Source organism: Pristiophorus japonicus, chromosome 6 (genome assembly GCF_044704955.1).
Source record: "Pristiophorus japonicus isolate sPriJap1 chromosome 6, sPriJap1.hap1, whole genome shotgun sequence".
NCBI classification, from domain to species: Eukaryota; Metazoa; Chordata; class Chondrichthyes; family Pristiophoridae; genus Pristiophorus; species Pristiophorus japonicus.
The window spans coordinates 81,758,636-81,902,814 of NC_091982.1; the positions used below are offsets into that span (position 1 = coordinate 81,758,636).

The window sequence follows — 144,179 nt, forward strand, 5'->3', positions numbered from 1 at the left end:
AAGTGAACGTGGAACCCAAACTGCTTGCAAGGTAGTTGTAACCTTGCATTAGATATGTAAACATAATAAATTCAGAAAACGTTTCCTTTAAGATACATCTTTCTCTCCATTTTCATTTCCAGCAGTATGCTCATCAGCATTCACTCTGCGCTGCTCACCAATGCCCATTCTTCTTGCTGTCACCACTCATGTCACAGCTAGTGAGAATATTAACGTTCAAATGCTTGGGCTACTAAGCCAACACAAGCTAGTTATAATAAAAACAGAAAATGCTGAATATACTCAGCAGGTCAGGCAGCATCTATGGAGAGAGAAAAACAGAGTTAACATTACAAGTTGTTGACTTTTCGTCAGGTCAACGACCTGAAACATTAACTCTGTTTCTCTCTCCACAGATGCTGCCTGACCTGCTGAGTATTTCCAGCATTTTCTGTTTTTATTTCAGATTTTCAGCATCCGCAGTAACAAAGTACTGATGTTGTCATCAGCCTGGTAACCCAGTTCTACTTGTATGATGTTCAGACCCAGTCAATCTTGATTTAAATCCCCATTAAAAGTAAATGAATTCAATATATTTGCAATTTCTACAATTCTTTTCTGTGAGTACCACAGCCCAGCATAATTTCCAATTGGTTTTGTGAGTGTCACTCAATAATCTGCCACTAGGTGGTGCATGAGCATGGCCCATTAACTCAGCTTTTGATTTTTCTTCTCTCATGGTTTGACATGGGGCAGGGTTGGGAGAAATAAAAGAGAACTTTACCAGCTTTGCTGGGCTTCACTCCAAAAGAGATGATGGAATTCAGTGTATGAGCATGAGCCTATAACCTGCAACACCATAATAGTGCACTGGGGCTTAAAACACACCATGTCAGATAACTTGCAATAATTCACATTTTAAATTATGTAAACAGTTGACAGGAAGAACATTTGTGTGAAAATCTTCAAAATAACAGAATCTGTTAAAAAAATTATATCATTCTGAATATTATACAATACTATATAATTAAAAGTTTTCCTGAGGAAACAGGAAATTTTCAGATCCATAGGGAAGGGATGGTTCTAGTTTAAAACATTTGTTTTTCTCAATCTTCACATCAGAGGTCGATTTTTTCCTCATATGCACACTTGCACGAGGCCCGCTGACTGTCCAGGTAGGGTTTGCATCCCAAATGCATAACTGCATTGAAAAGCAATTCTACAGCATTCTCACAAGCTACATAAAAAGAGAAAAATAAAGTTAGGTTTGTTCCTTAGAAGAAGCAACCAATTATTAAAAACACTTGCTTTTAAATGAAAAAACTACAGTGGATTTTGAATTTCTACTGTCGTTATATGATTGGGATTTTAAATAATAGATCCAGTTACACCTCAAAGTTATCATGTGGACAATATGAGGATCAACTTGAATACAATTAGATTTTATTTTAAAAACGGCAACTGCCACACTGGAAGGTTGTTGGCACAACTCTCCAACTTATCAGTACAGTAATATAACTTAGTCAGAATACATTGTGCTGCATTATGTAATGTAGCAATGAAACAATGCTCTGCTTTTTACTTTCAAATGATTACAATGCTCCCTTTGCTACCGTGAAACACTTGGGCCAAAAATCATGATGCTCTTGACCCATGCACCCCACTTTTGAAAATAACTTTTCAAACTCCCCACAAAACTGAATTAATTCAGATACATAAGTCAACAACTCTTTAAACATGTCCTCTCCCTGGAGCAGCCTGGTCTCTATCTGAAACCTGAATCCGGCCCCAGAAATTTAAATTCTGCGACCACTGCTATAGTAGCCCGATAGAATTGTAAAAAGCAGCATAAATAGGCTTTGGCAAACTCTACTCAGACTTGTAAGGGCTCTTTCAAACTTCTTCAACCTCACCACTGGTGTAAAAAGTTCAACGATTACTCCTTAAGACCCACTTTAAATTAGTTTCTCTCTTTATGAATTCCATTCTCAGAAGGACGCACAGGGCACCCTCCTGAGAATGGAATTCAAAAAACTGTTGTCAATGTCACCCTGTAACCAATCAACAGAACGAGAGCGACATAGGACAGAGTCGACCTACCCTTCAATGTTCCTCCCTCCTATCTACTGGAGCCCAAACACTCCCATCTCAAACCCAGAGATCAGACTGAGATCAGGAACACACTATCTGGAATTGCAGGAGCAAACCACTGAACCCAGGGGAATGTTTTTAAGTTATTGAACTGTATTTTAATGTTTATAAACAGAGTGAACACACCCCAAAAATATATCACTCTCCCTCCACACCAAAGCTGGGGGACTTAAAAAGGGAACAAGTTAAGTCCAGCCAAGGAGAAACTTGTCTTGGAAATCTTCAGGTGATTCAGTTTCTTTTTCTTTTTCCCTGATCCACAGCAACACCATTCTCACCTGCTGTATACACATTAACTCAATTGTTGTCACAGCATTACATCAACAAGTGCTGCAACTTTAGGACTATTTTAGTTGAGTTACATTATTTTAAAACTGTTATAGACACATGTACATTAATTTTATTTTGCAGTATCTAAACTGCTCAAGTCAATGCTTTACTTCATATGCAAACAAATAATTATAGATATATATGCAAGTGTACAGGACAAAAGTTCAGGAGCAGGTCAGGAATAGTATTTCCTTGGGTCGGTGGCAGCACTCTTGTCTCTGTGTCAGACGGTTGTGGGTTCAAGTCCCACTCGAGAGATTTAACACATAACCTAGGCTAACACTTCAGTACAATACAGAGTGCAGCATTATTACAGAGGTACTGAGTTTAAAATGAGATGTTAAAACCGAGACCCTGTCTATCCTTGCAGATGGACGTAGAAGATCGCTATTTGAAGAAGAGCAATGGAGGTCTCCTGGTATCCCAGCCAACATTTATCGCTCAAATAACATCACTAAAACAGATTATCTGGTCATTTGTCTCATTGCTGTTTGTGGGACCATGCTGTGTGCAGATTTGGCAGCCGTGTTTGGCTGCATTAAAACAATAACTATGCTTTAAAAAGTACATAATTGTCTGTAAAGTGCTTTGAAAAGTCCTGAGGATGTGAAAAGCACTATATAAACGTAAGTTAATTCTTTATAACTTACTGACTTATTTCACTAACAAAGAGGCCCAATAAATTAAGCTACGTTCATTAAATTACAAATCTTAGAGGGTTTCAACTTTGTGATATTAAAGCACAATAGCCTGAGGAGTGGGATTTCAATCTAGGGAACTCTCCCCAGATACACTGTAAAGAATTGGCAGAAGGTTCTTCTACCCAATAATACATTTCTATTTTGTGTTGCAACATCCAACCGCACAAAGTTGTCATGTCGGGTGTCTTGGCTGGAAAAGACCCACTGTGATCATAGTGCTTTGGCCAGACCACACCTTGAACACTGCATTCAGTTCTGTTTGCAAGAAGCAAGAGAGAGATTCAAGCTCTGGCATCAATTCAGAGAAATGCCACAAGGCTGATCAAGGGGGGCGTCACATGTTCAAATTAGTAAAAAGGTAATTTTGAGATTGGCATCAGGAAACTTTTCTTCACATAAACAGTGATCAATGTATGTAATAAGACTTTCAGATAAAGTAGCAGAGCCAAAACCTTGGAATCAGTTAAGAAACAATTGGATGGTACAATGGGGTGGGGGGGTGGGGATGTTGGGATTTCATAGGATCGATGAATTAAGAAAGGTCGAAAGGCCCTCCTATAATTATTACTATCCTGTGATACACTGAGCAGGTCAAACTCCAGCAACCTGCTTTTGAGCTGAATTGGGAATACAATTGTTCTGGGTTTTGGCTGTCAATCCTTATGCTGATATGTAAATATAAAATTAAGTATGAGCAGGGAATGAATCCCAGCTCAAGTCAGCAAGTTAACAGTATTGGATGGAGGGGGACATCAGACACAAACCACTGTTTGATGCTCCAAAAACTGCAGTTGATACTCCATAACAGCACCAAAGCATTTGCTGTCCCTTGTGGCTATAATTCCTTATGGACGATGTCAACACTTCACAAGAAGTAACGTTCCAGCTGAAAGCAGTGGACAGCAAATGATTTACCTGCACTTACCTTGTACTGTTGCATCCATTCCTAATGTTTTCTGTACATTTCTGCAAATTACAGACAGGCAGTACTGGAACATTTCATCACAGTCCTGTTTAGCATTAGCACAAGTATCATAACACCGATCATGCTGATTGCAACACTTCGTCATGGAAGGGATTCCCACGTCCAACTATTTACAAAAATATACATAAATGGGTATGAGAGATGCAAAATCTTCAAGGACTGGATAGTAATCTCATGATAAAATCTGCAGTCGGCACTTGGGTCAGCACTGAAGTTGGAGAGTATTGGCCCTCATTTATGTTCTGGTACCATGATGCTCCAAAGGCTGAGCATAGGCAGTGCCTAAAGGCTACAAATACCAGACATGCCAGGCAGCTGTAAGAAGAAATAAGAAAATAGCACGGGCAAGTTTATTTATTTAACTAGTGTTGCTTTTAGTCCTTCACACCCAATCAGCTCCTGCTCCAGCCTTGGCCTGGCCCACTCAGTCCCTGCGACTCCTGGGGTGGGTAGTGTGCACACATGGAAGTGGAGCCGGAGTATTTTGTGAGTACAAAGCTGGGTTCAAAGCCAAGCCAAAGCTCTCTGGTTGGGAAGAGAAGGCTGAGGCCAAGAGTCTCTTCTGGGATGGAGGGAAATACCAGTCGAGCTGGAGGCTGGGTGGTGCAAAGCTAGCTGTGCAGCCAGACGCAGGACAGACTTCCCAGCCTTTGTAACTTGTGTTGGATCCCTGGAGATGAGAACTATAAGACAGGGAGGCCAGAGAAAGTGAGAGCAATAGCCCAATGTTAGTATTTGCAGCCCCAGGCTGGTGAAGTGCCATTAGTGGAATAAACGAAGTCCAAAGTCTTCATCCCCCTACATGTTACATGGCTCCCATGGACCAACTGAATTGCTGGAAGAGTAATGGAAGCATGGAAATAATTACCACAGCTCAATCTGACCGATATAAGACAACAAGTGAATAGACAATACAGAGAAGGAGAAGGGGATGGATGTAGATAGACAGATGTGGCAATTTCCTCCCCACCTCTCTTCACTGCAACCTCTTGTTCGGGTCTGGTTCCATGGACACCAACAATCCTCAGCACGTTGCCCAAGCAGCCATTCTTCATGTGTAAGCCTAGTTACCATTATTCAACCATGGAGGGATGACAGCTGAGCCCTATCTCCAATCCAATCCTTCCCATTTTCTGGCAGGAGATACTAAACAGCAATCAGGAACTGGAACCCTGGCTGATTTATTTTCACTTCTTACCCCAGAAGCTCCAAAGTTCAATTGTAGCAAAATCAACAGAGACTTAGAATTAAATCTGGGACCTCCCGATATATATGGCTCAGTGGCTCAGGATAATGCTTTTTACAGGAGGCCATTAAAAGAACCTTCCTTAATATTTTATTTAAGGAAATGCTGGACATGATTTTTGTGTTATCCTTTTCTTAAATGTTCCTTTAATTGATCTTGTTCTTTGCTTACACCTTACCTTTAATACTTTGCTGCTCTTTCTCTTCCCCCTCCATTTCTTCATCCTTGCCCCCTCCACCCAAAATAAGTCATCAAGTAGGCAATCTCTCCCTAGGCTCTACCTGAAACATTCTGTAACCAGCTACGTTGCCTTCTTCCCCAATACTCTGTGAGGAAACAGTTTGTCCAGATAATTTGGCCAAGTCTTTGAAGTTTCCCTTTACAACAACTTGCATTTATATAGCACCTTTAACATAGTAAAATACCAAGGCAATTTACATGGGAGAGAATAGACTGAGCAGGAATAGAAGAATTAGGAGAGTTGCCCAAAAGCATAAAAATATAAATTTGAGGAGGTTTTTAAAGGTCAAGAAAGTAGCAGACGAGGAGATTTAGTGAGGGCATACCAAAGACAACAAAAAAGTGAAGCCACTAAGTGAAGAATGAGGGTTTCAGGGAAGGGTGAACTTGAGGATGCTAAGTACGACTGCAGAGCATGGAATGAGACTTTGACTGGAGGAAGCTGGGCTGAGATCATGGAAGGGTTCATACATGGATATAAGAATTTTAAATTTGATGCACTGGGAAACAAGGAGCCAGTGCAGCTAAGTGGAGACAGAGTGATGGGCAAGTGTGGCAGCACATGAGTGGTAGGGCTGTGGGCTAAGCTGGAGGCCAGGGAAGCAGGTATTCAATAAGACGATCCTTGATGTAACAAAACATGGATAAGGCTTTCAGCAGCAGGCAAAAACAATGACCATAAATCTGGTATTTTCATTTACACAAAGCATGAACAGGAAAAATATATTTAAAGTTCACAGTGATGATGGCAGAACACTGGAGTTTATATTAAACCCACTTGTAAGAAACTGGAAATCTCAAATTCATTTACTTTTACTCCCAGGTACTATCTCACCCTAAAAAGACAAATTTAATTTAATTTCCCTTTTTTTAAATCAAGTACTGCAGACCAAAAACACACTCCACACATTCAGTATGTGTAATAACTGATGACTGTCAGTAATACTGAGGAACGGGGTCTCAGGAGACAAATAAAAATTGCATTCATGACTTTTAGTAAAAAATTAAATACTGTACCAATCTTTAAATTCCCAAACCCCAAAGTCATTAAACTGTATTCAGCATACTGACTTAGCAGTTATGCAACACACCTGCCTGTCATGGGCATAATTAAGGGAATTTTCTGTTCAGCAACTTTATATTGTATATTAATGAAGCTACCGTAGCAATTCTTTCAATATCAATGAACTTGGTAAGATACAAGGTGCAAATCTTTGACAAGACACAGCATTCCTTACATGAACTCCAAACATAGGAGAGCCACATCCATTGGGTGAAGGAGGCTTATAACCGTAACGAGGAACTGGCTTGGATCCTGCAAAGAAAAAGAAAAGGTTAATGTGCTCAAATCCCTTCCAGACAGACAACAGCATCAGTCTCCATTGTAAAATTTCTGAGCCTTTCCTTGTTAATAACTGTAACTCCTTGGATATGGGAGTCGTTCTAGAGGACCAGAAGATTGCAACTGTTACACCCCTGTTCAAAAATGGGGGAGAGAGATAAAACTGGTAATTATAGGCCAATCAGCCTGATGTCAATCGTGGTAAAACTACTGCATCAAGGTCCAGGTCATTGATTGGAGCATGGGCAGACACAGCAGGAGTGGTGAGAGACTGTGGAGGAATGTGATCGGAGCCCAGGAGAGGCGTGAGTTCGGGGCCAGGGGCCCAGGGACAGCACGGGCCAGCCCACACTGCGATATGTGTGCGCACTAGATCTGTGCAGCAGAGCAGGTCTCCAGTCGTCTTGGATAACCCTTGACACTGGACCAAGACCTAGCTCTGTCAAGCCAGTGTGGTGGCTGGTGTGCAACGGCCACCACACGTTAAAAAAATCCACACACAGGCATCTTCCACCCTTCAGGATGTAGTTTAGGACCTGGAATATTAGGTTCTTCATTGAAATACCTGTGAACTCATCCTTTTTTGGCGTGGAAGCAAGTCATCCTCGTTTCGAGGGACTGCCTATAATGATTATGGCTACAGATCATTGTCAAGGTCAAAATTAATTCTTACTTGGAGAAGCAGGGTTAATAAGCTACAGCTGCATAGATTAGTTCAAGGCAAATTGTGTCTGACTAACCCTACTAAGTTCTTTGATGAAGTAATAGAGATAAGCTAATGAAGGTAGTGCAGTAGATATTCTATATATGGATTTTCAAAAGGCATTTGATAAAGTACCATATAACAGATTATTCGGAAAATAGAAACATATGGGATTAAAAGACGGTGGTAACTTGAGTACATAATTGGCTAAGGGATAAGGGCAGAGAGTAGTGGAGAACTGATGTTTTTCTGACTGCAGTGGGGTCCCCCATTGGTATTGGGACCAATGTTTTTCTTGTTATATATAAATGACCTGGACTTGGGTACAGGGAGTGTAATTTCGAAGTTTGTGGATGATACAAAATTTGGTAAGTAGTAAATAGTGAGCAGGATAGTAGCAGACTTCAGGAGGACATGGACAGACTGATGAAATGGGCAGACACATGGCAGATGCAATTTAATGTTGTTAAGTGCAAAGTGTTGCACTTTGGGAGAAACAACATGGAGAGACAGTATAATCTAAATGGTACTATATTGAGGGGGTGCAAGAGGAGAGGGACCAGGGGATGAATATTCACAAATCTTTGAAGGTGTTAAATTGAGAAGGGGGTTAAGAAAGCGTATGGGACAATAGGGGCATTGAATACAGAAACAAGGAAATCATTCTAAACCTTTCCACACCACTGGTTAGGCCTCAGCTGGAGTATTGTGTACAATTTTGGTTACCACACGTTAGGATGTCAAGACCTTGAAGAGGGTACAGAGAGGGTTTACCAGGATGATACCAGGGGTGAGGGACTTCAGTCATGTGGACAGATTAGAGAAGCTGGGATTGCTCTCCTTAGAACAAAGATGGTTAAAGGGAGACCTAATAGAGGTATTAAGAACATAAGAAATAGGAGCAGGAGTAGGCCATTTGGCCCCTCGAGCCTCCTCTGCCATTTAATAAGATCATGGTTGATCTGATCATGGACTCAGCTCCACTTCCTTGCCCGCTCCCCATAAACCTTTATTCCCTTATCGCTCAAAAATCTGTCTATCCCCACCTTAAATATATTCAATGACCCAGCCTCCTCAGCAATCTGGGGTAGAGAATTCCACAGGTTTACAACCCTCAGAGAAGAAATTCCTCCTCATCTCAGTTTTCAATGGGCGACCCCTTGTTCTGAAACTATGCCCCCTAGTTCTAGATTCCCCCACGAGTGGAAACATCCTCTCTGCATCTACCTTGTCGATCCCCCTCATTATCTTATATCTTTCATTCTTCTGAACTCCAATGAGTATAGGCCCAACCTACCCGACCTACCTTCATAAGTCAACCCCCTCATCTCCAGAATCAGCCTCATGAACCTTCTCTGAACAGCCTACAATGCAAGTATATCCTTCCTTAAATACTGAGGCCTAAACAGTACGCAGTACTCCAGGTGTGGCCTCACCAATACCCTGTACAGTTGTAGCAGGACTTCTCTGCTTTTATATTCTATCCCCCTTGCAATAAAGGCCAACATTCCATTTGCCTTCCTGATTACTTGCTGTAGCTGCATATTAACTTTTGTGTTTCATGCACAAGGACCCCAAGGTCCCTCTGTACTGCAGCATTTTGTAATTTTTCTGCATTTAAATAATAATTTGCTTTTCTATTTTTTCTGCCAAAGTGGATTATCTCACACTTTCCCACATTATACTCAATCTGCCAAATTTTTGCCCACTCACTTAGTCTGTCTATATCCCTTTGCAGATTTTTTGTGTCCTCCTCGCAACTTGCTTTCCCACCCATCTTTGTATCATCAACAAACTTGGCTATATTACATTCTGTCCCTTCATCCAAATCATTAATATAGATTGTAAATAATTGAGGCCCCAGCACCGATCCCTGTGGCACCCCACTATTCATTGTTTGCCAACCGGAAAATGACCCATTTATCCCGACTCTCTGTTTTCTGTTAGTTAGCCAATCCTCTATCCATGCTAATATATTACAGATGCAGCGTCAAGAATCCGGAACCCTCGGGACCGAGGCCATTCTGGATTCCGGGCTTTTCTGGACTTTCAATCGTCTTTCTGATGTCATGAATCCGGAAACACCCGAGCCCAGGTTCTGATATTTCGGAATTTCAGAATGTCAGAAAGGGGAAGCGAGAGGGCTGCGGAGCTGTTCGGGCCAGCCGGCCCTGTCGCGGAGGAGGTGTTCGGGAGGGGCCCCGCTGAGGAGCTGTTCGGGCCGGCCGGCCCTGTCGCGGAGGAGGTGTTCGGGAGGGGCCCCGCTGAGGAGCTGTTCGGGCCGGCCCTGTCGCGGAGGTGGTGTTCGGGCGGGGCCCTGCTGAGGAGCTGTTTTGGCCAGCCAGCCTTGTTGAAGAGGAGGTGTTCGGGTGGGCCGGCGAGGAGACCCTGAGATAAGGGCAGCGTGGCGAGCGGGTCGAGGCGATGTCCGAGGTTGGGCAGCGGTGCGGCCCCAAGGTTGGCGAGTCCATATTCTGGAACATTTTACGGATTCCAGACGACCCTGCCACCGATCAGTCCAGAGGCATGATTCCGGAACTCATGATTCTCGACGCTGCACGTGTACCCCAACCCCGTGAACGTTATCTTGTGCAGTAACCTTTTATGTGGCACCTTATCAAATGCCTTCTGGAAATTGTCCACCTTTAGTCCCATTATTTTACCGAGTCCTACTTCTTTAATGATAATGATAGTTTTAAGTTCCTCCTTTCCGATAGCCCCTTGATTATCCATTGTTGGGATGCTTTTAGTGTCTTCTACCGTGAAGACCAATACAAAATATTTGTTCAAAGTCTCTGCCAGTTCCCTGTTCCCCATTATTAATTCCCCAGTCTCATCCTCTAGGGGACCAACATTTACCTTAACCACTCTTTTTCTTTTTATATATCTGCAGAAACTCTTATCAGTTTTTATATTTCTTGCTAGTTTACTTTCATAATCTATCTTCCCTCTCTTTATTATTTTTTTAGTGGTTCTTTGCTGATTTTTAAAAGTTTCCCAATCCTCTGGCCTCCCACTAATCTTGGCCACATTGTATGCCCTTGTTTTCAATTTGATACCATCCTTTATTTCCTTAGTTAGCCACGGATGGTTATCCCTTCTCTTACAGTCTTTCCTTCTCATTGGAATATATTTTTGTTGAGTTATGAAATATCTCCTTAAATGTCCACCACTGCTCATCAACCGTCCCACAATTTAATCTATTTTCCCAGTCCACTTTAGCCAGCTCTGCCTTCATACCTTTGTAGTCTCCTTTATTTAAGGTTAGGACGCTGGTTTGAGATCCAACTTTCTCACCTTCCAACTGAATTTGAAACTCAACCATGCTAGGATCACTCATTCCTAGAGGATCCTTTACTAGGAGATCATTTATTAATCCTGTCGCATTAGACAGTACTAGATCTAAGATAGCCTGCTCCCCGGTTGGATCCGCAACATACTGTTCAAGGAAACTATTCCGGATACACTCGATGAACTCTTCCTCCAGGCTACCTTGGCCAATTTGATTTGTCCAATCAATATGAAGATTAAAATCGTCCATTATTATTGCCGTTCTTTTTTTACAAGTCTCCATTATTTCTTGATTTATACTCCGTCCAGCAGTATAGCTATACTCCGTCCAACAGTGTAGCTATTCAAAATGATGATTGGTTTTGATAGAGCAAGTAGGGAGAAACGGTTTCCTCTGGTAAGTGGGTCAGTAACCAGAGCTCATAGATTTAAAATAATTGGCAAAAGAACTAAAGGGGAATTAAAGAGAAATGTTTTCACAAAGAGGGTTGTTAAGATCTGGAATGCACTACCTGAAAGGGTGGTGGAATCAGATTCCATAGGAACTTTCAAAAGGCAATTGAACATGTATTTGAAGAGAACTAATTTGCAGGGTTATGGGGATAAAGCTGGGATGTGTAGGAATATCGCTATGTTTTTACAAAAGCAAAATACTGTGGATGCTGGAAATCTGAAATAAAAACAGAAAATGCTGGAAATACTCAGAAGGTCAGGCAGCATCTGTGGACAGAGAAACAGAGTTAGCGTTTCAGGTGCGGGCCAAAAAAGAGCTATTCAGCCTAATCCCACTTTCTTGGTCAGTGTCAGCTGTGGCTCAGTGGGCAGCACACTCGTTTTTGAGTCAAAAGGTTGTGGGTTCATGTCCCACTCCAGAGACTGGAGCACTAAAATATAGGCTGACACTCCAGTGCAGTGCTGAGGGAGTGCTGCACTGTCGGAAGTGCCGTCTTTCGGATGAGCCATTAAGCCGAAGCCCTGCCTGCTCTCTCAGGTGGACGTAAAAGATACCATGACACTATTTAGAAGAAAAGCAGGGGAGTTATCCCCTGTATCCTGGCCAATATTTATCCCTCAATCAATATAACAAAAAAACAGATTATCTGGTCATTATCACATTACTGTTGTGGGAGGTTGCTTGTGCGCAAATTGGCTGTCACGTCTCCTACATTACAACAATGACTACACTCCAAAATACTTCATTGCCTGTAAAGCGCTTTGAGACGTCCAGTGGTCGTTGTGGGACTTGATTAACTATTGTGGGACCTGATTCATTTATAATTATAGAGTAGCTGTGTGCTGTGTACATGCTCACTAACAATGGAAAAGGTTGCAGCGTGGTTGGGACCAAAGCACAGTCATCGGGTTAAGTGCTATGCCGACCAGATAACAGGAACATGCTGCGAAACAGTGAACAGCAGGAGGAAGGGACATGATGCGGCAATCACATCATGATTCAGGTGATTGCTATCTGCAATGGACAGCTGGGTCATAACCAGCAGCCAGTCCAGAGTCGACAAACTGACCCCAGTAACAGCAGGGGAGCCAATCAGGGAATGGGAAGACCCCACGTTCACGACTATAACTGAAGCTGTAACATGCGGTAGAGTGCACTTTATTCTTAGTAACTGCAAGATGTAACTGAGCCAATAAAGTTTGCCTGGATACTACCACCGGACTCGAGTCTCGTCAACTGCTAAGAATATAAGAGACCCTACATTCGTGAAAGGCACTATATAAATCCAATTATTTATTTCTTCTTCTGTAGTCTTGTTGGTTACAGCACTTCAAATGCATATACAAGTATATTTTAAATATGATGAGGGTTTCTGCCTTCACCACCCTTTCAGGCAATGAATTTCAGACTCCCTCTGGGTAAAAAAAAGTTCTCCTCAACTCCCCTGTAATCCTTCTACCAATTACTTTAAATCTATGCTCTCTGGTTATTGACCTCTCTGCTAAGGGAAATAGGTCCTTCCTATCCACTCTATGTAGCCCCCTCGTAATTTTATACACCTCAATTAAGTCTCCCCTCAGCCTCCTCTGTTCCAAAGAAAACAACCCCAGCCTATCCAATCTTTCCTTATGTTTGAATTATACTCTCAAAAAGCCTGCCTTTTTCGGTTATGTTCTTCAAAACTCTCCTGATAGGAACAGTTTCTGAGTTTATCACAGCAGGGGGTGCTATGAATGCATACATCTGAAGGGCTGTTTCCACAGGGCCATGCTTTAGAAGAGCAATAAAATAACAGTCTGGTATGAAAAGGCATGGGGCTTTTTAATCTCTGCTTGGCAAACTATCTGAAACAACTGGGTGATTGTACAACATAAGATAGGGTTGCATCTAGCAGGAAGAGAACCATAATCGAGAAAGATGTAAGACAGATGCCATGTTTTACATAAGAACTTAAGAAATAGGAGCAGGAGTACGCCATTCAGCCCCTCGAGCCTGCTCCGCCATTCAACAAGATCATAGCTGATCTTCTATTGCTCTTTGTCTTGAATATTCTGAACGACTGAGCATCCACAGCTCTATGAGATAGAGAATTCCAAAGATTCACAACCCTTTGAGTGAAGAAATTTCTCCTCATCTCAGTCCTAAATGGCCGGCCCTTTATTCTGAGACTGTGTCCCCGAGTTCCAGACACCCCATCCAAGTAAAACATCCTCCCAGCATCTACCCTGCAAAAAGCCCTTGAAGAATTTTCTATGGTTCCCTGAAATCACCTCTAATTCTTCTAAATTCTAGGGAATATAGCCAAGTCTACTCAATCTCTCCTCATAGGACAATCCCCCCATTCCTGGAATCAGTCTAGTGAACCTTTTTTGGACTCCCTCAATGGCAAGTATATCCTTCCTTAGTTAGAAAGAAGGAAAGGAAGCTGCATTCAAAACCATGGTGTGAACAGGCTTGGAGAAGCCAGCTTCACAATTCCTCATTAATTCTGCACACAGTGGCCCTGAAATTCCGATGTGCCGGGCCCGTACGAAGTTTCTACGGACCTGGGAAGGCATCAGAAAAGCCGGTTTTCAGCGCACAATGTGCATGCGCTGAAAACCGGCTTTTCCGACCCATCAAGCTGGAGCTTGACAGGTCTTCCCCCATGCGCTTGAGAACTATGAGTTCTTGCGCAAAATTATGACTTTTAAAGATCTTCTGCCCAGGATTAGGGCACGAAAGTTCTGCGCGAGATAAAGCAGGCGTACAGCCTGCATTCTGTGCGCATCTGCGTCATCTGAAACTTTGCTTCAAACAACTCAATAGCCTTCAGCATAAGCAGCAGTCGATGCCGAGGAGTTCTGTAGAGTAAAAGCTTAACACAAACTAAATAAACAACAGGAAATGGAAACAAGCAGCTTCCTCTCAAAGTAATGAGAGATTCAAATCTTCCAACTTTATAACATTTGAGGTACCGTGTTGTCTATTGCAGCTTGGCTTGTAAAATATGATCGACTTTATGCAAGTGTGCACGGGTGTCAACAGTGAATTAAGTGAAATTGATACTCTATACTAAACTATTTCAACTCTTTTTATTCTGATCAACTAGTTTTTTTAAATATGGGAAAGCTGCACGAATTGTTTAGCTCTTCTACTTTTGCTCTGCCCTGTGTTCAGATCAGACACCTTAGATCAGGGGTGTGGCCTATGTAAATGAGCTCCTTTTGACAGTTCCTGTGGACGGGGACAGACTCCGAAAGAAACCACAGGCTTTGCGCACGCTGTGTTCCCGGGCGGCGTGACGTCATACGTTGCCCGGGAATCTTCATCACAGAATCGGAAGTTCAAGAGGGCGCAGAAGAGAAAGGTAAGTGCGCATTTTTTTTCTTTATTTTACCAGATTGCCCGCGGGAATGGTGTTAGAACATAAGAACATAAGAATTAGGAACAGGAGTAGGCCATCTAGCCCCTCGAGCCTGCCCCGCCATTCAATAAGATCATGGCTGATCTGGTCGTGGACTCAGCTCCACTTACCCGCCCTCTCCCCGTAACCCTTAATTCCCTTATTGGTTAAAAATCTATCTATCTTTGACTTGAAAACATTCAATTAGCTAGCCTCAACTGCTTCCTTGGGCAGAGAATTGCACAGATTCACAACCCTCTGGGAGAAGAAATTCCTTCTCAACTCGGTTTTAAATTGGCTCCCCCATATTTTGAGGCTGTGCCCCCCTAGTTCTAGTCTCCCCCACCAATGGAAACAATCTCTCTGCCTCTATCTTGTCTATCCCTTTCATGATTTTAAATGTTTCTATAAGATCACCCCTCATCCTTCTGAATCCAAGGAGTAAAGACCCAGTCTACTCAATCTATCATCATAAGGTAACCCCCTCATTTCTGGAATCAGCCTAGTGAATCGTCTCTGTACCCCTTCCAAAGCTAGTATATCCTTCCTTAAGTAAGGTGACCAAAACTGCATGCAGTACTCCAGGTGCGGCCTTACCAATACCTTATACAGTTGCAGCAAGACCTCCCTGCTTTTGTACTCCATCCCTTTCGCAATGAAGGCCAATATTCCATTTGCCTTCCTGATTACCTGCTGCACCTGCAAACTAACCTTTTGGGATTCATGCACAAGGAACTCAAAAGAGTTTCATGCATAAGGACCCCCAGATCCCTCTGCACCACAGCATGTTGTAATTTCTCCCCATTCAAATAATATTCCCTTTTACTGTTTTTTTTCCCAAGGTGGATGACCTCACACTTTCCGACATTGTATTCCATCTGCCAAACCTTAGCCCATTCGCTTAACCTATCCAAATCTCCTTGCAGTCTCTCTGAGTCCTCTACACAACCCGCTTTCCCACTAATCGTAGTGTCATCTGCAAATTTTGTTGCACTACACTCTGTCCCCTCTTCTAGGTCATCTATGTATATTGTAAACAGTTGTGGTCCCAGCACTGATCCCTGTGGCACACCACTAACCACTGATTTCCAACCGGAAAAGGACCCATTTATCCCGACTCTCTGCTTTCTGTTCGCCAGCCAATTCCCTATCCATGCTAATACATTTCCTCTGACTCCGCGTACCTTTATCTTCTGTAGTAACCTTTTGTGTGGCACCTTATCGAATGCCTTTTGGAAATCTAAATACACCACATCCATCGGTACACCTCTATCCACCATGCTCGTTATATCCTCAAAGAATTCCAGTAAGTTAGTTAAACATGATTTCCCTTTCATGAATCCATGCTGCGTCTGCTTGATTGCACTATTCCTAGCCAGATGTCCCACTATTTCTTCCTTAATGATACTTTCAAGCATTTTCCCCACTACAGATGTTAAACTAACTGGCCTATAGTTACCTGCCTTTTGCCTGCCCCCTTTTTTAAACAGAGGCGTTACATTAGCTGCTCTCCAATCCGCTGGTACCTCCCCAGAGTCCAGAGAATTTTGGTAGATTATAACGAATGCATCTGCTATAACTTCAGCCATCTCTTTTAATACCCTGGGATGTATTTCATCAGGACCAGGGGACTTGTCTACCTTCAGTCCCATGAGCCTGTCCAGCACTACTCCCCTAGTGATAGTGATTGTCTCAAGGTCCTCCCTTCCCAGATTCCTGTGGCCTGCAAATTTTGGCATGTTTTTGTGTCTTCCACTGTGAAAACGGAAGCAAAATAATTGTTTAAGGTCTCAGCCATTTCCACATTTCCCATTATTAAATCTCCCTTCTCATCTTCTAAGGGACCAACATTTACTTTAGTCACTCTCTTCCGTTTTATATATCGGTAAAAGCTTTTACTATCTGTTTTTATGTTTTGCGCCAGTTTACTTTCGTAATCTATCTTTCCTTTCTTTATTGCTTTCTTAGTCATTCTTTGCTGTCGTTTAAAATTTTCCCAATCTTCTAGTTTCCCACTAACCTTGGCCACCTTATACGCATTGGTTTTTAATTTGATACTCTCCTTTATTTCCTTGGTTATCCACGGCTGGTTATCACTTCTCTTGCCGCCCTTCTTTTTCAATGGAATATATTTTTTTTGCGCACTATGAAAGAGCTCCTTAAAAGTCCTCCACTGTTCCTCAATTGTGCCACCGTTTAGTCCTTGTTTCCAGTCTACTTTAGCCAACTCTGCTCTCATCCCACTGTAGTCCCCCTTGTTGCAGGAATTTCTGGGCCAGTATGTTTTTGGACACAGGGCTGAGGTGCGTTTCTCTGTATGGTTGGTTTGGGTGTTTAAGATTAATATTTTGTCAATGACATGAATTATCAAACATATTACTGTTTCTAGTTGTACAAATCTATTTAAAAAGGATAAAGAAGGAATTATCCAACAGGGTATGGTACTAAATTAGGTAGCTCTTTCAAAGAGCCGGCATAGGAACGATAGACCAAATGGCCCCCTTCTGTGCTAGAAGTTTCTATATTTCTATGATTACAACTCCATAATCCTACACCCGCAATTAGAGATTGGATAATACGATTTATATCTCATGGTTTCTTGTTGCAGATCGTAACATAAGGATTAGATAGAAATAATTAGCTGATACCCAAATATATTGGTGTAAATTTGTGTAGAGTGCTGCATGTGACATCATTGCAACATTTTTTGACCACTCCTATCTGTTCTGAATGATGACAATCTTTATGAAATACAAAACAAAAATCAGACAATGGAACTTTACAGAGTGTAAATCTGGGTTTGGGCAAAGACTGGAAAATTCCATTTGGCAAGCAACTGGGGAAAGTGTTATTTTGCAACTCAAGCAACCATGAATAACGCATATGGATTTATCTTCTATTTATTTTGTTTATCAACAGCTCAAGTGGACATGCACACACACAGGCAGTGAGTAGTGGATAAACCCTGGCTGTTTTTTCCTCTCTCTAGCCCAGGAGTACTGAGGCTAACTCTAGTGCACCAACTGCTTACAGCATACACCGGGGGTCTCTGGTCTGAACGACTTAGTGTAACATTAGATAGTACCTTTAACATTAGGGCAGTGTGGAAGCCCTGCTTTATTTCTCGGCTTTCCTGATGAATCTACACCATTGTGTTGTCTTGAAGCTTTTCTCATTATAACCTCTAACTCTTAGTCCATATCAAAATGTTAACGTTATTCCCTTTATGGTCTAATTATCTGGTTAAAAAAAGTTGTTGTAAGCAGCCTTTTCAGCAGAGATTTAATTCTCTTCTTTTCTCAGAGCTCCACAAACAGCCTTTGATTATCCCTCTACCACTCCTTCAACCCAGTATCTTGTGATAGCATGGCTGAGATTGGAGACTGTGTGTGAAGAATTCTGAGGGGAAACCACTTCATGGTACAGCTCATTGAGGCTTCAACACACTGCACCACCATGTTTTTTTCCCTCTTTATTAGAGGGAAACATGCAGATCAGGATTCACTTTCTGTAAATTAAAAGAATGCAGATAATCTGGGGTAAACCAGATGTGCAGATGATCCAAAACTGGTTTAGACTGGTATGATAGCAAGTTACAGACCATTTGAAGCAGTATTACAGTGCAAGATCTGGATAGTGAGAAAATCTATAGGTTAAAAAGTCTTGTGTTAGTCAAATTTCTTGGATTTTATTGAACTGAGATCTTTCATTGATAGAACAATAAACTAATGAGGTGCAAGCTGTACAGAGATCCTCCACCAGTTAAGATGTGACGAATCCCAACCAACTCGAATAGATGGAAACAAACGGCTGCCAAAAAATATATTTTTCCAGATCAGTGCCACTATATTATGTCAAACCTCTACGCCCTCTACTTGCTTCTCCTCCAGAATCCCTTTATATTCTGTTCCTCAGCCTATACTCTTCCTACACCTCGGATTTGTCTGTGCCTCTACTCCAGTTACTGCTGCACAGCACTGCGGAAATGCATAAAATCGCCAGTTTGTTCAACGTGATTTTATTCCCAAACACAAAGCTGAAATAAAGAAAACAAGCCAGGGTAATTGAACTTCCAATTTTCTTTATTTCACCAGTGCTCCAGCCCACACAGCACAAATCAAGAAGTGGGAATAAGAAAAGAGACAGAGACTGAGATAGATTATAAGAGTCAGACACTTGAGTGGGGATAGAAGGAAAGGGAGATACCCTATTGTAAGCAGAAGCATCTCTCTCTGCTGCAACTGCAAACAGCGGTTGTTGTAGAGGCTTACTCGGGTCACATTGTTATACAGCTTATCTTCTGACCCAACATGATAATCCCACAAGAAAGCCACTGATATTAGAAGTAATCAGCCGAGTGACCCACAAGGGTCAAAAACTAACACAGGACACCCATTACATTTGTGACTTTCCACTGAAGAAAATTCTCTTTCCCACATCAAGCTAAGGTGTTCAGCTGTGGCAAAATGGGAACTAGATGCGGCAAGATAAATCCACCACACAAGGTGGCACAAGAAGTATGAGAAAACACAAGCAAAGATCAATGTTGGTTCTTGAAATCATAAGCTAAACCAGTCCATTCACCTTTTAAGAATGCCTATTTCATACCATTCACACTCATGATCTTTTTTCCTGTTGCCTGAACAGATTCCAGTACAGTAAAACACTGCAGCAAAAGTAACTTGCAGTCGGTTTCACATTACTCACTAAACATTACTATGAATATTAAGTGCACCTGTAATTGTCATTCACAGTTAAAATTCCATATCTTTCATGAAAATCTTGCACACCCATCTTGCAGAGGCAGTGCCTCCCGAATAAAGTACACACCGACCGCCACCTTTCATAAAGAAGACAAACAGAGTGGGCTAGATACTTTCAATCTCTTTGTCTCGGTGACTCGAACTCATGATTTCTGCACAACTAAGCAGGTAGGGAATCCTGACAACCACAGCATTTCTTTATCTGGCAACAGGAACTGTAGAAAGTGCATTAAAAGGACAGTCAGCTTGCAGCTGACCGAGGAGCACGACAATGAGAAGGGAGGGATTTTTTTTTCAAGTTACCAGCCAGAAAGGTTGATTTCCCACAAAATGTGTTTACGCCAGACAAATAAAAAGACTAATACAATAGAAATCAAATCTTGCATATGGACACAGAGCAGAATATATTTTATCCACATGTATTACTAATGTAAAACTTTTCACTATCAGCATTAATGCTTTACAAAATATTGTAAGTCATGTTATGTGCGCTGAGCACCTCGCGTCTCGTCGCCGAGAGCATGCAGAAATCAAGCGCAAGCAGCGGAAAGAGCGTGCGGCAAATAAGTCCCACCCACCCCTTCCCTCAACGACTACCTGCCCCACCTGTGACAGAGACTGTGGTTCTCATATTGGACCGGACAGCCACCTAAGAACTCATGTTAAGAGTGGAAGCAAGTCTTCCTCGATTCCGAGGGACTGCCTATGATGATATGATACATGTCTGAAAATCATACAAAATGAAGCTATAGTTTTATTGCCTCAGTTAATTATTTTTCTCTTGACCAGGTCACATTCTGTGTGATCGTGACCACCTTGGCTGTAGACGGATGATTTCAAAATAACTTATGGAGTAGGAGCAAAGCAAGCTTACAACGCACATTTAATGTAGCAAAACGTCCCAAGGTATTTAGCAAGAACATTAACAATAAAAACATTTTTGACACCGAGCCACAGAAGAAGCAATCAGGACAGATGACCAAAAGCTTGGTCAAAGAGGTAGGTTTTAAGGAGCATCTTAAACTGCAACAGATCATCGCATCATAAAAGGCTGGAATTAGTTCCTTATACTATAGGGCTCAATTTTCCCCAGTATTTGCTCTGTTTCTTTTGGAGCAGGCTGCTTTTCCTGGCCTAACTTAAAAATCCCCAGTTTCCCCAATCAATTTGCACCAGCGTAACTGACTTAGTTATGTTTTTTTAGGTACTTTTTTTTTGCTCAAAAGGGGGCGTTACCAGCCACCTACACCAGTTCTGGCCATTTAGGCAACTTTGGTCAACTAATAGTTACTCCATTTCTACTTAGGCCGGCGTATGTGGCCACTCGAGAAAACCCTTGCGGAGAGTTAAAGAAATCGGCGCAGGTAAGTACATCGGAGGCCATTCGTCCTGGGATAGGGATGGGAAGCGGAGAGGTCCTGGACTGGCACGCACTCGGGACCGGAGAGGCTGGGGAGTGGGGGGGGGGGGGAGCGAGCAAACTGACCGGCATCGGGTGGGGACCACACAGCGAGTGGCGGGAAGGCACCGGAGAGGCTCGGGAGGGGGGAAGGCTACTCACCGCAGCGGGCCAGGAAGGCAATTCACTCAGAGCTTTGGCATTAACTTTGCCTTGTGGCTGCTCCCTGCACTGCCTCGAATGTTTGAATGTCCTTGTTTCTTGGTGACTCTGACCAGAAGACTTCCTCTTCTGACTTGTATTATACGGTTTTGACTTGGCAGTTCGGAGTGCTACTGCGCATGCACGGCCATTTCAGAGACATCAGGAACTTCACATGCGCAGAAATCCCGGCACCTTTTTTCAACGCAGACCACAGGCTCCGCCCCCCCCCCCCCCCCGCCAAGGCGACTGGCCACGCTGCACGACTGCAGAGTAGAGGCCAAACATCAGGGAAACTATGAAAAAAATTTCCTGCCGCATCGACTGATGTAATGAAGCGGCACAACTCGGGCAAGTATGCCAGAAATCGGGCTCGGTGAAAATTGAGCCCATAATGTGTTTGTAGTATGCTGACCAACCAGAATCTTAAAAATTCTATGGGGCCCAAATGAAAGCTATCTAACAGAATGACAGTGAGTCCAAATTGTCTTCATTATATTTTGGGGCAAATTAATAAATATGTAATCCGATGAAAAATGGAATTATAAAAGCTATCATAAAATCAATACCTGCCCACATGGGACTATATATAGTACAGTTTGAGTGTCCAAAATCCGGAGTTCCAGAATCCAGACCGATTGGTGGCAGGGTCGTCCGGAATCCGTAAAATGTTCCAGAATCCGGACCCGCTGACCCTACCGACCTCGGGGCCTCGCCTTCACTCTCCTCGCCCCGCTCGCCGCCGTTGCCCTTACCTTGGGGCCTCCTCATTGGCTTGCCCCAACACCTCCTCTGTGACGGGGCCCGCCGGTCCAAACACCTCCACGGCGGCAGTGCCCCACCCGAACTCCTCAGCCGCTGGTCCCCACCCAATGACCCCCTAGATAGGACCAGCGACCCGAACAGCTCCTCAGAGAGCAACCCCCCCACCCCCTTTCTGACATTCCGAAATCTGGAAATACCCGAACCTGGGCTCGAGTGTTTCCAGATTTTGGATGTCAGAAACACGTTCCGAAGTCCGGAAAAACACGAAAACCGGCTTGGCCTCGGTCCCGTGGTTGCCGCATTCGGGACGCTCAACTGTATAACAAATCTACAAATGGGTGTCACTGAACCCGATTTTCATCAGAGAAAACAATTTAGATCAGCACAATAGATAACAGCCCCCTAAGTGGAGGAGGAGCATCCGGGAGGGTGCTGACGAGTTTCGTCGCCGAAAGCATGCAGAAAACAAGCGCAGGCAGCGAAAGGAGCGTGCGGCAAACCAGACTCCCCACCCACCCTTTCCTCCAACGGTTGTCTGTCCCACCTGTGACAGAGACTGTAATTCCCATATTGGACTGTTCAGTCACCTGAGAACTCACTTTTAGAGTGGAAGCAAGTCTTCCTCGATTTCGAGGGACTGCCTATGATGATGATTACATAACAGCACTTTTATCAGTCCAGAATCCAGAGCTGTACGCAGTCATAACAAATATTCGGGCTGAATCATTTCAAAATTCTCTATTAATAAATAACGCACACACGTTGGCCAACAACTCAGTAAATACACTACATGATGTGGTAATGAGCTGCATTGACAAAGAACGTCACAGGTTCAGTACCTAGTCTGTTTTGAATTAGTTGATCTCAGCCAAGGCACCACAATGTGCCTCAGAGATCCTGGTCTAGGGAGCAGAAAAATCAACCATGGGTTCTCGCTTTTAATCACCTCTCAGAATTCCCTGCTGGAAAATGTGCCAATGTATTCATCGGGTGAAGACAGCATCAAGCTCAGTTTCCGTACGTTGCATGGATAAATAATCTGTTGACATTCACCAACTAAAGTCGTGAAAAATGGCCGCTTAGGTGAGGTACCAAACAGCTATCAGTAAATGAGAAACTGTACCGAGTCATCACCTTCAGGCGAGGAGACAAGAGGATGAAAATATGTTTGGGGAAGTTTGTAGGGAAAAGAAGTATTACAAATGATCAGTCAGTATGACAAATTAGAGAGCACCAAGCCAGCTAGTCACCATCTTAACCTTTAGAAAACTATCCACACACATTTACTGAACAGCAAAACTCATTACTGAGCATGTTACTCACCATCATTACATTTATATTTGCAGAGCCCGTCCGCCCCACCTAGTAAATCCAGTGCTGCATTCAAATATGTGTCGATCTTATGAATTCCATTCCGAATTGTTTTCAGCTGCCCCCGCCAATCTTTGAAATCTGTGTCTTCTGAGTGGCACCCACAACTCCTCAAAATAATTCCCACAAACACACAGATCAGCAAATGCATGCTCATGGAAAACTCTGCACTGAACCACTTTTTTCACTTTAGGTTTTCAGCTGTAATGCACAAAGCTTTCTGCTATGTTTTTTTTTACAATACAATATAAACTACTATTATTGCACTTTGAGAGAAATGCCAAATCAATGACATTCGTTGTCATCGCATATCAAAATTTTTAAATGCTCAGCAAGTGACGTCAGTGTCAGGGTAATCTGGTGCAGTCAGACTTCACCGGTTACTGAACTTTTGACTGTTCTGCAAAGGTTACTCCATTATTGCCTATAGTTATTGCTCTGGCAACTGCTTCAGCACTGTCACGCTGTACAAACATCACTGCTGGTCACAGCAAGCCAAGCTGGATGGAAGTGTCACATCTGTTATATTCTTGTAGAGCTAGAATGGGGGCAAAAAGACAACTCTATAAGTGCATATGAAATTAAAATTTGTGCAAAATATATTCTTTTAAATTCAAAGTGCAAACTTTGCAACCACAAATTCTTACTTGGATCTTAATAGAAGCAACTGATTCAGCTTAAAGCCCTTGAAGCTGAATGGCAAATTATATGACAAAGCAGATATTTTATCCATTCTAGAAGTATAGATAATAATTTTCGAAAAGCGCAATACAGATCACAGCAATTCCCAGGGCAGGTAATAAAAAATAAACAATCTACTCACTGAATATCGAAAACCCAAGTTGAATTCTTCATCACAATAGCCATTATTAAACTTATATAGCATGTCCCAACAGAGCTTAACAGATTATAGACCGGAACACTGCTTCAGGACAAAAACCACACAATCTGTCTGAGGCACCACACTTATTGATCATGTATAGTACATACTGGAACATATGAGCATAGGAACACGAGTAGGACATTCAGCCCCTTGAGCCTGTTCCACCATTCAATGAGATTATGGCTGATCTGTATCCAAACTCCATCCATCCATCTTGGCTCCATATTGCTTAATACCCTATCAATTTATTTCAAAATCCTAAAAACCTAAATCAAATCACCCCTTAACCTTCTATATTCCAGAGAATACAAGCCTAGTTTATGTAATCTCTCCTCATAATCTATCCCTGGTAACATTCTGGTGAATCTGCACTATATCCTTTATAAGGTGTGGTGCCCAGAACTGTATACAGCATTCGAGATGTTGTCTAACCAGGGCTTTATATAGCTGTAGCAAAACACCCTCCCCTTTATATTCTAGCCCTCCAGATATAAAGGCTAACATTCCATTAGCCTTTTTGATTATTTTGTGTGCCTGGCCACTACATTTTAGTGATCTGTATACATGGACCACTACATCTCTTTGGACTTCCACTGTTCCTAGCTTTTCACCAGTTAAAAAATACTCGGATCCAACCTTTTTTGGTCCGGACATAAATTTTACGGTAATCATAGATAATTTCTCAATAAACATACAACAATTATATATCTAGGGTTGCTAACCATCTGGTTTTGGACTAAACAGTACATTTAAATAAAAATGTCAAAATGTCTATAAAGCCAGACACCGGAAGTTTCAAAATAGGAGTCAGTTAATCTCCCCCCCCACCCCCGCCACCCCCAAAAAATTAATTTTACAATGTGGAAGAGTTCATTACTGAAGTTCAGGAATAGCACAACTCAAGTTATTGTTCCACCCCATCCTAGCCTGTCCCATGTTAGAGTTGGTATAAAATGGTTACCCTAATGCCATTACATTATCCCCATGGATCAAGGGCATGAAACACACAAGTGGGCAACACTTTCATTCTGCCAACTCTGGTCTGTTTTGCATTCCTCCTTCCTCCCTCTATTATATTAGTGCCAGGGCCTTAGTCACCTCATCCCACAATCTGGACCTCCCTACCTAAATTTATTTGCCTTGTTGCATCTTGTCCCATCTTCAAATTACTCCTTAAAACCCATCTCTGTCTTTTTGTTGGCTTGCACCTCCTTGTCCTTCTCTGGAGTGACATCCAACTGTGAAACACCTTGGGACATTTCAGTATGTTACAGATACAATGCAAATACTCTGTCTTTCTCGTGCCCTCTCTTTTCTTTCAAAGGTGGCAGTAGCAGTAGGCTTGCCTCTGAGTCAGAGATTGTGGGTTTAAGCCTTGACTACATAATCTAAGCTGACACTTCAGTGTAGTACTGAGGGAGTGCTTTGGATGAGATGTTAAACTGAGATCTGCCATCTCAGGTGGATGTAAAAGATCCCATGACACTAATAAAAAAAAGAGCAGGGATGTTCTCCTGATGTCTTGGCTAACATTTAGCCTCAACCAACATTACTATCTGGTCTCTTACTCATTGATGTTTTTGGGACCGTGCTGTGTTCAAATCGGCAGCTGTATTTCCCACATGACAAACCGTGAATACACTTCAAAAGTACTTCATGACTGTGAAGCTTTTTGGGACGTCTGAGGTCATGAAAGGGGCGATATAAATGCAAGTTTTGTTTTCTAAATATCCACCAAAATTAACATCATTTATGATAAGGCAAGGATTGATTTGATTCGAAGGCTGGGATGTGATTTCAGATATGTGTTGGAATCATTACAAATACCCAAAACTTGAGTTTGCACAGGAGCGCAATAGGACGTTAGCGATCTGATGTCCATCAGATCACTGCAAACGTTGCTCCTCTCCTGGTTGCTGTGGGACGCGGCCTGAGGTGCCGCAAGGCCGAAAATAAAAAGTGTCTGTGTGAGGCCACGAGCAAGTCGGACTGCGCTTCAAAATACTGCGGACACAATAAATCAGATTAAAGTCATTGCGGAGCCTGTCTCCTGCGACTCTGACGAACCCACTCCGACCAGATCTTTACCTGCAGCTGGTGACCATAACACACCTTGTGTTGACGTGGCCGGCACTACCTGTCCCGGCAACACCGCCGCCAAGCACACTGCCCCCTGTTTTGGATGACAGAGACACACCCTCCGCAGTGCATTTAATTCCCTCCCCAAACCTCATGTTTTCTGGGGGAGGGTCATTCATGCCTTCTTCCTCAGGTGGCAGCCAGCTTCCCTACCTCACCCAAATCGCCATGGGATGCTTTTAATCGGGAGTGGCTGAGGCAGACATCAATGCAGCGTATAAGGGAAAATAAGTTAAATATTTTAAAACAATGATGATACAGTGCTGCGAGGAGAGAACAGGACCGTTGGATTACTTCTGGTTGCTCCATCAAAAGCACAATGGCCTGCGTCTGTGCCAGCTCTTTGCTTTAGTTCCACAACAACATTATTTTTGTTTGTTTTATAACACTCGTGAAGTACCTTGGGTCGTTTTACTACGTTAAAGGTGCTATATAACTACAAGTTGTTGTTACTGTATTTATATCATCATAGGCAGTCCCTCAGAATCGAGGAAGATTTGCTTCCACTCTAAAAATGAGTCCTTAGGTGGCTGAACAGTTCAATACGAGAACCACAGTCCCTGTCACAGGTGGGACAGATGGTTGTTGAGGGAAAGGGTGGGAGGGACTGGTTTGCCGCACGCTCTTTCCGCTGCCTGCGCTTGATTTCTGCCAGCATTGAAGCACTGACCACACTTGATCAGCTCTGCTGGGCAGGCCACATCGTTGTATTTATATAGCACCTTTAACATAGTAAAATGTCCCAAGGCACTTCTTTTTAGGCAGTCCCTCCGAGTCACGGATGACTTGCTTCCACACTAATATGAGTTCTAAGGTGACTGCTGAGACCAATGCTGAATCTATAGTCTCTATCACAGGAGAGGCAGATGGTGGCTGAAGGGACGGGTGGGTGGGGTGCTTGGTTTGTCATACGGTCCTTCCGCTGCTGTACTTGGCTTCCACATGCTCCCGATGAAGAGACTCAAAGTGTTCGGCGCCTTATCAGATGATTTCACTCCACTTTGAGCAGTTTTGGGCCAGGTGTTCCCGAGAGTCGGTGGGGATGTTACAATTTTTCAAGGAGGTTTTGAGGGTGTCCTTGAAGCATTTTCTCTGCCTTCCTGGGTCTCACTTGCCGTGACGGAGCTCGGAGTGCAGTCTTTTTCGGGAGTCTGGTATCACGCATGTGGAAAACGTGGCCCGTCCATCGGAGCTGATTGAGTGTGGTCAATGCCGCGATGCTGGCCTGAGAGAGTTGATGGTACTTCTCCAGTGCGTGGTGGTACTTCTCCAGTGCTTTGAGGTGCCTACTGTACATAGTCCATGTCTCTGAAGCATATAGGAGGAAATGTATCACTGCTGGTCTGTAGACCATGAGTTTGGTGTCAGGTTTAAGATGCTGGTCTTAGGAGACCGAAGGCTGCACTGGCACACCGAAGGTGGTGTTGTACTTCGTCATCGAACTCTGTCCTTGCTGACAGTAGGCTTCCGAGGTATGGAAAGTGGTCCACATTGTCCAAGGTCTCGTCATGGATCTTGATAATCGGGGGGCAGTGCTGTGTGGCGGGGGGCAGGTTGGTAGAGAACCTTTATCTTACAGATGTTTAATGTAAGGCCCAGACTCTTGTACGCTTCGATGAAGGTGTCAACGCCGGTTTGGAGTTCGGTCTCCAGAGTGTGCACAAACGCTAGCATTGTCTGCATACTGTAATTCAATGACAGAGGTTGGAACAACCTTGGATCTGGACTGGAGGTGATAGAGGTTGAACAATTTCCCGTTTGTCCTGTAGATTAACTCCACTCCGATGGGGAGCTTGTTGAAGGTGAGATAAAGCATTGTGGCAAGGAAGATTGAGAAGAGCATTGGCGCGATCACATAGGCATGCTTGACCCCGGTCTGCACTTGTATTGGGTCTGTGGTGGATCCATTGGTAAGGATCATGGCTTGCATGTCATCGTGAAGCAGGCGGAGGATGGTGACAAACTTTTGAGAACAGACGAATTTGAGAAGGACACTCCATAATCCCTCATGGTTGACAAAGTCGAAGGCCTTTGTGAGGTCAAAGATGGCCATGTACAGAGGTTGATGCTGCTCCATACATTTTTCTTGGATTGTCACCCGGTGGGACCGAGGGTCTAGTGAGAGGGAGGAAATGAGGGAAATCCTTATTAGTCAGGAAATGGTGTTAGGGAAATTGATGGGATTGAAGGCCAATAAATCCCCAGGGCCTGATAGTCTGCATCCCAGAGTACTTAAGGAAGTGCCCCGAGAAATAGTGGATGCATTGGTGGTCACTTTCCAACATTCCATGCACTCTGGATCAGTTCCTATGGATTGGAGGATAGCTAATGTAACCCCACTTTTTAAAAAAGGAGGGAGAGAGAAAACACGGAATTATAGGCCGGTTAGCCTGACATCGGTAGTGGGGAAAATGCTGGAATCAATTATTAAAGATGTAATATCAGCGCATTTGGAAAGCAGTGACAGGATCGGTCCAAGTCAGCATGGATTCATGAAAGGGAAATCATGCTTGACAAATCTATTAGAATTTTTTGAGGATGTAACTAGTAGAGTGGATAAGGGAGAATCAGTGGATGTGGTGTTTTTGGACTTTTCAAAGGCTTTTGACAAGGTCCCACACAACAGATTAGTGTGCAAAATTAAGGCACATGGTATTGGGGGTAATGTATTGACGTGGATAGAGAACTGGTTGGCAGACTGGAAGCAAAGAGTGGGAATAAATGGGTCCTTTTCAGAATGGCAGGCAGGGACTAGTGGGGTACCGTAAGGTTCAGTGCTGGGACCCCAGCTATTTACAATATACATTAATGATTTGGACGAAGGAATTGAATGTAATATCTCCAAGTTTGCAGATGACACAAAGCTGGGTGGCAGTGTGAGCTGTGAGGAGGATGCTAAGAGGCTGCAGGGTGACTTGGACAGGTTAGGCGAATGGGCAAATGCATGGCAGATGCAGTATAATGTAGATAAATGTGAGGTTATCCACTTTGGCAGCAAAAACAGGAAGGCAGATTACTATCTGAATGGTGACAGATTAGTAAAAAGGGAGGTGCAATGAGACCTGGGTGTCATGGTACATCAGTCATTGAAAGTTGGCATGCAGATACAGCAGGCGGTGGAGAAGACAAATGGCATGTTGGCCTTCATAGCAAGGGGATTTGAGTATAGGAGCAGGGAAGTCTTACTGCAGTTGTACAGGGCCTTGGTGAAGCCACACCTTGAATATTGTGTTCAGTTTTGGTCTCCTAATCTGAGGAAAGACATTCTTGCTATTGAGGGAGTGCAGTGAAGGTTCACCAGACTGATTCCCGGGATGGCAGGACTGACATATGAAAGACTGAATTGACTAGGCTTACATTCACTGGAATTTAGAAGAATGAGAGGGGATCTCATAGAAACATATAAAATTCTGACGGGATTGGACAGGTTAGATGCAGGAAGAATGTTCCTGATGGTGGGGAAGTCCAGAACCAGGGGTCACAGTCTAAGGATAAGGGGTAAGCCATTTAGGACCGAGATGAGGAGAAACTTCTTCACTCAGAGAATTGTTAACCTGTGGAATTCTCTACCACAGAAAATTGTTGAGGCCAGTTCGTTAGATATATTCAAAAGAGAGTTAGATGTGGCCCTTACGGCCAAAGGGATCAAGGGGCATGGAGAGAAAGCAGGAATGGGGTACTGAAGTTGCATGATCAGCCATGATCATATTGAATGGCGGGCGGGACCCCCATGAGCGAGTGTGGTCGGGACCTATAGGCCAGCAGGAGGCGCGATCGGCGGCATTGAAGGGAGGGACCTTGAATCCTGAGCATGCCTTGTTTTATGATTTGGACCGCACGTTCTGCCTGGCCATTGGAGGCCGGCTTGAACGGTGCTGTCCTGACATGGTTGATGCCATTGCCCGACATGAACTCCCGGAATTCGTAGCTAGTGAAACATGGGCCATTATCGCTAACAAGGATGTCCGGCAAACCGTGGGTCGCAAAGACCGCACGTAGACTCTCCACAGTGGTGGATGTCATGCACAAATTCAAAATGATGCACTCGATCCATTTCGAGTACGCATCAACCACGATGAGAAACATTTTCCCCATGAACGGACCTGTATAGTCTACGTGAATGCGTGACCATGGCCTGGTGGGCCAGGGCCACGAGCTGAGCGGGGCCTCCCTGGGGGCATTTCCCAGCTGAGCACACGTCGTGCACCTGCGAACCGTGTTCCAGGTCTGAATCAATTCCCGACCACCAAACGTGTGACCGGGCAATGCCTTCATCAGCATGATGCCTGGGTGCTCATTGTGGAGTTCCCTGATGAAAGCTTCCCTGCCCCTCTGGGGCATGACTACCCGGCTGCCCCATAGTAGGCAGTCGGCTTGGATGGAGAGCTCATCCATCTCCCCCCTGCAGGCGTCTGTGAACGTACAGAGGCTGGCCAAGCGCCGGAGGTCTGCAACGAAGTCCGGTATGCTCTGTCCTTCCTGATGTCGGTGGGTGTAAAATCTGTGTCGGGCCATGTGTATGCTGCTCGCCAGTTTGAGGTGCTCACTGATTAGCTTGCTGAGCTCTTCAAAGGTTTTGTCCGCTGGCTTCTCGGGTGCTAGCAGGTCTTTCATGAGCGCGTCTTAGATCCACAGCTAGTCAGTAGATGAGCCCTTTGCTTGTCGGCCGCTGCATCTCCCAGCCAGTCCTTCATGACAAAGCTCTGCTGAAGCCTTTCAATGAAATCGTCCCAGTCATCACCAACACAGTACCATTCCTCTGTGCTACCGGTGGCCATTCTTGTGGGTTGTTGATTCCCGTTTCTCGTCGCCACTGTAAAGTCCTTACACAATACCACAAATCCACACGAGGCACATTCTATGGACAAGGTCACTCTGTGACCTGCATCTTTATTCACAGCATCAAGAAGTACAGACCCTGCGTGGGGCCTCCCTTTATATACCTGGATGACCAGGTGAGGAGTGTTTCCCACAAGTTCACCCCCTGTGGTCAATGTGTGCATTTCTCAAGTATATACAGTATTGCAGTATTGTTACATGAAGGTTACATACATGACAGCACGGATATGTAGTCGGAAGCTCATTTCAGGGTCATTTATGACACCAAAGTTGTGAACAGTCTGGTTCAGCCTCAGACACTAGAAAAGGATTGAGTCGACGGTTAGGGAACAGAGTTTGTGGCAAGGACCCATTACTGGATGTCTGACAAGTAGTATGACAATTTAGAGACAGTGGTAGTGAGGTAGAGCTGGGTGTCGTCAGTGTGCATGTGGAAACTGACGTCGTGTTTTTGGATGATGTCGCCGAGTGCCAGCATGTAGATGAGTAATAGGAGGGGGCCAAGTGTAGGTAGGTTTTACAGTCATGGAGACCATTATAGAAGCAAAATTATACTCCATTTTTATATTTTTTAAGACCACATCTCCATAGAATTCACTCACATTTTGGCCTTTATAAAAATATAATCTAGATCAATCTAACTCAATCGTTCTAAAAGCTTTTTCTAACTAGTTCCATGAAAAAACTATGCCCTTCTAATTAAGGATACCATACTGCCAAATGTGAAATTGTCTATCCTTCACTTGTTTATAAATCAGTTTTTCCTCTTGATTTTCTCTCAATCACTTCCTTCCTGTCACTTCCCTTGGTTCTGTCTTCCTCATCTCCTTACCTCCTCATTTGCATTGTCTCACCTCTTTTCCCTTCAGTCTATCCCCTGTCAGTTTGGCTCAGTCATGAGAAATTTGTGGTTTAAACCTCATCAGACTTGAGCATATAATCACAGCTGACTCTTCAATGAAGTATCCAGTGTGAGAGGTGCCATCTTTGCGATGAAACCTTAAACTAAGACTTTCTCTGTCTGATCAGGTGGACGCAGCAGAACCTGTGGCACTATATGACAGCAGGGAACAGTACAGGCCAACATTCCTCCCTCAACTACCATCTTACACATTACGTTCCAACACTGATTACACTCCAAAAGTACTTAATTGGCTGTAAAGCGCTTTGAGACATCCGGTGGTCGTGAAAGGTGCTATATAAATCCAAGTTTTTCTTTATCACCAAACACACATTTTTTCATCATTCATTTGCTATTTGTGGGACGTTTCTATGTGCAAATTGTCTGCAGTATTTACCTAAATAGCGACCTTGCTCTCTCCCTCACTCACTGTGTGTGCTTCATGAAGCTATCTTGCTCTAGCGCTATCTCTACCTCTTGCTCTCGCTCTCTCCTGTTATTATGCACTTGTCAAATTGCTTTGGGACGTCTTGATGTTACAAAAGGCACTATATAACTGCAGTTTATTTCTTTCCTCCTTCCCTCTGTGTCTCTTTCCTTCTCTCTTTCTAGTTTGCTGTCTCGTGCTCTTGTTCCTTTCCTGACTTGTTTTTTCTGGTTATTTTTTTCTTTCACTCTGAAACAGTAACAGAAATTGTTGGCGACAAACAGCTAGCCCAGCACACCCCCACAAAGAGAATTCCCACATGGAACATTTCAAGCCGAAACCCTTCATCCGCTGTAACCGACTCGCACTTTTCCTCACTCACTATCAGTGTGCTTCATGAAGTAACCTTACTGTAGCGCTACCTCCTGCTCTCGCCCTCTCCTGGTATTATCCAATGTCTGCCCTCAGTCTCAATGAACCCCAGCAAAGGGTCCGTCATGTGATGGGCGCTGCGTGATGACGACAGGTGCCGCTTTTTTTTCCGGTTGTACAAATGTTTTTAAGAAATCATCCCACTACATAAATCTCACGAGCTGAAAATCTTTCATCCGCAATTTTGTTGGGTATTAATTAAATAACGCGTCTAGTTATTTGGCAGCTCGTTTCCTGCGGGCACTTGGTCAGGCGGCGGGTGAAGGGGTCTTTCCGTGTCTGCACCATGCCTCCGAAAGGGAAATCAAAGGGAGCAAAGGGAGGGAAAGGTCTGTTTGCTTTAAACATCGTCTAATGTTCTAATTGAAGTTTAAACGTCGTCTTTGTGCAAATATATATGAACGGGTATAGACACAAGTGTTATATTATTTGTTGATATACACCCTCACCGAAAACGACTTGAGCATACAATCACAGCTGACACTTCAGTGTAGTATCCAGTGTCAGAGGGGCCATCTCATAGTACTCCTCACATAAAAGATGAAGAGATGGATATTGAGCAGCAAAAGGGAGGAATGTTGGGAGGAGAGATTGTTGAAGAAATGTTTTCTTTTAAATAGGGTTTTATCATCATAGGCAGTCCCATCGAAATCGAGGAAGACTTGCTTCTACTCCTGAAGTGAGTTCTTTGGTGGCTGAACAGTCCAATACGAGAGCCACAGACTCTGTCACAGGTGGGACAGATAGTTGTTGAGGGAAGGGGTGGGATTGGTTTGCCGCACGCTCTTTCCGCTGTCTGCGCTTGATTTCTGCACGCTCTCGGCGTTGAGACTCGAGGTGCTCAGCGCCCTCTCGGATGCACTTCCTCCACTTAGGGCGGTCTTGGGCCAGGGACTCCCAGGTGTCAGTGGGAATGTTGCACTTTATCAGGGAGGCTTTGAGGGTGTCCTTGTAGCATTTCCGCTGCCCACCTTTGTCTTGTTTGCCATGAAGTCTCGTGTCTGGCATGCGGACTATAGGGTACAATTAACGGTGGGCTTACCGTGGGTCCAGGTGAACAGTGCATGGTGACTTTGTTAAGTGACATTTAAATAAGTGATATTTCAGCATCATCATAGTCAGTTTATCAAAATTGAGGAAGACTTGCTTCCACACTAAACATGAGTTCTCAGGTGACTGCACAGTCCAATATGGGAATTACAGTCTCTGTCACAGGTGGGACAGACAGTGGTTGGAGGAAGGGGTGGGTGGGGAGTTTAGTTTGCCACAGGCTCCCTCCGCTGTCTGCGCTTGATTTCTGCATGCTCTTGGTGACGAGACTTGAGGTCCTCAACGCCCTCCCGGATGCTCTTCCTCCACTTAGGGCAGTCTTGGGCCAGGGATTCCCAGGTGCCGGTGGAGATGTTGCATTTTATCAAGGAGGCTTTGAGGGTGTCCTTGAAAAGTTTCCTCTGCCCACCTAGGGCTTGCCTGCTGTGTAGGAGTTCTGAGTAGAGCGCTTGCTTTGGGAGTCTCGTGTCGGGCATGCGGATGATGTGACCCGCCCAACGGAGCTGGTCGAGTGTGGTCAGTGCTTCGATGCTGGGGCTGTTGGCCTGAGTGAGAACACCGATGTTGGTGCACCCATCCTCCCAGTGGATGTGCAGGATCTTGCGGAAGCAGCGCTGGTGGTACTTCTCCAGCGCTTTGAAGTGTCTACTGTAAATGGCCAACAACCATGTAACTGTACCCCAGTATCAAAGATATCTTCTCAGTTCCAGTAGCATCAGTCAGTCCTGTAAATCGATCTTCCATTTACGTAACTTTAGTTGACTGAGCGCAGGGGCTCTTTTTAATATGTTAGTCTAGGTTCCCTATTCATTGGTTGCTAAGGTAGATTTTCAGCAGCATGCCAATCGAGTGGAAATTGTGTGCTGCAGTCTAAACAATTAACATATATCCTTGCACAATGCAAATTGCTGATTATAAAATAGTGGATCTTATTTTAGAGACTGAACAGTGTAACCCTTGATACAATACATAGAACTTTTCAGTAGTGTGCAACATGGTGTGTTACCTAGCTTGATATGTCAGAAAGTTCCCTAGTTTTTTCCTTGGCCTATCCTGATTTTGCAGTGGTGTGGGTGATGTAATTAGCTCAAAATGTCCTTGGGCTTAGGAGAGTGTAAAACTAGGCAAGATACCCACTTCTGATCACTTGTTGCTAGAAAACAGGTGGGACAAATTTGGAGGCCTCTCACATTCAAAATTGCCTGGTCACACTCACCATTTGGGCTCACACATGAAGAATGACCATTTGGAGAATATATCAAAGGTCTGCCAACAACCATGGAACTGTACCCCAATATCAAAGATATCGGAGTAGACATTCCGACATTCCGGGCCCGTACGAAGTTTCTACGGACCCGGGAAGGCATCGGAAAAGCTGGTTTTCAGCGCGCAATACGCATGTGCTGAAAACCGGCTTTTTCGATCTGTCAAGCTGGCAGATCGTAGACATATCTGGAATGAGGATGACACATCGGGAGCGAGGACATTTCTTGGGCAAGATTGTGGGATTTACATTTGCCCAGCAAATGTTCTCAAAAATCTTGCGCCTGAAAAAGCAGGCGCATAGCTACTTTTACAGGCGCAAGTGTTTTAAAACACACAAAAACATTGTAAAATAAAAGTATAAACATATAGTTTGTTAAAAACCCTCCCCACTACGGTAAGTTTATTTTTAACCGTAATTAGAAAAACTTTTTTAAAAATTGGGAAAATATTTTATTTTTTTTGCATAATAACTTTAATTTCAATTAATTTTAAATATGTGTGGTCTGTTTTTTATTTTTTTATTGTTTTGTGTGTTTAGTTTTGTTCCCATTAATAGCACTGAGAACTCGTAGATACGCGCGTCTCAGTGCTATTAATGGGAACCTGTGAAATACTTACCTGATTGGCTGAGCAGTCACACATGACTGCATCTTCTGCGTGGGACAGGAGCGAGCTTTGCAGCGCGGGAAGAGAAGGCCTCCCCATCAGAATTCAAGGCGCCTGCTAGACCACCAGGTTCTCTGGTAAAAAATCTCCAGCGAGGAGGCAATTGCCCGCGGGAAGACCTCCAGAGGAATTTCTGCCCCATCTTCTTGGGTCTAGTGGCGTCAGTCACTCCTGTAAATGAATCTCCCGTCCCTTAAAGAGCTGGAGTAGACTCATACACTCCAATGTCTACTTGTATGATCATGTAACTCAGGTTTGTAACAACGGTACTCTTTTCTGATTTGAACTGGATATTCATGTATTTTGCACATGCTGTCCAATCTTTTTGAAGGCAGACTTGGGAAGCACCTTGCAGAATACCTGTACAAATTATTAAGCTACTTTATTTCACATCAAGGGAACATACAGAGCAACAGGTATGATTGGATTACTGCTTGACGAGTAGTACTAATTAAATTAAGTAAATCCAAGCATAACTGTTGCTCTGTATGTTCTCTTGATGTGAAATAATACAAAAGAAATGAACATGCTATACTTCTTTACATCAGTGTGTCATCTTGCTTGACTTAAACAAAATGCCTCCTAACTACCCTCCTGCATTCTACTTCTAAGCCTTGTGAAGACTTGCGCTTACAGTTTTCTATTTAAAGACCTGACTGCCTGAGTCTGCGTCTCTTAACTTTTTATTTCTGTGCTGGCAATGTAAAAAGAAGCCCTATGCCATGCACCTGGGTCCAGGGACACAATGGCTATGAGGTATTTATTGATTGTTGAGACAGGCTAACCAATTATTACTGTATAGTCTTTGGGGAATCAAAGTTTAGCTCATTAATTGTCAAAAAATCCAAAAATAACATGGCTGTAGTTCTGGATCGTGCCACCGTTGGCTGAATCCCTGTGATTTGTGAGTTACTAATGCATTTGCTTTGAAGACAAAGAAACATATTCCATTTTTGTATATTTAAGGTGGTGCAGCTAGTGGTGATAATGCTGATAAGAAAGATAAAGGACCCAAAGGAGGTAATGCAGTGAAGGTAAGTGATCAAATCCTATAGCATGTCAGGTAGCTTATTTGGTAATATTCTCACCTCCGAGTCATAGGTTATTGGTTCAAGAGCAATATCAGCACTTTAGGATATCATCTAGGCTAATACTCCAGTGCAGTACTGAGGGATTTCTGCATTGCCAGAGGTGACGTCTGTTGAATCAGACATTAAAACCAAACCTGATCTTCAGAATGTTGACGGTCCAATTAAAACCTTTGAAGAGTGGAAAGCTGCTCCTGACATCCTGGCAAGCATTACTTTCTTAACCTATACCAGCTTAAAATAATACAGTACATTAACATGGCTGTTCTGGGACATCACTGCCAGAATGGTTCGTCTGTTTGCCTACAAAACGCTTTTTTAAACAAAAGTGTGATTTTAGGTATTACAGGTTGAGCATCCGAAATCCGGAATTCCAAAATTCGGAATGTTCCGGAAACTGGAAAATGTTCCAAAATCCTGACTCCCCTGGCCCTCGGCGACCCGACTTCGCCCCAGCCCCCGGTGACCTGACCTCGCCCCGGCCCGACTTCGCTCCGGTCCTTGACAGCCTGACCTCGCCTCTTCCCCTTACCATGGCGGACCGACCTCGACCCCTTACCTCGGCTGCCCGACCTCACCTACCTCGGCCTAGGCAAAGATGTTCCAAAATCCGGAAATATCCAGAATGGCCTCGGTCCCGAGGTTGCCGGATTTCGGACGCTCAACCTGTATTATGAAAAATCCTTTGATGTGGAAGTTAGATAAATGCAAGCATTATCTTACATTATTGGTATAATAAAATAGTACAGTCTGCTTTTAATTAGAAATGTCTGATAATTTGAATTTGTGAGCATTAAATTCCCACGTTCCTGTTTTATTTATGTTGCTCAATTCAAATTATTAGATAATTCCATTTTTTTAGTACAAAAACAACTTTGAAGGATCAAGAGTAGATTGTATTAATGTGTATTACAGTACAAATACTCTGCAATGGATTTGTAAATTTGAATTCTTGAATACCATTGAATTAGAATAGCTATGCTGTTCCGAGAAGGTGCTGAATAAAGCCCAGATATTGCCCACAGGATTAAGGAACTGTAACTAGTTGGTCACAAAAGATGCATAGTTTTTTAAAATATTTGTTCCTGGGATGTGGACGACACTGGCAAGGCCAACATTTATTGGCCGTCCCTAATTCCCTTGAGAAGGTGATGGTGAGCAGCCTTCTTGAACCGCTGCAGTCCGTATAGTGAAAGTAACTCCATGGTGCTGTTAGGTAGGGAGTTCCAGGATTTTATCCCAGCGACGATGAAGGAATGGCAATATCTTTCCAAGTCAAGATGGTGTGTGACTTGAAGGGGAATTTGGAGGTGATAGAGGTCGCAGGTTTGAGAAGTGCGTTCATAGGAACATAGAAAATAGGTGCAGGAGTAGGCCATTCGGCCCTTCGAGCCTGCACCACCATTCAATATGATCATGGCTGATCATGCAACTTCAGAACCCCATTCCTGCTTTTTCTCCATACCCCTTGATCCCTTTAGCCGTAAGGGCTATATCTAACTCCCTTTTGACCATATCTAACTCCCTTTTGACCATATCTAACTCCCTTTTGACCATATCTAACACCCTTCAAAGAAGCTTCGGCGAATTGCTGCAGTTCATCTTACAGATAGAAACATAGAAAATAGGTGCAGGAGTAGGCCATTCGGCCCTTCGAGCCTGCACCATCTAACTACATCGAACTCCTTTTTGAATATATCTAACAAACTGGCCTCAACAACTTTCTGTGGTAGAGAATTCTACATGCTTACAACTCTCTGAGTGAAGAAGTTTCTCCTCATCTCGGTCTTAAATGGCTTACCCCTTATCCTTAGACTGTGACCCCTGGTTCTGGACTTCCCCAACATCGGGAACATTCTTCTTGCATCTAACCTGTCCAATCCCATCAAAATTTTATGTGTTTCTATGAGATCCCCTCATTCTTCTAAACTCCAGTGAATATAAGCCTAGTCGATCCAGTCTTCATATGTCAGTCCTGTCATCCCGGGAATCAGTCTGGTGAACCTTCGCTGCACTCCCTCAATAGCAAGAATGTCCTTCCTCAGATTAGGAGACCAAAACTGTACACAATATTTAAGGTGTGGCCTCACCAAGGCCCTGTACAATTGTAGTAAGACCTCCCTGCTCCTATTCTCAAATCCTCTCACTATGAAGGCCAACATGCCATTTGCCTTCTTCACCGCCTACTGTACCTGTATGCCAACTTTCAATGACTGATGTACCATGACACCCAGGTCTCGTTGCACCTCCCCTTTTACTAATCTGTCACCATTCAGATAATAATCTGCCTTCCTGTTTTTACCACCAAAGTGGATAACCTCACATTTATCTACATTATACCATATCTGCCATGTATTTGCCCACTCATCTAACCTGTCCAAGTCACCCTGCAGCCTCTTAGCATCCTCCTCACAGCTCACACTGCCACCCAGCTTAGTGTCATCTGCAAACTTGGAGATATTACATTCAATTCCTTCGTCTAAATCATTAATGCATATTGTAAATAGCTGGGGTCCCAGCACTGAACCTTACGGTACCCCACTAGTCCCTGCCTGCCATTCTGAAAAGGACCTGTTTATTCCTACTCTTTGCTTCCAGTCTGCCAACTAGTTCTCTATCCATGTCAGTACATTACCCCCAATACCATGTGCTTTAATTTTGCACACTAATCTCTTGTGTGGGACCTTGTCAAAAGCCTTTTGAAAGTCTAAATACCCCACATCCACTGCCTCCCCCTTGTCCACTCTATTAGTTACATCCTCAAAAAATTCTAGATTTGTCAAGCATGATTTCCCTTTCATAAATCCATGCTGACTTGGACCGATCCTGTCACTGCTTTCCAAATGCGCTGCTATTACATCTTTAATAATTGATGTGCCGCTGGTGGAGGGAGTGAATGTTTAAGGTGGTGGATGGGGTGCCAATCAAGCGGGCTGCTTTGTCTGGATGGTATGGAGCTTCTTGAGTGTTGTTGGAGCTCCACTCATCCAGGCAAGTGGAGAGTATTCCATCAGACCCCTGACTTGTGCCTTGCAGATGGTGGAAAGGCTTCGGGGAGTCTGGAGATGAGAGACTCGTCGCAGAATACCTGGCCTCTGACCTGCTCTTGTAGCCACAGTATTTATCTGGCTGGTCCAGTTAAGTTTATGGTCAATGCTGACCATGTTGTTGGTGGGGGATTCGGTGATGGTAATGCATTGAATGTCCACGGGGAGGTGGTTAGACTTGTTATAGATAGTCATTGCCTGGCACTTGTGTGGCACGAATATTAGTTGCCACTTATCAGCATAAGCCTGAATGTCATCCAGGTCTTGCTGCATGCAGGTATAGAATCATAGAATCACAGAAGGGGACCATTCAACCCATCGAGCCTGTGCTGGCTCTCTGCAAGAGCTTTTCAGCTAGTCCCACCATTCCCCTGCCCTTTCCCTTGCAAGTTTTATTCCTTCACATACTTATCCAATTCCCTTTTGAAAGCCATGATTGAGTCTGCCTCCACCACACTTTTAGACAGTGCATTCCTGATTCTAACCACTCACTGTGTAAAAAGGTTTTTCCTCATGTTGCCTTTGGTTCTTTTAAAGGATCCTCGAGGAATGAGTGACCATAACATGGTTGAATTTCAAATTCAGTTGGAGGGTGTCAAACCAGTGTCCTAAGCTTAAATAAAGGAGACTACAAAGATATGAGGGCAGAGTTGGCTAAAGTGGACTGGGAAAATAGATTAGAGTGTGGGACGGTTGATGAGCAGTGATGGACATTTAAGGAGATATTTCATAACTCTGAACAGAAATATATCCCAATGATAAGGGATAACCATCTGTGGCTAACTAAGGAAATAAGGGATGGTATCAAATTGAAAATAAGGGCATACAATATAGCCAAGACTAGTGGGAGGCCAAAGGATTGGGAAACATTTAAAAACCAGCAAAGAACGTTTAAAAAAAATAAAGATAGGGAAGATAGATTTTGAAAGTAAACTAGCATGAAATATAAAAACAGATAGTAAGAGTTTCTACAGGTACATAAAAAGAAAAAGAGTGACTAAAGTAAATGTTGGTCCGTTAGAGGATGAGACTGGGAATAATGGGGAGCCAGGAAATGGCAGCGACTTTGAACAAATATTTTGTATCGGTTTTCACGGTAGAAGACACTAAAAACATCCCAATAGTGGATAATCAAGAGGCTATAGAGAGGGAGGAACTTAATACAATCACTATCAATAAAGTAGTAGTACTCGGTAAAATAATAGGACTAAAGGCAGACAAGTCCCCTGAACCTGATGGCTTGCATCATAGGGTCATAAAAGAAGTGGCTGCAGAGATAGTGGATGCATTGGTTGTAATCTACCAAAGTTCCCTGGATTATGGGGAGGTCCCAGCAGATTAGAAAACCACAAATGTAACGCCCCTATTTTTAAAAAAAAAAGGAGGCAGACAGAAAGCAGGAAACTGTAGACCAGTTAGCTTAACATCTGTTGTTGGGAAAATGCTGAAGTCCATTATTAAGAAAGCATTAGCAGGACATTTGGAAAAGCATAATTCAATCAAGCAGAGTCAGCATGGTTTTATGAAAGGGAAATCGTGTTTGACAAATTTGCTGGAGTTCTTGGAGAATGTAACGAGCAGGGTGGATAAGGGGGAATCAGTGGATGTGGTATATTTGGATTTCCAGAAGGCATTTGATAAGGTGCCACATAAAAGGTTACTGCACAAGATAAAAGTTCACAGGGTTGGGAGTAATATATTAGCATAGATAGCGGGTTAGCTAACAGAAAAGAGAGTCAGGGTAAATGAGTCATATTCCGGTTGGCAAACAGTAACCCGTGGGGTGTTGCAGGGATCGGTGCTCGGGTCTCAACTATTTACAATCTAAATGACTTGGATGAAGGGACTGAGTGTAATATAGCCAAGTTTGCTGATAATACAAAAATGGGTGGGAAAGCAAATTGTGAGGAGGACACAAGAAATCTACAAAGGGATATAGACAGGCTAAGTTGTAGATACTGGATTCTTTTCCCTTCAATCTGTTTCAGCGAATTCACTGACACACGAACACTTTTAGTCTTAGCAATATAAGACCTTTATTCGAGATTCTCCGGCCGGGACCTGTTAAGATAAAGGGAACACTCGATTCGAGCCTGTCCACCTTTCTCCTGACAAGTCTCGTAACAGTACAAAAGCTCAACACTTATACATTGTTACAGCAGAACACATTTGAGTGACACTCAATTTATACAATCATTGGTCGATTTCCCCCATAGCATACCCAATTGCAGGCTAACAACTCTCCAAATAGGGCGGGCTCCAGGGATGTGTTTATTGTTTCGATTTTCATAGCATTTCCCTATTTCATGGCTGGATATAGCAGCCCCTCGTCTGACTCATGTCTAACTTTTGCTTTTTCGCGTAACTCGTGTTTGACCACAACTCTGAGTAACCCCTTTTTGTGCTGACATTGTAGTTATCACAGCTTGACATCTTTGGTCAGCCATTTACCCATGATTCCCTATCTCCATCCTTTTGCTACCTTCTCTAGCCATCTACCACTTTCGCAATCCTTTTTCACATTCTCATTCCCCCCTTTTATCATTCCATGATAACCCTGGTGATTATTCCAGGAGTATCGCATTCAGCCGTTCGCATTCTTGTTTCTCATACTCTTCTTGATTCTCGAGTAAATCTTTAGTCTGTTGAACCAGATTTCGGGAGCCCGTGACTGTAAGAGTTTGCTCCAATTTTGCCATCATTACTTTACAACAGACATTAAAGCAACCAATAATCAGACAACAGGTAACTATTATCATAACGAGAATAACTGCTCCATGCATTAAATAAGATCCCCAGGATCCTCCAAATAACCAATCCAACCAACTATTTCCTTTCTCTGGGTATACCCCCTTTTGGGGCATGGGACAGTGAGTGGTCCTATAGTTCCTACTGCAAAAAGGACCGGGAGGGTCGGTGTTGCTGTCTTGAAGGTGCCGTTGAGGAGGAACACAAATCCTTCCTTAGCTCTATAACACTTTACGTCGGTGTTGCGAACACTCGTGAACTGCTTATACCACCAATTGCTAAGTTCCCTTGAATTTGAGCCTGATCCTACCAATTGGTAAGCATCAAACGGGTATGCCCATGTTTCTGAGCTAACATGAGTTCCGTTACACTGACCGCAGATAACTTGCCTTCCTGCGGTCACGTTCAGGCATCTTTGCTCGTTACAGGTACAGGTACAGGTAAACTGGCACTTACGCACTCGACAGTGCTGACGGGCACACTGCGTCTGCACACAGGTGGCGTTCCCGGGGACCAGGGCATATACACAACCCCACCCTTGTCCTGAGAAGCAAAGCGGGTAGCTTGCAATGTCCGAGCATACCGCTCCGTTCTTTCCCTGGGATCCCCTGCACTCAGGATTCATGGAGTCTATTAATTCCACACACCTTCCCGGTATACCCCTTCTATATTCGCCCGTTTGTCCCTCACAGGGTGCGTCCGAGGTATCCGCCGTATATAAGTCGCGGGGAGTCCACCCAGGGGTGGCCACGAACAGGGCCTCTACTGATTGGGCTAGTGGGTAACATACAGTTCGATTACCATGCAATCGGGTATGGGTCTGATAAAATAAGTTATCCTGTAGCCCTTCTAGTTCTGCTAGGATAGCACAATTATACCTGCTAGCTTACACATGTTTAAATAATTTTAGACGATACTATACATTAGTTAACAATAAGATAAGGATAGCTCAGAAAACAGCTAAGTCTGCTTGTTCCTTTCTCCTCCCGTGTTCTTGGCGTTTTTCTTCCTGCCCCAAGGATGTGGTTTATTCAGCTATGGAGGAGAGGAAGTCTGGAACAGAAACAAGGGTTAGGACGACCAGTGAGAGGCTCATTATGAAGTAATAAGTTTAGAGTGGTGCAGGTGAACCCAGGCACTTCTCCCTTCAACCTTAGCTGCGGTGGGGGTAGTGAGTAACACCTGAAAGGGCCCCTCCCATCGTGGCTCTCGTCCCTTTCGAATCCATTTCTTAATCAGGACATAATTCCCTGGTGCCACGAGGGACGATTCGGGTAAAACTGGGAGGTCGAGGTGAGCCTCTCGAACCTGGTTGTGAGCTAGTCGCAGAGCCTGAGTCAGAGAAAGAACACATCTACTATTACTAACACATATTTGTAACACTGAACTTTTTGCAACTCAATGTAGTCCAACTGCAAGGTCTCAAAGGGACCTTCTGGTAGGGGCGTCTTACCCCAATCACAGGGGACTCCCTTCCCTGGATTATGCTGTTGGCAAACAAGGCAGCGACTACTGATGTTCTGGGCTAGCATCTGGAGTCTAGAGTGCCACCAAGTGGCCAAAAGCGTGTCACTTGTTGTCCTCGCTCCACAATGAGTAGCAAAATGCATACATTCAATAACCCATAGAGCCAACTTGTCAGACATGCAAGTCTGTTCCGCGGGAGTGGTCCAGAGTTTAGAAACATTGTCATAAGTACATCCATAATCTTTCCACAACAGTTTATCTTTTTCAGGAGCGTCCTCCTGTGCTTTAATGACATCTTGGATGGTTGGCATTGGTTTTTCCGAGGCTAACTTATCCTTGGCAGGACTTTTAGTTTGACTCATCATTCTAGGCACCACCATTTGTTGTCCGCAAGAGGCCTGTTTCGCCTCTCTGTCAGCACGGTGGTTTCCTATATCGACCGGAGAGTTTCCGGTAGTGTGGGCAGTGCACTTGACAATGGCAATACGTTTAGGGAGCATGGGAGCTTGCAACAAATCAGATACTAGTTGCTTATGGGATATCTCATTCCCCTGTGAGGTTAGGAATCCCCTGTTTTTCCATAATTGTCCGAAATCATGGGCTACCCTAAAAGGCATACCTAGAGTCGGTATAGATATTGACTTTGAGGTCTTTGGCCAAGATACAGGTTCGGGTGAGGGCGAATAGTTCAGCTTGTTGGGCAGAATAGGCAGTTTCAAAGGCGGCAGATAAACAATCATGACTGGGTTCTTCCTCATCTTGGGGTGGCTCAGTAAGAAAACAGGCCGGATTAATGGCAGTACAGTGCCAAAAGGTCAGCTTAGGATTATTCAGTAGGTAGATCTCATATCTGCTTTGCCTGACCATGGTAAGGTGTTGAGTCTGCAGTTGGCCCAGGAGGGCAGCTACGGAGTGAGAGGTGTACACAACAATATCCTGCTGGAGGGTAATGTTGGCAGCGGATTGAAGGCTATTGTAGATGGCGGTTAATATTTGAGTACATACAGGGTGCCCCAAGGCAACGGGGTCTATTTTGGAAGAGTAGTAGGCAACAGGCCTATGCTTATCCCCGTGTTTCTAAGTTAAGACAGCAGTCGCACAGTCTTTCAGGATGGTACAATACAGTTGAAAGGACCGGTCATAGAGGGGCCGGCCCAAAGCCGGAACTTGCAGCAGGGCTGTCTTTAGTTCCTTAAAGGCTTGGACGTCTGCAATTTTTATTTTAAAGCTGCCTTCCTCATTTGTATACGGGGTAAGGTGCTTAGTCATCAGGGCAACGTTAGGGATCCAGGATCTGCAGTAATTGATCATCCCCAACCACTGTCGCATTTGTTTAGCCGTGCTAGGGACTGGAAACCGGCAAATCGGTTCGTCATCCGGGGAGGTTCTTTGTACAATCAAGTTACGTAATCGGGGGACGGTTGGCCAAAGGGGTTGTTCTGGGAGAAGTTAGTGTAAGATCCCCGTCCTCTCCCCCCTTGCCCCCCTCCTCTTCTTCCTCTTCCTCTTTCGTGCCGACGGGAGGGACACTCTCTACTCCAATGTCCTTCTTGCCCACAATTAAAGCATTCATCTCGTCTTTCCCAGCCCCGACCTCTTCCCATACCAGGCCGGGGACAGTAGGGCGGTCTGTAATTAGCGGGGCCCTGGGCCATTTGGGTGTTGGGTATATCCGTATCCTTGGTTATCCACCCATCCCTTTACACAGTACTGTGGTTCCATCTGGTATCCCCTCGGGTCGGACCAGGGTCCTCTCCGTGGGGGTTCTTCCTTTCTAGTCACATATTCGGCTTTGACCAGGGTCAGGGGTGCGCCTCCTCCTTCCCCTCCTTTCTTCTCCTGCCAATAATATTTTACCGCTCTTTCCATTTGGGCTCTACTGTTATCTGCCCAATTCATATTATTTGTCCGGATAGCGTGAGCAATCGAATAGGGCAGGCACTGAAGTAGAATAGCGCAGAATTGAGGTGAATTGTCCCCTGTCCTGAAGGCATTATCTCCTGATTGACCTCCGTATATTTCAATAAATCTTTCCATGAATTCGTCGGCAGTTTCTTCTCGTTTGGGTTTAGTTTCTAATACTGCTGCCATACTGATGGGCTTCTGAAGGTTCTTGCTGAGAGCATTAAAGATAGCGTTTAGGCGATCCTGGGCATTATTAGGGTGAGCAGTCACTAATGCATCATGGGTGGCTCGCCTCAAATTTTCTAAGAACCGGACGTGTTCAGTCGGGTTCAGGGTTGCTGCACTAAGGACCACAAGTCTCTTGATTCTGCATTATAAACTGAAATAGTAGTTCGAAGATGATCTATAAACTGGAGTCCGTTTGGGCTTGTCGCTTCGTTGGTGTAGGGTTACATTTATCTTTAACTCCTCTCGCCGGAGTGTAAGGTGGAGGAGGATGGGAAAGAGGCTGTGACAAAGGGTCAGAGGCTGCAGGAGGCGCCGTTGGGCGTGGCTGTGTCCATTCATCAATTTCATCATCAGCCTCGGTCAACGCAAAGCCAACCATTCGACTACGTAGTCTATCTGTACCCTTCTCAGAGGTCCCAAGGGAACTCTTAGTACGTTTCTCGTGCACGCACTCTTTCTTTAGGACGTCTACAGTTTTAACATGTCCTCCTTCTGTCAAGGACAGCCCTAGTTTAGTGGCGTTCTCCTGCCAGCTTGACAGAAGGGACTCATCTTTCAGCTTTTGACAGTACTGTCTCCATTTGGCTATTAAATCCTTTTTTAACCACCGGGACCATATATATATATTTTTTTACTCAACAAACCTATCCTTTGTGCATTTCCTGGCTCCGTAACTTATCATCCGAATATACGTAATTCAATAAGGTTCACACTCTTAAACTTCCCACATACAGGACAACACTACGAAGGGTTAAAAAAAACTTTCACTGTTTGAAAAAGTGGGTGGAGCTAAAACAAACCACAATTCCCCGGTTTCCCCACACAAGCTTCCTTCTCCACAGTAAAAATCATACAAGCATTTCTCATTTAAAACAGACGTTCACAAGAATCTCTCTTTCCTATTAATTTTTTTGATCCATGACCTTTCAGGGAATTCGTAGTTTTATCTAAATTACCCATCCTTGTGTCGCCGCACGTTGGATCAGGGTCCTAATTAATCCAAATTACCTCCACGTCGTCCCGTGTTAGTTCGAGTTTAGCTTGCCCAGAGCCTAGGTGGACCAAGTGATGTACAAGATCGACACCACTCCTGGCGCAAGTACAATTTAAAATTTACACAATCCCGTGTCACCCCTCGGCTTGCGCGATTTCTCTCTTCGTGTCGCTACACGGTTTCCTACGCGATTTCTCTCTTCGTGTCGCTACACGGTTTCCTACGCGATTTCTCTCTTCGTGTCGCTACATGGCTTATCCCAAATCTCTGCGTTTTTCTATGTGGCCCGCGCTATTTTTCTCTTCGTGTCGCTACACGGCTTCCTAATTAAATCCAATCAGTGCCTAGACGGGCCAAGTGATATACAAGGTCGACGTCACACCTGACTTGGACACTTATTTCCCAAGTTTAGAAAGTGTTCGCCAGATTGACCTGGATCTCGTTCAGACACCACCTGAGAACCAGCGAGTGGCTAAACTTTCCTCAGACTTTTGAAACCGGTGGAAACTGGAGCAGTATTGAAATTATACTTACTCCAGTGGCCATTTTCCTCTCGTTTCGTCCAAGGCTAGTCTAGCTCTTAATTCGCAAGTTTTCGGCAGTCGTCTGTTGAGATCCCACTTCTGACACCAAATGTAGATACTGGATTCTTTTCCCTTCAATCTGTTTCAGCGAATTCACTGACACACGAACACTTTTAGTCTTAGCAACATAAGACCTTTATTCGAGATTCTCCGGCCGGGACCTGTTAAGATAAAGGGAACACTCTCGATTCGAGCCTGTCCACCTTTCTCCTGACAAGTCTCGTAACAGTACAAAAGCTCAACACTTATACATTGTTACAGCAGAACACATTTGAGTGACACTCAATTTATACAATCATTGGTCGATTTCCCCCATAGCATACCCAATTGCAGGCTAACAACTCTCCAAATAGGGCGGGCTCCAGGGATGTGTTTATTGTTTCGATTTTCATAGCATTTCCCTATTTCATGGCTGGATATAGCAGCCCCTCGTCTGACTCATGTCTAACTTTTGCTTTTTTGCGTAACTCGTGTTTGACCACAACTCTGAGTAACCCCTTTTTGTGCTGACATTGTAGTTATCACAGCTTGACATATTTGGTCAGCCATTTACCCATGATTCCCTATCTCCATCCTTTTGCTACCTTCTCTAGCCATCTACCACTTTCGCAATCCTTTTTCACATTCTCAAAGTGAGTGGGCAAAAATTTGGCAGATGGAGTACAATGTGGGAAAATGTGAGGTTATCCACTTTGGCAGAAAAAATAGAAAAGAAAATTATAATTTAAATGGAGAAAAATTGCCAAGTGCTGCAGTACATAGAGACCTGGGAGTCCTTGTGCATGAAACACAAAAAGTTGGTAGGCAGGTACAGCAAGTAATCAGGAAGGCAAATGGAATGTTGGCCTTTATTGCAAGGGGGATGGAGTATAAAAGCAGAGAAGTCCTGCTACAACTGTACAGGGTATTGGTGAGGCCACACCTAGAGTACTGCGTACAGTTTTGGTCTCCGTATTTAAGGAAAGATATACTTGCATTGGAGGCTGTTCAGAGAAGGTTCACTAGGATGATTCCGGAGATGAGGGGGTTGACTTATGAAGATAGGTTGAGTAGGTTGGGCCTATACTCATTGGAGTTCAAAAGAATGAGAGGTGATCTTATCGAAACATATAAGATAATGAGGGGGCTCAACAAGGTGGATGCAGAGAGGATATTTCCACTCATAGAGAAAACTAAAACTAGGGGACATAGTCTCAGAATAAGGGGCCGCCCATTTAAAACTGAGATGAGAAATTTCTTCTCTGAGGGTTGTAAATCTGTGGAATTCTCTGCCCCAGAGAGCAATGGAGGCTGGGTCATTGAATATATTTAAGGCGGAGATAGACAGATTTTTGAACGATAAGGGAATAAAGGGTTATGGGGAGCAGGCAGGGAAGTGGAGCTGAGTCCATGATCAGATCAGCCATGATCTTATTAAATGGCGGAGCAGGTTTGAGAGGTCAAATGGCCTAATCCTGCTCCTATTTCTTATGTTCTTATGTTGCCAATCACCTTGAATCTGTGTCCTCTGGTTTTTGACCCTCTCAAAGGCCTTCACATCCTTCCTAAAGTGTGGTGCCCAGAATTGGACACATACTCAGTTTTGGCCGAACCACTGTTTCATAAATGTTCATCATAACTTTGTTGCTTTTGAAGTCTATGCCTCTATTTATAAAGCCCAGTTTCCTGCATGCTTTTTTAACCACTTTCTCAACCTGCCCTGCCACCTTCAACAATTTGTGCACATATACCCCCAGGTCTATGTTCATGCACCCCCTTTAGGATTGTACCCTTTAGTTTATGTTGCCTCTCCTCATTCTTCCTAGCAAAATGTATTACTTCTCACTTTTCTGCATTCAATTTCATCGCCATGTGTCTGCTCAATTCACCAGTCTATCTATTCTTGAAGTCTATCATTATCCTCCTCACTGTTCACTATACTTCAAGTTTTGTGTCATCTTAAATTTTGAAATTGTGCCCAGTACTCCTAAGTTCAAGTCATTAATATATATCAAGAAAAGCAGTGGTCCTGGTACCGACCTCTGGAGAACACCTTCCTCCTGTCCGAAAAACAACCGTTCCCCACTAATCTCTATTTCCTGCCCATAGCCAATTTTGTATCCATGCTGGCACTGTCCCTTTTATTCCATGGGCATCAATTTGCTGGCAAGCCTATTATGTGGCACTTTATCAAATGCCTTTTGGACATCTGTGTGCACCACATTACCTTCATCAATCCTACTCCGTTATGGACTGCTTTGTTATTTGAGGAGTTGCGAATGGAACTGAACCCTGTGCAATCATCAGCGAACATCCTCATTCTGACCTTATGATGGAGGAAGGCTCATTGATGAAGCAGCTGAAGATGGTTGGGCCGAGGACACTGCCCTGAAGAACTCCTGCAGCGATGTCCTGGGGCTGAGATGATTGGCCTCCAACCACCACAATTATCTTCCTTTGTGCTAGGTATTGTAGATACTGGATTCTTTTCCCTTCAATCTGTTTCAGCGAATTCACTGACACACGAACACTTTTAGTCTTGGCAACATAAGACCTTTATTAGAGAATCTCCGGCCGGGACCTGTTAAGATAAAGGGAACACCCTCGATTTGAGCCTGTCCACCTCTCTCTTGACAAGTCTCGTTACAGCGCGAAACCACAGCAGTTATACATTTTCAAAACAGAACACATTTGATTAGCACTTAGTTCATCCAATCACTTTCTGCTTCCCCCAGAATACATCCAATGGCAGGCCGACAGGTCCCCCAGACAGGGCGGGCACTAGGCCTAGCGTGTTTACAGTTTCGGTGCTTTGTATTTCCCTATTTTATGGCTTGTTATAGCGTCTGACTTATACCTGACTTCGTGTTTGACCACAACTCTGAGTAATCCTTTGTTTGTGTATACAAGGCAAATATCGCAGCTGGACAATTTCTCTTGGCCATTTTCCCATGATCCCTTACTAACACATTCGCAAACCTTCTATCTACATTCTCAGTATGACTCCAGCCAATGGAGAGTTTTCCCCTTGATTCCCATTGGCTTCAATTTTACTAGGGCTCCTTGATGCAGTCAAAGATCAATCACTCTTACCTCACCTCAAATTCTTTTATCCATGTTTATACCAAAGCTGTAATGAAGTCTGGAGCCGAGTGGTCCTGGCGGAACCCAAACTGAGCATCGGTGAGCAGGTTATTGATGAGTAAGTGCTGCCTGATAGCACTGTCGACGATGGGAAGGTAACTGGTCAGATTGGATTTATTCTGCTTTTTGTGGACAGGATGTACCTGGGCAGTTTTCCACTTTGTCGGGTAGATGCCAGTGTTGTAACTAAAATAGTTGTAGCTGTACTGGAACAGCTTGGCTAGAGGCACGGCTAGTTCTGGAGCACAAATCTTCAGTACGACAGCCGGGATGTTGTCCGGGCCCATAGCCTTTGCTTTATCCAGTGTGCCCAGCCGTTTCTTGATACAGGTTGAACCTCTCTTATCCAATACTCCTTTATCCAGCACCATACCTCGCCCGGCACCATTCCTGGCCATCGGGTGGTGCATGTGCAGAACACGGCCAATCAAAATCCTTCCATCCCTGGTCTCAGTACATTTAAAAAAAAATTCATACAGGGTACTCACCAATATAATCTTTCCTCGATGTTGGGGTTATTGGCTGCCTCCGCCTTGTCGCCCTGCTGGAATTCCTGCAGCCACAGTTCTTGGCCGGCCGCTCTTCCGCTCAGTGCTCCCTCTGGGGGGGTCGGGCCGGCGGGCTGCGTCCTCGGGCCGGCCGCTCCTCCGCTCAGTGCTCCCTCTGGTGTTTGGGCTGCGTCCTCGGGCCCGCTCGGGCCGCGCTGACTCTTCAAGGCCCGCCGACACATCATCCCGCTAATTCTTCGGGGTCGCGCTAACTCTTCGCGGCCCACTTGGGCCACAGACCTCCTCCCCCTCCCCCCCAGACCTTGAGCCACCTCTCTTTCCCCACCGGGCTGATCTCCCCTCATCTGGCAAAATCCCTCATCTGGCATAGGTCAGGTCACATGGAGTGAATCGAATGGGCTGAAGACTGGCTTTTGTGATGGTGGAGACCTCAGGAGGAGGCCGAGATGGATCGTCTACTCGGTACTTCTAGCTGAATTTGTTTGCAAACTCTTCAGCCTTGTCTTTTGCACTTACGTGCTGGGCTCCGCCATCATTGAGGATGGGGATATTCATGGAGCCGCCTCTTCCCGTTAGTTGTTTAATTGTCCACCACCGTTCATGACTGGATGTGGCCGGACTGCAGAGCTTTGATTTGATTCGTTGGTTGTGAGATCACTTAGATCTGTCTATAGCATGCTGCTTCCGATGTTTAGCATGCATGTAGTCCTGTGTTGCAGCTTCCCCAGGTTGGCACCTCATTTTTAGGTATGCCTGGTGCTGCTCCTGGCATGCTCTTCTACACTCTTCATTGAACCGGGGTTGGTCCCCTGGCTTGATGGTAATGGTAGAGTGAGGGATACGCTGAGCCATGAGTTTACAGATTGTGGTGGAATACAATTCTCAGTTCTGCTGCTGCTGATGGCCCATAGAGTCTCATGGATGCCCAGTTTTAAGCTGCTAGGTCTGTTCTGAATCTATCCCATTTAGTACGGTGACAGTGCCGCACAACACGATAGAGGGAGGGTGTCCTCTGTGTGAAGTTGGGACTTCATCTCCACAAGGACTATGCGGTGGTTACTGCTACCAATACTGTCATGGGCAGATGGATCTGCGGCAAGTAGATTGGTGAGGAAGAAGTCAAGCAGGTTTTTCCCTCATGTTGGTTCTCTCACCACCTGTTGCAGGCCCAGTCTGGCAGCTATGTCCTTCAGGACTCGGCCAGCTCGTTCAGTAGTGGTGCTACCGAGCTACTCTTGGTAATGGACATTGAAGTCCCCCACCCTGAGTACATTTGTGCCCTTGCTACCCTCAGTGCTTCTTCCAAGTGATGTTTAACATGATTCATCAGCTGAGGGAGGGCATTAATCCAGGTCTCTGGATTACTAGTTCCCTTGCCAATGCTTGACTTGAAGCCATGAGACTTCCATGAGTTGATGTTGAAGACTCCCAGAGCCAATCCCTCCAGACTGTATACCATTGTGCCGCCACGTTTGGTGGGTCTGTCCTGCTGTTGGGATAGGAATGGTGATGGAGGAATCTGGGACATTGGCTGCAAGGTATGATTCTGTGAGTATGACTATAATCAGGCTGCTGTCCCAATTTTGGCACAGGTGTTAGTGAGGAGCAGGGTCGACTCGACTGGGTGTCGTGTTCGAAGCCGGTGACGAGGTCGATGGCGGATAAGAACATAAGAAATAAGAGCAGGAGAAGGCCATACGGCCCCTCGAGCCTGCTCTGCCATTTAATACGATCATGGCTGATCCGATCATGGACTCAGTTCCACTTCCCTGCCTGCTCTCCATAACCCCTTATTTCCTTATTGTTTAAGAAACTATCTATTTCTGTCTTAAATTTATTCAATGTCCCAGCTTCCACAGATCCACAACCCTCTGAGAGAAAAAATGTCTCCTCATCTCAGTTTTAAATGGGCGGCCCCTTATTCTAAGATTATGTCCTCTAGTTCTAGTCTCCCCTATCAGTGGAAACATCCTCTCTGCATCCACCTGGTCAAGCCCCCTCATAATCTTATACGTTTCGATAAGATCACCTCTCATTCTTCTGAATTCCAATGAGTAGAGGCCCAACCTACTCAACCTTTCCTCATAAGTCAACCCCCTCATCTCTGGAATCAACCTTGTGAACCTTCTCTGAACTGCCACCAAAGCAAGTATATCCTTTCGTAAATATGGAAACCAAAACTGCATGCAGTATTCCAGGTGTGGCCTCACCAATACCTTATATAGCTGTAGTAAGACTTCCCTGCTTTTATACTCCATCCCCTTTGCAATAAAGGCCAAGATTTCATTGGCCTTCCTGATCACTTGCTTTACCTGCATACTATCCTTTTGTGTTTCATGCAGGTCCTGCTGTATTGCAACACTTTGCAATCTTTCTCCATTTAAATAATAACTTGCTCTTTGATTTTTTTCTGCCAAAGTGCATGACCTCACACTTTCCAACATTATACTCCATCTGCCAAATCTTTACCCATTCACTTAGCCTGTCTGTCCTTTTGCAGATTTTGTGTGTCCTCCTCACATTGCTTTTCCTCCCATCTTTTTGTATCGTCGGCAAACTTGGCTACGTTACGCTCAGTCCCTTCCTCCAAGTCATTAATATAGATTGTAAATAGTTGGGGTCCCAGCACTGATCCCTGCGGCACCCCACTGCTTACTGATTGCCAACCTGAGAATGAACCATTTATCTCTACTCTCTGTTTTCTGTTTGTTAGCCAATCCTCTATCCATGCCAATATATTACCCACAACCCTGTGAACTTTTATCTTGTGCAGTAACCTCCTATGTGGCACCTTGTCATGTCTTCTGACAGTCCAAATACACCACATCCACTGGTTCCCCTTTATCCACCTTCCGGTTTTATTATTCTTGTTTTTCATAGCAATTTGGTACAACTGAGTGGCTTGCTGGGTTATTTCAGAGGGCAATTCAGAGTCAACCACATCGCCGTGGGTCTGGAGTCACATAATAGGCCAGATTAGGTAAGGATGGCAGATTTCCTTTCCTAAAGGACGTTAGTAAAGCAGATCGGTTTTTACGACAATCCGGTCATTTCATGGTCACTATTACTGACACTAGCTTTTTATTCTAGATTTATTTAATTAACTGAATTTAAATTCCCCAGCTGCCATGGTGGGATTTGATCATTAGTCGAGGCCTCTGGATTACTAGTTCCCATATTCTAAACATTACACCCTTAAATCCAGGGTGGTCATAATGGGAAATGAGGTGCAGAAGATCCCCACATAATTTCCTGCATCTTGCTTATCAAAATTTTGTTCGAACTACTCCAATAGTCTTTAATTTTTTGTGCTATCTGTGTTGCCCTGCCTCATTTTCTAAAAAAAATTACACCTTTAAGACATGGTGTTCAGTTTTTACAATTATATTTCTATTTTCTCCTCTGCTCCCCTGAAGATATTGACGATTACAGAAGTACAGTTGCCAGGAGACCTCGATGGCTCATCCAAGTGGCTATTCTTAATGTGTGCACCTGACACAGAGTATTAACTATTCAATGGCAGAGGCAGAGGGTCCAGCCAATCTTGTTCTCATCCAACATTCCCACACGTGCACTTTCTGCTAAGGGTTATGGGATAGCAATCAGATACGGGAACCCTGGCTGATATTTTTCTCCTACTTAACCTAGGGGCACTGAAGACAATTGGAGCACTCTTACAACTACTCTGGAGGGGATCAGCTAACTCCGTACAAATTGGAGTTCAAACCTCAACCTTTCTTTTCTATGGGGCTCAGTACCACATCGAGTTATGTATTTACCCACGAACCCATCAACGAAGTTCTGGGTTAAATTTTTTTTTGGTTTAAAAAATTAATGTTTCAAAAATCCCAATGAGCTTACATCTATTTGGCAGCATTAATCCTGAATACTTGTGTTGCAGGTGAGGCACATTCTTTGTGAAAAGCACAGTAAAAGTATGGAAGCTATGGAGAAGTTGAAATCTGGCATGAAATTTAATGAAGTGGCTAGCCAATACAGTGAAGACAAAGCCAGGCAAGGAGTAAGTACTAACTGAAATATGTGGAAGTGGTTATCATGATGCATCTGATTCCCAGTGGTAATATTGGGCCCAAGTTTCGGCCTCAGTTGCTCCTGATTTTTTGGAGCAACTGGTGTAGAACGGAGTATCTTAGAAATTCAAATTCTCGGCATTTAGTTTGCTCCAGTTCTAGTCAGTTAGAACAGTTTCACTTTGGAACAGAATTATTTTTTCAAAAGGGGGCGTGTCCAGCCACTTACGCCTGTTTTCAAAGTTTCGGCAGTGAAAACTTACTCCAAACTAACTTAGAATGGAGTAAGTGAAGATTTTTGTACGCTCGAAAAAACCTTGTCTACACTTTAGAAAATCAGGCGTAGGTTACAAATTAGGTGTAGGGAATGGGGGGGGGGGGGGTTTAAAGGGAAGTTTACAAACATTAAACACTTCAGTTTTACAAATAAAGAGCCATCAGCAATAATAAATGATAAAAACATCAATAAATCAACCAATAAATCAATCAAAAAAAATTAATAAGAAATATATTTTTTTTAAATCAATAAATAAAACATTCTCTACTTACCGACTGCAGCACCGGGAGCCCTCCAACAGCATGCTGGGATGCCCCCTCCCGGTGTGTCTCTGTCAGTGTCTCTATCTCTCTGTCTGCCTGTCTGTCTGTGTGTGTCTCTCACTGTCTGTCAGTGTCTGTGTTTCTGACAGCGAGGGGAGGGGGGGGGCAGGGGGAGGGGAGGGAGGGGGGCAGGGGGAGTGGAGTGAGAGAGGGGGAGGGATGGGGGAGAAGGGGGGGAGGAGAAGGGGAAGGGGGGAGAGGAGAAGGGGAATGGGGGGGAGAGGAGAAGGGGAAGGGGGGAGAGGAGAAGGGGAAGGGGGGAGAGGAGGAGGAGGAGAGGAAGGGGGGGAGGAGAGGAGGGGAAGGGGAGTGGAGAGGAGGAGACGGGGAAGGGGGGGGAGAGGAGGGGAAGGGGGGGGAGAGGAGGGGAAGGGGGAGAGGAGGAGAAGGGGAAGGGGGGAGAGGAGGAGAAGGGGAAGGGGGGGAGAGGAGGAGAAGGGGAAGGGGGGGGAGAGGAGGAGAAGGGGAAGGGGGGGAGAGGAGGAGAAGGGGAAGGGGGGAGAGGAGGAGAAGGGGAAGGGGGGGAGAGGAGGAGAAGGGGAAGGGGGGGAGGAGGATAAGAGGAAGGGGGGAGGAGGAGAAGGGGAAGGGGGGAGGAGGAGAAGGGGAAAGAGAAGGGGGGGGAAAGAGAAGGGGGGGCAGAGGAGAAGGGGGAGGGGGAAAGGAGATGGGGAGGGAGGCTGAACGGGCCGGGCCGGACTTCGGGCAGGGCCGGTCCCCAGCACCAGATTTACAGGTCAGTGGCGTTGGGTTGGGGGGAGCGCGGGTCGGGGTCGGGAGCACAGGTCGGATCGGGTCGGGTCCGGTACGGGGGTGGGGGGTGGAGGGGGACAGTCGGGAGCACGGGTCGGGAGGAAGCAGGAGCTGGGCGTGGGAGGCAGCCTTATGCACGCAGCCCCAGTGAGGCCATTCGGCCAGAGCTAGGGGCTGCGTGCTTCGGGCCCCTCCCACACAGTTTTGGGCGCCTGGAGCTACTGCACATGCGCGCCCACTGTAGAGCGCATGTGCAGAGGCCCCGGCACTGTTTTCAGTGCAGCGACCTGGCTCCGCCCCCTACAGCTCGTGCTGCGCCGCGCCAGGCTCAAGAGGACCAGCAGGGAGCCAAAACTTGGGCCCATTTAGTGGAATTGTTAGACTGTAAATATTTTTGCACTCTTGACTTGTTGCTAAATGCCAAATGGCTGTAATCATTATCTGCCGCGGGACCAGGTTGACATTGTTTACTCCGGCATTTCAGTGAACCTATAGGACTTTACTATAAAATTGCTTTGTGGCCACTTCAGCATTGATTTTTTTATTGAAGAATAGTCATCTGGATTCACTGCATAATTACCTTGGACCAGGTTGGCAATGTTCACAGTGCCACTGAAGGACCAGATATGGGTTCACTACAAACTGCTTTAGGGTTAGTTTAGCGGCAGTTATACAGTCACTGTATTCTGTGTTAAAATGCTTTTGGTCAGGTTAGCAAAATTCACATTCTGTCACTGTGAAAAAATTAAGAATGCTTTTACTTGATTGGGTTCGTTTGTTAAAATATTCCCACTTAAGGTCATCCTTAAAATGTATCAGGGCAGACTGTGCTATCACATGTCCCGATGCACTGATGTCATTCTGTTATAATAGCCTTAAACTGGTTGAACAATGGCAGTAGCTCTCTATTGCCATATTCAGAACCTCTTGTGAAAGCTGACATAATCCCAACTAAGAACAGCTCCCAGTTATGGAGCCCCACACAAATCAAATAATTACAGGCCAGTCCATGATTTAATCTGTGCATGATTATGCCGACCAGTACAGTTCAGATAAAGATTGCAACCTGACTTTGTGCAACTTTGCTGCTTGCAAGATATAAAACACAATTTTTAAACTGTATATAAATGTTTTCTTTCTACACTTTTCCAAAAAATTGCAAACGTGAAACTGACTGTTTTCCTTCTTAGGGCGATCTGGGCTGGATGACCAGAGGCTCGATGGTGGGACCCTTTCAGGATGCTGCTTTTGCTCTGTCCATCAGCACAACAGACAAACCCATTTACACAGATCCCCCTGTCAAAACCAAATTTGGCTATCACATCATCATGGTTGAAGGAAAGAAGTAAAATGTATTTATTTTCCGTTCTCAGAAAATCCATATTTTTAGTAAGAAATGGAACCCTTTCCCCTTCTTTTCTCAGCTACACACCAGGTGCAACGAAGAATGGACAGCCTGCTCTCAGGCCTGCTGCAGTATTATTTTCACATGCTGAAAAGAAGTGCACGAATAATTCAGGAAAGACTCCTTTTATATCCTTTCCCTCCTATAAAAATGACTTTTAGTACATCATTATTTTTCATCCAGAGAAAAACCACTGCAAGTTGTACACTTCTTTTTTCAAATTTTGATTTGTTGATGAAATATGTCAAAATAAACAGTATGAAGTTAAGCACTATTCCTGCATTGTAAACTTTATTTAAAGTTTAATCAATAATATTTTACAGCACTTATTGTCAGTCTTGGTTCTATGAGATGAAAAACTACTAACAATATTTGTAATCATTCCCCGGTAGCTGAGTGGGTGACTGCACCATTCTGATACAGAACCACACAGAGAAGGAAGTCAGGAAGTTTGAAATGCAGGTCTGTTCTGAGTTATCTCATCTGAGCTGAGGTAGTTGTACAACCTCCACAACTGTCATTATGGACACCCGAGTATCTCAATTCAATTGAAAATGTGCATGATTACACCAATGGAGTTGTCTTGCATGTCCTGAAATGGGAAGTCTCCCATCTCGGGTCAGTCAGTTGCGTACAGAGACAAGGTACCTCTTCAGATGAAGAGAGAGGAATAGAGCAAGATCTCTCTTGCATATGTCTAAAGAACCAGTTCAAGAGCAGCATGTTGAGGGACTTGGGAAAAGAGTCAGCTCCTCACCATATTAGTCACCAAATGATGACAGGGGAGAAACCAGAAGAGACAAAATATATTTACTTCAGCTTCACTGCCATTTTATTGTCTTCAGGCCAGTACTGTGAGTTGCTGTTGCCTACCTGTGTCATATGGTCTTTGGTTTCAACAGTGTATCATAACTTTTCTTTGAAGGTAAGACTCATCACAGTATTTCCCCTTCCCTATTCTTAGGTCTCCAATGAAAGAGAGCAGGCAAGTGGGTGATCTGCTCCTTCCACCTGCCTTGCTCTGAAACCAGCTGGTAGATGTGCATGGGCAGGCCAGCACGATGATGCTCTCTCTGATTATTCTTTGTGACTTCTGTCTGGACCACCCCAAAATTGCTGTGGCTGAGATTGGTAATTTGCTGTGTGCGTGAACTTGGGCGTGAGCCAGTTATTGAATGATACAGACTTTGTTGTTCTTTGTCATCCTCTGCTAATATTTGAGGGTGCTTCAGAAGTTAGTGTCATGGCTGATTACATTTTAAAACCAGCTTGACTACAGCAATGGTGGGCAAAATACGGCCCGCGGGCCATATCTGCCCGCCAAGTCATTCTGTCCAGTCCAATTCAGAAATTGAATACGAGCTGGAGCTCAAGCTGCACATTCGTCTATCCACTTTCACTTCTCATGGGTCAGAGACAGACCAGAACTGCAGCCAAGGAAAAAACAGTCATACTTCATTCAAATGAATAATTTGCAAAAGCGATTCTCCCTGGCCCGATCTTAAAAGGATCCGTTCTGTAATTCTGGGCCCCAATGGCGGACGTTCCTAGCCAGAATGCACCGCGTACTCAAATATGCCCTATCCAATTTTGAGTGGAGTCATGGCTACTCATCTCCACAAATCTTCTACCGAAGAAAGTGACCTGTGCTGCATCTTTCCTCTCCTGGTATCCAGAGCACGATGGCACGGGAGTCCTCATCTGGCACCAATTGGTATGGCATTAGTAATCTTTGCAGAGGGACATAAGGATGACCGAGGTGGGGAATTGATGCCGACAGAGGTTCTGAAGAGGGCACAGTTCTATTTCACAGCACTGATTTAAAGAGACCAGAAGACACCACTACATTTTCAACTTTCATCTTTGATTCATTTCTAAGCAATGTCGAATACATGTTTTGTATGTAAGATAGCATCTGACTACTATCTGAACTTATGTTTAAGCAAGGTTTATGTTTATGCAATGGTCCTTCTAATTTTTTTCGCACGAGATCCCTTTAAATTTGCTACACGGCCGGCTGCTATGCAGTCGTGCATACGCGGTATCTCTTCCATCGGCAGGAGCGGCCTGCGCAGGACTGCGCGATTGGTGGAACATTGGTAGCTGGTCCTCAACAGCTCACCAAAACTTGTTAAGTGGCCCTCCAGCTTAAATAGTTGCCCACCCCTGATCTACAGCTATGTTGAGAAACTCTGCAATGTCTGTTTCTGGACATTCTGAAGGGGATAGGCTAACAGTTGCACTATTCCCACCTGAGCTGAATTTTTTTTTAAATTGAAAAGTAGAATTATGTACCATTTCTGTCCTTTATGGCACTCCATCTAGGTGTAGTGAGGCAGTAACATTTATTGATACTTTCTGACTACATTTGTCATTTTCTATGGATGATTTTCTTTTTTGTAAAGTGAAACAATAAAAATGAACAAGGTCAAAAAGGCTCAGTTCCTTTGACACTGTGGTAAAGAATAAGCTTAATTTTCCTGCTGTTCTGCAGCAATCTTCGGTAATGGGATACAGCGAGCTTCAGTGGGCTTGAAAACTTCTCTTATTTCACCTTTGCCCTTTTATGCAGTGGACACACAATACCTTGAGCAGACCTTTTGTTTAAATCATAGTATTCAATTTCATTTTATCTTGGACATGACGTGAAATATGATGGTAATTCTCTAGTCACCAAAATCAACCACATCTTTTGTTGGTCAGAGAGGTCCGCTGCTGTAGTCTAAAATGTATTTGATGTAAACAGACTGGTGGAGTGTGTGATGCAAGACTGGAATATTATACACGCATATGCATACACACACACACGGCATGCTAGTTCTTTCCAATCGCTGAAATAAAAACTCACGGTACTGTAGTCTGACATTCACATTCTGCAGTAGCAATAATGTAGTCACCTGGTTCAATCACAGTATCTTCCATCCAAAAACTTACAGCTCAACTCTGCTACAGATTTTAGCAAAGTCATTAGTCATCCTGGTATATAGGAGTATTTGTTGGGGCAGTACCACAGAAGGTTTAGATGACAATGATGAATCTATTACTAGTATTTACAGCACAGAAACAGGCCGTTCGGCCCAAGAGGTCCATGCACCACATGAGCCTCCTCACACCCTTCTTCATCTAACCCCACCAACATAATGTGTTTATCGAGCTTTGCCTTGAATGCACCTATGCTAGGTGCCTCAACTACTACTCGTAGTAGCGAGTTCCACATTCTAACCACTCTGGGCAAATAAGTTTATCCTCAATTCCCTATTAGATTTATTAGTGGCTATGTTATACTTATGGCTCCTAGTTCTGGTCTCCCCTACAAGTGGAAACATTGGCCGGAATCTTCCCAGCCCTGTGGGTTTGGAGGCGGGTCCGTTGTCAAAATGGCTCTGATTTACAGCGGGGCAGAAGCGCACTCTGAACCCGCCTCAGTGTCAGTTTCTCAACTGTTGGGTTTGCCTGTGGCTCACAGATCCAACAGCAAGCGGCGGGCCAGTCATTGAAGGTACTTAAGTAGTTTAAAGATATTTAAGAGGATTATAACCAGCATTTAACCAACTTTTTGACGAGTTTGCCATTCCTCGGGGAACACGCCAGATAAGTGTCGGGTTCTCAATGACTCCATTGCTTTCAATAGGTTGCTACCATTTCACAGCTGTTCAATCTCAGAAGCTGGAGCCTTCAGGATTTGGTAGACACTTTTGAGCAATAAACTAATGTGGGGTTTGAAGCCAGGCTCAGGATCAAGCAGGACGATGAGGCTGGGCACCAAGAGGTTTAGCTCGAGTTGGCCTCCAGAAAGGAGGGACGGAACCAAGGGCTGTGGGACAGAGTTTCTGGCAGCAACCGAACAGGATTTAAAAATAAATTATTATTCAGTCACTGCATGTGGACGTCACTGGCAAGGCAAGCATTTATTGCCCATCTCTAATTGCCCTTGAAAAGGTGAGTCACCTCACACAACTAGGCCATTTCAGAGGGCAGTTAAGAGTTAACCACATTGCTATGGGTCTGGAGTCACATAAAGGCCAGACTGGGTAAGTATGCCAGATTTCCTTCCCTACAGGACATTTGTGATGGGTTTTTATGACAATCCGGTAGTTTCATGGTCATGATTACTGATATTAGCATTTTATTCCAAATTAATTAACCGACGATAAATTCCTCAGCAGTCCAGGCCACTGGATTATATAACCACTATGCTACAGTACCCGATGGCTTTGGTCTTGTCGATATTTAGTTGCAAAATGTTCTGGTCATTCAGGCAGGAAGCCAGACAGCCTTGGGGTCATGGGTGGTAGAGAAGTAAAGCTAAGTATTACCAGCAGCAACAGGTGGGAAGGCCAACAGGACAGCACTTGCTTAGTTTTATCCTTTGGAAAGCTACCCAAACCACCATCTTGTGAGTGCTGAAAGCATTAGCCAGCTTCTGCAGATAGATAGAGAGAGGGATGGGTGGAGGTGCAAGGTAAGTTGGTGTAAGGATATGCAGGAATAGGGTAGGGATGGGGATGTGATGAGTGGTACAGCAGGATTTGAGGTTGAGTGGCTTTGCAGTAACGTTTTGTGAACTACTAAGATCATTGAAAGACCTGGGTGCAGCCGTGCACCTTTGTGCAGTGCTTGTCAGTGTTTACAGCACCTCAATGCTGCAAGTTGGCCATAGTCCCTTTAAAGAAACCGGCTGATGGCATGTCATCAAATGACGTCATCAGACCCGCTTCCTGTTAATTGGCCGGAACCTCGCAGGACGGGCTTAACAAGCTCCATCAATGGAAGATTGTTGTGAGAGGGTGGGCGGGAGCCAGGAGCGCCTTCTCCACACGCCACTGATGCTGGCCACCTGGACTCCACCGTTGGTGAAATCGCAGCCATCTTCTCTACATCTACCCTATCAAACGTCCTCTTTGGATTCAGGCATGTTGCTGGAGGACTGCTAATGTGGTATCCTTGTTTAAGAAGGGAGAAAGGGATAGGCCGAGTAATTACAGGCCTGTCAGCCTAACCTCAGTGGTGGGAAAATGACTGGAAAAAATCCTGAAGGACAGAATTAACTAGGGACAGTCAGCACTGATTTGTTATGGGAAGATTGTGTTTGACTAACATGATTGAATTTTTCGAGGAGGTAACCAATAGAGTCGATGAGGGTACTGCGTACAATGTAGTGTATATGGATTTTAGCAAAGCTTTTGATAAGGTCCCACATGGCAGACTGGTCATGAAGGTAAAAGCCCATGGGATCCAGGACAAAGTGGCAAGTTGGATCCAAAATTGGCTTAGAGGTAGGAAAGTCATGGACTGCAGGAGGATATCAATCTTTGGTCATGTGGGCAGACAGTGGCAAATGGAATTTAATTCGGAGAAGTGTGAGATAATGCACTTGGGGAGGGCTAATAAGTAAAGGGTATACACATTAAATGGTAGGCCACTTAGAAGTGTAGATGAACAAAGGGACCTTGGAGTGCTTGTCCACAGATCCCTGAAAGTAGCAGGCCAGGTGGATAAAGTGTTAAGAAGGCATATGGAATGCTTGCCTTTATTGGCCGAGGCATAGAATACAAGAGCAGGGAGGTTATGCTTAAATTGTATAATACACTGGTTGGCTACAGCTGGAGTACTGTGTGCAGTTCTGGTTGCCGTATTATAGGAAGGACCTGATTGCACTGGAGAGGGTGCACAGGAGATTTATGAGGATGCTGCCTGGAATGGAGAATCTTAGCTATGATGAAAGATTGGATAGCAAAAGCAAAATACTGCAGCTGCTGGAATCTGGAATAAAAACAAAAAATGCTGGAAATCTCAGCAGGTCAGGCAGCATCTGTGGACAGACAGATTGGATAGGCTGGGTTTGTTTTCCTTGGAACAGTGGAGACTGAGGGGAGACCTTATTGAGGTGTATAAAATATTGAGGGGCCTGGATATAGTGAATAGCAAGGGCTTATTTCCCTTGGTGGAGGGGTCAATTACGACGGCATAGGTTTAAAGTGGTTGGTGGAAGGTTTAGAGGGGATTTGAGGAGAAGCTTCTTCACGCAGAGGGTTGTGGGGGTCTGGAACTCACTGCCTGAAAGGGTGGTAGAGTCAGAAACCCTCACCACATTTAAAAGGTGCTTGGATGGGCACTTGAAAGTTGCGGACCTAGAGCTGGTAAGTGGGATTAGACTGGATAGTCTCTTGTTGGCTGGCGCAGGTATGATGGTAAGTACTTCAGAGAATCTAATACGGCCAGTGTAGTCTCCTGGACTAGTTTTGATCGCCTGGATGGGTCGGAAAGGAATTTTCCCAGATTTCCCAGGCTTTTATCTTTTTTTTGCCTCTCCCAGAAAATCGCATGGCTCTGGGTGGGGAGGAGTGTAAAATGTTGCGATACATGGAGTATCGCAGTTGTGTGGGGCAGACTGGTTGGGCCGGATTCTCTTTACCTGTCCGCCATTGTTCATAGGTTTATATGTAACTTCAGGGCTGCTGACCGAGGGCTGTGTGGCTGATTGTCGGCCGGCGCAGACACGATGTGCCGAAATGGCCTCTTTCTGCTCTGTAAATTTCTATGTTTCTAAACCCTTTCAGAATCTTAAAGGCCTCCATCAGATCACACCTCAGTCTTTTTTTCTAGAGAACAGAGCCCCACCCAGCCTTGTCAATCTTTCCTGATAAGTATAACATCTCAGTCCTGGCATAATTTTAGTAAACCTTCTCCAGTGCCTTATATCCTTTTTATTATATTGGATACCAGAACTGTTCACCGTACTCCAAGTCTACAGCATTACCCTTATCTAGGTGGAGATTCATCTGTAGTTTTGTATGTTGTCCATCGCTTTATTGCTACCTTGTCAAGAAGAAAAAGATACCAAAGTGCTTCACAGAGGCATAATCAAAAATGGAGATTAGGAGGGGTGACCAAATACTTGTTAAGAGTTTTTTTTTAAAGGGGTGTTTTAAAAGGAGAGGGAGATAAGGTTTAAGGAGGGTATTCTAGAGTGTAGAACCTGGGCAGTTAAAGGTGAAGGAGCATGGTAAGAATGCACGAGAGGAATGTTGGAGGAGGCTAGAGATAGGGAGGGGTGAGCTCATGGAGGGATTGAAAATGAAAGAACTTTAAATCTGAGGCATTAGAGTTCTGGGTCCCAAATAGGACAGGGATCATAGGCGAGCGGGACTTGGTACAAGCAGCAGAGTTTTGGATGAACTGAAGTTTTATGAAGGATGGGAGCTATATAAATGCAAATTGTGGTGACCATCATGTCAAATAGCCTGTCAACATTGACCTAGGATTACAAAATGCAGCCACATGTAGGGTTTTGGAGAATGATTTGCACCCTTGGAACCATAGCCCCAGTATAAATCGTCACCTCCAGGAGAGGAGGGAAGGGAGAAAGTTGAGGAAATATTTCTAGATTGTATGATGAAACATGAACAACCTGGCTGATAATTAGGAAACACAAAATGGTGATTTAATTTTCACTTTATTCTATTAATATCATAAATTAAGAAACCCCAATTCATTCCTTTGGATTAACATGGGGAAGATGCAAATATCAGTTTTGTAACTAATAAAATATTTTAACTCCTTGTCAAAGGAGTTGTTTTGGAAGTCTATATCAACCAGGAAACAGGAACGAGACACTGATAATGGATCCATATCTTTGAAGATAAAAGGAGCTTCCTAAACCCAGATTCAAGCTGTGAGAAGAAATCATTAACAAAAAGGCAGATACTGTTCTTAAGCATATTTATGTTCAAAGTCTGGATAAAAATCATTATGAGCTATTAGTTCTTGGGCTAAAGAACTTTCGTTCAATCTGGATTTTTTAAATTCCTTAAATTAAAAACAATGCAATTTGTAAGATATTTTACAGATTAACAGATTATTTTCAGCGGAAGTATTTTTTGGGGACAGACATGATTGTTGACATGGATAAATGTTAAATGGTTAAGACCTGTTCAGATAGAACCAAACCAATGTCTGTTTTTTCATCCCAGAACCAGAGGTTTATCAGTGAATTGCTTTAACAGGTGGGGGAATTCAGACCGAGGAAGTGACAGTTGTTCAGACAGTTGTATATGCTGATTTAATCATTCCTCCCCCCACCCCCGGCCCCAAACCTACAAAGATTTTCTGTTTAACCATGGGCAGATTTTACAATTAACCTTTTTGCTGCTTTCAAAATTCACACATTTATCCTAAGAACATCAGTCAAACTGAAAGGTTCAGTCACAGAAATGTTCAGACCATGGGGTTCATCCTGTTCCTGGAACAGTAACATATTCTACAGTACTCAAAATGGTTACAATAAATGGATGTACAGCAGCCTCACGTTATGTTTGTGCTGAATTTGCAGTTGCTGGAGTTTAAAGTGTGCAGAATCGACATGGCCAATGGCTGTCTTAATTCTTACAATGTATTAATAAGCTTACCACACACAAGCCCAATGTGGAATCAGCCTACCATTTATTATGAGAAAGAAATAAGCCAATTGGACAAATATGTAAAAAAGGCTTAAGAAATGTGACAGTAAAAATAAATGATCCCCCCCACCTTCCAGAATAAAATAGTGCATACAATAGCAATAAGCAAGCAGACTGGTACAGTGCTTCAGTGTGATACAATGCACGCATAAGAAAGGCCAATGATTTCTCCTGGAATTAAAGGAACTAAAAAAATTGTGTGTAAAGATTGCACAAGACAGTTATGAGTAATTCCTTGTGACAGGGGCCTTCCATTCTTACTTGGATCTCAAGTCAGTCCAGAAAGCTGTGCTCACCAGAGTTCTCTCAAGGAATGCCTGCTCTTCAGTGTGATCATGTTGAATCATTCTCCCCAAATTCACATTTTCTAACTGTGATTTTTGAGCAGCAAATCTTCACCCCGCCATTACATCTAATAGTTTTCATAGGTCTAATATAGTCTGTCGGTGCAGAAGAAGGAGACTAATAATACTCTTCCTCATAGGTGTCTGTATTCAGGCAGTAGAGTATGGCTGCTCCAAGCATGAAGATGGTGCCACCCCAGGCAATGCCATAGCCCCAGTTGAACTCATGGTACGTCCTCAGTATGTTGGCATCAATGAATTTGATAGGGTACAAAACCAGGGCACAAATCTGTAAAACAACTGAAAGAAACACATTGATCAACACAAGACTGACAGTGCAGGGTAAGGGAACATTATGCAGCAATTTGCCAACCAGTACAGAGCAGGGGAGTGTAGCAGGGGCTATATTTGCATGCCAGTCATTATGGGGCTGTGGGACGATTCAGGTATTGGGAGCTGTGGCATCATCATCGGCAGTCCCTCGCAATCGAGGAAGACTTGCTTCCACTCCTGAAGTGAGTTCTTTGGTGGCTGAACAGTCCAATACTAGAGCCATAGACTCTGTCACAGGTGGGACAGATAGTCATTGAGGGAAGGGGTGGGTGGGACTGGTTTGCCGCATGCTCTTTCTGCTGTCTGCGCTTGATTTCTGCATGCTCTCGGCATTGAGACTCGAGGTGCTCAGCACCCTCTCAGGGGCTGTGGCATAGTGTGACATAGACAGAGGTATGGTCTGCAGCAACCTGTTGATCAGCACAGGTCTGAGTGTGGGATGGAGGTATTCTCTACAGTAACATGTCTGAGTGCAGAGCTGTGGCATTGTTGGGAGGTGGGGGAAAGAATGGGCTATAGTAAAGCAACAGTCATTGTGGGACAGGAGTCATTCTTTACAGTAATCTGCCAATCACTGGCGGGCTGTGCCATAGTGTATGGGGGGTGGGGTGTTATTCCCTACAAGTATAGATATTTCTTGAATGCCAACATCTACCACTCAGGTGTTTGGTTTTAAGACAATGATTCACAATTTTGAAGCATACACAATGCTTAATACTGATCTCATAGCATAATATGGATTCTGGCCAGTATCAGTCAAGTGGGTGATATTGAATGTGGCTGTGTACAGCAGTTTACATGAACATCATTTTCTGCTTTTAAAAAAAGAAAACAATTTTCAAAAGACTCCTATTCCTTTCCAACTAGGGAGATTTTCTACATTATATTATCATTTATGAGCTGATCTCCTCCAGCTTGGCGGGTGTGAACGTCTGATTGGAAATCATCTGCAGCACAGATGTCTCCAGAGCTAGTGCCAGTGTTAATCAGTGGAAAACATCTGCTTGTGAGCCAGTCCCAATGTTACTCAAGGTGCTTCTGTTATGACTGAGTTGTAAAATACACTTCACAAATATGGTACTCAGTCAGATAGAGCAGGGAAATCCCAGCACCCAAGGATTGCGAGGTTCGGGGGCAGGTTTGGGGGAAAGAGATGGGGAGAAGAGAAGGAGATAGAAAAATATCAATCAGCCAGGGTTTCCCTTCTTGATCACTATCCAGTGATTTCTGCTAGAAGGTATGCATGCATGGACAGGATCGGGCATGGCGTGACCACCTTCAAATAATTTAGGTTCACGGTTGAAGAACGACTACTCCAACAAGGCTGCTGATCTCCATGAAACTATGTCTCAGAAATTGGTTACTGCCTTTGGATAGGTGAGAGAAAACTGAGACCATAAATTTCTGATTTTCTAGCATTAATAGAATTCCTATTCCCGCAACATATGAATAGCAACTGAAATACACTGCAATTTCTTATACCCAGTCCCTGCCAAAACTACATAGGGAATTGCACACACCCACTCACCTGAAATGAACAGCATAACAGCAATTGTCCTGTAGCAGCGTTTGTGAGCACCCTTGCACAGTGAGATCACAGCAAAGAGGAATGCAATTAGAGTGATAGATCCTCCGGCAAGAAGCAGTACCAGTGTAGCGACCTGCCAGTCTGTAGGAGATGGAAGAAATGGCAGTTCAAATACGGTACACAGCAACAAACAACAACTTGTGTTTATATAGCACCTTTAACGTAGTGAAACATCCCAAGGCGCTTCACAGGAGTATTACGAGATAAAAAGTTTAACATCGAGCCATATAAGGAGAAATCAGGGCAGGTGACCAAAAGCTTGGTTAAAGAGATAGGTTTTAAGGAGCGTCTTGAAGGAGGAAAGAGAGGGAGAAAGATTTAGGCAGGGAATTCCAGAGCTTGGGGCCTCGGCAATAGAAGGCACGGTCACCAATAATTGACCGATTATAATCAGCAGCTGCAAACAAGTTTCTTTTTTAACATCTGAAGTCCACAATGGGGATCACTTGTCCCAGTAGGGGAGATTTTCTGCTTTAGGACTCCCAGGTCGTGCTTGGGGCACCAAGGTGATGTTACCTTACTCATAGAATGTACGGAGCACTGGAGCCATTTTGCAATTGATCCAGCTCATATGTGGATTACTCAATCATGGTAATTAGCTTGAAGGAGTTACTCAGCTTATTCCCCAGCAAGAAAGTGATGTTATTTTAAACCCCACAGGTATCACACCTGCTCTGGCCTGGATGCAAAAGTCAGTATGACTGGAAAACTAGCAACAATGTCTTTCCAGCCTTTGTGATCCCATTTGTCTGATTGGAGACCACCATGTGGCTGGCCTCAGTTTCCCCAGGTGGGTGGGTGGAACGAAGGAACGAATACCTGCTCTTTACCACTATCCAGTGACACCTGCTGGAAGAGTGAGTGAGCGACCAATAGAAATAGGATCAGTATCTGTTGTGATGTCCCGACACTTGAATAGGCAATCTGACACTTGCTGTCTAGGTTCACACCTAAAGAGCAGATAGATAAGGTTCTATGGGACTGCCAGTAATCATAGGACCATTTCCTAGTATGTATCCCCACAGCTTTCAAGAGAAGAGAAATTAAAGGGATTTTTTTTTTTAAGTACTGAAGGAACTGCATCATCTTTGGAGGGAATACAGAACCTGAACTTAAATGAAGAGGCTGGATTTCAATTCCCTATTGCAAATGCAACCATCCAATCTTTAGCTGGGGGGGGGGGGGGGGGCGGGGGGGCGGCTGGGAGAAGAAAGCAAGAAACAGAAAAGATGGATCATTCCATTCTTCTAAAAAATCTCCCCATTGTGCATCCTTAGATTAATCTCCCTTTAATGAATGCATGTGACAATAAACCTCTTTCCTGGCTGACATCCAGTCCACATGAGTGGCAAATTACATCATCCAGCAATTAACCACTACTAATACATTATAAATCACACAAGCAGGAAAACTATTTCAGGATTCTCAGAACTGGCAGTATTAAGTTGTGCAAATATATGCTGCAATTCATCTAGCCTTGAACTATTCCCCTCCCCACAATGTTCCTCCCCTCCTCTCTGGAGAGTGCTAACTCATACTGAGATACAATTCCAGTACCTCATTCTTGTGGCCATCCTTCATGCAAGTGTAAATGGTGAGTGTCGGCAGGCTATTCCAACATGGGAAGTGGGGGGGAGGGAGTGGGTGTTCACCACAGCTGAGCCATATGCATACTTCCCATCAGGGGTAACTGGATATCAAGCAGGAGTAAGAACCTTGGCTGATTTTTACCTTCCTTAGTGTAAAGCATCGAGGCAAATTTTGGCACTTCAGCTGTTGCCCTCAGCAAAATCAACAGTCTGGGGATCGAAACTGGGATATTTTGGTCTGTACTGTGTAATGCGACATCGTAGAGTTCCTGGTGGAGGCAAGAGGAAGGGAACCTAGCCAGCCTTGGGCTTCCATCTTGTTTTCCCTTATATTCCCCCATCACCCACACCCCACCCCGAGATTCACTAAGTTACAGATCCCCACTTAGGAGCAGTTTATACATTTATCACTTTGAGAGATCTTAGTTGCAGATCTGACTTAAAAGGTTCTTTTCAACAGGGCCAGTGCTGTGACTAGATATATCAATAGTAAATAAAGTTCTGGAAGATCAAGAATCTGTACAACAAATGTACTCTGATACTGGCATATTATGTAATCACACCTACTTATATAAGCAGGCTTTAAAATGTAATTCTATGTGTGATATTCAGCACAGTTCTTGAAGTCAACAATAAAAATATTATTTGTCAGTGGGCAGAGCTTGTTCTTTCCTCAGACTATTGTTATTCATTTTAATTGGTCTTCCATAAATCATTTTGTTTAAAAAAAACTGCAACTTCAGTTCAACCCTGTTCCATTGTTACTGCAAAATGGTGGGACATTGAAGATCCTTGGTACACTATACTCATCATCATCATCATCATCATAGGCAGTCCCTCGGAATCGAGGAAGACTTGCTTCCACTCCTGAAGTGAGTTCTTTGGTGGCTGAACAGTCCAATACGAGAGCCACAGACTCTGTCACAAGTGGGATAGATAGTCGTTGAGGGAAGGGTTGGGTGGGACTGGTTTGCCGCATGCTCTTTCCACTACCTGCGCTTGAATTCTGCACACACTCGGCGTTGAGACTCGAGGTGCTCAGCGTCCTTTCGGATGCACTTCCTACACTTAGGACGGTCTTAGGCCAGGGACTCCCAGGTGTCAGTGGGATGGCGCACTTTATCAGGGAGGCTTTGAGGGTGTCCTTGTAGCGTTTCCGCTGTCTACCTTTGGCTCATTTGCCACGAAGGAGATCCGAGTAGAGCATTTGCTTTGGGAGTCTCGTGTCTAGCATGTGGACTATGTGGCCTGCCCAGCAGAGCTGATCGAGTATGGTCAGTGCTTCAATGCTGGGGATGTTAGCCTGAATGAGGATGCTGATGTTGGTGCGTCTGTCCTCCCAGGGGATTTATAGGATCTTGCGGAGACATCGTTGGTGATATTTCTCCAGCAACTTGAGGTGCCTACTGTACAAGGTCCATGTCTCTAAACCATACAGGAGGCCCTATAGACCATGAGCTTGGTGGCAGTTTTGAGGGCCTGGTCTTCAAACACTCTTTTCCTCAGGCGGCCGAAGGCTGCACTGGCGCACTGCAGGCGGTGTTGGATCTCGTCGTCAATGTCTGCTCTTGTTGATAGGAGGCTTCCGAGATATGGGAAGTGGTCCACGTTGTCAAGGGCCGCGCCATGGATCTTGATGACTTGGGGACAGTGCTGTGCGGTGAGGACAGGCTGGTGGAGGATCTGTGTCTTACGGATGTTTAGCGTAAGGCCCATGCTTTCGGACACCTCAGTAAATACGGTGACTATGTCCTGGAGTACAGCCTCTGTATGTATGCAGACACAGGCGTTGTCCGCGTACTGTAGCTCGACAACACAGGTTGGAGTGGTCTTGGACCTGGCCTGGAGACGGCGAAGGTTGAACAGGTTTCCACTGGTTCTGTAGTTTAGTTCCACTCCAGTGGGGAGCTTGTTGACTGTGAGGTGGAGCATGGCGGCGAGAAAGATTGAGAAGAAAGTTCGGGCGATGGCGCAGCCCTGTTTGTCCCCGGTCCGGACGTGGATTGGGTCTGTGATGGATCCGCTGGTAAGGATTACGGCCTGCATGTCGTTGTGGAGCAGGCGGAGGATGGCAATGAACCTTTGGGGGCATCCGAAATGGAGGAGGACGCTCCATAGACCCTCGCGGTTGAAGTGCCAAAGGCCTTTGTATGGTCAAAGAAGCCCATGTATAAGGGCTGGCGCTGTTCTCTGCATTTTTCCTGTAGCTGTCGCGTTGCAAACATACTACTGACCCAATGGCCAGAGGTGATGGTAGAGGAGACATCAGTGGGAAGAGTTGCCCAGAGGGGTTAAACTAATATACAGGGGGATGGGAACCTATGCAGGGAGACAGAGGAAAGTAGAATGGGGGCAGAAGCAAAAGATAGAAAGAGGAAAAGGAAAAGTGGAGGGCAGAGAAACCCAAGGCAAAAAGCAAAAAGGGCCACATTACAGCAAAATTCTAAAGGGGCAAAGGGTGTTAAAAAGACAAGCCTGAAGGCTCTGTGCCTCAATGCGAGGAATATTCGCAATAAGGTGGACGAATTAACTGCGCAGATAGCAGTTAACGGATATGATTGTAATTGGCATCACAGAGACATCGCTCCAGGGTGACCAAGGCTGGGAACTCAACATCCAGGGGTATTCAACATTTAGGAAGTGTAGACAGAAAGGAAAAGGAGGTGGGATGGCATTGCTGGTTAAAGAAGAAATTAATGCAATAGTAAGGAAGGACATTACCTTGGATGATGTGGAATCAGTATGGATGGAGCTACGGAATACCAAGGGGCAGAAAATGCTAGTGGGAGTTGTGTACTGACAGTAGTAGTGAGGTTGGGGACAGCATCAAACAAGAAATTAGGGATGCCTGCAATAAAGGTACAGCAGTTATCATGGGCGACTTTAATCTACATATTGATTGGGCTAACCAAACTGGTAGCAATGCGGTGGAGGAGGATTTCCTGGAGTGTATTAGGGATGGTTTTCCAGACCAATATGTCGCAGAACCAACCAGAGAGCTAGCCATCCTAGACTGGGTGATGTGTAAGGAGAAAGGACTAATTAGCAATCTTGTTGTGTGAGGCCCCTTGGGGAAGAGTGACCATAATATGGTAGAATTATTTATTAAGATGGAGAGTGACACAGTTAATTCAGAGACTAGGGTCCTAAACTTAAGGAAAGGTAACTTCGATGATATGAGACGTGAATTGGCTAGAATAGACTGGCGAGTGATACTTAAAGGGTTGACGGTGGATAGACAATGGCAAACCTTTAAAGATCACATAGATGAACTTCAGCAATTGAACATCCCTAGCTGGAGTAAATTAAAAAACGGGGAAGGTGGCTCAACCGTAGCTAACAAGGGAAATTAAGGATAGTGTTAAATCCAAGGAAGAGGCATATAAATCTGCCAGAAAAAGCAGCAAACCTGAGGACTGGGAGAAATTTAGAATTCAGCAGAGGAGGACAAAGGGTTTAATTAGGAGGGGGAAAATAGAGTATGAGAGGAAGCTTGTTGGGAACATAAAAACTGACTGCAAAAGCTTTAGATATGTGAAGAGAAAAAGATTAGTGAAGACAAACGTAGGTCCCTTGCAGTCAGATTCAGGTGAATTTATAATGGGGAACAAAGAAATGGTGGACCAGTTAAACAAATACTTTGGTTCTGTCTTCACGAAGGAAGACACAAATAACTTTCCGGAAATACTAAAGGACCAAAGGTCTAGTGAGAAGGATGAACTGAAGGAAATCCTTATTAGGCAGGAAATTGTGTTAGGGAAATTGATGGGATTGAACACAGATAAATCTCCGGGGCCTGATAGTCTGCATCCCAGAGTATTTAAGGAAGTGGCCCTAGAAATAGTGGATGCATTGGTGATAGAGAATTCAAACAGGCTGCATTTAGACAGACTGTGAAAATTCACAGACCCCCAAGTCAAGGCTGCTACGTGCAGTTCAGCATGTTGCATTAAGTCATCAATCAACTTGACATTTTAGGACTTTGGGTAGCGAGCCAATTAAAAGGTTAAAAGACTATTAATTGAGCCAATAAGGTCAAAGAAGGCGAGTTCTTTTCTGTAAATTGATCCAGGTATACGTACAGCCATTTTGACAATGTGGTTTCAGAAGGACAAAGACCTGGCTTAAAGCCAAGAGCTTGTTATTGCTGTCTGCCAAAATAAAGAAATTAAAACTACAACCGGAGTTCGTATTTCATTGGAAATTAAGAGATCTAACAATTTTGGCATTACGAACACGACCGCTGAGGAAAGAAACTAAATTTTGGACATCGGACCTACATACTGAGGTAAGGACTCCTCTTTATAAAAGTCCTCGGTCAAAAGTCTAAATTCACCTCTCCTTCTACGCGATTCCGAAAGCCTCCGGTTTGCGAACCCTACGGTTGGTAGACGGCTCGAGGTCCCACAGACGTCTAACTTCGGCGGTGTGTTAGTTAATTAATCACCGACCTATTGATCGGCTAGAAAGCCTACGACTCGAGACCCCAGTAAAGAAATCAGTATTATGGCAGCAGGAGATAAGAGCAAAGAATTGGCTACAACTGTTAAAGGTGGGCAGGCACCACCTGAAGTTTCGCTAGATTTAATTCTCCAACAGTTGAAAGAATACATAGAGCAACAATTCAACTTATCTAAAACCTGTATTAAGATCGAACAAAAGTACGGAACCTCCAAAGGACAATGGTCCTTGGACGAGATTAAAAGGGTCTGGGGAAAACGACCTGTATGAAAAATAAAGAGCGAACTAGATGGTTCCTAGTGGTTATGGGCCAGATCCGAAAGCGGAATGAAATTATAATGCGTTCCCAACATGATCGAGAACTGACCAGTACAAAGGATCAATTGCAAGCTGTTTGTGCACAGCTGCGACAGAAAAAACTTGAACTTGAAAAGCTGGAAGCAGAAGTTAAAGATCTTAAAGGTGAAATTAAAGAATGGAAAAAATCATTAGGTCAAGAGACAGTAATAGGAAAAGGAAAATGTATCGGTCAATTCCCAGGGTACCCATTTTTGGATAAATTAAAACCGCAAACCCGAAGACACGACCGAGGAATAGATACGGATTCTGAATCCTCCGACGATACAGGGTCGGAGGATGATGAAGAATTAGGGGTGCGGTTTTCCCCGTTTAAAAAAAGACGAGTTGTAGTCAAATCAGAAGAGACTGCAGATGCCCCCGGAACCAAAAAAACGAGGAAAAGGGTGTACAAAAAATACTGATTTCATATCCGGCAGACCCAGAGAAAATTGATAAATGGTCCAAGGAATTGCCCAATCCAAAGAAAGGGGGAGTAAAAACGTGGGACCAATTGGACCGCTTAAGAAATATATATCAACTTCATCCCTGGGACGGAGTGCAAATTTTGACCATAATGGTGCCAAAAACACAGGGAAGAAAATTGCACGACAAGGTAGAAGAAGCTTTGGGGCAGGATGAGCAAGAACTAGACGCAGGATGGGAGGCGATTAAACACTGGCTGCAAGCCTTCAGTCCAGCTAAGACAGACTGGGGAAAAATTGCAGCCTGCCAACAGAAAGGAACAGAGGAGGTCCTGGAGTATGATGAGCGCTTTCGATGCACGTGGCTAGAACATTCGGTTATGAATAATACGGATGAGGAAATGGATGAACAAGTGTTTGGACCCCTGAAAGCAGCTTTCGTGGCAGGTCTAAAGCCAGAACTGTCCAAAATGCTTCAGGTAGTGTTACCGGACTGGGAAGGTAGAGGAACTACCTTTTCAGCATTGGTGGATCGATGTAACCAATTAGATCGGGATATGGGAGCTAAAGTCCGAGCTGTACAGGCTATGGGATGGAAATCCCAGGATTCCGATAAACAGTCATTAGGAAAATTACCCAGAAAATGTCATTATTGTGGGAAAGAAGGTCACTGGGCCAAGACGTGCAGGGAAAAACAGAAAGGTCGTGGCTGGGGAAGAGGACGCAGCCAGGGATACAATTCAGCCAACAAACCAGGCTTGTCACAAGATAACGACTTCATAAAAGCATTAAAGCGACTGACAATACAACAACAGAAGGAGTTACTTGGGATAGCAAAAAACGATTACAGTCCACCCTGGCCCCCCTCCTCACACGAATACAACAGAGGGGAGATGGGCTATATATAACTGTGAGGGTGGGTGATAAGGATGTGGACTGTCTTTTAGACACAGGGGCGGAATTAACATGCTTACCCCTACAATATGGAGACTTTTTGCCGTTGGATGGTAGGGCATGTACAGCCTATGGAGTTGGGGGCCATAAAATGGAAATTAAAAGGACAACAGCGGTACTTATAGGGCTGGGTCCACATGAACTAACCACGCCGGTCTGGATAGGCCCAGTAGATCAACCCCTTTTGGGAATGGACGTTCTAATCCAAATAGATTCATCGTTGCATTTCGAGGATGGTCGGGTGACATGGTCAATTAGAACTTTGAAGAAAGAAGAATTGAAGGAACACCCGATATGGGCTAAAGATAAGAACGATTGTGGCCTACTCCAGATGGAGCCTGCATCATTTACCGGGACCAAGCCTCCATGAACTAAACAGTATCCCATCAGTCCAACTGCCATCGCGGGAATCTTACCGGTTATTCAGCAATTGGAGAAACAAGGGGTGCTTATTAAAACGCATAGCTCCTCCAATAGCCCCGTGTTACCGGTACAGAAATCTAATGAGACTTGGCGTTTGACTGTCGATTATAGGAAAGCTAACCAGTGTATTGATCAAAAAGCTCCTTTGGTCGCAGATCCCTTCACCATTTTTAATGCCCTCAAACCGGAACATAAATATTTCTCGGTTATAGATATGGCCAACGGATTTTGGTCGGTGCCTCTGGCACCGGAGGTTCGACAGTGGTTTGCTTTCACGGTCCAAGGACAACAGTAAACTTGGACCCGGTTACCGCAGGGTTTCCACAACTGCCCTACGGTATTCCACATGGCTTTTCAAAGCCATTTGTGAGAATTACCTCCCCTGTCATCCACAGTCATCCAATATGTCGACGATATCTTGCTAGCTTCAAACACGGAAGAACAGCATGAACAAGATTTACGAGCTTTGCTGGACCACCTTCGGCTGAAAGGACATAAAGCCAGCATCGACAAAGCACAAATATCCCAAGAAGAGGTTGTATACCTGGGACAAAAGATTTCACAAGGAAAGAGAGAACTTACCCAGGATAGAGCTGCAGCCATTTGGGCTGCTAAAAAAACCACCATTATTCAGGAACTAAGGTCTTTTTTGGGATTGTGTAACTTTAACAGAAATTGGATTGACTCCTTCACACAGCTTGCTCAGCCATTGAATGATATTTTAAAGGGGAAACGTGCCTCTAAAGAAGCCATCACCCTCACGAAGGAACAGCAAGAGGCCTTCCTGAGTTTGAAAAAGGCTTTGTATTCGGCACCAGCTCTGGGAATCCACGACAGTGGTAAGCCATTTACCCTGTTTGTCCATGAGAAAGAAGGATATATGACAGCTATACTGACACAAGAACATGGGGATCGGCAAAGACCTATTGGCTATTATTCAGCAAAACTGGATGCGGTAGTCCTCGGATGGGGAAGTTGCCTAAGAGCTATGAAAGCTACATGTCGAGCGGTAATGATCACTGCGGGTCTAGTCCTCGACCAAAAGCTGATTGTCAAGTGTCCCCACACCTTACACGCTTTGCTGTCTATGAATAGAATGTCTCAGGTGACGGCAGCTAGATGGACCCGCTGGACAGCAGTTTTGGAAGCTCCTAATCTCCATATCATCCGGGCCAGCCCGGTTAATCCCGCAACTATGCTCCCGATGTCAGAATCGAGGGAGCAAGACGGGGGAGAATGTGAAGAGCATGACTGCGTGGAGATTTTAAAAGAAACAGAAGAAGCAGCCTTAGCAGCAGAGGAGCCTCTGCACAACCCAGACATCATCTGTTTATAGATGGTTCCTCCTTTGTTGACAATGGTACCAGAAAAGGATGATGGGCAGTTACAACCTTATATGAGGTAGTGGCAAAAGGATGTTTACCCTCAGGAACGTCAGCACAACAGGCCGAGTTACGGGCCCTGTCAGAAGCATGTCGAATAGCAGAAGGACAGACAGCTAATGTCTACACAGATTTGCGTTATGCTTTTGGAGTCGTTCACGACTTTGGTCTGTTATGGCAGAAAAGAGGATTCCTCACTGCTGCTGGTACACCTATTCGAAATGGAAAAGAAGTCCGAGATTTACTGGAGGCCATACAATTACCTCAGGAAGTGTCCATCCTGAAGTGTAAGGCCCATACCAAGGAAAATACCACAGAAGCACAGGGAAATGCCCTAGCTGACCAGGCAACTAAAGATGCCGCCTCACAGGGCGCTCCCCCAGAAGAACCAACACAGATGTGCAGATTGAAAGCACTCAGGACTCTGACACGAGACCTTCAAACAATGCAAGGCGAGTGCTCCTGAGAGGAAAAATGGACATGGATTGAGGCAGGAATTAAGCTATGTGAAGATGGTGTCTGGAGACAAAGAGTTACCGACAAGCCAGTCACGCCACAAGCGCTTATGCCTTTTTTAGCCCAACAGATCCACTCGTGGGGACACTTAGCCTCACAACAGATGACGGCACGGTTCCAGAAAAGCTGGTGGGGTCGGGGATTTAAAAAACATTCCCAGCTGGTAACAGACCGCTGTGTGGTCTGTCAGAAAAATAATTCTGGACCCATCACGGTAATGCCCCAACTGAGGCCCCCTGCCCCTGTCGGACCATTCCAGCATCTGCAGGTTGATTATATATCTCTTCCTTCATGCCAAGGATACATTAACATTCTTGTCATGGTCGACAGATTCTCTAGATGGGTAGAAGCTGTCCCAACTAAAAGAGCCACAGCCAATCATACGGCAAAGGTCTTGTGTAAGGATTACATTCCCCGATGGGGAGTCCCGAGTCGCATTGACTCAGATCAGGGAACACACTTCACAGGTGCTATCTGCCAAGAAGTCTGTAGGTTACTGAACATTACGTGGGATTTACACTGTCCTTATCATCCACAATCATCAGGACAAGTAGAGCGAATGAATCGAACTCTAAAACAACGGCTTGCCAAATATCACCAAGAAGGAACACCATGGCCCCAGGCACTACCAATAGTGCTATGTAGCATTAGGGCAACCCCGAACAGAACTATAGGTTTAAGCCCATTTGAAATTATAACAGGAAGACCCATGTCGCTGCCAGAAACTATCGATTTACGGAAAGCTGATGTTCACTTAATGAGTGACACTTTGTTATCATACTGTCAGAACTTAACCAATGCTATTAGTTCTGTTTCCCGACAGGTATCGGCAGCTTGGGGTAATCCACCCGAAGGAGGACACGACATCATCCCGGGAGTCTGGGTGTATGTGAAAAAGTTGCATAAAGAACCTTTGGGTGCCAAGTGGGAGGGACCTTATCAAGTGTTATTGACCACCCAGGCAGCTGTCCAAGGAAAGAAAGCCTGGATCCACGCCACACACGTTAAACGAGCACCCGTAACTGAAGCTGAAATCTAATAAGGACAATTACTTTTTGCCAAAATGTATAAATTTACTGTATTATTGATTGTAGGTATTCTAGGCAAAGGCCTACTTCTTACTAGCCAAACCTCTGCACCAAAGGGAAATAGTAGGGGAGCAAGGGAATTACATGTAAATACCTTTTTATATATGTCATACATTTATGCCAAACAAGGTAACATTTCTAGTTGTTGGGTGAGTGCGCATATTCCTATTCACTCAAAGGGAGGGATTCCCTTGAGGCCAGTTCACTTGAATATCTCGGAAATGGTTGAGTGGACAATTAATCAAAACAAAACAGGCAATGCGTTTCAGGATACGGAAAACTGGGCACGTAAATGTAAGTCAGCAGGTTACAATCTGACTACCTTTGAAGGGGGATACCAACCGTGCTACAATAATTCCAAACGGCCCCCATTTTTTGTTGTCACTAATACAACGGGAATAGGAAGACCGGGGGAATCGGCTGTCTGATTAGAAACATCAAAGGAGGCCAAAATATGGGGTATAGTAACTGCTCCCGGAATTATAATATAATCAAGCCACGGAACGGTCCAAATTGGGCCGATGTGGGAATTTTTAACGTAACGGGGATTCTGAATAAAACAGATGGAAAAGCCTGGACAGGCCCCGGAGTGTTGCTGACAAAGAAACAGCTAACATTCATTGCCTATAATGGCACCTATTGGGTGTGTGGACACAAGGCCTACCCTTGGCTACCCCAGAATTGGATGGGATCCTGCTATTTAGCCTACATTGTGCCTTATATGTATCATATAAAGTCACTGTCGGAACATTTACACCGTCCTAAGGGAGCTATCACAGGAATAGAGAGGTTCTTTGCCATTCTGATCCCCAGGTATGGGACCGCCAGACTGGCAAGGGAATCCATTAACATGGCATCCGTTGTGAAACGGGTAGCCAATGATACCTCAGAGGCCCTAGTTAAAATCAATGCAGAAATGGTAGCAATCCGCACAGTAGCCCTACAGAATAGACTGGCCCTTGACTACATCCTGGCTGAAAAGGGAGGTATTTGCACCCTACTCGGAACTGAGTGTTGCACATATATCCCAAATAACTCTGAAGAAATTGCCCACTTAGTGGAGCATATCCAAAAGGAGGTAGAAAAACTTAAGCAACCCCCATCATTCACTTTGTGGAGTGGAGCCACTGAATGGCTAGGTTCAATAGGAACTTCATTGGTGGAAGGTTTAATTCTATTTGTTGTAATTGTTTTACTTTTATATTGTTTGTTTATGTTGATTAAATGTTGTTGCGACCAGGCAGTTGCAGCTGCTGTCCCGCAGGTGAGACACCTTGCAGGTCCCAGCAGACCGTCTGTACATGGCACAGGGGTATGTTATGCTTAAAGGAAGGTTGTTTACTGGTTGAACTAAGATATTGGGCCCAAGTTTCCACATGATTCGCGCCTGATTTTTAGGAGCAACTGGTGGAGAACGGACTATTTTAGAAATCGCAATTCTCCACATTTTTTTTTCTGCAGTTCTAGTCAGGTAGAACAGTTCTAGTTTCGAACAGAATTTTTTCTTCAAAAGGGGGCGTGTCCGGCCACTGACGCCTGATTTGAAAGTTTCCACAGTGAAAATGTACTCCAAACTAAAGTAGAATGGAGCCAGTGAAGATTTTTGTAGAACTGAAAAAACCTGTTCTACACATTAAAAAATCAGGCGCAGGTTACAAATTAGGCGTCCAGAACGGGGTGGGTGGAAGGGAACTCATTAAATTCGACAATAAATCCTTATTTATACTTCTACAAATATTATACAAATAAATCCAACCTGAATAAACATTTATAAGCCAAGAAAAGATTAAATAAACCATCTTCCTACCTGTGTGAAAGTGCTTCAGCCAGGGAGAATTCTGCAGCCGTTCGTGCCGCTGAGCGGGAGGGGGAGAGAGAGGCGGGGGAGGGAGGGGGAGAGAGAGAGAGGGGGAGGGAGGGAGGGAGAGAGAGAGAGGGGGAGGGAGGGGGAGAGAGAGAGGGGGAGGGAGGGAGAGAGAGAGAGGGGGAGGGAGGGAGAGAGAGAGAGGGGGAGGAAGGGAGAGAGAGAGAGAGAGAGAGAGAGAGAGAGAGGGGGGGAGGGAGGGAGAGAGAGGGGGAGGGAGGGAGAGAGAGGGGAGGGAGGGAGAGAGAGGGGAGGGAGGGAGAGAGAGAGGGGAGGGAGGGAGAGAGAGAGGGGAGGGAGGGAGAGAGATGGGGGGGGGAAGAGAGGGGGGGAAGAGAGAGGGGGGGGCGGGTGTGGTCGGGGAACAGGAGCGCGGGTCGGGTCGGGTCAGTCGGGGGGGGAGCGGGTGTCGGGTGGGGAGCGGGTGTCGGGTCTCGGGGGAGCGGGTTGTCGGGTCGGGTCGGGGCGGGGGGGGAGCGGGTGTCGGGTCTCGGGTCGGGAGCGGGTGTCGGGTCGGGGCGGGTGGGGGAGCGGGTGTTGGGTCTCGGGTCGGGGCGGAGCGGGTTGTCGGGTCGGGTCGGGGCGGGGGGGGAGCGGGTGTGTGTCGGGTGTCGGGTCGGGGCCGGGGGGGGGAGCGGGTGTTGGGTCTCGGGTCGGGGCGGAGCGGGTTGTCGGGTCGGGTCGGGGCGGGGGGGGGAGCGGGTGTCGGGTCTCGGGTCGGGAGCGGGTGTCGGGTCGGGGCGGGTGGGGGAGCGGGTGTTGGGTCTCGGGTCGGGGCGGAGCGGGTTGTCGGGACGGGTCGGGGCGGGGGGGGAGCGGGTGTGTGTCGGGTGTCGGGTCGGGGCCGGGGGGGGGAGCGGGTGTTGGGTCTCGGGTCGGGGCGGAGCGGGTTGTCGGGTCGGGTCGGGGCCGGGGGGGGAGCGGGTGTCGGGTCTCGGGTCGGGAGCGGGTGTCGGGTCGGGGCGGGTGGGGGGGGTGGTAGCGGGTGTCGGGTCGGGTCTGGTCGGCGGGGGGGTGGGGGGAGCGGGTGTCTGGTCGGCGGGGGGGGTGAGCGGGTGTCGGGTCGGGTCTGGTCGGCGGGGGGGTGGGGGGAGCGAGTGTCGGGTCTGGTCGGGGGCGAGGGGAGCAGGAGCTGGCCGTGGGAGGAGCCTCATTCACGCAGCCCCAGTGAGGCCATTCAGCCAGGGCTAGGGGCTGCGTGCTTCGGGCCCCTCCCACACAGTTCGGCGCCTGGAGCTACTGCACTTGCGTGCCCACTGTAGCGCACATGTGCAGAGGTCCCGGCGGTGCCGGGACCTGGCTCCGCCCCCCCACAGCTCGTGCTGGCTGCGCCGAGGGCCAGAGGACCTGTAAGTAGGTGGAGAATACCGAGGATTTTTTTAGGCGCCGTTTTAGGCGCAAAAAACGGGCGCCCAGCTCGGAGGGGCACCCGTTTTTTTTCTTGTGGAAACTTGGGCCCATTGATTTGGATTAAATTGGAATAAGGTTAATTAACCTACTAAAACCAGACTTCCATTGTGGCCACGATGGAACTCGGGTTGGTGTAAATTTGTGTGGAAGCTACTAGTCCGGACATGTGGCGAAACACATCAACAAATTTTAGAAGGAAACTCTATTAACATGTATGAAATTATTTTGTAGAATGTTTAACCAGTGATACTTGATGTTTTATGATTCAGTTTGTGAAAGAATCAAAGGGGGGATTTATAGAGAATTCAAACAGGCTGCATTTAGACAGACTGTGAAAATTCACATACCCCCAAGTCAAGGCTGCTACGTGCAGTTCAGCATGTTGCATTAAGTCATCAATCAACTTGACATTTTAGGACTTTGGGTAGTGAGCCAATTAAAAGGTTAAAAGACTATTAATTGAGCCAATAAGGTCAAAGAAGGCGAGTTCTTTTCTGTAAATTGATCCAGGTATAAGTACAGCCATTTTGACCATGTAGTCTCAGAAGGACAAAGGCCTGGCTTAAAGCCAAGAGCTTGTTACTGCTGTCTGCCAAAATAAAGAAATTAAAACTACAACCGGAGTTCGTATTTCATTGGAAATTAAGAGATCTAACAATTGGTGATCATTTTTCAACAGTCTATCGATTCCGGATCGGTTCCTATGGACTGGAGGATAGCTAATGTAACACCACTTTTTAAGAAGGGAGGGACCGAGAAGGCGGGTAATTATAGACCGGTTAGCCTGACATCAGTAGTGGGGAAAATGTTGGAATCAATTATTAAAGATGAAATAGCAGCACATTTGGAAAGCAATGACAGGGTCGGTCCAAGTCAGCATGGATTTACGAAAGGGAAATCCTGCTTGACAAATCTTCTAGAATTTTTTGAGGATGTAACTGGTGGAGTGGACAAGGGAGAACCGGTGGATGTGGTGTATTTGGACTTTCAAAAGGCTTTTGACAAGGCCCCACACAAGAGATTGGTGTGCAAAATCAAAGCACATGGTATTGGGGGTAATGTACTGACGTGGATACAGAACTGGTTGGCAGACAGGAAGCAAAGAGTCGGGATGAACGGGTCCTTTTCAGAATGGCAGGCAGTGACTAGTGGGGTGCCGCAGGGCTCAGTGCTGGGACCCCAGCTATTTACAATATACATTAATGATTTGGATGAGGGAATTGAGTGTAATATCTCCAAATTTGCAGATGACACTAAGCTGGGTGGCGGTGTGAGCTGTGAGGAGGGCGCTAAAAGGCTGCAGAGTGACTTGGACAGGTAAGGTGAATGGGCAAACGAGTGGCAGATGCAGTATAATGTGGATAAATGTGAGGTTATCCACTCTGGTAGCAAAAACATGAAGGCAGAATATTATCTGAATGGCGGCAGATTAGGAAAAGGGGAGGTGCAATGAGACCTGGCTGTCGTGGTACATCAGTCATTGAAAGTTGGCATGCAGGTACAGCAGGCAGTGAAGAAGGCAAATAGTATGTTGGCCTTCATAGCTAGGGAATTTGAGTATAGGAGCAGGGAGGTCTTACTGCAGTTGTACAGGGCCTTAGTGAGGCCTCACCTGGAATATTGTGTTCAGTTTTGGTCTCCTAATCTGAGGAAGGACGTTCTTGCTATTAAGGGAGCGAAGGTTCACCAGACTGATTCCCGGGATGGCAGGACTGACATATGAGGAGAGACTGGATCAACTGGGCTGTATTCACTGGAGTTTAGAAGGATGAGAGGGGATCTCATAGAAACATATAAAATTCTGACGGGACTGGGCAGGTTAGATGCAGGAAGAATGTTCCCGATGTTGGGGAAATCCAGAACCAGGGGACATAGTCTAAGGATAAGGGGGAAGCCATTTAGGACTGAGATGAGGAGAAACTTCTTCACTCAGAGAGTTGTTAACCTGTGGAATTCCCTACCGCAGAGAGTTGTTGATGCCAGTTCATTGGATATATTCAAGAGCGAGTTAGATATGGCCCTTAAAGCTAAAGGGATCAAGGGGTATGGAGAGAAAGCAGGAAAGGGGTACTGAGGTGAATGATCAGCCATAATCTTATTGAATGGTGGTGCAGGCTCGAAGGGCCGAATGGCTTACTCCTGCATCTATTTTCTATGTTTCCATTTCTTCATATCTGTGCTCAGAACTAGTTTTTGCCAAGGGTTGCCAAAGGTAGTGCGATGGTGACATGGCACAGAGAGAAAATTCCTTTAGACCAAGGGTGTAACTTGAACCTCAAATCACAGTTAAAGTCACAGTCCAAAGCTGCTATAATTTTGGATGCAGAAAGAAAAGGACATGTTAATTTGCAACACCTAAAGCTCTGATTGGTCCCATTGGATGACATATCCTGATTGCTCATTGGTCCCCTTGGAGGACAAGACACAGCCAGCAGTTTCTCTGGAATGTGTAATTAGATTCTCCCTGCCTATGTTATCAGTTACTTTGCAAAGTGAAATTCAAACCATTCTGACTGCCGACTCCAGACAGAACAAAGCTCATTTGGAACAGACAGGGCTCATCCTCACAGATCAAGACCTTCTCCCACCCCTCCCCCCAAGGAAGCTCCTGCCCCCACCGCCCAAGTTCCTGACCTCCTCCCCCCTCCCCACCCGCCCAAGTTCCATACCTCTTCGCACCCCTCTCCACCTAGCCCAAGTTTCTGACCCCTACCTCCCACCCCAGCTTCCTAACCTTCTTCCCTTCCCAAGTTCATGACCTACTTCCCCTACGGCTACCCACACTGGTTCCGGACCTTCTCCCCCTGCCCAAGTTCCTCCCCCACAGATTCATGACCTTCTCCCCAACAATTTCCTGACCTTCCCCTGCCCCCCCTCTCTGGTGCCTGCCCTACCGCCCCCTCCTCTGGTGCCTGCTCTCCCCGCTCCGATCCCTTGACTTGCTCCAGGCACGCGGATAGAAATCGGGTGGGAACAGGAAGGATGTGTTGTGCAGGCCACAGGCTACACTAGGCACGTGGCCGCAGCATCGGGCGCACATGCAGGGCTCCGGTGAGGGGCGGGACGGTGTTCAGGCTCAGCGGAACCTTTAATCGGTGACTGCCCATCCTCCCCTTAGCACTTCACACATCATCAACTAGAAATCTGGGAATCGAAATACTTATTCCAATAAACACCAACTTTTATTGGCTGCCTTGCTATCCTTAGAGATGCACTAACTTTTAATTAAAATGTGCAATGAATTCAAATTCATGGAAGAAGATGGGTTGACATATTTCAGGAGTGCAACTTTAGAATTGTTTCCAGCACATGTCCCACGCTATCTTTGATCTTTGTGCTCTTCTCAGTGTGACCTAAAAGTGGGGGAGTAGAAGCATCATCAAATGATACCCATAGAAAGTGCCAGCACTCATAGACACAAAGTTGCTGTTGGATTGCAAGAAAATTAACTTACAGAATTGTAAATGTATAAAGTTTCATAATGGTTGCGGAGATGAGTACTTGAACAAAATTAACACATACAGCCCAGAAAGAGATACAGCAGTAGGCCTGGTGGTTTTGCCAGCAGCTGCTGTTTTGGAGTGTGAGGAATTTGCAGCTGTTCGGACTTGAAGGGCAGGGGACCATGGAAACGACTTGGCTATTAGCATACTCTACCGCAACAAAACAAACACTTCGTAATTCAACCAAAGTGGAGGCAAAGCCACTGCTGTTGTGTACACAATCCTACTTTCCTTCTCCCATATTATGGTCTGTGCTGAGTTAACTGCCAGTCGGGGTGCTACAGTTGGCCACAGACCAGAGAAAAATCTGCCAAACTTCCGATGACTATTCAATGACCCCAGCTTGAAAATGCATACACGTGGCTGTCAGATGAAGACAGGATCTGGCTTGGCTGCTGCTGGAATTGCCTGCTGACACTCGCTAGAATCCTCAACCATCTTCTCCCTGTGGCTGAAGAGCTCCTCCCGGAGTCACAGTGCGGATTTCGTCCACTACGAGGTACAACGGACACGATCTTCACGGCGTGACAACTGCAAGAGAAATGCAGGGAACAGCACCAACCCTTCTACATGGCCTTCCAAGACCTCACAAAAGCCTTTGACATGGTCAACCGTGAGGGACTATGGAGTGTCCTGCTCCATTTCAGCTGCCCCCAAAAGTTTGTCGCCATCTTCCGCCTGCTCCATGACGACATGCAAGCCGTGATCCTGACCAACGGATCCATCTCAGACCGCATCCACGTCCGGACCGGGGTCAAACAAGGCTGCGTCATCGCGCCAACCCTCTTCTCGATCTTCCTCGCTGCAATGCTCCATCTCACACTCAACAAGCTCCTCGCTGGAGTGGAACTAAACGACAGAACCAGTGGGAACCTGTTCAACCTCCAGGTTGTCTCCAGGCTAGATCCAAGACCGTCCCATCCTCTGTCGTCAAACTACAGTAAGCGGACGACGTTTGCATCTGCGCACATTCAGAGGCTGAACTCCAAGTTATAGTCAACATCTTCACTGGGGCGTACGAAAGCATGGGCCTTACACTAAACATCCATAAGACAAAGGTCCTCCACCAACCTGACCCCGCCACACAGCACTGCCCCCCCAGTCATCAAGATCCACGGCGTGGCCCTGGACAACGTGGACCACATTCCATATCTTGGGAGCCTATTATCAGCAAGGGCAGACATTGACGATGAGGTTCAACACCGCCTCCAGTGCCACAGCGCAGCCTTTGTGTTCGAAGAGAGTGTTCGAAGATCAGGCCCTCAAATCTGACACCAAGCTCATGGTCTACAGAGCTGTAGTGATACCTGCCCTCCTGTATGGCTCAGAGACGTGGACCATATACAGTAGACACCTCAAATCGCTGGAGAAATACCACCAACGATGTCTCCGCAAGATCCTGCAAATCCCCTGGGAGGATAGATGCACCAGCGTTAATGTCCTCGATCAGGCCAACATCCCCAGCATCTTAGAACTCACTTTTAGAGTGGAAGCAAGTCTTCCTCGATTTCGAGGGACTGCCTATGATGATGATCACACAAAGAATGATGTTAGCACAGATCAGGAATCAAACCTGTAACCTTCTTGATCTGTATAGCTTAGTTCCTCACTGGTCACCAACTAAGTCATCAAAGGAACTTTTTTTGAATGCTTCATCCAAGGCCACCTTCACTGCATTGAGTGATGATCTATTCCACGTTAACAACTCTAATGTCCCTATTCCAACGGAAGCAGTACAGGAGTAGGCCATTCAGCTTCTTCAGCATGTTGTGCCATTCAATTAGATCATGAGTAATCTGTACCTCAACTCCATTTACCCACCTTCTGTTCTATATCCATTGATAGCCTTAGCCAACAAAAAACTCCGCCTTGAAAATTTCAATTTGATCCAGCATTCACTGCCTTTTGAGGAGCGAGTTCTAGATTTCCACTACCCTTTGTGTGAAAAAGTGTTTCATAATTTCACTCCTATATGGCCTAGGTCTAATTTTAAGATTATGCTTTCGTATTGATATTCCTCCACTAAAAGGAAATAGTTTCTATCTACCTTATCGAATCCTTTTACAATTAAGTTCCTCGATTAGATCACCCTTTAACATTCTAAACTCAAGGGAATACAAGCCAGGTTTATGCAACCGTGATGCCAACTTAATCATATTCATATTGAGGGATCATGACTGAGATTTGGTGGGTGATCGTGACGGAGGTTGGGCGAATGTTTTTGCGGCAGAGGAGCGGTGAGGGATCGTGGCGGAGGTGCGGCGAATGTTTGTGGTGGAGAAGCGGTGAGAGATTGTGGCGGAATTGCGGTGAATGAGGGTACAAGGCCCAGAAGAGCCGAGGGCCCAGGGGCAGCACGGACCTGCCCACACTACGATATGTGTGCGCACTAGGTCCGTGCAGCAGAGCAGGTTTCCAGTCATCCTGGTTAACCCTTGTCAATGGATAAAGGCCTAGCTTTGTCAAGGCTGTGTGGTGGCTGGTGTGCAACGGTCACCACACATTAAAAAAATCCACGCACAGGCATCTTCCACCCCATCAATTGGAGTTCTGGACTGGAACATCGGGTCCTTCATTGAAACATCTGTGAACTCATGTGGAAGCAAGTCATCCTTGTTCGAGGGACCGCCTATGATGATGATGATGATTTATATTATGAAGTGGAATACTTCACAAGCGAGCATTTCATTCTGGCCATGTTCCTTCCCCAATATCAGGCACTTCACTTCAGATGCACTCAGCAAAACTACCTCTCCCAATCGGAAGCTGCTGCTTTTGACATCATTAGTGCCATTTACACTGTAGGGTTGCCTCCCAAGCATGCTTGCCATCAGAAGACACTGTAAAGGAGGCACGCATATGAAGGTTACTCCTGGTCACATCTTTGCAAAAACCTGAGGGACATGCACTGCACAAATTGCCTTTGGGACTTTATTTTAAAAATTGGTCCACTTTCACCCCTTAAGTTTTGTTTTATAATGAGAACAGATGGATTACACCCAGCCATTCATTATAATGCGTTAATACACATTCTTGCAAGCCCCCTTCACATTAGAGTTTCATATTAGAAAAGTAACTGGCCCACATTCCTTTGGAGGCAGGTTATTCACTGCCTGTAGAAAAAAGGGCTGGCTGTTCACAAATGTAATTGGTTACCACCAGATGTTCATATTTATGGCTGATGGCCTGTACGGTCTTTCCCTGACAATGGAAAAGATCCACAGCTAGAATGAAAAGGTCACAAACAAAAGTCTACCGCAACTTCTTTAGAGTTACATTGCTGGGAACCCTGGTCGATTCTCCCCTCACTAATCTAGTGGGTGGTGAGTAGTGCCACTACTATCTCCCGAAAGAATACCTGTGGCACAGTTCTCAGGCAGAGGACAATCAGGTCGGTTACAATACTTGACAAGAGCTTTTCTTTAATCATTTGCATCAACTTGTGCGACATATCATCCGACCATAGGGTTTTCCCCTCACCAATCAATTTAAATCCTTTAAATCAATTCAAGATAGTTCCCCCTATTGCTCAGTGAGATAATACAGTGAGCAGCAGAGCCATGTAATGCTCCCAGGGTCCAGCCAATACTTGCTGTCAAAGCACAAATAATGGAATTGGATAAGGTACCAGGCAGTCACTAAACCATATCTCACCAAGGAGAGAACAGCTTAAGGAAAGGAAAGGGTGAAAAGTAGTAAGAAAAAATATTCACGGCAGTTATATATTGGCTGTTAAGTAAATGTTTAACAAAATCACTTGGATTTCAAGAGCTATGGTGGATGATTTTTTTTGTATGCAGTTTACTTGAACTGTGATAAACATCCAACAATAATGAAATTTAAGCTGTTTCAACATCATTTTGATGTAACACCAGCCTGTCACTGCTGGTGGATGTGGAAAAAGCAATTTATTGGTGATAAATTTCCAGAGTTATCACACAAGCATCACGTCCTACAATATTAAAGCTTGAGTGTACTGTGTTGCTACTAACATGCCAAATATGCCTCGTGACAGAACGGAATGAGCACTAAAAAAAAATCACTCCAAGGCAGAGCAGATTTTAGAATCATTACCTCATACCATATTATTTCAGTTCGATGAAAGTTTTTAATTAGTTACCAGCAACTATGAGTTCGCCCTGTCTTAGAGATGCACATTTTGAATAGAACCTCGCATTCTCCTCAAATAGACAATTTTGTTATGGGGTTTCACCCCTTCTCCTTTAAGGGGATTATTGTATCCGGAATGTATACACTTTTTTTTCAAAAGAATGTTTTTAATTCAGCTTCACGGTCAATATAAAGTGCCACCCAGTAAAACACAATCAAGTTAGCCTGTTTTTTACGTTTCCCATTTAACTGTGGAAACTTTCGTTATATAAAAGGACAAATGTTTTTGTTTCTGCTTCCTGGTTTACTCATTCGCATCTTCTGTTCGACATTCTGTCTCTGTTCCCCCTCCCCCTTCTTTTTGTTGCACGAGTTCTACCCAACAAAGAGAAAACTTCATCCTCAGTCAATCAACTACCCCCCGACCTCACCTTCTGTGTACCTCATAAACAAAACCAATTAAAAACATATATATATATATAACACTTCAGCTGCAAACCTTGGCTCGAAGCAGTAACTGTAACAAATGTTGTCCCCGAAATTTTCTTTAACAGAAACAGTGCGGGGGGAGGGGGTGAATAACACAAGCCCATTTCTCCAGAACAAAACTCATAAAGCAAGTACAAGTAAAACTGGATTGGTTTCTAAATCAATGCTGAGCTCAAAAAACTTTGTTTTTAAAGTGTAATATGGAAATATGCAGCAACTGTGGCAAACGTTCGACTTGAGGGGGAAAAAACCTATATGATGATTTTTATGTTTTTATATGCTAACCCTTACCTGTCTTGAGAACGGACTCGCAGTCCCATCCAGTTGTGGTTTGTTTGCAGTAATCCCAGAGAGAGAGCGAGGAGCGCTGGGCAGTGACCCAGGCTTGACTCAGCAAAGATACCACATCCAAACTCAGAGCCACAAATACACAGATCAGAGCGATCAGCTTAAAGGGGCGAACTACCCGCACCTCATCCACAGCCATAGTCTACTCCAAGTATTCCTCCAAGCAGGAACGGATAAACACAGCCCGTACAGCTTCTCCTGCACCAGCCTAGCGATCCGCAGCAAGCTGTCCTTCTGCAACTGATTAGCTGTGCCTTCTGCCCACTGGGTCTTAATGCCTTCAGTGTTTACTGTGTGCTTTGTTGACCAGTCAATAAATTGAAGTGAATCCTCAGGCGGTCCTTTGGACTGCCTAGAATTTATTACCGTCAACAAGCAAGGGTCTTTGGAATGACGATCAACGAGGCATACAGTTTTATCCCCGCTAGTACGCTAGTTGATCTGCCCTGCCAGTGCTCATGGGCAATTTTTTAATGTAACTATCATTGATTTTCTACCATTCTGTGTCTTTCTGTTTGTCGTGCAAACTTTCTGTCTCTGTCTTCTCTTTGTCTGCCTCATACAATTTCTCATTGTCAACTATAAATACACTTACAATATAGTATTTTAACATAAAGAACATCCCAAGACACTTATGCACACTACTGTGAATGCTGGAAATCTGAAATAAAAACAGAAAATGCTGGAAATAGCCAGCAGGTAAGGCAGCATCTGTGGAGAAAGAAACCTTTCAGGTCGATGACCTTTTGTCAACAACTCTTAGACACCAGCGCCCCTCCGGAAACTTTTTCCCCTTCACTTTCCTCTGACCCCCATCTCTTCTTCCAATCTCAACCCTTGCCATGTGTCTTCACTATCCCCTCTGACCCAAAGGATCAGTCCTCAGCAAAGGCCTCATCTTCACCCCACGTCCCCAAGTCAATGAATTTCGAGCTCAGCACAACACTGAGCAATTCTGCAATCGTCTCTGCCTCGCCCACTTCTTTGGCCAGGAGTCTTCCCCCTGCACAGCAGACCCTTTCTCCTGTTTACAGAATTCTCGTTCTACCTGGACCCTTCCCTCTGGCCTCTTACCCTCTCTAGACCTTTTCATAGGGAATTGCTGGTGTGACATCGGCCATCTCAATTTCTCTGCTCTCCTCACTCACTCCAACCTACTTCCCTCTGAACTTGCAACACTCCGCTCTCTCAGATCAAACCCTAACCTTGTCATTAAACCTGCTGACAAGGGAGGCGCTGTTGTGTTTGGCAAACCGACCTCTACCTTGCGGAGGCTGAATGCCAATTCTCTGACATCTCCTCCTACCTCAGCCTGGACCATGACCCCACCACTGAATATCAAGCCATAATTTCCAAGACTCACTTAACTTATCTCCGCTGGAGATCTTCCCTCCAGGGCCTCCAACCTCAGACACCTAATCCCGCACAGCCCGCTTCTACCTCCCTCCCAAGATCCACAAACAGGGCTGCCCTGGTAGACCCATCATTTCAGCCTGTTCTTGCCCCACTGAACTGATTTCTTCCTTATATAGAGAACCATTTGTTAGTTATATTGGTCTACAGTAGTCATAAGAACATAAGAAATAGGAGCAAGAGTAGGCCATTTGGCCCTTTGATCCTGCCCCACAATTTAATAAGATCAAGGCTGATCTGATCTTGGACTTAGCTCCACTTCCCTGCCCACTCCCCATAACCCTTCACTCCCCTTATCATTCAAAAATCTGTCCATCTCCACCTTCAATGACCCAGCCTCCACAGCTCTCTGGGGCAGAAAATTCCACAGATTTACGACCCACTGAGAGAATAAATTCCTCCTCATCTCAGTTCTAAATGGGCAATCTCTTATCCTTAAACTATGCTCCCTAGTTCTAAATCCCCCCACGAGTGGAAACAACCTCTCTGCATCTACCTTGTCGAGCCCCATCAATATCTTATATGTTTCAATAAGATCACCTCTCATTCTTCTAAACTCCAATGAGTATAGGCCCAACCTGCTCAACCTTTCCTCATAAGTCAACCCCTTCATCTCAGGAATCAACCTAGTGAACCTTCTCTGAATTGTCTCCAATGCAAGTATATACCCTCCTTAAATAAGGAGACCAAAACTGTACGCAGTACTCTAGGTGTGGTCTTACCAATACAGTTGTAGCAGGTCTTCTCTGCTTTTATACTCCATCCCCCTTACAATAAAGGCCAACATTCCATTTGCTTTCCTGATTACTATCTGTATCTGTATACTAACTTTTTGTGTTTTATGCACAAGGACCCCAGGTCCCTCTGTACTGCAGCACTTTATAATCTTTCTCCGTTTAAATAATAATTTTCTTTTTTACTTTTCTTGCCAAAGTGGATAATCTCACACTTTCCCACATTATACTCCATCTGCCAAATGTTTGCCCACTCATTTAGCCTGTCTATCTCCCTTTGCAGATTCTTTGTGTTCTTGTCACAACTTACTTTTTCACCCATCTTTGTATCATCAACAAACTTGGCAACATACACTCGGTCCCTTCATCGAAGTCATTAATATAGATTGTTATAAATAGTTGTAAATTTTAAAATATATTTAAAATCTTTTAAAATATGCTTATTAGTGCCCCCCCCCCCGCCAAAAGCTTCATTTTAAGAGATTTCTCAAAGACCTGTAAACGGGCACAATTAATGGAAATCCGCAATGGTGATAATCTGATCTGGGGGTGTGGCCAGTTTTGTGGACAATGTTTCTTAAACTAGCACAAAATTTCATCGAAACTCAATTGCGTTGGATGTAATTTGCGCTTTAAATTTCACGATCTTTTGTGCTGCTTTGGCTGATTTCGAGCAAATTGCGCTGAAAAAAAACAGTGCAACCTAGCAGAAACGTCAGGCCGTATAAGTACACATACATACAGGCACACACACATAGATATCTATATATATGTGTGTGTATATATGAAATATCCTATAGATGATTGACAGCTTTATTTAATAGTGAGAGTCCATTTTGTTTTCTTTGATTCCAGTTTGAACATCAAAGGGAAAGGGAGACATATCTCACTTCATCCAGTACCAGATGCTCAGTTCTTCCTGTTACACTGTAATACAGGCCGTGTAAGCATGTTCATGAGGACTCTGTGAAGTTAGACTCAACTTAATGTTTAAGTTTTGTGTTATTTACTATTTTTTGGGAAAGTTGGTGAAATGTTGCACATTTATAATTTTTGTATCTAAGGAGGTGTAAGTTAAAAGTTGTATAATGAAGTGAAATCCATCATCATCATAGGCAGTCCCTCGGAATCGAGGAAGACTTGCTTCCACTCTTAAAATGGAAGCGATGAAAGCCACTCTTAGGTGGCTGAACAGTCCAATACGAGAACCACAGTACCTGTCACAGGTGGGACAGATAGTCGTTGAGGGAAGGGTGGGCGGGACAGGTTTGCCGCACACTCTTTCCGCTGCCTGCGCTTGATTTCTGCATGCTCTCAGCGATGAGACTCGAGGGGCTCAGCGCCCTCCCGGATGCACTTCCTCCACTTAGGGCCGTCTTGGGCCAGGGACTCCCAGGTGTCAGTGGAGATGTTGCACTTTGTCAGGGAGGTTTTGAGGGTGTCCTTGTAACGTTTCCTCTGCCCATGTTTGGCTCGTTTGCAGTGAAGGAGTTCTTGCTTTGGGAGTCACGTGTCTGGCATGCGAACAATGTGGCCTGCCCAGTGGAGCTGATCAAGTGTGGTCAGTGCTTCAATGCTGGGGATGTTGGCCTGGTCGAGGATGCTAATGTTGGTGCGTCTGCCCTCCCAGGGAATTTGTAGGATCTTGCGGAGACATAATTGGTGGTATTTCTCCAGCGACTTGAGGTGTCTACTGTACATGGTCCATGTCTCTGAGCCATACAGGAGGGCGGGTATTACTGCAGCCCTATAGACCATGAGCTTGGTGGCAGATTTGAGGGCCTGATCTTCAAACAATCTTTTCCTCAGGCAGCCAAAGGCTGCACTGGTGCACTGAAGGCGGTGTTGAATCGGGTCATCAATGTCTGCCCTTGCTGATAAGCGGCTCCTGAGGTATGGGAAATGGTCCACGTTGTCCAGGGCTGCGCCGTGGATCTTGATGACTGGGGGGCAGTGCTATGCGGCGAGGACAGGCTGGTGGAGCACCTTTGTCTTACGGATGTTTAGCATAAGGCCCATGCTTTCGTACACCTCAATAATACGTCGACTATGTCCCGGAGTTCAGCCTCTGTATGTGCGCAGACACAGGCATCATCCGCGTACTGTAGCTCGACAACAGAGTTTGGGGTGGTCTTGGACCTGGCCTGGAGACGATGAAGGTTGAACAGGTTCCCACTGATTCTGTAGTTTAGTTCCACTCCAGCGGGGAGCTTGTTGACTGTGAGGTGAAGCATGGCAGCGAGGAAGATTGAAAAGATGGTTGGGGCGATGACGCAGCCCTGTTTGACCCCGGTCCGAACGTGGATTGGGTCTGTGATGGATCCTTTGGGAAGGATCATGGCCTGCATGTCATCGTGGAGCAGGCGGAGGATGGTGACGAACTTTTGGGGTCATCCGGAATGGGGGAGGACGCTCTATAGACCCTCGCAGTTGACAGTGTCAAAGACCTTTGTAAGGTCCAAGAAGGCCATGTATAAGGACTGGTGCTGTTTCCTGCATTTTTCATGCAGCTGTCGCGCTGCAAAAATCATGTCTGTTGTGCCCCGTAGGGGACGAAATCCGCACTGTGACTCTGGGAGGAGCACCTCAGCCACAGGGAGAAGACGGTTGAGGAGGACTCTAGCGACGACTTTCCCAGTGGCTGATAGCAGGGAGATTCCTCTGCAGTTGCCTCAGTCGGACTTGTCCCCTTTTTTATAGATGGTCATGATCACTGCATCTCTGAGATCTCCCGGCATGCTCTCCTCTCTCCAGATGAGAGAGATGAGGTCATGTATTCGCGACAACAGTGCCTCTCCACCATACTTCAGTGCCTCAGTGGGGATTCCATCCGCTCCCGTAGCCTTGTTGTTCTTAAGCTGTCTTATGGCTTTTTCTTCCTCATGCAGTGTTGGGGTTTTACTGAGGTGGTGGCGGGTCGCATGCTGAGGGATGGAGTCGAGAACACTCGAGTCAAAGGCAGAGTCTCGATTGAGGAGATCTTCAAAGTGCTCCTTTCAGCGAGCCCTGACTATCTTGGTGTCCTTGATGAGTGTTTCCCCGTTCTTGGCCAGCATTGGGGTGGGGCCTTGGGTGTTTGGACCGCAGGTGGCCTTGACTGCGATGAAGAATCCTCGCACATCATGGCTGTCGGCCAGCTGTATCTCCTGTGCTTTCTCCATCCACCACTATTGTATCTGTAGGCACTCTAGTAATGACTCCATGAGGTAAGATATTGTACTTGAACTGTTGTGACCATTTATTGCAGCTCCTGAGTGAGGGTACAGCATGGTGAGTGCCTTTTACACTTGGTTACCTGCAGTGTACTGGTGACCCCTATATCTCCACCAGTTGCACCCTCTGGTGGTACAGGCATAGCATATATAGTGTGAAGATACATCCAGTAGTCTTATGTAACTGTACATTGAGTGTACAGGGTACATACTTATGTTATACATACACAACATCACTCCCCCCTAAGTCTTGTGCCACTGGCCTTTGCATTGTGTGCTCTGGCCCTAGACTTGAGTGTCCAAAGCCCTTGCACCTTGTCTATGCTTTGGCTTAGCTCTCTCCCTGTAGATCCCCAAGTCCTTATTGCCAGAACATTGGGAAATGGTCAGCAGTGGACGGTTGGAGGTTGCAGTGGGGGGGTTGAATGGGTTCTGGGTGTGATACATGTGTGTCCATGGCTACATACATCCATTTCCACCCCACCTCCCCCCCCCCATACATAGACCATGTGTGTGGCTCAACACTTGCATGTACATACATTTACAGAAGGAAAGAACCAAAAAAAACCATAGGATTAATTACATCACTGTTTGGGTTTGCAGTAGTGGAACAAGTACATTTCACAGGTAAGGTACGTACGTGGTGTCACAGTCTTGCCCCTGGGGTCGAGGTGCAGGTGGGTGAGGACCCTAGTTCCAGAGTAACTGGACTGTGTCCAGGTTTTCTGATGGCGGCGCTGCACCCCCTGCCAGCTGGGTGGGCTCGGATCGCTCACCTGGCTGAGTCTCAGGGCCTTTGCCGTTGTCTAGTGGTGGGCAGAGCCACAGGAATGTGTGGCCTCCCTGTCCTCCTTTGAGGGCTGCAGTGTCTCCCTGCTGCCTTTCAGCGGTAATGGAAGCCTGGTCATCCCAGGTCCCGTTGAGAAGGTTGGAGGGTGCTAGCCTTTTGCTCCTGGTACTGGCCCTGGTGGCCAGAGAGGTAGGGCCGATCTGGGGCAGGGTGCCAATAGTGGTTACTTTGCCATCCGCTGATCGCTGGCCCTGCAGTTGGTATGCTCCCTCTGTGTGTGGCCACGCTCCCTGGGGCATCACATTGGTCCCGGAGGCGCAAGCTACATGATCGGGTAGCCTGCTGGACATGCGTGCTTCCGACGGGAGGTTGCCCTTGGTTATGTTGGTGTGCATGTAGAACCCGGCATCGCACATTATTTCTTCATTTACTGTCATAATAAATTGGCTCCGACCGCAATCGCCCAACTCTACACTGTTAGTTGCCTTTACATGCTTGCATTTGTCAATTACATCTTTTCCATGTGCATTACTGGCATTGCTGTACAAAGTTACATTTACATACTTGCATTTGTCAATTACATCTTTTACATGTGTATTACTGGCATCGCTGTACAAAGAGTGGAACTGTCCCTTTAATTGTGATGTGTTGCCGGTCTCCTTTAAGAGGGCCTTGCAATCTTTACCACAATCGTGTTCGCTGCTTGGCATCACGTGTTACTCCCTCATGGTCTGGCCACCGCCATCTTTACTTCAGGCGCTTCACCTCGTGGTGCGAGCGCCATCTTCTTGCTCTCCATGAGGTAGGCTGCGGTGATCCTTTTCTCCCCAGGTTCTGCCACGGAAATAGGGAAGTTACCTTCTGCGCCGATTTTCTTCCTCCGGAGTCTTGCCACTGGAGCCTGGAAGGTGAGGCCGGGTTGTTTGGGCTCGATCATCTCGGCAGTTGGGTTGAGCGGCCTGTGTCGTCTCCACGCAGTCGAGTTGGACGGTTGGATTTTCAGGTATTTTGCTGGATCCAACTTTGGGGCCACATAGGACGTCAATCACCGGGGTCTGGAGGTTTTCCCAGCTCCAACGGATTTGAATTTGTTTCATCCATCTTTTTCCTAGCAGCGTGGACCATCACCAGCAACGATCCACAAAGGTAACTTGTGCATCGCGCCATCATGGGACACCTGGACATCCACGCTGCCAACGACTGGGATGGTGTCATTTGTGTCGATGAGCAGCTTCACTTGGATTGGGATCATTTTAGGTCATTCAATTGGACTGTCCCAGAGTTTCTCAAAGGCCGCCTGATTAATCAGCAATTGGCTCGCCCCTGTGTCCACCTCCATCGTGACTGGAACACCATTGATTTCAACTTCCATTTTCAACGGAGAACTCTCGGTGGAGCAGGTAAACACTCCGTACACCTCTTCGTGAGGCTGAGCTGCCTCATGGACTTTCTCTTCCTTTTCATCAGCATTGGAGTCCGGATGATCTGCCAACTTTTCAGCGACTCGGTGAGTAAAATTTCTCTTGCACATTCGCGGGAGGTGGCCTTTAGTGTTACAGCCTTTGCAAGTATAGTCTTTGTAGCGGCACTGGTGGGCCCTGTGATTCCCTCCACAGCACCAGCATAGGGCTGGCTGGTTGGCCCCATGTGGCGGACTCAGGGTTGCAGGACTCGGGGTTCTGTTCTCTCTACCTGAGAGAGATCACTTGCAGCAGCCTTGCCTCTAAAAGGCGCTAGTCGGTTCACAGTACTTGTCGGGTTAGAGTCCTGGGGGTGAGTCATCATCTGCTTGGAATCGCAGGCCGAGGCATGAACGCCTGGCTGACGTTAATTGCCTTCTGCAGGGTGACCATGGTGTCTGCAGAGAGCAGCCTGTGGAGAAGGCCCTCGTGGCCGATTCCAATAACGAAAATGTCCCGCAGCGCTTTGGTGAGGTGGTCGCCAAAATCACACGGTGCAGCCAATCGTCTGAGGTCTGCAGCATATTTTGCAATTTCTTGGCCTTCGGGCTGCCGGTGGTTGTAGAACCAGTATCTGGCTATGAGGATGCTCTCTTTAAGTTTGAGCTGTTCCTGTATCATCATTACGAGCTCCGCATACGTTTTGGTTGTTGCCTTCTCTGGGGCTAGTCCCTGACAAGGCCATAAACGGTGGGTCCACAACTGCTGAGCAGGATGGCTCTGCGCTTATCAGCCAGCGAGGTCGGTGTGTCGCCTGCCAGGTCGTTCGCAATGAAAAAGTGTTCGAGCCTTTCCACAAAGGCATCCAACCTTCCCCATCAGCGAATTATTGAAAGTTGCCAAGGTTAGCCATTTTTCGCGTGGAAATTCGTAATCTCGTCGCCAGTTATTGTGTCTGTAAGCACTCTAGTAATGACTCCACGAGGTAAGGTATTGTACTTGAACTGTTGTGACCTCAGTCCATTTATTGCAGCTCCTGAGTGAGGGTACAGCAAGGTGAACTCCCTTTTATACTTGGTTACCTGTCTTGTGCAGGTGACCCCTAGGTCTCCACCACTTGCACCCTCTGGTGGTACAGGCATAGTGTATACAGTGTGTATACATCCAGTAGTCTTATGTAAATGTACATTGAGTGTACAGGGTATATACTTATGTTATAAATACACAACAACCACCTGTTCTTTTGGTCCCAGGTTTTTTGTTGGACCTCAGCCTTAAGCCGTCTGTAATGCTGCTTTGCTGCGCCCGAGTTGGATTGTTGTTTGGTGTCTTGGTGTTCTGTTTGGTGTATCACTTCTACCTTCAATAAATCTGATTTGTAAAATTTAGCCTAAGTCTCATGGTCTGAAAGTGCTTACTCTTTTGCTATCTGAAGATTAAAATAACACGAGAGGGCCTATGTCAATTGTCATAAGTGAATTACAGTAACAAAGGAGCTCTCTTGGGCCCCTGAGTAACATTACGTTACTAGATATTGTGCATATAAAGTTACACATAGGTTTTAAGGGCTTACTTACAGGAGTGCCACTTGGTGCAGAGCACAGGAGAAATATTCAGCAAGGCTTGAAAATTGTAACAACAGTTTTACCTTTGCAGAAGAATATACACTGTGCATTCCATGGCATAATGCTCCTGTTCTTATAAAACATTATATATCAACCAACTGACCTTGAGCAATACCACACAAAATCTGTTAGTAATACAGGATCAAATTACACATTGAACTTAGGCATGTATAGACTTCATCAAATTACACATTCCAGGCAAGGTGTTGAATGAGTATTGTCTTTCCATTTCCTGGCAGTACCACTACACGTCTTCTTAATTGTACCGGGACAGTGTCACTAAACACAGCCATATCTTAACATGGTACATTTGTACGTGCAGAGGTCGCACTCAACATTCCCCCAAAGTTGCGCGGGCACATGGGCACGCGGTGGCTCGGCTGTGCAGCAATCGGGAGGTTCCGCACTGGCCGCTTACCAGCTGTTCCGCTGGTAAAGATACAGCACAGCAGTCACGCTGCAAATTTAAAGGGACCGTGTACCTAAAGTAAAAATTAGAGGGAACATTGGTTGCACGCGAGACATCACACTTTGTTTCAAATGCAAAACAATCTTAAAATTCCAGGTGTTTGTTAACTGGAACCTGACCAGCACAATCCAATCTGTAAAAATTCCTGACAAAACAACAGTTTGAGTTGATTTTCCAACAGGAGCAGCAGGAGGCCGTGGTGCTTTTAATCACTAGGTCTCATTTCTTATGTTCTTATAACGGATAAGGGGATAAGGGGTTATGGGGAGCGAGCAGGGAAGGGGACCTGAGTCCATGATCGGATCAGCGATGATCGTATTAAATGGTGGAGCAGGCTCGAGGGGCCGTATGGCCTACTCCTGCTTCTATTTCTTATGTTCTTATGTTCTAAATGCTGCCAGTCCACATCCGAGTGAGAATCAGCATTGAGAAGGCACAGAGCGGTTGCTGGCAGGTGAAGATTGGATGGCCCTAACCGTTGTGGAGTGGGATTCGGGAATGTCCTGTAGAAGGGAGGAGGGGTGCGCAGCACGGAAAGCTGTGGCTTTTATTTTGGGGCCTGGATAGGGTCAACCCCGTCTCCACTTTTACAGCAGAATAATACATTGCATTACATGGTTCTCATGATTACTTCCCAATGTTTTTTTTAATTTATTCGTTCATGGGATGTGGGCGTCACTGGCAAGGCCGGCATTTATTGACCATCCCTAATTGCCCTTGAGAAGGTGGTGATGAACCACTGCAGTCCATGTGGTGAAGGTACTCCCCAAAGCGCTAACTTTGTCGGAGCGGTTTGGTACAACTGAGTGACTTGCTAGGCCATTTCAGAGGGCAGTTAAGAGTCAACCACATTGCTGTGGGTCTGGAGTCACTATATATAGGTTAGACAAGGTAAGGACGACAGATTTCTTTCCCGAAAGGACTTTAGTGAACCAGTGGGTGTTTATGACAATCCGGTAGTGTCATGGTTACCATACTAGCTTTTTAATTCCAAATTTATTTCATTAATTGAATTTAAATTCCCCCACTACCGTGGTGAGATTTGAATTCACATCTCTGGATTATTAGTCCAGGCCTCTGGATTACCAGCCCAGCAACATAACCACTATGCAACCGTACCCATGTGAATAAACTAAGTTTCTTCTGTGCACAAAAAATTAATTTCCTAAGATTTCACACTACTGCAACTAAAAGGAGACAAGTTTACCTGCAGATTATTTATCTTCTGTAAGTCATCTAAAACAAGAGACTCAGCACTGAGGCTTAGAAACCAGGAAGCCTAGTTGTGTGGCTCTGGTGGAATGTGCCAAGTGGAGGAGACACATGTGTTGAACTTTCTGGGAAGGTGAATGTGATATATTCTTACGACATCACTAAAGCACGCACAAAAAAGATGGCTCCAATACATCATGTGACTTGTATTGTATTCCACAGCAGTAGTTGCATTACCACAGTAGTCCACTAGGTGGAGCTTTATATTACACTTCTCCCTCCTTAATTAAAAAATAATCATAACAAAATAATCATCATACATAACTTGCATGGCTATACACAACAAAAGATATAGGGCCCAAGTTTCCACAAGAAAAAAAACGGGCGCCCCTCCGAGCTGGGCGCCCGTTTTTCGCGTCTAAAACGGCGCCTAAAAAAATCCTCGGTATTCTCCACCTACTTACAGGTCCTGTGGCACTCGGCGCAGCCAGCACGAGCTGTGGGGGGGCGGAGCCAGGTCCCGGCGCTGAAAACAGTGCCGGGACCTCTGCACATGCGCGCTACAGTCGGCACGCAAGTGCAGTAGCTCCAGGCGCCGAACTGTGTGGGAGGGGCCCGAAGCACGCAGCCCCTAGCCCTGGCTGAATGGCCTCACTGGGGCTGCGTGAATGAGGCTCCTCCCACGGCCAGCTCCTGCTCCCCGCCCCCGACAAGACCCGACACCTGCTCCTCGCCGACCAGACCCGACCCGACACCCGCTCCCCCCCCCCTCCCCGACCAGACCCGACCCGACACCCGCTCCCACCCCCCGACCCGAGACCCGACACCCGTTCCCCCCCCCGACCCGACACCCGCTCCCCCTCCCCGCCCCGACCCGAGACCCGCTCCCTCCCCCCGACCCGACACCCGACACCCACTCCCCCGCCACGACCCGAGACCCGCTCCCCCCCGAGACCCGCTCCCCCCCCGACCCGACACCCGCTCCCCCCCCGACCAGACACCCGCTCCCCCCCCGACCCGACACCCGCTCCTGTTCCCCTCCCCCTCTCTTCCCTCCCCCTCTCTCTCTCTCTCTCCCCTCCCCCCCTCCTCCTCCCCTTCTCCCCCCTCCTCTCTCTCTCTCTCTCTCTCTCTCTCTCTCCCTCCCTCCCTCTCCCTCCCTCCCTCTCCCTCTCTCTCTCTCTCCCCCTCCCGCTTAGCGGCACGAACGGCTGCAGAATTCTCCCTGGCTGAAGCACTCTCACACAGGTAGGAAGATGGTTTATTTAATCTTTTCTTGGCTTATAAATGTTTATTCAGGTTGGATTTATTTGTATAATATTTGTAGAAGTATAAATAAGGATTTATTGTCGAATTTAATGAGTTCCCTTCCACCCCCCGCCTCCCCCCACCACGTTCTGGGCGCCTAATTTGTAACCTGCGCCTGATTTTTTAATGTGTAGAACAGGTTTTTTCAGTTCTACAAAAATCTTCATTGGCTCCATTCTACTTTAGTTTGGAGTACATTTTCACTGTGGAAACTTTCAAATCAGGCGTCAGTGGCCGGACACGCCCCCTTTTGAAGAAAAAATTCTGTTCTAAACTAGAACTGTTCTACCTGACTAGAACTGCAGAAAAAAAAATGTGGAGAATTGCGATTTCTAAAATAGTCCGTTCTCCACCAGTTGCTCCTAAAAATCAGGCGCGAATCATGTGGAAACTTGGGCCCATAGACTTATTTTACCATATTTACAAATCAAACTTAACCATTGGTTTTCTGTCTCGAAGAGGGTACCTTCGCTCTACAACAGAACTTTTCAAACTTGGTGTTGAACTCAAGACTCATTCTAGGCTGAACCCGAGGAGAATTTTTTTCCAAGGGTAACCCTGGATCTACATTTGAACTCACTAGAACTTCAGATTGTTTGTCTGCCTGACTCGGACTCAGACTTCAATTCTGACTTTATCTTGGACTTGTTTCTAGTACAACTGATGTAGGATTTGCTATTGCTACTCTACTTGTAACAAGGCTATCTGATTCATCAGAAATAATCAAATCATTCCAACTTCCAACTCCTTCCACATTTGTAGGTAAAATATGTGAGGACCATATATCTTCACTACCCATCCTGGTACCCACTTTAACCATTTATGATGATGGTTCTTCACTCACCTTCTGATTCAATTTCACACTTCTCTCTCTTACTCTATCTCTATCATGATTCTCTTTCTGTCTCAATTGTTTCTCTTCTACGGACTGTACCAAGTTTGGTTTTAACAACGAGAACTTGGTTCATGGCTGTCGTTTGAGAAACAACTCGGCTGGTGTTCTGCCAGTAGTTGTATGAGGAGTATTACAATAAGTAATTAGAAAATTTGCCAATTTGTGGTCCACCAACAATTGCCGTTTTTTTGGATTTGGATCCAACATTTGCTTGATGAGAGCATGTTTTACAATTTGTACTGTGCGCTCTGTTGCACCATTTGAAGCAGGGTGATACAATGGAACTTTGGTACGTTTCACACCTTTCTGCTCATGAACTGTGCAAATTCTTCTAAACAAAATTGCGGCCCATTATCAGACACAATTTTTTCTGGGAGGCCATATGAAGAAAACAATCTTCGCAAATTGTCTAATGTTTTACTTGTTATTTTCTGCGTCGGAAACACTTCCACTTTGAATGGTTATCAATCAAAATGAACAAGTGTTGCCTTCTAGCTCAGCAAAATCTACATTTAACTTTTGCCACACCCTGGGAGGCCATTTCCCTGGCTGTAATGGTACAGATGCTGGTTCTTGCTTACCGATTGACATGTTGTACACTGACTAATGATATACTTTATATCTTTATCTAAACCTGGCCACCATAAGTAACTGCTTGCAAAACTCTTGATCAAGCACATTCCCATGTGCTAATCATGAAGATCTCCTAATAATTTGGACCTGAACTTATTTGGAATAACTACTCTTGTACCCCATATGATACAATCTTTATCCACTGATAATTTATTCCTATGAACAAAGTATGGATGAATATATTTCTCTTATACCTGGTTTGACCAGTCATTTGCTATGTAATCATACACCTTTGACATAACTGGGTCACATTTGGTTGCTCTACCAATCTCTTCAGCTGTGACAGGCAGTTTCATCAATGTATGAAGAATAGAACACTTCTTCCCTATTGGGTGTAACTTGTGATGGGGATGGCAAACTAGACATAGCATCAGCATTACTGTGACCAGCTCATCGTTGGTACTCAATGTTATACGTATATGCTGACAAAATCAAAGCTCATCTCTGCATTCGGCCTGCAGCTAAGGTTGGGAACTGGGGACTTTGGATGGAGGATTGCTATCAGGGGCTTATGGTCAGTACAAATGATAAACTTATGACCATACAAGTATTTGTGGAATTTCTTGGCCACAAAAATCCATGCCAAAGCTTCTCTTTCGATCTGCACATAATTACACTCACTGACACTGAGCGTGTGTGAAGTAAAAGCAATTGGTCTCTCCGCCCCACTAACTAGTACATGAGAGATAACTGCTCCAACATTCAGAGAGGCTGCACATGCTAACTTGATCTCCTTACATACGTCATAGTGAACTAACATGGTGCTCTCTATCAACTGCCTTTTACATTCCTTGAATGCTGCATCGTATTCTTCTGACCACTTCCAATGGATCTGTTTTAGCAACAGCTCATTCAGTGGATGTAATACTGTAGCCAAATTTTGTAGCAACTTCCCATAATAGTTCAAAAGACCCAAAAATGATCAAAGTTCGGTGACATTCTTGGGAGTGGGTGCATTTCTAATTGCGGAAAGCTTTCCCTTGGTTGGATGTAAACCATCTTTGTCTACTCTGTGCCCCAAATACTCCACCGAGTTTTAAAATAACTCACACTTGTGAGCAGTCAATTGTACCCTGTGCTTCTCTAGCCGTTTGAGGATTTAATTCAATAAGTTATTATTGGTTTGCCTGTTTGGTGCTGAAATGAGTATGCCATCTAAATAACATACTACCCATTCAAGGGCTTACAAAATCTGGTTCATCACCCCTCAGGGGCAGAAGACATTCCAAATGGCAGCCTATTAAATTGATATAGGCCAAGATGATTATTTAGAGTCAAGCATGACTTGGACTCCTCATCTAGTTCAAGTTGTAAATAGACATTTGTCAGATCTGATTTTGAGAAGATCTGGCCACCTGCTAGCATTGTGAACAAATCTTCTACATTTGGCAATGTATTGGGGAGATTATCCTCTAGAATCTGGTTTACGGTTACTTTAATAATCACCACACAACCTTACCTTACCATCTGACTTAGGTACAACAACAATGGGTGTAGCCCAATTACGTGGATCTACCTTAGAGATAAGGGCCCAAATTTCCCCATGAGTTGCACCATTTTTATTGGTGTAACTTGATTTTTCTGGTGTATCTTTTTAGTTGCAAATATGGCCATTTAATTTGGGCCAGTGTAAGTGAGTTAGTTAGGTTTTTTGTTAGGTCAGTTTTTTTTCCAAAAGGGGGCGTTCCCAGCCACTTACACCATTTATGCCAATTTGGCCAGAAAAAAGTTGTACTAAACTAACTTAGGGCAGCGTATGTGTCCACTTTTGTCCGCACAGAAAGGCCTTAATTACAGTTAAGGAATCGGTGCAACTAACTACATTTCAAGCACCATCAAACATCAAACAAAGCACTAGCAGTAATAACAATTCAATAAAAAATAAAGAAGTGAAGTAAAGAATTAAATGAACAAATAAAAGTACTGAATCAAATCCTACCTTAAACTGAAGACTGGCCATGCGGGGGTCCGTTCGGCCAGGACAAGGTGCGGGACACCGGCAAGTCCTTCGGCCAGGGCAAGAATCAGGAGAAACTGGCATACTGGGGCTGCAGGAGGGAGCCTGCAGGCTGGTGGTGGGGGCGGTGATGGGAGGGAGAAGGCTGAACTCTGCAGGCTTGGGGGGGAGGGGGGTGTTGACGAGGAGGGATAGAGAAGTCACATGACTGAAGGGGGGAGGGGGAGAGAACAAAAGACCTCTGGGTTTCTTACCTTGTTTGGGGAGTGAGAAGAGCTGGGCTGTTCTCTTTAATCTTTGAAAGTTTTAATTTTACTTTAAGGATGGGTGCATCAATCTCAATGCCGTGGATTATTCAATGGTTATGCATCACTGTGCTACGTAGGAGAGAATTGATTAGAGCTCATCGCATCAAGAACATCAGAGCCCGTAGGCTGCTGGGCAGGAGGCGTTACACACCTTGGAGATTTCGAGTCAGGCGTTCCTACCTGGACCTGACTGAGGCAGATTGTGTCAGAAGGCTGCGTTTCTGCAGAGAAGTTGTCCGTGAGATCTGTGAGTTGGTGAGACCACAGTTGCAGCCGAGAAGCAGCAGGTGGACTGCCTTGTCTGTTGAAGTGAAGGTTACAGCTACACTTTCCTTCTATGTCTCGGTATCGTTTCAAGGTACAACTACAGATGTGTGCGCCATCCCTCAAGGTGCAATACAAGTCTCCATTCGCCAGGTCACGGCTGCACTGTATGCGCGGAGGAATGACTTCAGCAAGTTCCCAATGACCACACAAGCAATGCGTGACAGGGCTGTGGGCTTCTGCAGGATTGCCGGCTTCCCAAAGGTACAGGGCTGCATTGATTGTACCCACATAGACTTGCGAGCACCTGTGAAGGATGCCGAGCAGTTCAGGAATAGAAAAGGCTTCCACTCCATTAATGTGCAGCTCGTTTGTGACGACAAGTATCGCATCATGTCAGTCGATGCAAGATACCCTGGCAGCACCGATGATGCGTTCATCCTACGCGACAGCGCTATATCTGACATGTTTGAGCAGCAGCCAGAAGGGCAGAGCTGGCTACTGGGAGACGTGTAACCTGGACGGAAGCTGACCATCAATACAACATGTCGCACATTGCGAAGCGCAGCATCATAGAGAGGACCATTGGCATCTTGAAACAGCGTTTCCGATGCCTGGACCATTCCAGAGGCAACTTGCAATATTTCCCTGAGATTGTCGGTCAGTTCACTGTTGTGTGCTGCGTGCTGCATAACTTAGCCATCATGAGGCAGCAGCAGCTGATAGTGGAAGAAGAAGACCCACCTGCAGTGAGAGTGCCTGATGATAATGATGTGGAAGATGCAGGTAACGAGCTGGAGGAGGATGATGAGGAGGATCAGGAGACCATGCAAGTGCCTGAGGCCGGAGTACGACGTCGGAGGAGGGCGGACCATCGTGCTCCTTTAACAGTTGCTCGAGCCTTGCGCCAGCAGCTCATCCGTGATCGCTTTACTGATGTCTGAGGGATCAGCGACAACTGTTCCGCATGTTTATTTTTTGCTGCTGTTCCTAAATGTTGTGTTGTGTTAATAGAACATGATTCAGTTTCAATGTAAAAAATATTTTATTGAAAATTTTAGAATGAATTTCACTTTAGTGTAATAAAATATTTTTTTAAATCAAACTGTACTTTATTATGACTCTTTAAGATCACTTAAAAACTTTTTAAGGTCACTTAAAAACTTGTAAAGTTACATCACTTACAAAACAATTTACATTTGAAAACAGTTACAAGAGTAAAATCAACAACAACAACAACAACAACAGCAGCGAAGAAAGGCTGCACCCATCTCAGATCCACATCTCAGTGAATGTGCACTGCTTCATGGGGTTGGGGTGGGGGGATGGTTGGGGGGAGGGGTGGGGGTTGTTGGTGGCGGTTATGGCTTGGGTCTTTACAGAGACTAGTGCGGGGATTGCCGTGGGAGTGGCAGTGGATTGGCCTGGCTGTATTCCCTTATTGCAGCAGCTACCTCCCTGATGGCCTGTGCCGTTGTTTTGGCTGCCTTTGTAATTTCCCGTGACAGTATTGTTATTTTTGCCGTCAGTGCCGTTACCTCATCACCCACCCCACTGACGGTGTTCACGAGTGATCGGGTAAGCTCATTGGTCTCCACACCCAATGCCATCACCTGAGCCACATCTGTGGCAACCTCCATCTCAGGACAGCGTGGTACATTTCTCCTTGGCCTCACCCTGGGTCTGTCTCGTGGAATCCCTCCAGTGGGAGGTGCAGGCTGGGATGGTGAGGACGTGGGTGTTACAGGCTACATTCCACCAGCACTGGGAGTCGTAGGCTGGAATACTGTGGCCCTGGGTGTTCCATGTTGCATTCCAGCAGGAGTGGGACCCAGAACCTCGGACGGTGGGGCATTGAGTATTCCATACTGCATTCCAGCAGCACTGGGGATGCAGGCTGGGATACTGGGGCACTGATTGTTCCATACTGCATTCCAGCAGCACTGGAACCCGCAACCTCTGGACTTTCGAAAGCATCCAATGTTAGACCAAAACTTAAATCACTATGCAGGGACTGGGACGAGCTGAAACCATGGAATGTCGAACCAGACCCGAAAACACTATGCAGGGATTGGGACGAGCTGAAACCACGGAATGTCAAAGCAGACCCTAAACCACTATGCAGGGACTGGGCCGTGCTCGAACCACGGAATGATGAACCAGAAATCATGGAAGTGCTTGGCAACGTAAGTTCAAGATTCTCCCCTTCATACCTCTCCATGTCCACCCCCTCCCCTCTACAAAGTTGGTCTGGCTCGCCCGCGTCTGAATCTTCTTCTGTATCTTCAGGATTGGCATCAGGTTCTGCAAAATATAACAGAACAGTCAAATGGTTAGCAGCAGAGGAGGGGGCAGGGTGGATAGCATGAGTAGGCTCACACGTAGCAGGCCAGGCAGCAGGTTGATTTGAAGGGCTACAAGTAATTTTCAGTACTTACCCTCTCCCTCGCGTGTGGGCCCAGCTTGTTCAGTACTGATTGCTTTTCTCCAGCTAGGACCCAGCAAAGCAGCGACCCTCTGTTCCAAGGGTATCAGTGAGTGCAGATTTGGTGGGCCTCCTGTTTGAGTTCTTTCTCTTTTGTGGGCCAATTTCTTCTGCAAAGATGAAAACATAACTTGTTAGAACGGGTGTCTTTCTGCTGGGTGGGACATACACAGATGGTCACATTTACAGATGCAATTCCATTGACAAATGAAAATATTACTTACACTAACTGCTTGACCAAGTTCCTGCCATTTCTTTTTACACTGCCTTCCATTTCTCGTGGTATTCACCACTGCACAGTAATCTTCTGCAACTTTGTTCCAGCGTTTATTCATTTCTTTGGGTAGTGTAGTGTCTGTAAGCACTTTAGTAATGATTCTACGAGACAAGGTATTGCACTTGAACTGTTGTGACCTTAGTCCATTTATTGCAGCTCCTGAATGAGATTACAGTAAGGTGGGCTCCCTTTTATACCTGGTCACCTGCGATGTGCAGGTGACATATAGGTCTCCACCAGTTGCACCCTCTGGTGGTACAGGCATATTGTATACAGTGTAAAGATACATTCATTGATCTTATGTAACTGTACATTGAGTGTACAGGGTATTTACATACACAACATCAATTTTCCCTAAGTCTTGTGCCACTGGCCTTTGCACTGGGTGCTCTGGCCCTCGACTTGAGTGCCCAAAGCCCTTGCACTTCGTCTGAGATTGGGAATGGCTCTCTCCCTGTGGACCCCCAAGTCCTTATTGTCACAACATTGGGAAATGGTCAGCAGTGGATGATTGGAGGTTGAAGTGGGGGTTTGAGTGGGTTCTGGGTGTGATCCATGTGTCCATGGCTACATACCCCCATTTCCCTCCCCCGACCACCCCCCCCCCCCCATACATAGACCATGTGTGTGGCTCAACAGTTGCAGTTACATACATGTACAAAAAATAGGATTGGTTACCTGACTGTTTGGGTTTAGCAGTAGTGGAACAAGTACATTTTACAGGTAAGGTACATACGTAGTATTATAGGGCCCAAGTTTCCACATGGTTCGCACCTGATTTTTTAGGAGCAACTGGTGGAGAACGGACTATTTTAGAAATCGCAATTCTCCACATTTTTTTTTCTGCAGTTCTAGTCAGGTAGAACAGTTCTACTTTGGAACAGAATTTTTTCTTCAAAAGGGGGCGTGTCCGGCCACTGACGCCTGATTTGAAAGTTTCCACAGTGAAAATGTACTCCAAACTAAAGTAGAATGGAGCCAGTTAAGATTTTTGTAGAACTGAAAAAACCTGTTCTACACATTAAAAAATCAGGCGCAGGTTACAAATTAGGCGTCCAGAACGTGGTGGGTGGAAGGGAACTCATTAAATTCGACAATAAATTCTTATTTATACTTCTACAAATATTATACAAATAAATCCAACCTGAATAAACATTTATAAGCCAAGAAAAGATTAAATAAACCATCTTCCTACCTGTGTGAAAGTGCTTCAGCCAGGGAGAATTCTGCAGCCGTTCGTGCCGCTGAGCGGGAGGGGGAGAGAGAGGGAGGGGGAGAGAGAGGGAGGGGGAGAGAGAAGGAGGGGGAGCGAGAGGGAGGGGAGGGAGGGGGGAGAGAGAGGGGGGGAAAGAGAGGGGGGGAGAGAGGGGGGGGGGAGGAGAGAGAGGGGAGGGAGGGGGGGGGGAGGAGAGAGAGGGGAGGGAGGGGGGGTGAGGAGAGAGAGGGGAGGGAGGGGGGGGAGGAGAGAGAGGGCAGGGAGGGGGGGGGGATCCATGACTTAATCCTGACCAGGCAGCCAAACAGAACAGTGCTGATATTGAATTCATGAATAATGATGGAAAGATAGAGCTGGGTGTCCTCAGCATATATATGGAAACTGACCTCACGCCTATGGATAATGTCACCAAGGACCACATATCGATGAGGTAAAACGAAAGGGGCAAGGAACACTCCCAAAGTAACCATATTGGGTTATGGGGTGAAGGCCATATAGGAATATACTGGCTACCTATGGACAGGTAGGACTGGAACCAAATGAAGGCAATGCCAGTGGTGGTCTCCAGAGGAGAGATGGTGAAGGAGACTGGAGTGGTTGATCTTGTTGAACATAGGCAGGTCAGAAACTGGACTGAAGGGATGCAAGCAGGGAATGATAGGGAAAGTGGGGATAGAACATAAGAACATAAGAATTAGGAACAGGAGTAGGCCATCTAGCCCCTCGAGCCTGCTCCGCCATTCAACAAGATCATGTCTGATCTGGCCGTGGACTCAGCTCCACTTACCCGCCCGCTCCCCATAACCCTTAATTCCCTTATTGGTTAAAAATCTATCTATCTGTGATTTGAATACATTCAATGAGCTAGCCTCAACTGCTTCCTTGGGCAGAGAATTCCACAGATTCACAACCCTCTGGGAGAAGAAATTCCTTCTCAACTTGGTTTTAAATTGGCTCCCCCGTATTTTGAGGCTGTGCCCCCTAGTTCTAGTCTCCCCGACCAGTGGAAACAACCTCTCTGCCTCAATCTTGTCTATCCCTTTCATTATTTTAAATGTTTCTATTAGATCACCCCTCATCCTTCTGAACTCCAACGAATAAAGACCCAGCCTACTCAATCTATCATCATAAGATAACCCCCTCATCGCTGGAATCAGCCTAGTGAATCGTCTCTGTACCCCCTCCAAAGCTAGTATATCTTTAAGTAAGGTGACCAAAACTGCATGCAGTACTCCAGGTGCGGCCTCACCAATACCCTGTACAGTTGCAGCAGGACCTCCCTGCTTTTGTACTCCATCCCTCTCGCAATGAAGGCCAACATTCCATTCGCCTTCCTGATTACCTGCTGCACCTGCAAACTAACTTTTTGGGATTCATGCACAAGGACTCCCAGGTCCCTCTGCACCGCAGCATGTTGTAATTTCTCCCCATTCAAATAATATTCCCTTTTACTGTTTTTTTTCCCAAGGTGGATGACCTCACATTTTCCGACATTGTATTCCATCTGCCAAATCTTAGCCCATTCGCTTAACCTATCTAAATCTCTTTGCAGCCTCTCTGTGTCCTCTACACAACCCGCTTTCCCACTAATCTTTGTGTCATCTGCAAATTTTGTTACACTACACTCTGTCCTCTCTTCCAGGCCATCTATGTATAGAAACATAGAAACATAGAAAATAGGTGCAGGAGCAGGCCATTCAGCCCTTCTAGCCTGCACCGCCATTCAACGAGTTCATGGCTGAACATGAAACTTCAGTACCCACTTCCTGCTTTCACGCCATACCCCTTGATCCCCCGAGTAGTAAGGACTTCATCTAACTCCCTTTTGAATATATTTAGTGAATTGGCCTCAACTACTTCCTGTGGTAGAGAATTCCACAGGTTCACCACTCTCTGGGTGAAGAAGTTTCTCCTTATCTCGGTCCTAAATGGCTTACCCCTTATCCTTAGACTGTGACCCCTGGTTCTGGACTTCCCCAACATTGGGAACATTCTTCCTGCATCCAACCTGTCCAAACCCGTCAGAATTTTAAACGTTTCTATGAGGTCCCCTCTCACTCTTCTGAACTCCAGTGAATACAAGCCCAGTTGATTCAGTCTTTCTTGATAGGTCAGTCCCACCATCCCGGGAATCAGTCTGGTGAATCTTCGCTGCACTCCCTCAACAGCAAGTATGTCCTTCCTCAAGTTAGGAGACCAAAACTGTACACAATACTCCAGGTGTGGCCTCACCAAGGCCCTGTACAACTGTAGCAACACCTCCCTGCCCCTGTACTCAAATCCCCTCGCTATGAAGGCCAACATGCCATTTGCTTTCTTAACCGCCTGCTGTACCTGCATGCCAACCTTCAATGACTGATGTACCATGACACCCAGGTCTCGTTGCACCTTCCCTTTTCCTAATCTGTCACCATTCAGATAATAGTCTGTCTCTCTGTTTTTACCACCAAAGTGGATAACCTCACATTTATCCACATTATACTTCATCTGCCACGCATTTGCCCACTCACCTAACCTATCCAAGTCACTCTGTAGCCTCATAGCATCCTCCTCGCAGCTCACACTGCCACCCAACTTAGTGTCATCCGCAAATTTGGAGATACTACATTTAATCCCCTCGTCTAAATCATTAATGTATAATGTAAACAGCTGGGGCCCCAGCACAGAACCCTGCGGTACCTCACTAGTCACTGCCTGCCATTCCGAAAAGTACCCATTTACTCCTACTCTTTGCTTCCTGTCTGACAACCAGTTCTCAATCCACGTCAGCACACTACCCCCAATCCCATGTGCTTTAACTTTGCACATTAATCTCCTGTGTGGGACCTTGTCGAAAGCCTTCTGAAAGTCCAAATATACCACATCAACTGGTACTCCTTTGTCCACTTTATTGGAAACATCCTCAAAAAATTCCAGAAGATTTGTCAAGCATGATCTCCCTTTTACAAATCCATGCTGACTTGGACCTATCATGTCACCATTTTCCAAATGCGCTGCTATGACATCCTTAATAATTGATTCCATCATTTTACCCACTACTGAGGTCAGGGTATATTGTAAACAGTTGTGGTCCCAGCACCGATCCCTGTGGCACACCACTAACCACCGACTTCCAACCCGAAAAGGACCCATTTATCCCGACTCTCTGCTTTCTGTTAGCCAGCCAATTCTCTATCCATGCTAATACATTTCCTCTGACTCCGCGTACCTTTATCTTCTGCAGTAACTTTTTGTGTGGCACCTTATCGAATGCCTTTTGGAAATCTAAATACACCACATCCATCGGTACACCTCTATCCACGATGCTCGTTATATCCTCAAAGAATTCCAGTAAATTAGTTAAACATGATTTCCCCTTCATGAATCCATGTTGCGTCTGCTTGATTGCACTATTCCTATCTAGATGTCCCGCTATTTCTTCCTTAATGATAGCTTCAAGCATTTTCCCCACTACAGGTGTTAAACTAACCGGCCTATAGTTACCTGCCTTTTGTCTGCCCCCTTTTTTAAACAGAGGCGTTATATTAGCTGCTTTCCAATCCTCTGGTACCTCCCCAGAGTCCAGAGAATTTTGGTAGATTATCATGAATGCATCTGCTATAACTTCCGCCATCTCCTTTAATACCCTGGGATGCATTTCATCAGGACCAGGGGACTTGTCTACCTTGAGTCTCATTAGCCTGTCCACCACTACCCCCCTAGTGATAGTGATTGTCTCAAGGTCCTCCCTTCCCACATTCCCGTGACCAGCAATTTTTGATGGTTTTTGTGTCTTCCACTGTGAAGACCGAAGTAAAATAATTGTTTAAGGTCTCAGCCATTTCCACATTTCCCATTATTAAATCCCCCTTCTCATCTTCTAAGGGACCAACATTTACTTTAGTCACTCTCCCGTTTTATATATCGGTAAAAGCTTTTACTATCTGTTTTTATGTTTTGCGCAAGTTTACTTTCGTAATCTATCTTTCCTTTCTTTATTGCTTTCTTAGTCATTCTTTGCTGTCGTTTAAAATTTTCCCAATCTTCTAGTTCCCCACTAACCTTGGCCACCTTATTCGCATTGGTTTTTAATTTGATACTCTCCCTTATTTCCTTGGTTATCCACGGCTGGTTATCTCTTCTCTTACCGCCCTTCTTTTTCACTGGAATATATTTTTGTTGAGCACTATGAAAGAGCTCCTTAAAAGTCCTCCACTGTTCCTCAATTGTGCCACCGTTTAGTCTGTGTTTCCAGTCTACTTTAGCCAACTCTGCCCTCATCCCACTGTAGTCCCCTTTGTTTAAGCATAGTACGCTCGATTGAGACACTAACTTCCTCACCCTCAATCTGTATTACAAATTCAACCATACTGTGATCACTCATTCTGAGAGGATCTTTTACGAGGAGATCGTTTATTATTCCTGTCTCATTACACAGGACCAGATCTAAGATAGCTTGCTCCCTTGTAGGTTCTGTAACATACTGTTCTAAGAAACAATCCCGTATGCATTCTATGAATTCCTCCTCAAGGCTACCCCGTGCGATTTGATTTGACCAATCGATATGTAGGTTAAAATCCTCCATGATTACTGCCGTTCCTTTTTCACATGCCTCCATTATTCCCTTGATTATTGTCCGCCCCACCGTGAAGTTATTATTTGGGGGCCTATAAACTACGACCACCAGTGACTTTTCCCCCTTACTATCTCTAATCTCCACCCACAATGATTCAACATTTTGTTCATTAGAGCCAATATCATCTCTCACAACTGCCCTGATATCATCCTTTATTAACAGAGCTACCCCACCTCCTTTCCCTTCTTGTCTATCCTTCTGAATTGTCAGATACCCCTGTATGTTTAATTCCCAGTCTTGGCCACCCTGCAACCACGTTTCTGTAATGGCCACCAAATCATACCCATTTGTAATGATTTGTGCCATCAACTCATTTACTTTATTTCAAATGCTGCATGTGTTTAGGTAGAGTGTTTTAATACTAGTTTTTAAACCATGATTTCTAGTTTTGACCCCTCCTGCAGCCCCCTTATATTCATACATATTGTCCCTTCCTATCATCTTGTGGTTTACCCTTACCCCAGTGCTACTCTGCTCTGTTGCCTCCTGCCTTTTGCATTCTTTCTTGGGGTCCTGTTCATCTGAGCTCTCACCCACTCTAACGAGCTCAGAGCCCTCTCCTGGGTTCCGAATACTCCTCGCATTGAGGCACAGAGCTTTCAGGCTTGCCTTTTTATTACACTTTGACCCTTTAGAATTTTGCTGTACAGTGGCCCGTTTTGTTTTTTGCCTTGGGTTTCAATGTCCTCCACTTTTCCTCATCTCCTTTCTGTCTTTTGCTTCTGTCTCCATTTTGTTTCCCTCTGTCTCCCTGCATTGGTTCCCATCCCCCTGCCATATTAGTTTAACTCCTCCCCAACAGCACTAGCAAACACTCCCCCAAGGATATTGGTTCCGGTCCTGCCCAGGTGCAGACCATCCGGTTTGTACTGGTCCCACCTCCCCCAGAACCGGTTCCAATGCCCCAGGAATTTGAATCCCTCCCTGCTGCACCACTGTTCAAGCCACATATTCATCTGAGCTATCCTGTGATTCCTACTCTGACTACCACGTGGCACTGGTAGCAATCCCGAGATTACTACTTTTGAGGTCCTACTTTTTAATTTAGCTCCTAGCTCCTTAAATTCGTCTCGTAGGACCTCATCCCTTTTTTACCTGTATCGTTGGTACCTATATGCACCACGACAACTGGCTGTTCACCCTCCCTTTTCAGAATGTCCTGCACCCGCTCCGAGACATCCTTGACCCTTGCACCAGGGAGGCAACATACCATCCTGGAGTCTTGGTTGCGGCCACAGAAACGCCTATCTATTCCCCTTACAATCGAATCCCCTATCACTATTGCTCTCCCACTCTTTTTCCTGCCCTCCTGTGCAGCAGAACCCACCATGGTGCCATGAACCTGGCTGCTGCTGCTCTCCCCTGATGAGTCATCCCCCTCAACAGTACCGAAAGCGGTGTATCTGTTTTGCAGGGGGATGACCGCAGGGGACCCCTGCACTACCTTCCTTGCACTGCTCTTCCTGTTGGTCTTCCATTCCCTATCTGGCTTTGTACCCTTTACCTACGGTAAGACCAACTCGCTAAACGTGCTATTCACGTCATTCTCAGCATCGTGGAAGCTCCAGAGTGAATGCACCCTCAGCTCTGGGTGGATCTGGGTGGCATACATTCATTCAAGGACTTTAGAGAGGAAATGGGCAATGGAGATAAGACATTAGTGGAAGAAGATGGAGAGGTTGGTGGTGAGCTTTTTGAAAAAGGGGTTGATGATGGCAAATTTGGAGGGCTGAGAGATAAACCCTCAGGAAAGCGAGCCACTAATGAATTGGAGCAGTTTTAGACCAAGCAAATGTAGTTGTGTGGTGAAGAGGTGGGTCAGAAGTGATTGAGAACATAGGATGTGACTCTCATAGAGGAAAATAGCAGCGGGAGAAGCTACAGAATGGTATCAAGTTGGGATTGGGTATGAGGCTGACTGGGGTCAGAGCAGAGGAGACGGGGAGAAGACAGGGAGAGCCAACTGGATAATATTGATCTTTGAGATGAGTAAAATCATGAGTTTCTCATACTTAGCAGCAGTGAGACAGTAAATGTAATGTTTTTAACCCTTGACAACCTGTATCACACCACCACCAGAGGGCTTACCTGTTGGAGTCCCAAGGGATCCCAGCATCCCTTGGGAGCACTGTATATAAGCAGGCCACCCATGCGGTACCTGCACTCTCGAGTCTAATTAAAGGAGCTATGGTCACACTTACTCATTGCTTACAGTACTCAGTTTCGTCCTTTATTATGAGCGTAACAATTGGCAATGAGGTAACGAACAACCGCGCGAAAATGCAAAGGACAGTTGGTATCCTGGAGAAGTTCTCAGAAGGGGACGATTGGGAAGCCTTCATGGAGAGACTCAACCAATACTTCGTGGCCAACGAGCTGGAAGGGGACGAGAACTCTGCCAAATGAAGGGCGCTCCTCCTTACCGTCTGTGGGCAACAACCTATGGCCTCATGAAGAATCTTCTAGCTCCGGTAAAACCAACAACCAAATCCTATAAAGAATTGTGTACGCTGGTCCGGGAGCACCTAAATCCTAAGGAAAGCGTTTTGATGGCGAGTTATCGGTTCTACACGTGTCAAAGGTCAGAGGGCCAGGAAATGGCGAGCTACGTCACCGAACTAAGACGCCTTGCAGGACATTGTGAATTTGATGGATTCCTTGAACAAATGCTGAGAGAGTTTTTATGCTTGGAATTGGCCATGAGGTAATCCTTCGCAAACTGTTGACTGTTGAATCTGAGCAAAGCCATAACGATAGCCCAGGCATTTATGTCCACCAGCAATAACACCAAACAAATTTTGCAGCATAAAGAGGTTTCGGCCAGTACTGTGCACAAAGAAACGTAGTTTTTGAGCAGGAATATACATGGCAGAACGTACGCATCAGCTGCTGCATGACCTCAGATGACCCAGAGTCCGCCATCAATCGTTAATGCGAGGCAGTTAACACCTTGTTGATGTTGTGGAGATGATCATCGGGCCCATCAATGCCGCTTCAAGAACTATGCGTGCAACGGCTGCAGAACAATGGGACACCTCCAGTGAATGTGCAGGCGAGCTGCAAACCCTGCAAACCCTACAAACCACCACGTTGCAGAGGAAGATCAATCCACGGTGGACCAGCTGAACTAGAGACTCAAACCAAGGAGGCAGAAGTGTACGGGGTACACACCTTCACCACGAAATGTCCACCAATAATTTTAAAAGTTGAACTGAATGGAATTCCAGTATCCATGGAACTGGACACTGGTGCGAGTCAGTCATTAATGAGCAAAAAGGCCTTCAACAGGCTGTGGTGCAACAAGGCACAAAGGCCCAAGCTGAGCCCTATTCACACCAAGCTAAGAACTTACACCAAAGAACTGATCCCTGTAGTTGGCAGTGCAGAAGTCAAAGTCTCCTATGATAGAGCAGTGCACGAACTCCCGCTGTGGATTGTGCCAAGGGATGGCCCCACACTGTTCGGCAGAAGCTGGCTGGGAAAAATCCGCTGGAACTGGAACAACATCCGCGCACTTTCGTTCGTCGACGACGCCTCATGTGCCCAGGTTCTGAGCAGATTTCCATTGTTATTCGAGCCAGGCATTGGAAGTTTCTCGGGGGCGAAAGTGCAGATCCATTTGGTTCCCGGTACACGACCCATCCACCACAAGGTGGTACCGTATATAATGTGAGAGAAAGTGGAAATTGAGCTGGACAGGCTGCAGTAAGAAGGCATCATCACGCCGGTGGAATTCAACGAGTGAGCCAGTCCGATTGTCCCGGTACTCAAAGGTGACGACACGGTCAGAATTTATGGGGACTATACAGTAATGATGAAACGTTTTTCGCTACAGGACCAGTACCCACTACCCAAGGCAGACGACCTATTTGTGACTCTGGCTGGAGGAAAGACGTTCACCAAGTTGGACCTGACCTCGGCCTACGCAGGAGCTGGAGGAATCTTCGAAAAGCCTCACCTGCATCAACATGCACAAAGGTCTGTTCATCTATAACCAGTGCCTGTTCGGGATTCGGTCGGCTGTGGCAATTTTCCAACGGAACATGGTGAGCCTGCTAAAGTCGGTTCCGCGCACCGTGGTTTTCCAGGACGACATACTGGTCACAGGTCAGGACACCATCGAACATTTGAAGATTCTAAGTCAGCTAGATCGCGTGGGATTCAGGTTGAAACGCTCGAAGTGTGTTTTCCTGGCGCCAGAGGTCAAGTTCTTGGGAAGAAGAATTGCAGCAGACGGCATCAGACCCACCGACGCCAAGATGGAAGCCATCAAGAACGCGGCGAGACCACAGAACTTGACGGAGCTGCGGTCGTTCCTGGGACTCCTCAACTATTTCGGTAATTTCCTACCTGGGTTAAACACCCTGCTAGAACCCCTACATGTGCTACTGCACAAGGGAAACGACTGGGTATGGGGGAATTCACAAGAGGCTGCCTTTGAGAAAGCCAGAAATCTGTATTGTTCAAAAAAACTGCTTGTTCTGTATAACCTATGTAAATGTTTAGTGCTAGCTTGCGATGCGGCGTCATATGGGGTCGGGTGTGTGTTGCAACAGGCTAACGAATCAGGGATTTTGCAACCTGTCGCTTATGCTTCCAAGAGTCTGTCCAAGGCCGAAAGGGCCTACAGCATGATTGAAAAAGAAGCTCTGGCGTGCGTTTATGGGGTGAAAAAAATACTCCAGGATTTGTTTGGTCTCAAGTTTGAGCTTGAAACTGACCATAAGCCGCTCATATCGCTATTCTCAGAGAGCAATGGGATTAACACCAATGTCTCTGCCCACATGCAAAGATGGACGCTCACGCTGTCGGCATACAACTGTGTAATCAGCCACAGACTGATGCTCCGAGTCGGATACCATTGCCCACCACCGGGATGGAAATGGCACAGCCTGCAGACTTGCTCATGGTGATGGACGTATTCAAAAATGAAAATTCACCCGTTACGGCCCGTCAGATCAGGACCTGGACCAGTCAGGATCCTTTACTGTCCCTGGTAAAAAACGGTGTCCTCCATGGGAGCTGGTCCAGCGTCCCAGCAGAGATTCGTGGAAGAGATCAAGCCATTCCAGCGGCGCAAAGACAAAATGTCCTTGCAGGAGGACTGTCTTTTGTGGGGTCATCGCGTGGTCTTGCCCAAGAAAGGCAGAGAAACGTTCATACACGACCCACACAGCACCCACCCAGGCATTGTAATGATGAAAGCCATAGCCAGATCCCATGTGTGGTGGCCCGGCATCGACTCAGATTTAAAGTCATGCGTGCGCCAATACAATACTTGCTCTCAACTGAGCAGTGCACCCAGAGAGGCACCGCTAAGTTTGTGGTCGTAGTCCTCCAAACCGTGGTCCAGGATCCACGTTGACTATGCAGGCCCATTTCTAGGCAAAATGTCCTTGTTTGTCGTGGATGCTTATTCAAAATGGATTGAATGTGTAATAATGTCTGTAAGCACATCCACCGCCACCATCGAAAGCCTACGAGCCATGTTTGCCACACACGGCCTGCCTGATGTCCTAGTCAGCGACAATGGGCCGTGTTTCACCAGTGCTGAATTCAAGGAATTCATGACCCGCAATGGGATTAAGCACATCACATCTGACCCATTCAAGCCTGCATCCAACGGCCAGGCGGAACGGGCAGTTCAGACCATCAAGCAAAGCTTGAAACGCATATCGGAAGGCTCCCTGCAGACCCAACTGTCCTGAGTTCTGCTCAGCTACAGCATCAGACCTCACTCGCTCACCAGGATTCTCCCAGCCGAGCTGCTCATGAAAAGGGTGCTCAAAACAAGGCTCTCTCTTGTCCACCCTGATCTCCATGATCACGTCGAGGGCAGGCGGCATCAAAAAGTATCTACCATGATCGCGCAAACTTGTCACACAATATTGAGGTCAATGATCCTGTGTTTGTACTCAATTATGGACATGATCCCAAATGGCTCGCTGGCACGGTCATAGCCAAAGAAGGGAATAGGGTGTTTCAGGTCAAATTGGCCAATGGATTAACGTGCAGAAAGCATTTGGACCAAATCAAATTGCGGTTTACCAGCAGCTACGAGCAACCCGAAGAGGACACCACCAACTTTAACCCTCCAACAGACACACAAGTGGCAACCGACATCATGGTTGACCACGAAGCCGAACTCGCCATCCCCAGCAGCCTGGCAAGGCTGGCTGCCCAGCAGCCCAGTAAAGAACTAACCAACCCACCCACACCTGCATTTGTACCAAGACAATCAGCAAGGGAGCGAAAAGCCCCAGATTGTCTCACCCTGTAAATAAGTGTATTGTTGACTTTACGAGGGAGTGATGTTATGTATTTAACCCTTGGCAACCTGTATCACACCACCACCAGAGGGCCTACCAGTTGGAGTCCCAAGGGATCCCAGCATCCCTTGGGAGCACGGTATATAAGCAGGCCACCCACGCGGTACCTGCACTCTCGAGTCTAATTAAAGGAGCTAAGGTCACACTTACTCATTGCTTACAGTACTCAGTTTCATCCTTTATTATGAGCATAACATTAACCTATCTTCCTTTTCAGAGTGTGCTTTAACTGCTGTGCATTTCTGCTACTTATTTCAAAATTCGAGCATTAGCAGTTTAATCTTTTTATCTTTGAACTCAACTATCTGGTTTCTAGTAACTCAAACTATTTATCTTGATTCACTATTCAAAGAACTGTTTCTAACAAAGGAGATCAACCTGTATCACTATGGTATGTTGAGTCTTAGTCTGAATGTTGAACCTTTCCTCTTGATGTGACTGATATTTCTTCTCTTCTTCTTCTTCTTAGGCAGTCCCCCGGAGTCGAGGATGAATTGGTTCCACACTAATATAAATTCTAAGGTGACTAATGAGACCAATGTGGGATCTACAGTCTCTGTCACAGGCGGGGCAGGTGGTGGCTGAAGAAATACATAAGAAATAGAAGCAGGAGTAGGCCATTTGGCCTCTCGAGCCTGCTCCAGCATTTAATATGTTCATGGCTGATTCGATCATGGACTCAGCTCCACTTCCCTGCCCGCTCCCCATAACCCCTTATTCTCTTATCGGTTAAGAAACTGTCTAAAATGTATTCAATAACCCAGCTTCCCCAGCTTCCCCAGCTCTCTGAGGAAGCAAATTCCACAGATTTACAACCCTCTGAGATAAGAAATTCCTCCTCATCTCAGTTTCAAATGGGCCGCCTCTTATTCTAAGATTATGCCCCCTAGTTCTAGTCTCCCCTATCAGTGGAAACATCCTCTCTGCATTCACCTTGTCAAGCCCCGTCATAATTTTATACGTTTCAATAAGATCACCTCATTCTTCTGAATTCCAATGAATAGAGGCCCAACCTATTCAACCTTCCCTCATAAGTTAACTCCCTCATCTCCGGAATTAACCTAGTGAACCTTCTCTGAACTGCCTCCAAAGCAAGTATATCCTTTCTTAAATATGGGAATCAAAACTCTACGCAGTATTCCAGATGCGGCTTCACCAATACCCTGTATAACTGTAGCAAGATTTCCCTGCTAGTATACTCCATCCCCTGTGCAATAAAGGCCGAGATTCCATTGGCATTCCTGATCACTTGCTGTACCTGCATACTAACCTTTTGTGTTTCATGCACAAGTACCCCCAGGTGCCACTGTACTGCAGCACTTTGCAATTTTTCTCCATTTAAATAATAACTTGCTCTTTAAATTTTTTCTGCCAAAGTGCATGACCTCACACTTTCCAACATTATATTCCATCTGCCAAATTTTTGCCCACTCACTTAGCCTATCTATGTCCTTTTTCAGATTTTTTGTGTCCTCCTCACACATTGCTTTTCCTCCCATCTTTGTATCATCAACAAACTTGGCTACGTCACACTCAGTCCCTTCTACCAAGTCGTCAATATAGATTGTAAATAGTTGGGGTCCTAGCACTAATCCTTGTGGCACCCCACTAGTTACTGATTGCCAACCATTTATCCCGATTCTCTGTTTTCTGTTAGTTAGCCAATCCTTTATCCATACTAATATATTACCCCCAACCCTGTGAACTTTTATCTTGTGCAGTAACCTTTTATGTGGCACCTTGTCAAATGCCTTCTGGAAGTCCAAATACACCACATCCACTGGTTCCTCTTTATCCACCCTGTTCATTACATCCTGAAAGAATTCCAGCAAATTTGTCAAATGTGACTTCCCCTTCATAAATCCATGCTGACTCTGCCTGACTGAATTATGCTTTTCCAAATGTCCTGCTACTGCTTCTTTATTAATAGACTCCAAAATTTTCCCAACCACAGATGTTAGGCTAACTGGTCTATAGTTTCCTGCTTTTTGTCTGCTTCCTTTTTTAAATAGGGGTGTTACATTTGCAGTTTTCCAATCTGCTACTTCTCTTAAGACCATAGGATGCAAACCATCAGGTCCAGGGGATTTATCCGCCTTTAGTCCCATTATCTTACTAAGTACCATCTCCTTCACGATTGTGATTGTGTTAAGTTCCTCCAACCCATAGCCCCTTGACTATCCACTGTTCGGATATTTTTAGTGTCCTCTATCGTAAAGACTGATACAAAATATTTGTTCAGCGTTTCTGCCATCTCCATGTTCCCCGTCTCCAACTCCCCAGTCTCGTCCTCTAAGGGACCAACATTTACTTTAGCCACTCTTTTCCTTTTTATACACCTGCAGAAACTCTTGCTATCTGTTTTTATATTTCATGCTAGTTTACTTTCATAGTCTATCTTCCCTTTCTTAATCATTTATTTAGTCATTCTTTGCTGGCTTTTAAAAGCTTCCAAATCTTCTGTCCTCCCACTAGTTTTGGCCATTTTGTATGCCCTTGTCTTTAATTGCATACTATCCTTTATTTCTTTAGTTATCCACGGATGACTATCCTGTCTTTTACACCCTTTCCTCCTCACTGGAATATATTTTTCTTGAGTGTTATGAAATATCTCCTTAAATGCACGTCACTGTTCATCAACCGTCCTACACTTTAATCTATTTTCCCAGTCTACTTTAGCCAACTCTGCCCTCATACCTTTGTAGTCTTCTTTATTTAAGCTTAGTACGCTGGTTTGAGATCCAACTTTCTCGCCCTGCATCTGAATTTGAAATTCAACTATGCTATGATCACTCATTCCAAGGGAATCCTTTACTAGGAGATTGTGTATTAATCCTGTCTCATTACACAGGACCAGATCTAAGGTAGCCTGCCCCCTGGTTGGTTCTGTTACATACTGCTCAAGGAATTTGTAGATTGGGTACTTGGTTTGTTGCACGCTCCTTCCGCTGTTTGTACTTGGCTTACACGTGCACCCGACGAAGAGACTCGATGTGTTCGGCGCCTTCTCGGATGATTCTCTTCCACTTTGAGCGGTCTTGTGCGAGGGATTCCCGAAAGTCGATGGGGATGTTACATTTTTTCAAGGAAGCTATAAGGATGTCCTTGAAGCATTTTCTCTGCCCTCCTGGGACTCGCTTGCCATGACAGAGCTTGGAGTAGAGGGCTTGTTTCGGGAGTCTAGCATTGGGCATGCGGACAATATGGCCCATCATCGGAGCTGATCGAGTGTGATCAATGCTTCGATGCTGGGGATAGAAACATAGTAACATAGAAAATAGATGCAGGAGTAGGCCATTCGGCCCTTCGAGCCTGCACCACCATTCAACATGATCATGGCTGATCATACAACCTCAGTACCCCTTTCCTGCTTTCTCTCCATACCACTTGCTCCCTTTAGCCAGAAGGGCCACAGCTAACTCCTTTTTGAATATATTTAGTGAATTGGCCTCAACAACTTTCTGTGGTAGAGAATTCCACAGGTTCACCACTCTCTGGGTGAAGAAGTTTCTCCTCATCTTGGTCCTAAATGGCTTACCCCATATCCTTAGACTGTGACCCCTGGTTCTGGACTTCCCCAACATTGGGAACATTCTTCCTGCATCTAACCTGTCTAAACCCGTCAAAATTTTAAACGTTTCTATGCGATCCCCTCTCATTCTCCTGAACTCCAGTGAATACAAGCCCAGTTGATCCAGTCTTTCTTGATAGGTCAGTCCCGCCATCCCGGGAATCAGTCTGGTGAACCTTCGCTGCACTCCCTCAATAGCAAGAATATCCTTCCTCAAGTTAGGAGACCAAAACTGTACACAATACTCCAGGTGTGGCTTCACCAAGGCCCTGTACAACTGTAGTAACACCTACCTGCCCCTGTACTCAAATCCCCTTGCTATGAAGGCCAACATGCCATTTGTTTTCTTAACCGTCTGCTGTACCTTCTTGCCAACCTTCAATGACTGATGTACCATGACACCCAGGCCTTGTTGCACCTCCCCTTTTCCTAATCTGTCACCATTCAGATAATAGTCTGTCTCTCTGTTTTTACTACCAAAGTGGATAACCTCACATTTATCCACATTATACTTCATCTGCCATGCATTTGCCCACTCACCTAACCTATCCAAGTCACTCTGCAGCCTCATAGCATCCTCCTCGCAGCTCACACTGCCACCCAACTTAGTGTCATCCGCAAATTTGGAGATACTACATTTAATCCCCTCATCTAAATCATTAATGTAATATCCTTTTACTTGTACCTCGTGGTATCAACTCTTTTCGTAATTCATATCTATATTTTAAACACAGTAACCATTCAGCATTAAAATATTAACTCTTATCATAAATCCGTCATCCTACATTCACATTGCTCATTTAGACTCGCTCTTGCCTTACAAAAGTCTCTTTGTGTGGACCGCCAACGGTGTAAGGCCCTTTTAAGACTCCCGGGTGCAATTCCCTTTTAAGACGCCATCTTGAGTTTCCCACGAGGCTTCCACTGGGGGGCCGCCATTTTAGCTGTTCTGCTTGCCTTTCTCTGCAGAGCTCTGCTGCCACGAGGCTCGCCACCATCTTGAGCTCGCTGGCGAAGAAGGAACAGAAGGAACAAAGAAGAACGAAAGGCGAAAAACAGCCAAGAACAACTTGATCTTGACTCTGGCAGAAGTGGTTCCCTGGACTCAATCAGTCATAGTCCCTGTGAGAGCGGCCTCCGTAATTGTTGCCGCATGCGCCGCTCTGGCTCGCTTTCTCCCGAGTCACACCAGCTGCCGCCGTAGCCTCCGCCGCCGCTGTAGTCTCCGCTCCTATCGCTGTCCCCGCAACTGCCGCCCCTCCTGCGGCCGCCGTAGCCGCCACCACCGTAGCCGCGACAGCCGCCCGACTTTTCCTCTGCGTGGGCCCCCCGATTTGTCGGCCATCGATGGACCTCCCGCTCATCACCTGCAGCGCGTCGCCGGCCCACACCCCAGCGATCGGCCCGCACCTACAAAACTGCTCTTCTAGGGTCTGCTCGTCTGTGTGGGGATTTAGTCTGCCGATGAACTGCTTCTTTCTCCTCCAGCTCGCTCAGTGCTGCTCTTTGGGAACCCGGGGAACAGCGGTCTGTGGAGGAATGAAGTCTTCCCAACTCCCACGGACCTTCCCCACCCACCTCCTGCCAAGTAGCGTTGGCCCATCGCCTGCAATGACCCACAAAGGTAAACCGTGCATCTCGCCCCCGTGAGATACCTGCACATCCGCTCTGCCAAGAACGGGTATCAGTTCCTTGGTGTAGGTACGCAGCTTCGCCGTGACCGGGACCAGCTTGGGTCATGCAGCTGGGTTGACCCACAGTTTATCAAAAGTTTCCTGACTCATCAACGACGGACCCGATCCAGTGTCCACTTCCATACTCACTGGGACTCCGTTAATCTTGACTTCCATAATCACTGGGGCCAAATTGTCGGTACACGTGTACAGTCCAAACGCCTCATCTTCTTCTGCCTGCTCCTCGCTGGAAAATGTATCCTCTACCATCTCCTCAGCCACACGGTGAGTCAGGTCTCTTTTGCACATATGCTGAAGGTGGCCTTTCGTGTGGCAGGTATTGCACGTATACTCCGCAAACCTGCACCGGCGAGCCCCATGGCTTCCTCCGCAGCGCCAGCATGGTGCTACTCGATTAGCCCCCCCCCCCCAGCGGACTCTGAGTTCCAGGACCCCGAGATCTGTGCTCTCTGCCCTGGGCAGAGCCACGTTCTGCAGTTTTGTCCGTGGTGGGCACTATCCTGTGGACAGTGCCTGCCGGATTCGAGACTGTGTGGAACATCTGCTTGGTGCTGCAAGTTGAGGTCATAAATGCCCTGCTGATGGTGATGGCTTGCTTCAGGGTGACTGTAGGTTCAGTGGATACAGCTTGTGAAGGAGACCCTCATGGCCAATCCCCATAACAAAAATGTCTCGCAACGCCTCGTCAAGGTGTATGCCAAAATCACATGGTGTCGCGAGTCTCCTGAGGTCCGCAGCATGTTTGGTGACATCCTGGCCCTCAGGTCTGCAGTGATGGTAGAATTTGTGCCTGGCCGTGAGGATACTCTCCTTCGGTTTCGTTGGTCATGAATGAGTTCGATCAGCTCCTCATATGACTTGTCCCTGGCACTCGCGGGTACCAGCAAATCCCCGATGAGACAATAAACCTCATCACCACAACTGGAAAGCAATATCGCCTTACGCTTCTCTCTCAGTGCATCCGTGCCCCCCGTCAGGTCGTTTGCCGTAAAGTAGTACTCGAGCCTTTCCATAAAGGCCTCCCAATCATTGCCCACCGTAAAATCCTTTATCGAGCCCAGAGTAGCCATGGTTGAATGAAGCTCGTCCGTGTCCTCGTCGCCAATGTAATGTACGTAGCACTCAAATCACTGACTCCACACAGTCTGGTGTTGTAGTAACTGCTGTGACCTTAGTCCTTTATTGTGCAACTCCAGAGTGCCTCTCAGGTGTGGTGGGCAGCCTTTTATACTCTGTCTTGCAGGTACTTTCACGTCTCCCACCACAGCGCCCTCTGTGGCGCACTATTGTACCTTATACATTTAATGTACCTGGACAATACGTAACACTGCCATCCCGGGGATCAGTCTGGTGAACCTTCGCTGCACTCCCTCAATAGCAAGAATGTTCTTCCTCAGATTAGGAGACCAAAACAGTACACAATATTCAAGGTGTGGCCTCACCAAGGTCCTGTATAACTGCAGTAAGACTTCCCTGCTCCTATATGCAAATCCTCTCGCTATGAAGGCCAACATGCCATTTTCCTTCTTTACCGCCTGCTATATCTGCATGCCAACTTTCAATGACTGATGTATCATGACACCCAGGTCTCATTGCACCTGCCCTTTTACTAATCTGTCACTATTCAAATAATATTCTGCTTTCCTGTTTTTGCCACCAAAGTGGATAACCTCACATTTATCTACATTATACTGCATCTGCCATGCATTTGCCCACTCACCTAACCTGTCCAAATCACCCTGCAGCCTCTTAACATCCTCCTCACAGCTCACATTGCCACCCAGCTTAATGTCATCTGCAAACTTGGAGATATTACATTCAATTCCTTTGTCTAAATCATTAATGTATATTGTAAATAGCTGGGGTCCCAGCACTGAACCTTGTGGTACCCCACTAGTCACGCCTGCCATTCTGAAAAGGACCTGTTTATTCCTACTCTTTACTTCCTGTCTGCCAACCAGTTCTCTATCCACGTCAATACATTACCTCCAATACCATGTGCTTTAATTTTGTACACTAATCTCTTGTGTGGGACCTTGTCAAAAGCCTTTTGTAAGTCCAAATACACCACTTCCACTGGTTCTCCCTTGTCCACTCTACTGGTTACATCCTCAAAAAATTCTAGAAAATTTGTCAAGCATGATTTCCCTTTCATAAATCCATGCTGACTTGACCTGGGAGAGAACACTGATGTTAGTGCACCTATCCTGCTAGTGGATTTGCAGGATTTTGTGGAGGCAGCGTTGGTGGTACCTCTCCAGTGCTTTGAGGTGTCTACTGTATATAGTCCATGTCTCTGAAGCATATAGGAGGTCGGGTATCACTACTGCTCTGTAGACCATGAGCTTGATGCTGAGTTTGAGATCCTGGTCTTCGAAGTGTCAGAGGGGCAGTACTGAGGGAGGGCCGCACTGTCCGAGTGTCAGTACTGAGGGAGTGCCGCACTGACGGAGGGGCAGTACTGAGGGAGTGCCGCACTGACGGAGGGGCAGTACTGAGGGAGTGCCGTACAGTCGGAGGGGCAGTACTGAGGGAGTGCCGCACTGTGGGAGGGGCAGTACTGAGGGAGTGCAGCCCAGTCGCAGCCCAGCCCCTTCGGTCTCTCTTCCTGAGGAGACCGAAGGCTGCACTGGCACACTGAAGGCGGTGTTGGACTTCGCCGTTGATGTCTGTCCTTGCTGACTGTAGGCTCCCGAGGTATGGAAAGTGGTCCATATTCCCCACATTTATACAAAAGCTGGATACAATGCCCAATCACAATGGTCATCAGCACAGTTCTTAAATACCCAAAGTGCAGAAAGGTACTGCACAACATGAAATAGGCACAATCCATATTACAACCTCATTAATTCTGCCTATTTTTTGAACGGCTGAGGCCCCCAATAATACTAGTACAACCTCTTTCTGTTTTTTGATCTTTTAATCACTTCCACAACTTTAACGCCATGAAATAGCACAGATAGCTGAAATATCCATCAAGGCCTCAACCTGCCATCTTTTTTGCAAGGGAGCTTCCATCTGGGCTAAGACAAGAGGCTAAGTATATTCCTGGACAGTGTTCTCACTGTGTCTCTTGCTAGGCAATTTTTCCTTTCTTGGCTCCTAAAGAACAGGGCCATTCATATCTGGCTTATCTCCTGTTTTTTTTCGGTGGGGAGGAGGTGGGTGCGGTGCTTCTGGATACCTCCTCTCTCCAGAGACTCAGCAGACTCATACTGCAAACAGGCAGAATCCAGTAAGCTGAAAAAAGAAAGACTTGATTTCTATAGCGCCTTTCACGACCATCAGATGAACCGAAGTGCATTGTAGCCAATTAAAACAGTTTTTGAATTGTAATCACTGTTGTAATGTAGGAAATGCAGCAGCCAATTTCCACACAGCAAGCTCCCACAAACAGCAGTGTGATAATGACCAGATAATCTGTTTTTAGTGATGTTGATGAGGGATAAATATTGGCCAAGACACTGGGGATAACTCCCCTGCTCTTCTATGAAATAGTGCCATAGGATCTTTAAATTCACCTGAGTGAGCAGACAGGACCTCAGTTTAACATCTCATCCGAAAGACAACATCTCGAACTTCGTCAGCACTGCATTGGAGTGTCAGCCTAGATTTTTGTACTCAAGTCCCTGGAGTGGGACTTGAACCCACAATCTTCTGACTCAAAGGCAAGAATGTTGCCAACTGAGCCATGGCTGACACAACTGTCAAGACATGTGTAAGATCTGGTTGGCACAACAGTACAGCAAGTCAGGGAGGCATTTAGAAGGAGTAAGAAGACACTTTTGGACTACATTAGTGCTCAGTATTTAAATGAGCTCCCCCATTGGCTCATTGGGTGTGTTACTCTTGATTCAGTGGAAGGAAACTAGATATTAGCCATTGTACAGCAATCAGGAGAGCGAGCGTAGCTGATATCTACCCTCCTTTACCTGGGGGTGCTGACACCCCCACTGCTGTGCCAGCTGATCCTGGGATCTTCCTGGTTAAGATTGCTTTGTTCCTTACTGACAGTGTCTTACCAACTGAGACATTGGGAGCTTGGGTCTTCATCACTAGAAAAACATAAGTATGGGTTCTGTCCTTACAGAATAGCTGAAGATGGAAAAGTTGTTATTTGAGGTCATTCACTCATTTGGTTGGAGGAGTGTTGTTAATTGGATTCAGGCCAAAGCTCTGTAGGGTCTGCAAAATTCTGCAGACTCAAAGCTAAAGATAATCTCAGCTGCAAAGAAGTTTTCATAATTCTGGAACCATATGCTGTGCCATATGTTGGGAGAATCTCCCGCAGTGCCATGCTTTGTATGCATAAACTGTTAGATTTTTACTGCAATGTCTTCTGTTTTATTCAAACCTTCAAAAAGTATTCCAATTTTGCAATATTGAAAATTTTGCATGTATGCCTTCCTATCATGCAGTTTCATTCATGCACGTAATAAGAAGGCATGTCATATCAAAGTTTGTGATATAATGCCTGCCCCCGAGTTCAACTAGACAAAACTTGCCTCCAGCACACTTGGCTGAGACTGTAAAATCTGGCAAGGTAGCAGCTCTTAAAAGGGCTACAGTTTATCAAAAAAAAGGGATGTTATGGTGGGACAGAAAAGTTGCTAAATTGTTGAAAATGGGAGCAGTGGAGATATGTGAGCAGCACTGCTACTTTTGACACGAATGAATTGGAGCTCGCGTTGCAGGAGGTGCCCCAAAGGAGGGTCGACTGATTTAAAGCAGAAGGCCATCCTTGAGTAAAATCATATGTGCCAGCGCATGGAGGGAGTTTACTGGCTGAGACAGTGCAGTGTATGTGGATGCGAATACGGAGGAAACTTGCTGGTATCAGGGCCAATGTGAAGGCAATTGTAGTCCTCAACAACAATAACTAGCCTTTATATAGCGCCTTTAGCATAGTAAAAATGCCCCAAGGCACTTCACAGGAGTGTTATCTGACAACATTTTACAAAGAGCCACATAAAGAGATATTAAGGCAGGTGACCAAAAGCTTGGTCAAAGAGGGGTGATTTAAAGGAGGAGGAGAGGGGTAGAAACACAGAGAGGTTTAGGGAGGTAATTCCAGAGCTTAGGGCCAAGGCAGCTGATGTCAATTTCCTCAATTTTGCTAGGAAGGATCTAGAAGTAAAAAAGCTGTGTTGTAACCCTCATTTTTATCGGAACGATGATCCAGATGTTGTGTGCAGCAGATGGCACAACTCAGCTCGATTCTCTTGTGAGGCAGAGTCGGCGAACACAGGAATCCCCTGATATGTCCAGGTGCCGGTCCTGCGGTGGTAATAGGTGTACTTATCCTCATTGCTTTTCAAGGTGCAACGACTAAACAAACAGAAATCAAGAATAATGAAGAAAAATATTGGGAGTAAAAGCAAAAATGAAAAATTGGAGGAATACCCAGTAAAAAGCCAACTAATGCATGGTGCAACATGCAACAAAGGGAACACAAATCTGGGATTTTTTTCTTACAAAACGTATCTTTTCCCTTCAAGGGACCTACTTCAGCAGGCAAGTCCCCAGGACTCCTGTTGCATCTGCTATTTTAGGAGTAATCTTTACACTGTTGGTGGGGTCTCACTGGAATTTTCAAAATTTGGGCCCTTACAATTTAATATGGGATTTCCTTACTTAAATTATATACTACATAATGATAGTGCAGCCTCATTTTTCACTCCTAAATTGCGAGTCAGAAAATTGGGTACTCCTCAAATTGGTCGTGGGAGGTCATGCAACCAGTTTTGCAGGCGCAGCCTGAGCGATTCCTTAATGGCTCAGTAAGATACACTTTGCAAGAACACCACCGCTCCCCCCCCACCTCCCCCCAGCTGCAGGTGGTCCTTACATGAATCCAGGTTTGCTTCCTGGTCTGTGCTCAGTTAGTTGTTGTCAGCAAAGGCAGTGGTACAGGGTTCATAGAATCACAGGGGGAGAAATATGGGAGCGCCCCGTTTGGGGCGATAACGTTTAAAAATTGGAAATATCCAGGCGCTAATAATGTTTTCTAACTTTTAAAAAGTTCAGCTTTTGCTCTCCAGGAAGGAGAGCAAAATCAGGCGCTCCATTTCCTTCTTAGAGCGCAACAGTAGCAGGCAGGGTGGAAAGTGTGCAGCACTGCCGCGTTGGAAGGCTCCTTCCCTCCCTTAAAGGGAAGGTCCATCGCTGCAGGCTCTGCAAATAAAACTGCCCCGACGGCAGCCGTTATATGGCCGATCAGCCCGATGCACTGCAGCAGAGTGCCAGGCTGATCGATTGTGGGAGAGAAATGTGAAAAAAAAATCACAGAGAGCAATGTAAACTTTTTTTTACTTACCTCGGGCACCTCGCCTTTAAATATCGCCCCAGAAGTGCCCGGCCTCCCGATGGACGCCTCCTGCAGCTGCCGGTGTTTTCGCCCGCTGATGCTACAGGGGATGGAACTGCCCGGGTCTGGGACGCAATCAGGGTGATACGCACGCGATGACGTCACATTCTCCGGACGAAGGACATTGGGGCGCGATGCTATACCACCGCCACAAACCTCCCGCTGAATATGGAGGGAGTCAATCATCATGCCGTACCGAGTCAGTAAGTGCTCAACACCCCATTATCGCATCCTGGAGGTGCTAATGGGCGGTGCTAATGGGAGGTGATAAGGAGGCCAATTTCTAGGCCATAGAATCAAAGGGCTAGAACCTCCACTTTTGAGCTTATCGCCCAAAAATGGTCGTTATTTCTGGCGTGGAAGGTAAAAAAGGGTTCTTAGATTGCCGGCTTCTCGCCCATTCTCAAAACACCTAGTTTACATTTTTGAAAAGGGGCGTTACCATGAGCGATATCAAATGGGCAGTAGCGTAAAATTTTTTTGACCTTCTGCTGTAAAGTGTGGCTGTCCTTAGCAACAGCATGGCAATGCTCGATTCCCATGATTCTGGAGGTCAAGGGTCACCATGACATGCGCAGAAGAGGAGACATCGAGAGAGTGAGCTCAGAGGGACTGAAGACGTGGCTGGGTGTGGTGTGGCTGCTTTGGGAGGAAGGAGGGAGACAAGTAGGCAAACAAAAAATAGCTGTTACCAGCCACATATTTGACTGAATTTGCCCTCTAATGGAGGGAGAGTAGGAGTCATCACAGCACGCTGTGGACACTGACATTGGAGGGCGCAAAAGAGCGAGGAGGTTGTCGGACGAGGCAAATGCTTCCCTCCTGCAGGAGGTCGAGTCACGCTGGGGTGATTTGACACAGGGAGGGCGTGGGAAGCCCACCCCAAAGGCATACCAGAGGATATGGACCGAGATAGCAGAGGTGGTCTCGTCGGCGACCAACGAGGTGCGTGAGGGTAACCAATGCTGCAAACAATGGAACGACCTTGTGGGATCTACAAGAGTAAGTATTACATTGATTTATATGTACTTATGTATTTATATAATTTGATTTGTAACAGTCATAAGTGACTATCAGCAGATGTGAGGTCTTGCACTTTTGCCGGGAATGTTTTACTCAAAGGCTGCGGTCACGGTGTACATCTTGAGGTAAAGAATGATAATAAACATAATAATCATGATTATATCTGTTGGTTATGTGTTGTATCAGCCTCTGTGACAGTACCTAGCAATGATATCACGCAATGATCTCATGCCATGTTGTCCTGTCACCTTTTACAGAAGAAGCTATCGACGATGAGGTCCATGCAGAAGCGAATGGGTGGGGGGCCACCAGTCCCCAGCGACATCACAGAGATGGAGGAGCGAGTTCTAACACTCGTGGGGAAGCACCCCCGGACAGCCACGGATGCATCTGCAGACCCCGAAGTGATGCCACGTGAGTAAAGCTTACCCCATTGCGTGATGTAAAGTCAATAGATGCCACACCAACTCATATCCAACCAATCATATATGATAGATGATTTCTAAAAGTGTCCTCTAAATAATGCTGGCCTAATGAAAGTCATTGCAATGCACGATATGTTGATGGTCATGAAATGTGATGTCTGCGATGATTTTGAAAGCGGTGGTGCTTTTGTCGTGCATATGCTGTGTGTAGCGCTGGACTCACCTTGTGACCCTAGCACCCCCTTCTCCTCTACCCTCATTTGTGTCTTGCAGCTCAGCCAGCAGCGCGGCTCCAGGCAAGGCCACAAAGGCCAGAAGGTGGGGGCGCGGGGCAGGAGTCGGCGGACGATCCTACTACATCTGGTGCTGAGGAGCTCCGATTGTCGCCGGTCAATCAGCTGGGTCTGTTCTTGACGGATGAGAGCACGGACTTCAAAGAACCTGCATCTCTATGCTCCAGAACCCATTCCACCCCAAGGCCATCTATTGGTCCTCCAGTCATTCCTGTCTCCTCTCTGGAGGTGCCAGCCCCAAGCACCTCTCCACAGGGCACCCCATTTGTCCCCAGGACGGCGCCGACCCTGCGGCGGCCTCGTGGACGCGGCAGGTCTGTTCCACGAGCGCGATATGATAGTGGAGAGATGATACAGTTGTCCAGGAGGACTGCAGACATTGGTGACCAGCTCATCGAAGTTTTGGGGGGTAAATCCTGACACCTGGCCACCACGATCGAGTACATTCCGCGCATGGCGGAATCCCTGGATGCGATAGCCAGGAACACTGCTGCCACAGCCCTCCCAGTGGTCCCAGAGCGTGGCACTCCACCCCTAGGTTCCACACCACCACTGAGAATGACAGATGAGAGCAAGGACCAAGATCCTGCTTCTGCATCAGAGAATGTTTCCCCTCGGCACCCCCCGCTCCTGTACCCGTCCAACCAATGCATCTGCCTTCATCCCCCCCCCGTCAATGAGGCACCAGCTGAGGAGCTCCTCGGCCAGGCGCCGTGGAGCGAGGAGGGGAAGGAATAGAGATGGGGAGAAGAAGGAGAGGTGGGAAGGAAAGTGAGGTGCATGTGCGCAGGTGATGGCTGTGTTATGTCTCCATCTGGGTGTATGCAATTTGTTGCAATGTATGGGGCTGGGGACCACGCTCCTGCTTTGCCTTTGCATTCTGTATTGCTGGACATGTTGAACATGTGATTTATGTCAATGGTGGAAAAAGTGAGGTGTAGGTGGGGATTGGGTGTTATTGGCTGTGATACTTATGATTTCAGATAAATGTTGGTATTAAACTTTTATTATTGAACATAACCTTGTTTCGCATTGTCTCAGATAGCTGGACGGTTAAACATTGGTGATTTCTTACCATGAAAGGGTTAAATACAACTTAACATCAATCAACGTAAACTTTAACTGGCACCAAGGTGATCGGTACCATTGATGTCTGAGCTGCATACACACAGCAGTGTGTCAGCGTTGTCACTCACATCAGTGCTCTTTCAGTCAAATCTTTCTGCTATCAGCTCCTCACGGAAGAGTGGGATTTAACAAATGCCAGCCACACACCTGGCTTTAGTTCCGGTTAGTTCCACTTTTTGAGGGTGGTTTTTTGAGCGAGCAATATTGTGGGCGATATGTGTGCGAGGTGGTAAAATTGAAGATGGGCGATCTCCGTGGCCGCTAGTTTGGGTAAATATGCTTTTTATGAAAAAAAACAGTGGGCGGGGGTTAATATTGAATCTCGGCGTTAATTCCCTTCAGAAAGTAACGCTGGACGATATTATGGGCGTTGAATTCGTCCATTCTGTTGATTCCGCCCCAAAAAAGTGGGCGGGTGGTGATATTTTTTCTTGGCGTTAAGCCCATTGGGAAAATAACATTTGGCGATACGTCTCATAAAAAAGCCCATCGGTTTCCATTTTGTGCCAGAATGGGTGATATATGGGTGTTATACATCATTTCAGTAGTAAAATGGACATTGTAAAGTCCTGTCCCCTCAGTACAGATTCACACGAGGCATGTAGTGAAGTCACGGTCACTCTGGACCTGCACCTTTATTTCACAGCTCTGGAATGCTGCACTTGCCTGAGACCTGTCCTTATATACCTGTCTCTTGCAAGTGCACCCCTGGTGGTAAGGTATGCTGGTGGTTACAGGTCATATCTTATTACAGTCATGTATAGCATGTTAGGATACAGTTATATATAATAATGGAAGATACATGACATCACCCTCCCCCCAAGGTCTTATTGTCTTTATAGGTTCAGTCTCTCAGGTGGTCTACGCTCTCGCGTGGAGTGTCTGAGTTGTGGTTCAGTTGTTTACCTTGGTGTCTGTTTTTCTTTGGGTGTTAGTTGCTGGTATCTCGCCTGGGCTGTCTGTTTCGATTGCTGTGATTGTTGTTGACTCGCCTGGGCTGTCTGTTGGGATTTCCCTTTCCTCAGGTTGTTCCCTCTGTCTGTCCACCAGTTGTGGTGCGAGTTCCACATTGTAGTCTGCCTCTGGTTCTGCAGTGTTGTTGCTAAATCTGCTTTTGACTTGGTCTACATGCCTCCGGCAGGTTTTGCCATTGTCCATTTGTACTATCAGTAGCCTGTTTCCTTCCTTGCCCGTTACTGTTCCTGCAAGCCATTTGGGACCCCTGCCATAGTTTAGTACAAACACTTTGTCCCCTATCTCATTCCATCTCCCCCTTGAATTTCTGTCATGGTACTCAGTCAGCTTATGGCGCTTTGCCTCAACGATTTCGTGCATGTCTGGGAGGATTAATGAGAGCCTTGTTTTTAAAGTCCTTTTCATCAACGGTTGCGCGGGGGGGATCCCAGTCAGTGAGTGCGGACGAGATCTGTATGCCAGCAGCAGTCGCAACAGGCAACCCTGCAGCATGGGACCTTGGATTTTAAGCATGCCTTGTTTAATGATTTGCACTGCTCTCTCCGCCTGGCCGTTGGAGGCCGGCTTGAATGGTGCCGTCTTGACGTGATTTATGCTGTGGTCAATGATAAAGTCTTGGAATTCTGCGCTGGTGAAGCACGGACCATTGTCACTGACCAATATATCAGGGATTCCGTGCGTTGCAAACATGGTTGCGAGGCTCTCCACAGTGGTGGAGGTTGTGCTCGAGTTTAAAATGGTGCATTCGATCCACTTTGAAAATGCATCTACAGCTACGAGGAATATTTTGCCCATGAATGGGCCTGCATAGTCTACGTACACCCGCGACCACGGTTTGGTAGGCCAGGGCCAGGGGCTCAGTGGAGCCTCCCTGGGGGCATTGCTGAGTTGGGCACAAATGGTGCACCTTCGGACGCAGAGCTCCAGGTCCGCATCAATACCAGGCCACCAAACATGGGATCTGGCTATGGCCTTCATGAGAATGATCCCCGGGTGCTCGCGGTGGAGCTCCCAGACAAATGCCTCACTGCCTCGCAGAGGCATGACTACTCCGCTGCCCCACATCAGGCAGTCTGCTTGTAGTGATAGCTCATGCATGCGCCTGTGAAAGGGTTTTAATTCCTCGGGGCAGACATCGTGAGCCTCTGCCCAGTCACCGGTTAGGACACATCTTTTTACTAAGGATAACGTGGGGTCGCTGGCCATCCAGGCTCTGATTTGGCGAGCCGTCATGGGCGAACCTTTGGACTCAAAGGCATTGATTGCCATGACTATCTCACAGTCCTGTTTGTCAGACCCTTCCGTGGTCGCCAGGGTTAGCCTGCTGAGTGCGTCGGCACAGTTGTCTGTGCCTGGTCTGTGCCTTATGGTATAGTCGTAGGACGCCAGCATGAGTGCCCACCGTTAAATTCGCGCCGAGGCGTTGGCGTTTATTGCCTTGTTCTCGGATAGGAGGGACGTGAGGGGCTTGTGGTCGGTTTCTAATGTGAACTTGGCCTTGAAAAGGTATTGGTGCATCTTTTTGACACCGTACACGCACGCGAGCGCCTCCTTCTCTACCATTCCGTACCCGCGCTCTGCCCGCCAAAGTGGCCTGGAGGCATAAGCTGTGGGTTGTAATTTGCCCACACTATTGACATGTTGCAAAATGCACCCGACCCCATACGCTGACGCATCGCATGTGAGAACTAGCTTTTTACCTGGGTCAAAGAAAGTCAAAACACTGTTGGAACACAGAAGTTGCGTGCCTTATTGAAGGCGCGTTCCTGGGCATCCCCCCAAAACCAATCGCACCCCTTTCTGAGTAGCACTTGGAGAGGCTCCAGCAGCGTGCTTAAGTTCTGCATAAAGTTCCCAAAGTAATTGAGTAGTCCGAGAAAGGCGTGCAGTTCTGAGACATTCCGGGGCCTGGGTGCCAGGCGAATTGCTTCTGTTTTGGACTCTGTTGGATTCCATCAGCGGCAATCCTTCTGCCCAAAAATTCAACCTCGGGTGCGAGAAACAGGCACTTGGATTTCTTGACTCGTAGGCCTACCCGATCCAACCGCTTTAGTATTTCCTCCAAATTATGGAGATGGGAGTCGGTGTCCCTGCCTGTGATAAGTATGTCGTCTTGAACTACAACCGTCCCCGGGATGGACTTGAGCAGACTCTCCATGTTGCGCTGGAATATGGCAGCTGCCGACCTGATGCCGAATGGGCATCGATTGTACATGAAAAGGCCTCAATGTGTGTTGATGGTGGTGAGTAGCTTGGATTCCTCAGTCAATTCTTGCGTCATATACGCAGATGTGAGGTCTAATTTTGAGAAAAGTTTACCTCCAGCCAATGTGGCAAATAAGTCCTCCGCTCTGGGCAACGAGTACTGGTCCTGTAGGGAGACTCTGTTTATGGTAGATTCGTACGGATCCATCAGGCTTCATGACTGGGACGATGGGACTTGCCCAGTCGCTAAATTCCACAGGTGATATAATGCCTTCCTGCAAAAGCCTGTCGAGTTCGTGTTCAATCTTTTCCCTCATCACATAGTGTACAGCTCTGGCCTTGTGATGGACCGGTCTAGCATCCTGTGTGATGTAGATTTTGACTTTGGCCCCTTTGAAAGTGCCCACACTTGGCTGAAAGAGATGTTCAAATCACTTTATAACTGTTGAGCAGGAGGTCCGTTCCTCTAATGACATGGCATGGACATCATCCCATTTCCAGTTTAGTTTTGCCAGCCAGCTTCTCCCCAGCAGTGCTGGGGGGTCTCCGGGGACAATCCTCAGGGGAAGTCGGTTCAGTGTCCCTTTGTGTGTGACAGAGAGCATGGTGCTGCCGAGGACTGGTACGATTTCTTTGGTATAGGTCCTTAGTTTGGTGTCGACCCTTGTGAGTTTTGGTCTGTCTCTTTTATGCGGCCACAGTTGTTCAAATTGTTGAGCGCCCATGAGAAAGTGACTCGCTCCCGTATCCAGCTCCATGTTGACAGATATCCTGTTGAGTAGGACCCTCATCATTATAGGAGGCGTCCTGTTGTAGGAGCAGCGGCCATTGATCGTGTTGACCCGCTGTACACCGGTGTCCCGGGTACTGTCCCCACCATCTTCTGGTTCACTTTCCGACCCATCCGATTCGTATACCAGCCGAGCTGCCGTTCTTTTGCACATGCGGGCCAAATGCCCTGTATATTCACAATTTCTGCAAACAGCCTGCTGAAATCGACATCCCCTTGCCGAGTGCCCACCCCCACACCTCCAGCACAGACCTGTTCCATTGTTCAAAGAGTTTCCAAAGAATGAGCTGCGTCTGGCTGATCTCTCTTGAGCTTCTCTCAGTTTGTAGTTGATTGCTCGCATTGTGGGTTGATCAGGTGTGAACGGCCGTTCCTGTGGCCCTTGATGGCTTCTGCCTGCTGTCGAGAACCTGTTCTCCCGGTTTTGTCTGTGTATGGGGGTAGCAGCTTGTTTAGTGCTGTGAACTTCTTGTTCCAATATTTCGTTAGTTGTCGTACCTGCATTGTAAATCAACCTCGTTTCTTCTTCTCCTACCAAGAATGTCTGTGCAATCAGTGCTGCTGCCTCTAAGGTCAGGTTCTTGGTCTCTATGAGCTTTCACAATATGCCTGCGTGGCCTATTCCTTCAATGAAAAAGTCTCTCAGCATTTCTCTCCTCAGTTCATCGGAGAACTCACATAAACTAGCCAACCTCCGAAGTTCCGCCACGAAGTCGGGTATGCTCTGGCCCACACAGCGTCTGTAGTTGTAGAACCTGTGTCTGGCCATGTGTAGGCTGCTCGCTGGCTTCAAGTGGTCTCTTATCAGTGTGCTCAATTCTTCAAACGACTTGCTTGCTGGTTTTTTGGGTGCCAACAGATCCTTCATTAAAGCGTATGTTTTCGAGCCACAGCTGGTCAAGAGATGGGCTCTTCTCTTGTCTGCCTTATCGTTGCCTAACCAGTCTTTGGTTACAAAGCTTTGCTGGAGCCTTTCTATAAAGTCCTCCCAATTGTCTCCCGCATTGTACTTTTCATCTGATCCGTTGTTCGCCATTCTGTGGATTCTGTAATCCCGTAACCCGTCACCACTGTAAAGTCCTGTCCCCTCAGTACAGATTCACACGAGGCATGTAGTGAAGTCAAGGTCACTCTGGACCTGCACCTTTATTTCACAGCTCTGGAATGCTGCACTTGCCTGAGACCTGTCCTTATATACCTGTCTCTTGCAAGTGCACCCCTTGTGGTAAGGTATGCTGGTGGTTACAGGTCATATCTTATTACAGTCATGTATAGCATGTTAGGATACAGTTATATATAATAATGTAAGATACATGACAGACGTTAAGTGGGTCTTAAGCAGGCAAAAAAAGTGGAGGTCCTAGCCCCATAGAAATTTACGGTGCAGATGGAGGCCATTTGGCCAAACGTATTTGAAAAGAAAAAAAGACTTGCATTTATATAGCACCTTTCACGACCACTGGACTTCTCAAAGCACTTCACAGCCAATGAAGTACTTTTGGAGTGTCGTCACTGTTGTAATGTGGGAAACGCGGCAGCAAATTTTCACACTGCAAGCTCCCACAAACAGCAGTCTGATAATGACCAGATAGTCTGTTTTTGGTACGTTGATGGAGGGATAAATATTGGCCGGGACAGCAGGAATAACTCCCCTGCTCTTCTTCGAAATAGTGCCATGGGATCTTTTACGTCCACGTGAGAGAGCAGATGGGGCCTCAGTTTAACATCTCATCCGAAAAACGGCACCTCCAACTGTACAGCACTCCCTCAGCACTGCACTGGAGTGTCAGTGTAGATTTATGTGCTCGTCCCTGGAGTGGGACTTGAGCCCACAACCTTCTGATTCAGAAGCAAATGTGCTACCCACTGAGCCATGGCAGACACAGTCTGCAGCATGTTTCAGGATTTTTTGACCATTTTTCCACAGAAGATTTAGAAATAAAGGTTGCCTTTAACGTTGCTTTTTAAGCAAAGCATATCCACCCCATTTTAAAAAAAAGACAAAAAATGGTTGATTTGCTAAATGGGCATTGTTTTCCTTATAGATTAAACAATAAGCAATTAATTAGCCTGCCTCGGTGATTGAAGAGCACCTCACACCTATTGTTTTGGAAAGCTCTTTGCTATCTCTCTGTCTGTAAAGAGAGAGATAAAAAAGGACGTGTTTATTTGTACTACCGAAATGGCCAACATCCTCCACCCTTTGTTTCTGATTTGTCCCCCTGGAGGATAAGCCATACCCTAAAGTTTCACAGGAATGTGTCACTGGAACCACCCATCCCAAAGTCTCACTGACTTTACAAATTGTAACTTGATCCACTTTGACTCCCTGAAGCGACAGAGGATAGAGCTCCCCAGAAGACAGCAAGGGCCAGCCAAAGTTCTGTACCCCAGTCCAATCACTTCCCTCTCCCAGCCAAAGTGCCTTACCCCAGTTCAAGTGCATGCCTCCCCCAGCAAAAGACCTGTACCCTAGCGCAAGTGCATGCCTGCCGCAGCCGAAGTGCCTTACCCAAGCGCAAGTGCATTCTCCCCCCACCAAAGATGGGGCAT

The 144,179-nt window shown here is 45.8% G+C and overlaps 3 protein-coding genes across 8 annotated transcripts; 1 reads left to right on the forward strand and 2 right to left on the reverse strand.

Annotated features, from left to right (window-relative positions):
* Positions 1–396: 396 nt before the first annotated feature.
* pla2g12a (phospholipase A2, group XIIA) lies at positions 397–32,975 on the reverse strand. Of its 6 annotated transcripts, none has more exons than XM_070883015.1 (5): positions 32,918–32,975; positions 23,259–23,844; positions 6,871–6,947; positions 4,087–4,252; positions 397–1,216 (listed from the first exon to the last, which is right to left on the reverse strand). In XM_070883015.1, the coding sequence occupies exons 2-5, from the start codon at positions 23,461–23,463 to the stop codon at positions 1,098–1,100; spliced, it is 567 nt and encodes a 188-aa protein (XP_070739116.1). In that variant the 5' UTR covers positions 23,464–23,844; positions 32,918–32,975; the 3' UTR covers positions 397–1,097. The 6 variants fall into 6 exon arrangements, with proteins under 6 accessions (XP_070739116.1, XP_070739115.1, XP_070739114.1 ...); XM_070883014.1 differs by having other exon boundaries at positions 32,907–32,970; XM_070883013.1 differs by having other exon boundaries at positions 32,878–32,960.
* A 115-nt stretch (positions 32,976–33,090) lies between these two features.
* pin4 (protein (peptidylprolyl cis/trans isomerase) NIMA-interacting, 4 (parvulin)) lies at positions 33,091–58,665 on the forward strand. Its single transcript, XM_070883019.1, has 4 exons — positions 33,091–33,256; positions 36,876–36,943; positions 55,504–55,623; positions 58,177–58,665. Exons 1-4 carry the CDS (start codon positions 33,214–33,216, stop codon positions 58,333–58,335), a joined length of 390 nt encoding a protein of 129 aa, XP_070739120.1. The 5' UTR covers positions 33,091–33,213; the 3' UTR covers positions 58,336–58,665.
* An 8,146-nt stretch (positions 58,666–66,811) lies between these two features.
* On the reverse strand, positions 66,812–92,379 carry LOC139265175 (transmembrane protein 47-like). Its single transcript, XM_070882099.1, has 3 exons — positions 91,957–92,379; positions 69,056–69,196; positions 66,812–67,494 (listed from the first exon to the last, which is right to left on the reverse strand). Exons 1-3 carry the CDS (start codon positions 92,150–92,152, stop codon positions 67,313–67,315), a joined length of 519 nt encoding a protein of 172 aa, XP_070738200.1. The 5' UTR covers positions 92,153–92,379; the 3' UTR covers positions 66,812–67,312.
* Between the last annotated feature and the right edge of the window lie 51,800 nt (positions 92,380–144,179).

Coding starts and splice junctions, on each gene's coding strand:
- pla2g12a (XM_070883015.1), bottom strand. CDS start 23,463: ATGAGCATGCATTTGCTGATCTGTGTGTTTGTGGGAATTATTTTGAGG. Junction 6,948..23,258: donor CAAATATAAATGTAATGATG/GTGAGTAACATG, acceptor TTTTCTTTGCAG/GATCCAAGCCAGTTCCTCGT. Junction 4,253..6,870: donor CTCCTATGTTTGGAGTTCAT/GTAAGGAATGCT, acceptor TTTTGTAAATAG/TTGGACGTGGGAATCCCTTC.
- pin4 (XM_070883019.1), top strand. CDS start 33,214: ATGCCTCCGAAAGGGAAATCAAAGGGAGCAAAGGGAGGGAAAG. Junction 36,944..55,503: donor AAGGAGGTAATGCAGTGAAG/GTAAGTGATCAA, acceptor CTTGTGTTGCAG/GTGAGGCACATTCTTTGTGA. Junction 55,624..58,176: donor AAGACAAAGCCAGGCAAGGA/GTAAGTACTAAC, acceptor TTTCCTTCTTAG/GGCGATCTGGGCTGGATGAC.
- LOC139265175 (XM_070882099.1), bottom strand. CDS start 92,152: ATGGCTGTGGATGAGGTGCGGGTAGTTCGCCCCTTTAAGCTGATCGCT. Junction 69,197..91,956: donor CGAGTCCGTTCTCAAGACAG/GTAAGGGTTAGC, acceptor CATCTCCTACAG/ACTGGCAGGTCGCTACACTG. Junction 67,495..69,055: donor TGTTATGCTGTTCATTTCAG/GTGAGTGGGTGT, acceptor TGTTTCTTTCAG/TTGTTTTACAGATTTGTGCC.